Here is a 144179-nt window from a genome sequence, read left to right as displayed (position 1 = left end):
GCTACATGTGTCATCGTCATTTGTTCTTAATGAGAAACCTCTTACTGTGCATCAGCCTGCCTTGTGGGAAGTTAAAAATATGGGGAAAGGTTGAAAAAAATGACAAGCAATGAGTAAAATGAGTAAAATCCAGTGCTATTTGTATAAAAGTAGATGAGGTCATGTAAATAAAATTTAATTGAATGTAATAGAATTAAAATCAATAAATGTATAGTCCCTTCTTGGCACCCACTAAGTGCAGGACATAGAAAATAGACATAGGTGACCTGGAGCATCCCAAACAAGATCAAAAAGACAAACTGGATCATTTTTCCATGAGGCACTAATGGTACAGGAGGCACTAATGGCACAGGCTGGAGGCTACAGTGCAGAGTCAATGAGGTAATGAGCTGGAGAGCTGGTGGTGGAGACTCAGGGCCAACTGGAGAGCTGTGAGGATGAGAAGAGATGGCTGAGGACAGGAGTAAGAACTTGAAATCTTTATTGATATTCAGGACTAATCATGTTTGAGATTTGTCAGGTTCAGATGTAATTCTTCAATTATTTGTCAGATTCTATTTGGGTCATAGCACCAGGTTTGGCCTGCATTTAGCCCTGTGTTAGTTTTATAGGGATTTAATTAATTTTTGTTAGGGTATATTCAGATTCAAACAGAATTTTGTCAAGCTACAGTCAAATTTATACAGGACTTTGTAGGGCTATATAGTCAGGTTCAGACAGAATGCTTTTGAGCCACAGTCAGATTCAGACAGAATTTCCATGAGCTACAAATGGGTTTAGATAGTTTTATCAGTCTAAAACCAAGTTCAGACAGAATGCTTTTGAGCCACAGTCAGGTTCAGACAAAATGTTTTCAGGCTACATTGAGGTTCAAACTGAATTTTGTTAGGTTATACCCGAGGAGAATTTTATAGAGGTATAGTTCGTTATAGTTAGTTTTTTCAGTTTACACTATGGCTTGGACAAAACTTTGTCAGGCTGCAGTCAGGTTGAGACAGAAATTTTTAACAGCTTCAGTTAGGCTCAGACAGACTTTTCATGGGCTAACTCAATATAGATAGAGTTTCATCAGTCTATCGGGTTCAGACAGAATGCTTTTGGCCTACAATAGCATTCAGACACAATGTTTTTGGGCTGATTCAGATTTTTCCTGGGCTACAGTTAGGTTTGGACAGAATTTTGTCAGGCTTCACTCAAGTTCAGAAAGAATTTTGTCAGGTTACAGTTTGGATGACAGAATATTTTCAGGCTGCAGTTGAGTTCAGACAATTTTGTTGGGTTTTAATCACAAACAGAATTCCTTTCAGTTTACTTTGGGTTTGGAAGAGATTTTGTAAGGCTACTGCTGGATTAGGACTAAATTTTTTTTCTCTCTTCAGAGTCAGGTCGAACAGAATTTTATCAGGGTATAGTCAGATTCTGACAGTATCGTTTTTCAGTCAACAGTCAGGTTTGACCAACATCGGGTTGGATTGAGTTCACGCAGAATATTTTCAGAATATATTTGGATTTGAATCCAAATTGCAGGCTTGATCAAAACTCTACAGTGGAGGAGCTAGAACAACAAGGCTTTTGTCCCTGCCCTGCCTGTGATTGAAACAGCTAAAGGGCTACAAAGTGAAGTAGAGAGCAAGGACATGGCAACCTGGCAGCCACCTGCTCCATACAAATGTGAGTGAACTTGTGTTTGTGTGAGAGTGAATGAGTTAGAGAGAGAGAGTTTACACTTTTCGTGGGATGTTTGCTCTTGTATCATTACAGTATACAGTGCCTATGCAAATCTACTGCAGATGTGTTTAACTGTTCGCTGTACTTTGACATCCAAAGACATTAGACACACTACAGGCTGTACAGACTTATCTCGAGCTAATAAGCTCCCTGTTTGCCTATTACAGCTTTATCAAGGCGGAAATGGAGACATGTTAAGAGAAACATCTTAACGGCTCTTTAAATCCAGAGGATTAGGGGCCATATGTGAAGGCCTGTAATGCTTTGTTTGAACGAGCCTGGGGCAGACAGGGCAACAGTGCTAGTGTTTTGCATTAGCTGGGCGAAACTGCTTTTCCAGCAGTGTGCAGCATTCATACCTATGGAAGGTTTGGTGGGAAGACAAGATAGTCCTCAGACTTGGTGTGAGCTTCAGTTGAGTCAAATACAGAGAACATATGTTCTTCTTTAGTATGTGTGTATATGACAGAAAACAGAAAGAGATGGATAGAGAGAAAAATGGAACATCATGCACATGCATAACTTCCAGTACCGCTGTTGCCAGCTTCCAAATGAAAACAACAGTTCTCAGTGAATAAAGTTATTAAGATTTTCTTCACTCAAAGATGAATGGACATAAGAAGAACCAAATCCTTTTAATTCATAGCATACAGGCAGCCTTCTCTTTTGAATGAGCTGATAGACCACAAAACAGAATGGAAAATGCTGAGGGACTTTGCACTGACCAACTTTAGGCTCTTCAGCAGTGGAATGAAACTGGCCAGTTAATGGAGCACCAGTGGGCTTACGTTCGCAGTGGGAAAAAGCTTAACTAATACCATTTCACTGTGGTACGCTACGATCTCTGGCACCCCCGGGTGCCCTGGAAAATATGAGAGAAAATCCACAGCTCCCCAAGCTGTGGCCAATTGAACAGATGAAGCACAAACATATTAGCGAAAAGCAAAATAAGCAATTATGCATTGTAAAATTGTACATTTTTGTGGGCATCAATGGAGACAATTTGAAATTACGGGTTTTATAAAACGGTCATTTGATAGACATTATAGGAAGTGATGTGGATAATTTACTGGAAATGACCTACGACAGAATTTGGCAGAGGGTACCATTCACTCATTCTTGAACCCATTCCATTTGACTTTAGGTTAGAACAGCTTTATCACTTCTAAACGAAGACTTTTATTAGATTATTGTTAATCTCTTACAATAGATTATGACTGAACCCAACACCTTTACAAGAGTTAAAACTTTACAGGGGCTCCTGAGTGGAGCAACCATCTAAGAATTGACCCCATCATTGGGAGATTGCGAGTTTGATTCTCAGTGAGAACATAGCCATCCATGTCCAGGAGCCCAAGAGATCATAACTGTCCTCACTCTTTCTGTGGGTGTCTGTTAGCTAATATTAGGTCTCAGTGTGGGCATCTGTTAGCTAATATTGCAGAATTGGCAGTTGGTGTTTTCCAATCACGCCACATTTGCTGCAGTTTGAAAAGAGACGGTGGCACTTTTTGTGTCTCGTTGAAAGCACATGCTAGCCTTCAGCCTCCCAGCTTAGTAACATTACATAATGAGGGTGGCCGGTGAGTGCAACTTGCCATAACTGAATTCTATAGAACTCTAGACTTTAAGCTTCACTAAACAACCTGGCCTGCAGTGCTGCTTTAAAGACCTTTTCTGAATAAAGCATTAGTTTAAGAGAAAATGTCCCATAGAGGGGTAGTGTAATTGAGATTGAAAATGTGTAAGATAAACATTTACAGCTTCTTTTTCCCCTTCTTGATCATAAATTTCAAGTATTTGTATTTTACTTGCATTTAAATACACATTAGAGATATTTATTAGCACAGGATGCCCATACATCCTTCACTAAGAAAGATCCGGCCAAACTGGAGTTACGGCACATTGGTAGGTTCATGAGTATCAGTGCAGTTCCACATTGAAGCATAGGAAACATAGAGAACAGAACAGAGAGAGAGGAAAAATGAACAAAATAAAAAGGATAATAACAGAAGAAGAGAAGAGAAGAGAACAGAAAGAAGAGAAGAGAATAAACAGATGAATGGCTGAGGAACTACAGTGAAACATGAGGAATGCTGATGGCAGTGTGTCCCTTCAGTTCAGGAAATGATTCTAGGACACTGAAAAACTGAGTAAAACATACACAAGAGAGACGAACACCACTCAGTACTGCTGTACTGAACCTGAACCAGAAGCAGCCGGAGACACAGGAGCAGCACAGCTGTTTTGGACATTACACAGCTGAAAGACGCAGAGATGGATAGATGGACCTAAATTGAAGTTTAATGCTACAAATAGATTGGTTTTCTCATCATACATACACCAGCACACACTAAATAAATCTCTGAAGATGCTGAAAGATAAATGTGTACAGGTGCACAGCAATACACACACATGCACAGATGCAAGTTTGCACTGAAAGTATAAAAACAATACTGGAATTCTTTAGATTCTTGAAATGCGTGGCCTGTTGGAGATTTCATTTAGTCCAGAGGGGAAGAAGAAGAAGAAGATGGACCGTCTTCGAATGTTCCATTTGCAATTGTGCAAAAAGAATAATTTCTCTGCTTCTTCTCTGGGGCTCTGACCGCTGCTACTGCAAAACTGAACCAGCTGGATGAGAACATGAGGAGACCGAGTGGTTCTCACAGACTGAGCTAAAAGCAAAAAGACTGTAACAGATATTTGTAAAAGGAAGGTAGATTTTGTGCTGACATTTAAAGAAAAATTACACAAGCTGTTTCAATCACATTTCTGTGTAATTAAACTGTCATTCTGAGTAGTTTCGCGTGAAATGCTTCATTCTAGAGAAACTCTCTGAGTCAGAATTGTTCACAGTGGTTGTTATAGGAACCAGACGTCTGAAGAGCTTAATGCCTCGAAAAGCTCCCTCACAGAAAGGTATTACATGAATAGTTACAAATATATTGCCTGGTGTCTGAGACGTTGTTTTACCATAGTTTTGAGATTAGCTTTTGGGCTAAAACATATTAAAAAAAAAAAAAACATTCATGCTGGAGATGTATGAAGGGTGTTTTAAGGACAAATACTAAGAAAACATTTTTCAGATTTACCACTATTTTACCATTAAATATAAAAATACAGAAGACACATGTATGTTGAAGGTACATATTTGCATTGCAGACCCCTGGTTTTTATGACCACCAATGTAAAAAAATAATCTAAGCTGGTAAATTTCTTTACAATATAATTTTGCATCAAACCACTCTGAATTATTTTGATTATTTCTCCATGATTTACATTTTGAAAAATCAGTGTAATTCCCTAACTGCTAACCCTAATTGCAAAAAACAGTGATGCAATTCACACATCATGTTGACCATCAGGACTTACCCTGTGTCCAGAGTGACTCTGTGGAGATTCCAGCAAGTAATCCAGTCAGTAATCCAGTTCAGAAAACCACAGTTCAGATCCTGTGTTTATCTCCATTTAAATCTCAATTTTAACACCCACAGCAGCATGTTTGGTGTAGAACCTTCCCTCGTGTCTCAAGCAGTGCTCGGATTGACTCAGACTCAGAGTTTAGTGCTGGAGAATGATCAGTACGTTGTACGTTTTAAAATAATGTTTACATATTACATCAAATTCTGATATTTCAACAAAGTGAGGAAAACTAAATTTCCCACAGTATGGCCTCTTTAAAATTAATAATAATAATATGCTGAGTTTATGGAGTTGAATCTTTTTCTTCTTATACATTCTTATTCAAATAAGAATCATGCAATACAAAGTGACAGTGTTCTTCTATGGATGACCTTACAAGTGACCTCTTCTTATCGACACTTTAGGCCTGTGGGCACTACTACCAGTCTCTGATGATCAGGCTTACCATCTCTGTAGACATGTTAAGAACTGACTGCATGTTATCTTCCTCACTCACAGCATTGTAAAAATACATCCCACAATGCCCTTCTTTCTGATGACCAATGTGTTTTGGGTGACCCTTCGACCCCCCTGCTGTTCCTGGTGGGTTGTGTTAGGTTCGCTCAGGCATCCTTTGTGTTTTTTCTGTGGGGAGTTTCAGGCTTTATGTGGCCAAACGGTGATTGATGCTGTAATGACCCTGCAGTGGTCCATCCTAAGCCCTAGCACTGGAGCACATGCAGTAATTAGCCTGGATCTGTCCCCTTTTGCCCCAAAGCCGTGGCCCTCCCACGCCCTACATGCCATTATTCCCTCAACAGAAGGACATTTTGATTTATATTGAATTGCTGGCTTACCGTATACTGGCATGCCAGATAAGGCCCTGGCTGACCAAGTAAACAATGCAATGAAAAATGTTTTTTTTATTTGGATTTTTACAAATAATTTTGTTGGTGCTGGACTCCTGGGGTGCTATAATTGTTTGTGATTGCTGAGAATCTCTAGAAAGTTCTCCCTCCATTTACACAGTTCTAGAATGGTCTCTCCCATTCACACTGTTCTCCCCATTCACACTATTCTCTAATATTTCCTTCCATTTACATTGTATTAGAATATTTTCCCTCCATTCCCACTTTTGGGCTGGGAAGTGTCATGTTCTCCCCCTATTCACACTGTTGTAGAATGTTTTCCACCAAACACAATATTCTGGAGTGCTCTGCCCATTTACATTGTTCTACAATGTTCTCCCTATTTATGTCATCATGTAATGATTTCCCCTACTCACACAGTTCTAGAATGTTCTGCTCATTCACACTGTACTAGAATGTTCACCCCATATGTAATGTTCTACAGTATTCTCCCCAGTCATTCTCTTCTAGAACATTCCCACCAATCATGATGTTCTCCTCAGTGTTCCCCCATCAAAAAATTCTCCTGTTCACACTTTTCTAGCATGTTCTAAAATGGTCTCCTCATTCACATTGTTCTGATTTTGCTCGTCACATTCAATGAATGTTTATTTCCATTCGCACTGTTCTAGATGGTTCTACTCATTCAAACTATTCTTGAATGTTCTTGCCCCATCGTCACTGATCTAGAACATTCACCCCATTTGCAATGGTCTAGAGTATTCTCTGCACTCGCAGTGTTCTAGAATGATCTCCTCCATTCACCTTGTCCGAGAATGTTCTCACCATTTATCTTGTTCTAAAATGTTCCCCCCGCCACTATGTTCTAGAATGTTCTCCCTATTCACACTATTCTTGAAAGTTTTCACCCCATTTATAAAATTCTAGAATGTTCTCCCCTATTCACTCTGATCTAGAATGTACACTCCATTTGCAGAAGTCTGGAATGTTCTCCTCATTCACACTGTTCTAGAATGATCTCTTCCATTCACCCTGTTCTAGAATGTTCTCTCTCATTCACCCTGTTCTAGAATGTTCTCTCTCATTCACACTGGTTTATTTGGTTTGTCAGTTCTACATGCTGGAACATTGCTGAAGCATTTCCAACAATGCTAGTAGAAATGGATACAGTTGCTTGAAACACCTTTGGAAGGAATGCAGTGATGCATTTCCAATCCACTGAGAATAATCTTTAAGTGATGCCACAAAACTCACAACCAAAAGAAGCAATTAAGTTTGGATCGAACAATAAAACAAGTTGATGAGTTGCCTCGCTCACTCTCCTACACTTACACCCGCCCAAAAACTTCCAGCAGGCTTGTAATTCTTCTTCCGTTCCTGTCCCTGAGAGAGCGGTTCACAGTCGTCCTCATCCCTCACTCCTCTCCGCCCTCCATTAGGCAGCACTCCCACTGTGTTAGTGGAGTGATAGCAGCTTTCTCTTCCTGCGTCTCGGCGGAGGGTTGGGCCGGCTCCCTGGGTGTCCCGGCTCTTCTGACAGGCCTGCGGAGTGACGAGGTGGGGGAGAGCGACAGCATGTGCTGTTTTCGGACGAGAGAGCTTCCTCTGAGCACCTCCTCTCCATCTCTTACGCCATCTCCAGAGTGCCACCAGAAAGCAACCACTTCAGAAAACTCACTCCAAATCCTCTTTTCTTGTTTTGTCTCACTTGTGAGAACAAAAGGATCCTGTTCACTGAAGTAAAGAAGCAAAGGGTCAGTTGGGAAACAATAGAACAAAGAGATTAGCTTGATAGTGGTTCTTCAGCAGCATTCATTGGAAAGATATTTCTACAGAATATGCTTCAAACAGATCTGCCATTGCAAAGTGATTCTAGATGAGAAACACTATTCTTATAGAGTAAAGATGCTGATGGGATCAAGCCTTTTGGTTGTGGTTTTAAACCGGTTCTGTGCCAGTTTGGAATCAATTCGTTTCCAGATGTTATTGCAGAACTTGTAACGGTTGAAATTGACTATTGATAAAGCATCTTTGTGGGGAAGGACATCATGACAGATGTTGAGATCCTGTTAACGTTTTATTTGCATAGATCTTCATTGATAATCTGTCAAAAAAGACTCCCAACTAGCAGTTATCAGGTGCAATGCAGATGGTGAATAGACTTTTACTTTTAGATTGATGTTATGCTTACAGTTGATGTAGATCATTGGAGAATTCCAAGCAAAACATTTAAGGTTATTGAAGATAACAGAAATATGGTATGTAACACTTGACTTGACATCATTAAAGGAAGCTGATTGATTTAGGGCAAAGTCAGGGAGGTCTAAATACTCAAGTTCTGGCCGTTGACATTACTGAATGATTTATTGACTGGAGTGCACCAAAAGTTCACTGAAACAGTCCACAGTTGGGCATCATCTGGAGCATCTTTCACCCACACCACAGACTGGGTTTGGCCAGCCAAGCAAAAACAATCTCTGAAAGAATGATTACACATTCAAATCTATGGGCTTAACCCTTAGAAGTTTCAGTTATTGTAAAAATAACAAAAGCATGTTGTAATTATATAGATATAATTTCTTATTCGCAGTACATCTAAACAAGAGAAGTTTGGTCAAAAGTGTTCTTTTGTTTTTAAACTTTCAATTGACACCACATTTGTGTTCTGGAGATATTTTATCATGATATGAATGTAAAGAAAATATATTTGTGTGCAGTTTTGTTTTATGGACCGAATCACGATCCATAACATATATTGCTGCTGTCAGAACAAATCTCCAAAATGACGACCTTACAGGAGAAGGAAAAAAAACATACTTTACTTTTAATGTAAGTCAATGGAACCAGACGTTTTGTGTTGTTCCCATTTCTGTTGGTCCTTTCATCATTAAATTTACACACAACATAAATGGCAACAGACATTTTCAAATTATGTCAAAAATGACAAAAGTTTTCGTTTTTTACAAAAAGGTTTTGTATCGACAGCAGCAGGATATTTGTTTTTTCCCATTTAGTCATGTCCAATTCCACCCACTAGCTATGTCTCCTCCAATCACACGATACCACCAGCAAAGGGCAAAGGCAAACATCAGCATCCTTCGAGTCATGTGAAGCCATCACATTAGCCACTATTGCAACGTCATTGGACAGCTGAACACGCTTGGAGGAGAACACTAACCGTCAGTTCTGTTACATCAGCTAACAGATGCCTTTGCTGGCTGGCATCAAGCTGAGTGACTGGTGGGAGAGGGAGGGCCTGTTGAGGCCAACTGTGCTCTCTTGGAACCCAGCCACAGATGGCTGTAGCATCACGGTGGATCAAACTCGCAATCCCCTGATAGGGCCAACACTTAGACGGTTACACCACTCAGGAGTCAGAAATCAGAAGAACAGATTCAAACCTGTCAGTACAGAATAGAAATTGAATGTAAATGTATTTCTTACAAATGTAACATGTATTTGCATTTGAATAATATGGCCAAGCAGTAAAACTAATGGCCCTCAACTTCCAGTAGTTAAATGTATTTCTAACAGTTTGTCCACTTCCAGAGTTAAAACCTAATTAGAAATCTTTGTATGTGTTCTTGCACTCCATTATGCTCCTTCAAGCGTCACTGTGCAAATGCAGCCGCTCTCCAGGCACGTGTCATCCTCTGGCATTGTTTTCAAGTCATATGCTAATGATGAATCATCCAGTGATTGGTTGTTTGCAAGCTGTTCCAAGCTGTTCAGCGCCTGATGCTGCTCCCATTTCGTGAGTTCCGTTTCCCATGAGGTCTTGGAGGCCACTCTAATCATTGATTGGGCATTCACAGAGTGAGGACACTGTTTGTGGGTGGGGGTATTTTGGTGGGGTGTTGGGATGGAGCATGTCTGCCAAACAGCAGGGCTCTCGTTGAGAATTGATTAGTAAACACCAATAAACTCAGCAGGATGCTGCAGGGGACGACACCATGGAGGAGAGACTGTGTGTTGACAGAGTCTACAGGCCCCGAGACGTCTCCATTACGTTTGTTCAACCTGACCCACTGTGTGGACAGTTGTGCAGTAGAGTGCATGTCTTTGTTTGATGTGTTTTTGTTCAGAGATGGTTAGATAACTTGATGTATAAATCAATATTAACTAACAGTAATCAACCAACTATTGCTGTGAACTCTTTTTGTCTAACTAACTCTTTGTATCTTGGTAACAATGCATGGTAAGCATACTTATAAACTCTCATAAGGCTGTAATAATGTACTACAATTAATTATTTTATGAACATGTTGCAACACACGTCACTACCCATTATGATGCCCTTTAAATATTATATAATAAATAAATTATGAAGTGTTGCAAACTTTATTTTTGTAATGTAAGGTAGGTGGAAACATTGAATTAATAATAATTAACACATGAATGACAATTAAGCTGATTAATCAATTTATATAATTCTGTTGAATTTTGACATTGTCATGGTGACAGTTTAAGAGAAGAGAGGTTATAGATATAATTTTCCCCAAGAACCTGACAAATGATTGATGAGACTAAAAGCATCATTTCTGGCTGTAGTGTCTTGCTTTAAGACATTTAATACAGAGTGCAAATCAGAATTAAATTAATATGGATAAATATAGATAAATATGGAAATCTGGCTTGTGGACTTCTGACTTGCAAGGAATGCCAGGAATATACTTGAAAATGTACACAAAAATGTTAAAAGGCCTTGGAAAACTGAATTTCCCTCACTGAAGTCTCCTATTCCTTACTGACTGTTTTTGTGATGTCATATGTCTACATATGTCTGCTTATTCGGCCTACAGCAGTTTAGCCCCACCTATTCACACTGAAGTAAGAATACGTCAGCCTGCACTGCCTTTTTGAATAAAACACAATAGAGGGTAACCAATCAGAAGAGATCACTTACATATATCAGTCTTAAAGAGACAAACAAAAACAGCATATCTAACACTAAATGATGAAGAAAGGTTAGAAAACAATTGAGAAAAAAGAACTACAAAGGATTTTAGTACATAAAACCACACAAAAGTGGAACCAGACATATGGATATGGGCCCTTTAATCCTTCCTTAAAGTTAACTTGTCCTAGTACTTAAACCCGTAAAATCCCAGGCTTATAAGACTCATTATTCAGTAACTACAGGGACTTCAGTGCAAATGGGTTGAGCTATTCCAAGGCTATAGAAGTGTGTGATAAAACTTTGGGCATGCTATAAAGCCATTAGACTAACCAAAAATTACATTATTCCAAATCAGTAACACACTTTTGTACTTTTGTCCAAATAATGGAGTTATGAAAAGCTCAAGCCACCCAGAACTCCAGTTCTCAGAATTCTCTCCCGTCCTGCAGTCACACAGTCTCATCTCTTACGACAACCATATGTTGAAGGTGTGGTCCAAAATTCAAAATGAAATGTGAAATTGCAATCTAGGCCATAGAAGCACTGAGGTTTAGGGCTGCATGCATGAATAATTTAATAAATGAAGCAATGAATGGATTAATTCCTTCATTAACACGATGCCATCTCAATACTGGGCATTGCTCACAAAGCTAAATTAAAAACAGTATTTGTTTACATGTGTGGTGTAATTGATTTCCACTCTGGCAGGTCATTACAGAGTCAGAGGGTGGGACTCCCCTGTCGTAGTGCTGGACTGTTACATGTAATGATCTCAGGAATCATGCGGCACATTTCATGCATATGACAACAAATGGAAAAAGAAGTCAATGACATGCAAATAAGAAAAAGGGAAAAAAAACATGCATGCAAGAGCATGCACACAAATGAGCACCATCTGACCTCCGCTGGCCCCCAAGGCCTGTCAAAACGCCTCTGCCATCTTGGGGGGCACCCCTTAGGGCAGGAAAACAAAAGAGCCCCAATGAATCTCATACCGACTGTGAAATTAACAACATCAGGAGAGATAAGAGACACGGAGGAGGTCCCTGTACTACTGTCATGGAGCAGGGAGGTCCCAATGTTATGGACACCATCAGTGAGGGTTCCATGTGCAGATGGTGGTACACCCAGACAAGTCTGCAAGACACAGAACACACTATATATATATATATATATATATATATATATATATATATATATATATATATATATATATATATATATATATATAATAGCTGTTGTCAGAAGAGAACCTCATATCTCCAAAATGATAACTTTACAGGAGAAGGAAAAAACCTACTTTACTTTTAATGTAAGTCAATGGAACCAGACATTTTTCCAAGTCATTTTGGGCTGTTTCTTTTGCCCCATTCTTTATGGAATTTACACACAATGTAAAAGGCAACAGGTATTTTCAAATTAGGTCAAAAACTGAAAAATGACAAAATCCACCCATCTGTAGCTTCACATCATTTGTCAGCCACTCTCAGATCACTCTATCCAACAGATCACTGTGTATACATACTGGTCACTTTAATCAGAAACCCCTTTCCTTTAAGCTCCACCTGTAGTTTGTTAATGTCAATTTATTGATATACAGTTTTTGTTAGCCACCCTCAAGACCTTCAACAGTGACTTTCATTTAATATGTATCGATGTTCATTGTATATCTATCATCTATCATATGTAGTAATTATATATATATATATATATATATATATATATATATAATATATATATATATATATATATATATATATATATATATATATAAATAAACATCATTATAGTGGTGAAGTTCAAAATGGCCTTTAAGTATAAGTTATTCATTTTTCAGGAGAAATGTCTGAGTAGACCTGATAAGACCACCAACACTGTCCCCATCAGATAAACAGCACTTAAAGCTTTCAAGCTCCACTCTTGCTTCAGATCTGAAAAAATCCACAGGTGTTCCTGTCCATCCTTTAACTGTGTGAAGACAACTCAACACTATGAGTCTGAAAGGAGGATGTGTTGATGTTACAGTGGAAAGATGAACAAAACAGCAGTGGATTTTTTCAGATCTGAAGCAAAAGTAGTCTACCTGGTCTTGCACAGCTGTTAGGAGCCCCATTTTCTCTGTAGCTTTTAATCATTTTTAAACTCCAGTTTTGGACACTTCTGTTTTATTTTTCTTTCCCATTCCTCATACAAGTGGGTTATCATATATCTCATGTCTTCAGAAATGTCTCCTAAAAATGAATAACTTGTACTCAATGGCCATGACTGGACATTTTAAAAATTAATAGTGGTCCTTGACATTTGTTTGTATATATATATATATGAAGCTTCAAGCAATGCTACCCTCCTGTGGGATGTTTGCATTCTGAAAACGTCTGCATTTGGTGTAAAATCATGCATTTCTATCCGTGTTTTGTCCAATCTATCACAGATGCCTCATGCATATTCTGGCAGTGCTGTGGATATAGATATACAGTAAATGTCAAAAATGTGTATCCTGCGTCATAAATCTCTTGCAGTGTGAAGACTGTTTATATACAGCAGTCAGTATTACTTACAGCTTTGGGTTGGGATATGCCAGAGTATCATCTTTCAGGCCCATCCTGTGAAAAAATGGAACCACGTGCATAATCATAAAAACAAGCCAAAAGCAGTGGTTCACAAATTCTATATCATTTCCATTCATCTGCCTTTAAAGGAAACATCCACTGATTTTTCACAATTTCTGCATAATTCAGTCATAAAGATCTAAACAAAGTCATTCAGAGTGGTTTGATGTGGAATGATTCATTGTAGAGAAGCTCAGTTTTACAGTGCGGCTGATAGGAATGAGGGCTTGTGACGTCTACAACAGAAACATAGTCATTTTATTTACTATCCAAAAAGACCCGGGGCCTACATGTGTCCTGATTTTAATACAACATTCATTATGGTGAAAGTGGTATGTAAAATATGTTTTCTTTGGGTACTTACAAAGCCCTACATGTAACTCTGCCATGAATAGATTTTAAAAATACATTTAAAGCCAAAATTATCTCAGAAGTATCGTAAAACAATGTTTCAGGCACCAGGCAGCGTATTCGTAAACATTTCAAGTAATAACTTTCTCTGAGGGAGCTTTTAGAGGCACTAAACTCCTCAGACGTCTGGTTCCTATCACCACTATTGTAAACAATATCGACTCAGTTTCTCTAGAATGGAACATTTCACATCAATGAAGACCTCGTTTATACCTTAACCATTTAATTATGCAGAAATTATTAAATTTCGCCTGCAAGGTCATGGGTCCTGACATTAATACACACACACACACACACACACACACACACACGCACAGAAAGAGAGAGAGAGAGAGAGAGAGAGAGAGAGGGAGAGAGAGATAAATACATATAGAAATATGAGAGATTTGTTTTGGAAACCAAAGTCATCCTTCTCTTTCATTTTTTTTTGTCTTTTCTCAAAACAGTCCCCGTGGTTCTGATAGCGAGAGGAGGCAATGTTATCTACAAGGCCAGAGGGAGTGGAGACACTGCAGGAATGTCTTTGAAAAAAAGGAACAGGAGAGCGTGTGTGTGTTTGTGTGTGTGTGTGTGTGTGTATTTTTGCACCTGTTCTCACACACTGCTGGAGATCAGGCCAGTGGTATTGAGAATGAGTTTGGGCAAGCTGGGAAAAGCCAGCAGAACTCTAAACCCTAAATGACGGCTACGGCTGGGTCAACACACCCTCATGTTACAGACAACAAGAGTATGTGTGCGTGCACACTCACCTCATCTGTATACGGCTGATGCTTAAGATGAGTTCTGAGGCATGTTAACTGTTTGTTTAGCTGTTAAAGTCATTGGTTGTGCTTTAATTTCGCCACCTGTGAGTACTCTGCTCCAGACACCAAGAGAATGGAACCCCAAAACCACTTTTAATGATCTGATACATTTAAAACATTTAATATAAAAAATGCTTTCACTGGCCACTTTCAAATAAGACATTTTCCTGGATCAGTAAAGAATAACTCTGTATTATAGAATGAGACATTTTTTTGGGGGTATGCCTGAAACCCCTCCTCCTTTTAATCACATGCCTTAAAAGGTATTATCTCTACTTCCCTTTTCACGAACTACCTTCTTTTTGACAAAATTTAGCCCTGTATATAATAGCTTTTCATATTGTTGCAAAATGGTAACTTCAAGGGAGAAGAAACACACTATTTCTTGTTAATGTTCTTGTTAACAAACTACCTGGATTTGCCTGTATTCAGCCACAAGGGTATTAGTGAGGTCAGACACTGATGCTGGATGATTAGTTCATCCCAAACACAGTTCTACTGCTGCACAGTGAAATGCTGGGGGGCTTTTTTACCTGTAACTGGGCAGAATGAGTCAGACGCATTCGGATTGTAAAAACTGAAGTGGCTTTACTAGTTTAAGGGAGTTCCGAAGTCATTGTCACAAAACAGGCCAAGGTCAAATCCAAAACAAAGTCCAAGGCATCAGACAAAAATGCAGAGTTGAAATAAACAGGCAAATGGTCAACAAACAGAGGAAAAAAACAGAATTCAAAAAGCGCTCAGCAGCTCTTTTGACAAAAGCATTAGCTCACAATTTGTTGAAACTAAAGCCCCGGTCTTATAAAGCTAACTAAACATATCACATGATACACAGAACAGGTGAGAAAAATCAATACTCAGGTGAGACTGAGCTCAGACACGTTGTGTGTTGTGGAGTCAGAGTCACATGATCATTCAAGGGGTTCTGGGAATTGGAGTCCCTGCTGGAGGGACGCATGACATCACCCCTCTACCTGATGTTTAGCATTGGGCATGATGACCTTAACACTCACTTGTTAATTTATCACATTTGCTATCAGCTGCCTAACTCTTCACAGAGTAGAGATATGATGTGAAAAAAGACTAGGCTAGTCATGTAAGCCTAGGTAACACAGCATTGATCTGTTTACCTTAAAGACTTTAGATTGACTGCCTTTATCTGTGTAAATTTCAAGCTACGTATCACCTACAGTTGATTTATATGGACTCAATATGAGTTTAATTCAATGCATTAATGTGAACAGTGGTGAATAGTGCTGGAAGTCAATGAGCAATGGCATGTGTCAATGCTAAACATAAGCAGCATTAAAACCAATTTTTGGATGCTGTGTGACGTGGCATTTCTGGTGTGCAGTGGCCTTTAGGCTCATGTGTGGCTGCTCTAGAGTTACTTATTCTACTGCCAATGCTTTTCTATGGAGATCATACAAGCTGGGTGCAGCTGAAGGCCTGTGTCAGTAATGGGTTCACCTTAAAGTAGCTTAATCCACTAGAAGGATTGTCTACCAACATTTAGACATATAGTGTATATTATTTGGAGAAATTCATAAAGCAGCCAGTGAGTGGAAACACAAGGTGGGTGTTTCTAATAAAGTGGGCAGTGAGTCTACGTGTGTGTGTATATGGTTCTTATTCTATCTTACATAACATGGCTTTGGGCTTTTATACTGTTTCTTTATCACATGCTGCTCCACTTGTAAGTAGTAAGAGCACACACCCAGTCTGGAGTTTCATAACCTTGTCTGACTAGGTCACGCGTACACTCTCTCGCTTACTCGTCTTTTCTGCCTCACCTGGGATTAGGTCCGAACTGCAGAGGATCATTTGTTTGCTCAGCTCTTCATTGTTATTTTGGATCTGTTATTTATCTGTTTGTTTATTTATCTGTTTTACTCCGCTATCGTTGCCCACACTACTCTTCTCTCGGTATGTTCGGTCCGGTTGCTCGTACATACGGCTGGGGGTTCGCCTCGCAGCTGAATAATTCACGTGTGCTGCAGCCTGTGCTGTAATCCTGACCGACACTAAAAGTCTGGCTAGATTTAGTGTCATGAAATTTTCATCGGTAAAAAGAGAGGCTGCATCGCTATCTTTTCTCTCTCAGTATGGCTGTATGAAACAGACTGTGTGGCTCCTTTTACACATTCTCTGTCTCTCTTACAGACACACACACACCCTCACACCTCTGACTCTCAGCTGATGATGGACAGGGCCTGGAGCAGTTCGGGTCACTGTAACACATCTGGGCTCGTTTAGTTACCCCTACTTAGGCAGACATGTCAGAGTCAGAGAGAGCAAGCACGAAGGAAACGGAAGCTTTCCAGCTTTCCAGCTTTCCATGATAGATAAATGAGATAATGTATCAGTTTCTCTGTCTTTCTTGTCTCTCTCTCTCTCTCTCTCTCTCTCTCTCTCTCTCTCTCTCTCTCTGTGAAATAACAGCTGTGCTCTTTGCCCTCCTCTTCTAGACACATAAGTGTCACAAAACTGAAAAATTAACCTCTCTCAGAAGCTACAGGTTTACAATACTTTAGTTTAATGCGATAAAAGATCAGAGTGTCAAAAGCCACCTGGACAGTGTCCTGCAGCTTTTCATTATAGCCTGGGATGGGTTTCCCAAAAGCATCTCAGCACAAAGATGATTCTTTAATGGTAGAGCAAGCTTCACAGTGAACACTCACTCTAGCAGTTAACCCCTTAAAATCCCAGGGTTGTTACATACAAAAGCTTATTATTATTCAGAAGCTACAGGGACTTCAGTGAAACTGGTTGAGCTATTCTTAGATTATAGAAGTGTATAGTGTAATAAAACTTTGGGCCCACCAGCAGGGCCTGGCCATGTAAGGGCTTAAGATGATCTTAACACGAATACCTTTTGGGAAAGTGGGCCCTGTAAAGCTTTATAAAGCAATGATTTTATTAAAATTTACACAATTCCTCCCTTACTCCCAACACAAGGGTGGAAAGTCTTTGAGTAATGGTACTGCATAACTTTTTTTAAAGATTACTGTTAAGGACTCTCTGTAAAACCCACTTTTTTATTAGGACTCTCACCTGTTTATAGTCCCTGTCTCTGCCCTCTCCCAGGTATTCCCTATTGTTTGTAGCAATATCAAGCCCTTTGTTTCAGTCCATGGTTGTCCAGTCTACCCATTATTTTGTTACATGTAGCATTTATTTGCCTGTTCCGCATTTGGTTTTCTCAATGTGTTTCTTGATTCAAAGCCTTGTAGTTTGTAGCTTGATCACGCTTACATCCAGCCTCATTACTCACCACACATGACAATGACGATCTGATCACCACGGTCGGATCATGATGATCAATGGTATAAACAGGACCACAGTGTCAGAATACACATGAAAAAGTTTCATTTTATTTCAAATTATTACTTAAACGCAATGCGGTTTGAAGCAAGTATGATCATTTAGATATGCAGTTTGCACAATGTTAACTGCTGGTTACGAGCTTCCGTTACTTTTTAGCTACATTAGCCTCACAGCTCCAGTGCAACACTTAAGAAGCAAACTTGGCAGGAGATAACTGTCAGATTTTTTGCAGAACCACCGTGTAACAGTGCAGATTTGTTAAATCATAGGGGAGCTTAGGGACCGATTGACATAGAATTCGATTTAAATGAAACACTGAGCGTGGGTTCTTCTCACATTAACTGCTCTGGACCATGAATGAGCTATTTCAATCTGTTTTTTTCAAGCTGCACTACTACATGCTTTACAGCACACGCATCAACACCAGAACAAGCTAATTCAGCATTGAGAGTCAAGCCATGTCCTGTTAACTCATTCCCAGAGTGAGAAAAGAGAGATGGAGACTAAATGCTCTTCTCACCTACAATAAACACATAAGCACGTCATTGCCTCATCACGCCAAACGTGTCAAAGTAAGCATTTGCATGCAGGGTATGATTATGGTTTAGCAATGTAGTCTTTATCTTTTACTGCTATGATGGAACAAGCCCAGTTCAGTATGCTTCAGCTACAAATCTCTCTTCTTCTAATGTTGCTCTTCTCCATGCCATTGAGAAGTCTGTCAATGACAAGGTCTATGTGAATGCAGAGAGAGAGAGAGAGAGAGAGAGAGAGAGAGAGAGAGAAAGGGGTGAAAGTGATAGAGAGACAGTCAATAAGTGTACAGTGCTAATTATTGACATTAATCGCTGGACTCATTCCAGTCTCTAAAGCTGCATTAACAGCCTGTGTCCTTATGGCTATAGATGGGGAGGCATTGCTTCTTCTATGTTGCAAAGATTTTCTGAGATTGAAATCGTAGTGCAAAGAAAATATTGTAGCATGTTTAAAAAATGTGTACATGTTTATTCTGGGTTGTTGATCTTCAGCAGTTATTCTCTGAGTCTATTCAATGGGGAATCTAATCATAGCTCTCTGGCTGTGTTCTGTTAGAACAGGAAGCACTGGTCTGTTAAGATCTGGAGGCGAGAGAGTGCAGACATGAGCTGAATGTAGAGCTAGCTGTTAGCCTAAAGCCTTGCTTCTTGTATGGCATGGCTGTGACCAACTACAGCTTTTAATAAAGCACAATGATTTGTGTATAAGCTGGGTGTCTCTTTTAATAGCACAGTAATTCATAAGCTTATTTTGTGATATTAATTTGCAATTTTCTGTTGCAAAGATTTTTTTTTTATTATTTACTACTATGATTATTATTACTTACTTTAGCATTTGAAATGTTTCTACCATTTAACTTCTCAATTCCTTGATTTCTGTATTGGCTCAGCTACATTATAAATGAGGCTCTCCCTCAGTGTACTCTGACCTTAAATAAAGGTTGATTGATTGACTGATTGATTGATGATAGAGGGCCCATAGTAAGAAACATGGCGAAGAGTTTCTTTTTGACTCTTCTGTTCTGCAAGACAAAGTGAGACAAAAGTCAGACAGTTTAGAAAAATTGTAGATTACTCACTGAAATGAAGATTTGTGGTCATTTCTCAAGAGAATAGAATGCCATGGATGAGAAAAGGACCTAATTCATTTGAGTGATCCATGCTCTATCTACAGATGTCTTTCATAGCCACTGTTGCTAGAAACATTCAGCCTTATTAGGGACCCAAACAAAATATGAACAATTTAGTCTGTCATTAACTTCAAATGATATATATATATATATATATATATATATATATATATATATATATATATATATATATATATATATATATATAGTATGTGTGTAAAAGATCACACTGTGGAACAAACGAGGGGCTGGTTATACTAGCTGTATTCAAGCTCAGGGGTAGGCTAGTTTACTGTATGTGTTTACTAAGTCAGGTTTACACATTACTAAATCAAAATGGGTTGCACCTCACAAATTAGTTTTATATTGAGCTTAGTAGCTACTAAATATTTACACAACCCCCTAAGCAAGTGTAAATGCTGATGAAATGAGCCAGTAATACATAGCTACCACAAAGCAGACAGCAAGAAGTACTAGCTTATCACTTGCCAATAAGGTTGATGTAGCTAGTTATAATAAATCAGCTAATAAACACTAGTTTGGATTCCCAGAGTAGGATTAAGCTTTGTCCCGGACTATATGTTCCTTTTCATGGAAATTTTCCATTCTTTAATCCAGGTTTAATCCCTGTCAGAGTAGCCAAACCTAAATGCTGTATACTGTGGTTTCACTTTCAGCCCCAAACTTGATGCTCCAGACGTTAATACTAACATCCATAGCTCCTGCTCGATGAGACCACAGATAGCGTCCATAACTTAGATACACACTTGGCAGATTTAACAGATGCTGGTGTTGTGTTGATTCGGTGCAAACCACTGTTTTAAAAAAGGCACATTCAGGTGTTGTGAGGAAATATAAAAAACAAACAAATAAACAAAACAGCAATGCAGTCAGATTTATTCAATTAAATTGTAAAACAAACTTGTACACGTCATTCTTATCTATAATGAACTGGCTTTATCATGGAATGTAAAAAGCCAGTGCCATATTTTAATTACAGTGTCTTTAATATTTGGTTCTGGACTTGTCATCATCATGTTAGAGTGTGTGAAAGTGTTTAGAGTTCATTAATTAAGTCAAGCCTTATGGATTGTTGGTGCAAACAAATTTAGTAATAAATTTAGTTTGAAACTAACAAGCATTAACTAAGAACTTAGTTAAGAATTTACACACAAACATATAAACGTTTTTTTTTATTATTATTATTATGTAATTAAGTAAATTAAGCTAACATTAGCAGGGCAGCAAATTACTCTTAGTGTTTACAACCTTCCTAGTTTTGATTAGCTACAGCAACACATCCCAGATTGGTAGTAAAGCATTTTAAACTGGAAACTCAACATTATGTAGCCACACCAGTTTCTGTTGTTGAATGGAATTTTTGTCAATGTTCTGAAAAGCTTGTTTTTGCAACAGTGACTACAGATTTTCACAGTTATGCCTTGGAGATAAGATGAGCTTTAAATTATATCCCATCTTAGAGAAAGAGAGAGAAATAAAATGAGAGGGTGACAGACAGTAAAATGGGGTTAGCAATTGACTGCTGTAGTAATTTGGCTTCAGAATCTGTCGGTATGAAAGCAAAGAGAGTGGGCTGCTTCTCCAGTCAAATACAGCAACAAACCAGCAGCTATTTTGTCGATTTTCTTCTCTCAAACTCCAGTTTACCATCACTGCACCACCACTTCTGAAATGCATGGTCTTTTTTTTAATACCATGAAATATACACAGCAAAATTAAAGATCTGAGTGCTTTTGAAGCAAATCAGTGCATTTGTGCATTCTTCCATGCTTTTAAACCGGCATCCTCTCCCTGAGCTTGGCTTTGGTGGGTTGAAAGGGCTGGCGAGGGGGGTTCTATGGGGCAATAAAGTCCCCTTCCACTCTTTACAGAGGCCGTGAAGGCTCTATCCTTCTTACCCCTCCTCCTCCTCCATAGTACGTGTTAAGTATGCATGGCAGAGCATCTCCACTTACGGCCAGTTTTATGGGCCGACTTTTATACAGGTTCTTATTGCATTCTCCGACCCTCAAGAAAGCCATCAACCTCCTCCCTCAAGCTTTCTCCCTCATCACACTCTTCATCACACACTCTCCTCTCTCACAAGTACACTTTAAGCTAGAATCACACACACATATACTTTGACATTATAACCGCCATAACAAGGATTTGTCTCCTCATTTAAAAATGTGTGGCATGAAAATAACATTAAACTAAGAGGAGGCTTTGATTAAAAAAATCTCTGCCCTTTCCAGAACAGGACGTCCTACCCGCCTCTGACGTTAGAGCAGCGTTAACTGAGCATTTGCAGTCTCCGGAGCTGGAGACCTTGAAAGTCGCTGTGATTGTGATTATAATTATAATTAATTGATGACACCCCATCAGCTCATGACTGCAAATTATATTGAGACGTTTGATAAGTATCTTCTACAGTGACAAGTCCTGTAACCCTTCTAGGTGCCCTACAGCGTATATGTAGCGGATGCCTTTAGTTTAATTATTTCTCACTTGTAGCTTATATGAATGAGCAGAGACGTTCTGTCAAAACAGTGAATTGCAAATTTTCAATCAATATTTGCATTTCTAAGTGAAATAGGATATTCTGGTAACACCTTAGTGTATCACTTTAAAATAAGACTACTCGTATAAAGCATCCATGGTTTTAAATTAGTTTATTAATGGTTATTAATTAGGTCATAAAGACCTCAAAAACAGTAATAAGCAGTTACAACACATAAATAAAAAGGGCAACAGTGACCTGTTGTTTGCCTAATAGTGAAACCACATTAATTTATATTGTTAAACCTTAGATTTTGATCTTTACTGATGTGACTTTGTCTTCTTCATCAGGCAGTACTAAACCTGTCAGCTTCATCACAGCTCACTTTCTCCCTTTTATTAATGCATAATAACTGCTTATGATTTTAAAGTGTTAACTAATAACCATTAATGAACTAAATTTAAACCATCCATAATGATAACCCACCTCAGAACAGGGAGACATTGTAATGGCCTTATTAAGCCTTATCAATATTGTAGTTGGTAATCAATTAGCTGCTAATTATTAAACATTAAGTTGTTGAATTAAAGAGAAATTCCACCACTTTTACACGTTTAACTGTTACAAAGTCATTCAGAGTGGTTTGGTGTGAAATGCTGAGTTCTAGAGAAATGTACAGAGTCAGAAGTGTTCACAGTGGTGGTGAATGGAACCAGACATCTAAAGAGTTTAATACCTTTGAATGTTTCCTCAAACAAAGTTATTGCATAAATTCACTGTACAAGTAAACTGGCATGAATTCATTGTGTAGTAGTACATGCAGTGAAAGTACATGAAGGACCATTTTACAGGGCAAAACAGACCCCAAAGATTTATTTTATTTTTTTTTTTTTGCAGATTTACCACTTGTCTGGATTTATTTATCACCATAACATATAAAAACTCAGAAAACGTGTAGTTGGTTTACTCGTCATTTTAGACACTAAATAAAATGGCTGTTTTTGTTTAGTAGACATTGTGACCCCTGGTTCCAATCACCACCACTGTAAAGAAATCTTAGTCAGTTTCTCTAAGATGAATGACTTCACATCAAATCACTCTGAATGTTAGAATGCATCTCAACAGCTGAATTATGCAGACATTTTGTAAAATTGATGGAATCATCTCTACATCAAATCATCCAACCCCTGTAAATCATAGTTACTCTTGTTGTTAACTTTGAAAATGACCTGTAGTAATTGACCTTTGACAATCTCTTGAAAGGCTTGAATTGCTTCAGTAATACATAAGAGCAATAAAAAAAAAGAACAACTGTAATGAAAGAGCAGAAGCCCGCCGGTGCTGAATGATTTACGGTTTGCTGTGTTTAGGCTGCTTGTGGTTCTCCCACATCCAGTGTGTGTAATTTCGCTCATGTGTGAGGCCAGCTGTCAGAATACACAGCTTTGCCAACACACACACACACATGCAAACAAACGTTTGGACCGTAAGCCAACAGTTTATTACTGAGACACGATCTATGATGACAGGCCACCCAGCACCTAAGCTGACCCACCAAAACCAAAGTTTCTCCCACCCCACACTGCACATACAGCATAGTCCAGGAGTAACTGGACTGTAAAATCAGCTATGTAACCACTGTATGACCAACACTAGCTTCCCTGCTGCTCTGATTTTATCTTTCACCCTGCGCCGCATTAGGCTGCTGATTTTAATGTGATGAGAGAAGCAGAGCCTGATGAGAGAAGTGAACATTTAAACCAGTGGAAAGAACAAAAGGGTTTTTTTGGCCACAACTGCACTGTTTCACACTGTTTTATACCCAAACACATACATGCTGATCAGATCACCCACTGTCAGCTTGTCTAATTGCATTTGCATTTGATTTCTCTGGGGGAATTTATGCCCCAGTCTACAAAAATGCCACTTCCTGCAGACTGTAAATGGGCCCATTTCTGTCCATGGCGAAGGCAGAGTGGCCACTGGCTTGGATATTGTAGAGTCTGGGAGGCTTACAAAATAGAGATTAAAAAAAGGGTACTTTTATTATACCAGGTAGATTTGAGAGCATCAGTATGTTTTCACACTCTTTACATTATCAATATCTTTATATTACTGTCTGTAGGTCAAGGCTGTTTTTTGCTATTTCATATATCTCATGATGACATCAGAGATGACATCATTGATGCTTACAAATGGCCTAGATAGCAGAATGATGCATATGCCACTTAAACACATCCATTACAACATGACCATTCAGTTCATATTCCCCTGTATTTAGTTAATTATCATTATATTATGGTTTTCTTTGCATATTTTTTAAACAATTTTAATGATCAGACATTTTTCAGATGCCCATTAATGTTCCGATACAGTCCTGCTCTAAGTGTTATACAATACAATTTTATTTGTGCTCCCATTCATAGTCAAATATGCTCAATCATACATCTACTCTACCCACATAATAGTTCCTTACCACTAGTATTTAAATCCCTACTACAGTGTGTAAATGGGCTCACTTCTGGACAAAGCATGTGAATAATTAACATAGATACCAGTCATAAGGAGACTTTTACCCTTTATTTTCCATCTGCATCCATCGGTTAAGTACATAGGATAACTTTTATTATATTTCTTTTACAGATAATTTTCCCTATGTACACACATTCTCCCTATATGTGCAACACTGTACACATATATATGTACATACAGCATATATAGTGATATAGGATCAGCTCCATCACAGTGAAGGACCCTCAGTGGGGCTTATTTTATTTTTTATTTTAACAAGCCAGATTTTCAATCCAGCTCCTATTCTAGTGGATACTGTATTAAAAATAAACTTATGCAATGATCATTTAAATATGCTGTTTGAAAAAAATGCAAACATAACACAATGACGCAGATATAACTAAAAAGTAGCTACAAGGTTTTCTCTTCTTCATATTTACTTCACATCATGCTATGGCATACACACACATACAATCCAGTTTTCCTTCACCTCTTCTTTGGAAGTAGAGTATGTAGGTATGCCCAGTAACCTGAAGGCAGTGAAGATAATGTATTATTATTTGCTTATTTTTGTGATATTGTGACTAAAATCATATATTAAATAAAAAACCACAATTATCACTTAAAAGAGCTTAGTCATCGAGAACCAAACAACTGCCTCATTATATCATCTGCCTCTTGCTTTAGCAGGAAGGAAGCTGTTGTGTTGTTGAGTAAAAGTCTACGTAATGAGCATGTCTGAGAAACCCATGTATGTCTATGGTTTAACCTCATTAACACGTGTTGATCCTAAGACCCAGTAATATCAGAAAACCCCCCAGTGAGTTGCATGTTTAATGTACTTTTTGAAAAGCAGTTTTTTATATTTACCCAAATTTTCTCCCCAGTTTAGTCGTTTCTCCCAATTGGTCCCCCTCAATCACATGATGATATCAAGCAAAGAAGCACTGCCACTATTCCAACATCATTGGACAGCTCAACATGCCTGTAAGAGAAAGCTAACTGCAAAGTCTATTGCATCAGGTAGCATAGCACAGAGTAGTCACCTCATTCTACTCACCCAGAAAGGCTGAGGCCAATCATGCTGCCTTCGACTCCTGGCCACGGGTGGCTATGGCATCGAACAGCTGGGAGCCCAAAACATAGACTTTATCATTTGCTCCCCAACAAAATACCAGAACTGTTACCACTTGGGAACTTTCACTGGAAATGGTTTTTGTTGCAAATTCTTGCTAATGTGTTTTTCAGAGGGACACACCTCTGCAGATACTTCAGGTAGAAACCATGTTTGACTGATGCTGAGAGGACCATGTTCAGCCATGGTTTCAGCCGTGTTCTGATCTGCAGGTAGGCTTGATATGGCTGGAGGTGATGTATTCATTTTACTCTGTCCTTGATGGCGGCTCGATGGCACCCTGCCACATTGCGTCTCCTGCATGGAGAAGATGCAAGAAGAAGACACACAGGTCCCTGTCACCCTCCACACACACACACACAGACACTTAGCAGTGATGGTTCTCCACTGGCAGCCTCAGTAGACAGATGTCAGCAGCTTATTAGAGGAGACGGCGACCAGCCCCTGGAGCACAAGAGAGCCTATGAATAAATTTATTACACTAATGCATTGACCTTAAAACTGTAAGTGCCATTCACACTGTGAAGTGAGGCGGCCAATTGATGTAATAGTCTCTAGGTGTGTGTGTACAGAGTGGGGGAGTTTTCCACTACATAAAATAAGGTAATGTATCTATAAGGTAAAGTTCTGAACCTCCTCAATAAAGTACGACCGTTATGACTTTAGTGAATTAAATGGATAGTTCAGCCAAAAATGCTAGCTGACTGCAGTGTGAGCTTGTTATCTACATTAGCCTTGTAGCTGTGGTGCAAAACATGAGAAGCAAACAAGCTTGGCTGATCAACTACATTTGGGATAAGGGTTGGGTAAATTTTGATTTTGAATGAACCATTCCTTTTAATCTCAATGAATTACTGCCAGATATTATACAGAACACGGCTGGACTGGGAATTAAATTCAGCCCTGGACTTTTGTCTAAACCAGCCCACTACAACTACAGTGACCTCCCCCCACCACAACTCCCCTCCTTATGCTTTTTGGAGGGTTTCTGTCTCTAGCTAGCCTTCTCAGTTTAACTTTCCTGGTTATTATCATTATGCTTTGTCCTGGGAGCAGCAGCATTTGTGAGGTTGGGCAATGGACACACACTGGGAATGCAGTGGGCCACTAACATGTCTAGATAGTGCACTCCGGCTTTTGCCCAGCACACACTGTTTTCCCGGGCAGCCTCCATTAATTTTATATAGGGCTGCATAAGAAACCATGCATTTCTCTCTCTCTCACTGTCTCGGTGGCCCACGCACATAGCAGCCTACTGGGAATTGTCCTGGTCCTCTCGATGGCCAATCCATCCCTGAGAACTCGTTGGTCATTATTCTAGTACATATATCTATAACTTAGTAAAACCCAGCTTATTTACATTGCAGTCCATATCATCACTGGATAGTAAGAAATAGAATGTAACAAGTATTTTAACTCTATAAGGTTGAACACGTAGCCATTGCAATTACTATCATTGTCTCTAAACTTTACAACAGTATGAGATTCCATATTAAACTCAAGAAGCTGAGATTTCTTACAATATGCAGTATTTGTGTCATAAATCTGTGTAAAACCCAAGGTCTGATTTACATTATATCTGCAGTCACTTGTGGTGCCAGCTCATCTGTTTAGCAGTAATTGTTTCTACTTTTTTTTTCTTTGTTATTGCTTGGTAACCAATCAGATGACTAAACATGCCATCCAGCAGATCCAGTGAAAGCAGAGATTTGTCCACCACTCATTATTTTGCTTTTATTGAAAAATTAAATTAAACCCAGAATCAGACCTGGCAAGTAGATCACCTGTGGGTTGAAATTGATACTAAGAAAGTTTTTAATTGAAAAACAGCCAGTTTGTGAAGAGTACCAAATGTGTAAATGTATACATTATGTTAAAAGTTTTATTCCATTTAATATGTATGCAATAGTGTAAAAATGATCTTGAGCTTGGCTGTGCTCCCACTGCTTCACTTTCTGTGTGGTATCTAACACAGCTGCGTGACAGTCTGGTGGCCTTTAGAAGCTGATAAGAAAACACACAATCTTTCTTCTCAGTTAATGAACTAAAATATATATAATATATATAATATATTACTATTAGTAGTCAAAAATTGAATTGGTTGCCAGTAGGCAGGTTTGGTGGGTCCCTATAAGAAATAAAATCAAATTACAATTCAGTTTGCCTTACAAACGAGTAAAATTCTGTTTATATATTGGTTGTTGTGCAAAAACACACTTTAGGCTTGTGTGAACATTACACATTGGACGTTCTTGAACAATCTAAAATGAAAACTCTTTGCTAACAAAAATCATATTTGTTAGCTTATGTCATGGCTGCTAACAAGATTAATCTTTCTGTGTTGGTGGGTATTGCTGACTTAAAGTCAAAAGTGTCTTAGGTTTCTCTGCAGTTTGAGATGCACTCCAGGTTTAAGCTTCTCCTTAGATTGCACAGTTGCATTAGGAATTTGGACAGGGCGAGTTTACAGTTTATCCAAAGGGAGGAGTCCAGTGTTGAACATGAAAATGTAGAAAAGAAGATCACATTTTATTCAAGGAAATAACAATGAGACTCTGTAAGTTCTCTGTCATGGGAGGCCCTGGACCTAGATCATGAGTTAATGTGTTTGTGGAGTTAGCAAGGATGCACGCACTTGCCAGAAGCATGAAATAGGTGTGGAAAGGTGATTTACTCAGTGAAAAACTTATTGAGACAGCAAGCCAGAACACAGCTCCCAGAATACCTCTTCGGCTCTACTTCCTAATGTCCCCTTCATCTCGCTCATGATGGGATAATACTGTAATGCCTGATGACAGTGTGAACACTATTAGTGGGAGAGCTGCAGTGGAGCTGAAATGGAGTTAGAACTGCAGTTAAGGTAATAACAGAGGAGGGTGTCCTTCTCTTACTGTTCTCTGCTTTAGCGGAAAATGGAAAAACGCATGTACACGCACTTATGCTTGCACACTTAAATGCTTCGGTGCAAAATAATGTGCTAAATAGGCCAGTCTCGTATCTCTATGCACATTTTTATTGCGCACACACATTGCTCTTCGGTCATAATCACACACTAACTGCGATGAACCCCTCATTAGGCAATGGCTGAGCCTGCGGTCCGTTCAAAACGGCCAGTTTCTCATCAGACGCTAAATTAGACTCATCCATCCGTCTGTGCTGGAGAAGACTTCCTGCAGGGACAGCAGCCAATTGTTCCTCTCCCGCTCTCTCTCACAGTCCCTCTGGTCTCTGCATTATTGATGGTTGTCAGTCAGTGTATCAGACCACATTTAAGTGACTCTGCAGGAGGTTCAGAAGTAATCAAAACACACACGCACACACATCCACACACAAGTGTCTTTGTAGGTGATCGTTTTGCTTCATACTCTTCTTTTGTTGAGGTGTCGACGCTGCCAGTGACCTGTGTTGTAAGCTCTTATGCAGACAAAAGCATGAGCTGAGTGACAATGTGCTAATCTTCTTTCTGTAAAGCAAAGCAATCAAATATACACACTGTCCCACCTCATGTCAAATATAATTGGTATTTACAATTTGCTTCTATAGTTTTGCACCAGAGCTAATGTAGCTAAAAAGTAATAGAAGCTTATAGCCGCCTATGTCACGCCTCAATCACTGACCCGCTTCAAACTGTGTCCAGTTGTTAAGTAATCTCAAATAGACTTGCTTATTGGTTTCTGACTCTGCCAAACAGAATCTGAATCTTCCCAAGAACACAAGCCAAAATGGATCTTGAAGAATGGTGGAGGCGATATAAAGTATAATCATTGTACATGCCAGCTGGCAGGGCACCTGTACAGTCTGAGGGTAAAGGGAAAGGGCATCAAGCCCCCACCCTGGGGTCAATCTGTACACATGCCTGCATTCCACCAATCTCTATTGTCTCTGTGGTTGCTGTGCTGACCAGGTGGTTGCGTTATAGCAACTTGTAACAAAGCTAAACTACGCAATGGCACCCGTTGCCTTTTTTTGAGGAGCAATATCATTATATCATTGTCACTTCTTTCCCATGGCAAACAAAATGGCAAAGAACAAATAAATAAATAAATAAATAAATAAATAAAAATAAGACAAGAGATGAGATTGGATTTGTCCAGGCTGTGGTGTTTCTGTGCCTCTGTATGGATGTGGAAGCTGGACAAAAACACAGGACAAGAAACATAATAATCCCTCAGAAATTTTACTTTTACCTTGTATTGAAAAACCAAACAAATAACCAATGGCCTTATATCTAACTCAATGCCCAGGTGGGCAAATAACTTTCTTTCTTTTTTTTTCTTACATATTTTGTATGAGATGAGCCAATTCATTCAAAAAGACAATTATGCCTAGAAATGTAGAAAGTAAAAAAAGAAAGAGGGCAGCCAGCAACAAGATGGATGGATACAATCAGAGAAATCATGAACAAGTTATTAAGAAGCCTAAAGACCCAAACAGAAGATGGGACATCCTGGAGAAACACTATCCAAGTGGTCGCCAGGAGTCAGAATCAACTTGAGGACAGTTAGTAATAATATGGTACTTCTTTGAATTAAGTTACAGATTACATTTTCTAACTTAATGATCTGTACCAGAATGCATCAGTTTAATTTTTGGCCAAACCACAGCCTCTGCAGCACACACATACATCCAAACACACACACATATACACACACGCCAGGCTGAGGACAGCATGGGCAGGTGTATCAACATCACTCATAAAGGTCAGGTCTTATCCTGCCTTTTAAACAGCACACCTCCACATGCATGCGCTCTAAACCTACCTTTTTTTTCCATGCAGATCCTGTCTTTTGTTCCTGTGTTCCCACCTGCCTGGCCCAGTATTTACACTCCCTTTCCTCTCTCAGGGCACTCTGAGGGATCTGCCTCCATGTCAGTGGCAGCTGCATGACCTGGCACGCTGCTTCCTGGAGCTGTAACAGAAGCACATCCTTCCAGTGTCACATCACGGTCACTCTCAGCCAGAGAAGGAGATTAAGATTGTTTACCCATATTGGGTCACCACTGAAGGATGTATAGCCATTGCTTCTGTAGTGATAGACAGGTTTTACCTTTAAACTTCTCCAGAGGTTGTTAGGACATGCATCCGAGTGAAAACATAGCCTGTTTAGTAGGGTTGCATCTCTCAAATGTGAGGAAGGTGAACCCTTCAGTAGCAACTGAATGAACTAGAGAGTAATTACAAGATGCAGTGAAGGAGGGCAAACAGTGCAGCCAGTGTTAATAAAATCCCTTAACCCTGACCTAATAAGACTTTATCTAGTGTAAACTACCGGACCTGGGCACTCGCTAATCTGCGGCGATAAGATAGACCCTTACAGGATCTACAGAGAGACCCTGACTGACCTGTGTCCTGCAGACACACATGTACCTTTAGATGGTTGCTTATCTTTGCTCTGCACTGTTAGAAATAAAGGTACTGTGCAGGTACATCAAAGTTTAAACAATATATATGTACCCTCAAAGGTACAACAGTGGTTTTAAAGTCTAATTGTGCATCTTAAATAAGTTTTTCAATGCGAAAAGTATGTATTTGTATGTTTCATAAAGTAATATTTTCAAACAAAACAATAAAATAAATAGCAAGGAGACGAGACGGGGTGTGTGGAGTCAATACAACTTATATAATTTCAATGGTACAGTTATGTTCCCTGACTAAAGGCACTGAAATGTACTCTTGAGGGTCCCACCCAAAGGGGTACTGCCCCAGTGACAGTTGTGTGGTGTGACTGTACAGCTGTGATGTGATGAAATGAGTTTAGAATAAAGTAATTATGCAATATCTTTGCCAGTAAATTACTGTAAATTTACAAATTTCTTACAGTGTGTTGTAGGAAACCATTGACCATTTGCAAAACGGTCCATCACACTATCAGCTCAGGCTATCAAACACTGGTAGTACTATAAGACTATAAAGTTCGTAGTACAAAGAAAAAATTAAAAGCACAAAGAGGAGAACATTTATAAAATATTTCATTCAAAAACATTACATTAATTGAACCAGGGAAATCTTTTAGCCACTGGATGTTAAAGTGGTGGGTTTTCATGTTTAATTAGGAGGATGCTTTAGCTACGGCAGCTACCCCTTCATATGAGTCAATGCTAAAACTAGTACTAAAGATAATACTGGAGCTAGTGAGAGCAATGTCAGATGTTGAGGAGGTGTTTAAGCAAGATTTAATGAAACAGTATAAAAACTGCCATGTTTATGAGTTCACAAATATTTATCTTTGCACAAAGACGTTGAGCTGTCTTTGAAAGTGTGGACTTTCAGAGAGTTTAATCTAATCATTTTTCAGCTTCAGGAATTAAATAAAAACAGCTCCACCCTCCAGATGATCAGGATGGCATGGGTCAGGCATTATTCATCCTTAGCAACACCTTTCCATTATTTCTTAATCTAATAATCCTGACCAATTTACTGCCACTGCCATTCTCACAGCAGGTTTGTTGTGATGAGTTCTGTCTAAATTCTTCCTACACATCATGGAGGAAACAGCACTTAGAGACAATTGTGAATGACTGAAAAGCATGTCAATCATAATTTTGCAAATGGTCAGTTGAGAAATGTCCACAGAGGTCTTAACACTGAGCATGCTTGCTAATTTTCAAATATACCATCTTTTCTCTATCAAGCTTTCATAAAAACATCTCAGACTCCATGGACACTCTGCAGGCTCTAAGCAATACTTAACCATCATTACCTCCACCCCACATTTGGCAACAGGGTTAAAAATGTTTAGACATAAAGCCATTTACTCTTGCCCTCTAGCCATCTATGAGTGAGAACCGAACAGCAGGGCTTGGAGGTGAACTTGCAAGTAAGAGAGACCATCTACCACCCATCGTTTTCCCTCCATTAATGAAGAGCAGCCCCATGTTGCTGTGCATTAAGGAGCTCGAGCGGGAGGTCCAGAGGTCTAAATTATTGATCACTCCCCTCTGATCCGGCAGCCACGTTCCCTTCCATTGTGACATGATTGTTTAGATCTTTTTCAATTGCTTGGCCGCTTGAAGCTAATCAGATCGAACATGCCACACAGCAGACAAGGGGGCAGGTCAATTCACAAGGCATGGGGGCTTCGCGTGTCAAGCAAAGCCAGGTGTCTGCACCCCTCCAAACTCCCCAAAACAACAGCTGCTGTGCCCACAACAGCCCCGGGGAGGCCGTGACGACAGCAAACTGTAAAAAAGTTGCAATTACCACATGCCATTCTGTGCCCAAAGCCTAATTGTAGCAGCAGAATCATTTCCTCAGGAGATTCTCTGGATTGATGCTTTCGTGAGTTTTGAGCAGAGGGGCTGTACAGCTTCACTCACCTGTGAATAACTTAATCAGCTTCATCAATAAACAACATGCTAACACATCAGGGAGGTTGGATGGAGGCCAGAGGTGTTTAAATAGTTGAGGTGCATTTTTGAGACCGCATCCTATTTGGCACCAACTTTGCTGTGTCTGTCAGTGCTGCTGCTTGCGGTGTGAAATTATCCAGCTCCAGGCTTGCTAGTGTTGATGGCAATCTTGATGAAAGGCAAACAATTGCTGTATGAGATCTCCTGGGGAAGATGGGAGGTTGAAACTTGCCTCGCAACTATTCTGGCATGGGCTAAATAACTGCCTTCGTTGCATCATTTTCAGTAATCTTTCTAAAGATCTATCAATAATCAGAAGGTGAGAAAAGACTCCTTACTTAATTGCACGGGTTGTTTTTTTAACCATTCCCATTTGAGCAGATGCTTCAGGTGGGGGAAAATGTGCGATTAACAGAGCAGCCCTGGTTTATTAAGGGAAATCGCCATTTACTCTAATTAGCAAGTGTAGGGAGGACAGGGTCTTGAAAGAGTCTCAACTGGCCCTCTCTGATTCCCCAACTCTCTGTTGTTTATTGTAGACCATATGTTCCCCTGCCCTGTCCGAATTCTCCCGGGTGGTATTAACGCACTCTAGGATCCCTGGTGGAGCACAGAGTCACTGAGGGCTCAGTTCTGCTCTGCCCTATCCCAGCCAAGGAGCACGAGGATCGGGTAACACCTCACCCCCACAGGCGGTCCCCCGAGCCAGCTGTGTTTTCAGCTCGTGTCAGCTCTGCCGAGTGTCAGCAAGCCCTCAGAGTGGAAAAAGAAGTCTCAGCTCCACCACACCAGGCAACAGTTTCCATGGAAATAGACAAGCCAATACCTCTGTTTGCATTTCTCTATATTGGTCTGTCGTGAACTCGCGTGCCGCACTGTGAATTATGCAAGTACGCCTGCTGATTTTGGACAAGGCTTCTCTATTGAAGGAATCTGACTCAATATTGTGGGGACTGGTTAAACAGCCATAAATATCATGACACTTGATATGATACGAATGGTCAAAGCTTCTTGGTCTAGGCCGTGCTACTGTATATTACAAGAGTTCACAAACAGAAGCCTCTAACATGAGCAGACAGAGTGAGCACAGCTTGTACTCAGTATTAATCTTTTATGGAGTGTTAACATTGCTGTCTGAGCTAAACTCTGAGCTAATACTCTCCAATACCAAAGTAGAGGCCAACCCTAATAAGAAATCCTGCATGATAATGTAGTTGTAGTAATTTAGGATATACGAGATGCTCAGGTGAGTAACTACTATTGAAAGGTCAACTTATTGGAAAAGCATAGCAAGGTATGAAATAATTCTGTGTTGGTATATTTTATCATGGCCACACTGTATAATGTAGATTATACAACCCGCTGTGTTGCACTGGCCTTTGATTTGCAAAGGTCAGCTCAACAAAGCAAATGCAGTATTAGAAGAAAAAACAAGGAAATAATACTGTTTAACATAACAAAAACAATTCTCATTTCAATTTAATAAATATAAGTAAGCAAGTAAATAAATAAATAAATAAATAAAATTGAAACACTGGTGAACTTCTTTTCTTGAGCATAGGCGTAGATTTGGGGAGGGACAGAGGGGTCATATTAACCCCAGTGTTTGGAGGGGAGTGAATTGCCTCCCTCAATTTGGCAAAAAATGTACCCATGTCTGCATGTCTATTTAACACTATCTCTGTTGTACAACAGTGATAGATCCGTGTATAAATGACAAAGAATAAAAGCAAGCCTGACACTGAAACGTTTTCGTTTATAGGGCCAAAGATAAAGTGGGTAAGATCTTTTAAAGCATCAAAACATGTCAGTCAGATGCTTCACTGTTCTTGGTTAAACAGCCCTAGCATCTTAATGGCACATGTGTGTTTCAGTTTTGTGTTTATTAAGTATTTCATAGCTAGGTTCTAGATCAGGGGTGTCAAAGTCCAGTCTTGGAGAGCCAGAGTCCATCATAGTTTGGTGAATTCCTTACACAAACACACCTGATCTCCTAACTGTGCCGGACAGTTGGAGACTCCTTTTCTAGATCTATTGTTATTTTTATTCTGACACTTGCATCATTCTATCAATCTTTTGCTAACTAAATAAACATAAGGTTTTATGAACTGCGCACAATGTTTAAGTTTCCATTGCTGAGGTTGGTAAACCATTTTATACAAAGCTAAAGTAAATGAAGTTAACTCTTCAAACTGGGGCTCACATTTTGTGGGCTATTTGCATGGCTGTCTTGTATTGTCTAGCAAGCAGACATGATGCACACATCACAACAATGCCCTCTGTAACCTCAGTGGGATCATCAAGGTTCAACAAAGCACCAGTGAGCAATCTGGCTTGAAAAACAACCCAAGATTCACTCAGTATTGTGATACTGTATCTTAGTTTCTAGGCTTCATAAATCAAAAAACATTTAATGTAAAAGTCAATAACAACCCTGTCACAGTGCTGCATTGTAATGGAAACAGTTCTGGTGAGAAGGACAACTTGTTTGTTTAAAATATATAAGATATATAAATATAAAATATATAAATGCTAATAAACACTAATAATGCTTGATGGAATCCCCACTCCCAAGCTGAAATGAAACCTGTATCACTGTCCTTGATCAAATTAGTTTTCAGCCTATAGGTTTACCTATAAACAAAATCACAGCAAATAACAGCCAGGCAGCATCACCCTGTATTGCAGCAGCACAGCTGATTTAGTTCCCCATTACTGGCTGAGGAAGCTTATGTCTTATAGAAGACAAGAAAAGAAACAAGGAGATTAATGATGCTGCGTGCTCATTTATCACTTTCAGCAGCATAGTCACAATTACAGTTATTAAAGTGCCTCGTATAATTCCACTACATTGTTACACTAACTCTTCCACTCATATTCATATCTGGTACACAAACTTCCAGGCCAGATATTTTGAAAACTCACATGGGGACAGACCAGTGAACAAACTGTAAGCTACTGTACCTGCACAAGCTGTAGGACCTTGACGGCCTTGGGCGACCCATATAGAGCTTGTGTAGGGCTTCAGTGTTTTGGCTAGATGTTGTTCCACTGTGCTGCATAACCCAGGTGCAAATGAAGTATCCTGGGGGAGCACACTGCCTGAAAAAGAACAACTCCGGCCCTGTTTGGGAGCAGCGCTGGTCAGGCCAGCGGTAAACAAGTTAGCATGTAGGTGGACTGGAGCACAGATTTGCACAGGGATGTCTTTTGAATGAAGGACGAGAGTGGGTGGGCTGTAGGAACGCATCCATCCACAGGCCTCACACTTACACGTCCATTACGGTATCTCCATCCCCGCAAGCTGAGCTCAGAGCAGAATACATGCCAAAACCTTAACCTCAACCTTGAGCCAGGCATTGTTAAACTGATCTCAGACCAGCATTTAACACCCACCCTTACCTCCCAGGCTGCTGAGAGCTATGCTTAACTGTTAAGGTCCCCGCCACCCACGAATGCAGAGATTTTGGCTGTGAACAAACCTCCTGTCATGTCAGACATGCTTTACCACCAAGAAAGTGTTCAGTTATGTTAATTCTGTTTACTAGAAATGATTAGCATGGAGACAAACTGGCATGAAAGCACAGCTAATGATCTCACTGTGGTACATTTAAAAGGCTAATTAGGGCTTTAGATGGAACACCCCTGTGAGAATTGCTTCGACTGTTATTCTTTCTCTATTTCACATGAAGAAGGTGGAGTTACAACAGGACGAGGCGGTTTTGGTAAAATATATATTTTATTTATTTCTTCATACAAAGAAATATGAATGTTCAGTATTTAACTGTCTAGAAACATCTGTTCCATTTTGCTCTTTCGTGGTGTAAAATTAATTATTTTTGATAGATACCACAAAATACTTGCTTTACATGTCTTTTTTCATGTCTTGTTCATACATACAGATTTGCTAGCCTATTTATTATGTTATATGTGGGGTAAGACAAACATCACTATCTGGATATCCCTATAAGGTTGAATAAAACTCAACCGTAAACAGATGCATCAGCATGGACTGCCTGACCATGAGCAAAGATTTTGAAATTCTCCCATATGCATTTAAAACCTTTCCAAAAATCAGGTCTCAAGTAGTCAAACTGTCTTAAGAAGGGGTTTCACAGTTATCATTCAGTGAATATCTGAACAATAAATGTCCTACTTGAGTTCTTTGTGGAATTGATGGCAGGGGAACCAGTTGCATTGCTGAGACAGCAGAAGAGACCATAACCAACATTCGTGCTCAATGTTAGACCAGTCTTCGACCACTGTACAAATGACTCCGATGTGAATGCTGGAGAGAAACTTCGGTGATTTCATTATGGTCAGAGCAGCATTCAGTGTTTCTTTTTGCCTCTGCACAATGACTGATGTTTTAAATAGAAGAAAATGCCTGTGAAATTTCCCCTGTCGTTCAACATCCGCATCTAGCAGACGCTCATGGCTTTGTCCTGGAAGCTGATTCATAGTATAATCTCCTCTCTAAACGAAAGGACGTGGGCTTCAGCGTCGTACAGGACTGGTTAGAGGCACAAAATCATCAAAAGCAAATCAATGAACCATTGCAGACCACATTTACTCAAGCACCTCACACATCCGTCCCAAGAACTATCTTCACTATTTGATTTCATGACAAGTGAATGAAGGCTCTGGTACATTTACAACTCATCACCCTTTCACAATCTGTCACAAAGTCATCTTCTAAAAAACACTGGTGAAGTCAATCTTCAGCTGCTGATACAGGGTCAGCCTCTCCATGCTCAATGTTATAGTAAGGTACATGTTGCAAACCCAATACAAAGATCTCAGATCTCAAGAGAAGTCAAATCTCTCATCGTCCTGCCTTCAACCCTATCCAAATTCATCACAGCATTGCTATTCTTGTGCCTTTTGCAACTTGGTGTTCTGCAATTGAGAAGAAAACACAACATTGAGATGTTAGGAGCTGATCCTGAATCAGTTTTACAGTAACGTATTGACCAGGGCTGCGCTGAGCCGAGTCATTTATCTCGTCTTTGAGGTGGCCGCCGTCTCTGAGGCCGTGAGATGTATAACAGATAAGAGAGCTACAGACTTGTTTCTCTCTCTTGCATATCAAGAATTCAAGTAGAAAGACAAACAAAACCCAAAAAAAGGCAACAAAAACGAAGACAGAAGCATTTTGAGGCATCAGATTGAAAGTTCTTACATGTATGAGATAATTTGGCAACAATAAGAGGATTGAGATCAACGCTGAGAAACAATAGACAATGATCTGGTAGGATGAATTAGAATATACTGTGGGACCACAGTCCACCACTGACATCATTCTACTGACAGATGCTGCTACACTCTTTTTATTTGATCTGCCTGTGCTTGAGATGGAGGTGGCGATTGGGCCAGTTCGCTTTGAAGAGACCCATCTATGCAGAGATGTTCTTTAGATAGATAGACCACAACATCTACTGCGTGTCATATTGCATCTTTCAGTTTAGAATAAAGGCTTTCATCTCCAGTCTAGCGGCATAACATTTCTACCATCAACCCAATCCCTCTCACGGATATTTTTACGAAGGCTTTACTTGACCCTTGAACCCCCTTGAGATGGATCAGTAGCCTCGCTGCAATCTAGCTCATTTTCCAAAGGGAAACAATGAGACCAGATAGATCTAATCGATCTTTACACGTGCATTACAAAATTAGCATAATGTCAACATGTTGCCTGACTGTTGTCCACAATGCGATTCCTCCATCAATGAAATGCCCATTCATTATTCCCAGTTGCCAGTAAAAAGGTCGGTGGGATACTCTAAGCATGAATGACACCACGAGTAGCAATTAGACTTATTGATCCACCCACTATTGAGTAAAGGGGACATCTGATCATCTGGACAGCCTGTAAGCTTCACTAAGTAGAAATCATGCCAATCAGGAGAGGACTGAGACATGGACCATTCGGCAAAGAGGCAACCTCTGGAGCGCAAAATGGCCCATGAAAAAAAAAAAAGAAAACTGAAATTCACTAAGAAATATTTGTTGCTATTGGTCTGTGAACACTCTATACCCGTAACACAGTGATTTTTCTTTTTCTCTAGTACATCCAATTTATATTTCAGTCATTACATTAGCATTTGGAAGCACCATTTATTCAAATGAGTTGCCTATCATATGGACGAAAAAATAAAAACAGAAAAGAAGATTGTGGAATGTTGGGAAAACAAAACGTAAATGTGGGCCAGATGCTCTGTACAAATATGGTTAGGCAGCTTAGTGAATTAATTGCTTAAAAATTAAAAATAAATTATTATAAAATAGATCTCTGTACATTTAACATATATATAGCAATTATCACATCTTTTGCCAATAGAAATACAGAGAAAAAAATAGTTTTTTTTGAGTGTTTGTATTCCTTTCACTTTCAATCCCAACCAAAGTTATGTCCGGTCATCTGGTAGAACTTCATGTTGAAGGGCCTGTAGAAGTCTCTGAGCCTCTGTACTACCTCAGGGTCAATGTTGGGGTGAGTCCGCCCTTTGGTTTTGCCCAGGCAGTGGGGTTTGCTGCTTCCCTCGGCCTTCTTGAGGCAGGGGAAGCCCTTGGTCTGGTTGAAGTAGAAGTGTTTGTCTGTGATGATCCTTTTGAGCCCCAGGAAGTCCTGCACGCGGCCCAGCTCTCCGGCCGGATCGCTGATCAGCCGCTCTCCACTCACGAACAGAATCTGACGCATGGGAAAGTACTGCAGCCAGTTGTCCAGATGCTTGGCGTAGATGCCGATCTGGATGGCGCTCCACGAGGTGTCGATCAGACCCGTAGTCCTGTTTTTGAAGGTCAGACTTTCAAAGGAGGGAATGTCCGGCTTCTTGGACAGCGTCTGGGTGTAGTCTGAGATGGCCCGAGTGACGGGATCCCTCACCACCACAATCAGCTTGGTGTCCCGGGACATGGCGTAGATCCGGGCTGGAGCCTCACGGGTCACAAAGTAGCTGGGGGTTTTCTCCATGGTGATCTGACCCTCCAAGGTCTTGGGCATCAGGTCTCTGAAAGAGAAGAGAGAGAAAGGTTAAGGTTGTGATCTAATGAAAGCAAAATGTCGCATCATGCAGTCATGTAGATGGAAGATGTGGCACCACCCCCTCGATCGATGAGACAATTCAAAGCCAAACATAGTAAGCGTTGTTTACTAAAATACATGCATGTACATATATTAAAGATATTCTAAGCAAAGTTAATAAAATGGCTCCTCTGTAATGAGACTATTATTTGCTGACACAAATAGAAATGACATATGGTCCACTTAGGTCAGCAATGTGTGATAGCCTAGTGTGGTCAACTCAGTCTAAATCCAGCCAGGGCTATTTACACTATTAACCACTTAAGAGCAGAGCAAAGGCTAATTGACTCTTTCCAGCAGGGAGGCCGACACAGCTAGCCAGGCTCTTAGTGTGCCCTTTCATAATCATGCACATTACAGATGAAAGTCGATCAGGCTTGTTCGAGGAAAGAAATCCACTGCTAACAGGCTTGGGGCGGTTAACGGGTGAAAGGGATATGTTACATGTGGCCCTATAATCAAGAGGTATTTGAGAACAACTTTTTTTTTTAATGAAAAGTGAACATGGACCAAGAGCCAAGTAGAGTCAGGTTTCAGAGTGGGTCCAAATTGTGAGGAGTAGATTATAGTGCAGTGATAAGAGAGTGACTGTGACAGACACATTTCGTGGGCCTCCCACTCCTCACTCAAATGACTATATACTGTTCTGCTGAAGTCTAAAACAAAGCATACAGTGGGCCCAAAAGTATTTGGACATTTCATCTATTAAAGTTCTTTAGATTTACTGTAAATACTGTGCAGTTTAGCATTTCCTAAGGAGAAAAATGTACAAATACACTATGAAAAATTCAGATGTTCCTTTATCACAACTTTTCCTCTTCTGTCAAGTCAATCTAGATTCATCGATGTACTATAAATACCATATTTCGGTGCTGTGAACCTTTCAAGGCCCATGCAAAAACCTCTCTTCATCTTCTATTCCCTGTTTACAATGTAGTTGCCCAATGCTATCATTGCATTAATTTGATATGTAATAAATGGGATTTAACTAAGCCAAGGATTTGTCAATTTTTGCATAGTTTGGCTCACAAACTACAGCTTTGAACAAGCAAATGCATCAATAAGAATATGTCATATATCAGTGGCATTTTATAATGAATCTGATTAAGCAAACAATAAGCTTTTACCCACCCAAACTGTACTCTGGAAAAGCTTGCACATTCTCTTGGAAAATACAATGCATTGATATCGGAAGCCTCATGCATCTTTAATACAGTGATAGAAAACACGGTAGCACACAGAAAGCTCTGACTCTACACATCGCTGCTGTCGGAACAAAACCTTGTATCTCCGAAATGGTAACTTTACAGGAGAAAGAAAAAAATATACTGTACTTTTAATGTAAGTCAATGGAATCAGAAGTCTTTCCAAGTAATTCTGAGCCATTTGTTTTTGTCCATTCATTAAGAAATTTAAACACAACATAAAGAGAAACATGCATTTTCAAAAATGTTAAAAAGTGAAAAATGGAGATATGAGATTTTGTCCTGACAGCAACGATATGGATCTTTTTTAATACGACCAATGTGAACATGCATCTCCTCTGGTTACTGATTTAGAGCTAAAAGTGTCATCGCCAAATTCTCAGAATTAATCATTCAGTTTGACAGGGTTAACTGACTATTTGAGTTCTGATTGACTCACGTTCATTCGCATTACAGGTTACTTACATTTCTAGGTACTGTCTGAATGCAATATCCACAGCATTCCCACAAATGCACACATGGAGACTCATACTGAGTCACTGGTTTGAGACACACAGGCTCACACTCAGAGAATGTATGACTGTGTTCTGCTGAAAAGGTTTGACATACTCAGGAAGTCTCCAATTCCCTTTGAAGGTGTGTTCGTTTTCAGTGCTGGAGTAGCCGATTCCACTCAGACATCAACGGGATGAGAATAAGCCCCCCTCAGGGTATCGACAAACACACACAGACAAGATTTGTCCGTCTATTGTCTCGGGGGTATCGGGCGCTGTTGTCAGTGCTCAGGCTAAGTTACCACCTCATTGTGGAAAGGCCTGTCAGTGTCTGGTGTAATCCTGCTTTGCGTGTTTACACCCTGCGAAAGCAACACTACACTCGATTTCAAGAGGGCACAAACAATACAAGAGCGGTATCTGCTTTCCCCACTTCAGTAGCCCACAATTCTGATTATCTCTCTCAGCAATCTCTTTGTAAATAGCTAGCTATTTGTACAAGTTGTGAGGAACAAGTACTTTTGAAGACTAAAGGGCTGGAGATTTTGTGGAACGGAACAGAAAAGGGTATGCCTGAAAGTCAAATTGAGTTTCTAGGCAAGGCTTAAACCCGTGAGTGGACATTGTTCAGCCTACCGCAGCACTAGTGCGGAGTTGCTGCATACTGCTCTCCACGATAAGAGTTAGATAGATTATCAGAACAAACGTCCCCAGTGAACCCGAGGTGGGAAAAGTCCCAGTGTTGACAATCCAGCTCACTCCATCCGGTGACAGAACAGCCGACGGCAGAGTGAGGTGAAGTGATGATACAGTACGTTTAATGGGAATCTGTTGGCAGATATGCGTACATGGGCCTCTTTAAAAGAGGCAGCCACTGATCCAATTATGATAATATCAGCTTGATTCCTGCTGTCTCACAAGAGGAGCGAGGAGGCCGGAGGGGGCGGGAGAAGACAGAAATGGGCGAAACCTCATTAATCGCCTGGCAAAATGAAAACAGATTAGCTTAGCGCTATCTTGCGCAACAAAGTGTCAGATCGCACCCCAGGCTTGTGCTGTTGTTAGAGAGTGGTTTAGCATTCGGGATGAGACACGCTTTTGTGTCCTCAAGCTGAACAGTGGTTTATTTGTTTATAGAGCCCTCAGTCTGCAGGAAATATAAACTTGTTGCATGACTAGTGTTCAGCTCGTAAGCTTGCGGTTTGAGTGGAACACTCACTATTAATTACTAATTATCAAGAAGAAGGGGAAACAGCTGGCTGTGTTTGTGCATATAGGGAGTTCGCTAATGAGCCGAGACAAAGATATTGCCGACGTTAGCTGTTGTACCGTTAAGTGACCCCCACCTTCAGCACACCAACACAAACTCACTCTAACAAATGTGGACTTAACCTCACTGACATGAATTAGGAAAAAATAAACATGGAAACGAATGTGGGATGTATCAAAGCTAATGTAACCGCTAATTCAGTAAGCAGCATGCTCAACTTAGGCTTATGGAGCATTACAGCACTGAATTGAGACATGGTAACTACAGCTACTGACCAAAGACACTGCAGAAAGACAGAAGGTTAGAAATACACCAAACAACAAGCCTCCACCCATCCTCTTATCCTTTTCTGCCATTTGGAGGGAAAGGAGAGAAAGGGGAAAAGGGAAGAGAAGGGAGAGGAAAGGGGGTTGAGGAGAACAAGTGGGTGAGCTCTCAGAGGAACAATGCCCATTCTCGCCCATTTTGATTTATGAGGTGGTTCTTTTTTAGACGTTCCGTCAGCTAACAGGCAACGCTCTGACACGGAGCCCTCTTTCTTTTTTCACCCCCACTCTTTCTGTTCAAGCGCAGCATTGTCCTGGAGTGATCTGAGAGAACAGGGGCCATGGCAGGGCCAGGGGTAAGGGGGAAGGATGGAGTGGAGCACTTCTGCCCTGGCTGAGGGTGAGGCGGGGGGGGAGTCTGTGGAGAGCCCTTGAGCCTGAAGTGGAGTGTGTGGCTCGAGTGCCTCTGGGGGAGGGCTTCCACACAGCCGGCCAGCACACGCTGCCAATGGAGCAGGCTAAGATACTCTTCCGATCAATTATTCACCAAGGGATTAGAAAGTGGATAGGCACGCTCGAGAAAGATTTGCCCGATAAAAGAAGGGGCACTCCTCTCAAATGATGAGGCAAGGTCAGAGAACCATGGCAGGTCTTATCTCAAAATGCTTTTTGCCTTACTGTCCAGGCTGCATCTGAATTTAACCCATAGAAGTCACTAACAAAGCATAGCGTACTTTTATATTTCTTGTTTAAATTAGAGACAAAAAGAAAGTGCAAGTGCTAAGTTTTCATAGTTTTGTAACTATTTGCAGATAGTTTGTGATTTTGATGAAAAGTTAACAAATGAAAAGAAACAAATGCAAAAGTTTAGGTATAGAGTATAGAATAGTGACAGTGTGATTCATTATTTAACCAATTACATATAAGCAATTATATAGTTAAATACAAAAAAATATATATTTTTTTATAATAAATAATTATAGTGATGGCCAATTCCACACACCAGCTAGGTCTCCACCTATCTCATTACGCTACCAAGCTGGGAGGGCTTGCATGAGCTTCCTCTGTACCACCATACCTTTTTGCAATCTTTGATTAGCTCACCATGCTTAGAGGAGAACACTAACTGCCAGTTCTGTTACATCTGCTAACAGACACTTGCATTGGCTAGCATTGAGAGCTACATGATGGGCTGTCTTTCCCACTCAAATATGCTGCCTTGGAGTCCCAGCCAAAGCTGGATGTGGCATCACCTGGCATCAAACTCATGATCTCCTAATGACAGGGCCAATGCTTTGACATTTGCGGGAGACCCCCACTTAGCTCTTTTTTGGCGGTAGTTCAGCTTTGTTTAGTTCCTTTGTTATTTGAAGTACTGTCAGTTGAAGGGTTTCCAGCAGGTACAAACCTTTTCTGATTCTGTCATTGCATCTTCAACTCTTCAAGCAGAACTGTGAGGTGCTTTAGGGTAAGAGTGTGATTCTCTAACCCACCTACTTCAAGGGCTTGATAATAGCTGTCTCTAAGCAGTAGAAAACACCAAATATGCAGGGAAGGGGCAATCCAAGGTCAGGGTTCAGAATCACTGGTGTAGAGAGGCAAGTTTAAGCTTCTTTTCCTTTGGTGGAGACTTGTAACTTTACCAAGGCCTACTGCAACACATCAGGCACACTTGGAGAACAATGCTTAGCACCCATCCCCACCAAAGTGTACACAGCCTGCACCAGCACTCCTACCTCCTGTTACAACCCAGCTTTGGACCGCACACCACACAGCTGGGGCAATAATCTGGCAATCCATTTGTGCGAATGCTTATTTTCAAAACTGTTGAAAAGCTTTGCTAGTGGATTGCTCTTTTCAGTAGCCGGCTTGGCCGCCTCACGCACAGTTAAGGGCCCTTCCAAGTTGAAAGAGATGCCAGAAAGAGAGATAAGACAGAAAACAGGCTCCCCTTCTTCACATGGCAACTTCAAATGCAGCAGTAAAGCACTCCAGAGGTTTGCTTTTACAGAGCTTCTTCCGACAGAGCAGCAGAGATAAAGACAGAGAGAGACACAGGGAGGACGAGAAAGCTGTTATGTTCTATATCTCTGCTTCTGTTTCCCATTTCTTGTCCTGTTTGATTTGATGATATGATGCTGTTTTGCTTAAATCAGACCCAGCACTTCTACAATGACCTTCTGCCTGCTTTATTTCATACAGAGCTATTGAGAGACAGTGGATGAGATATCTTGTCCAGCTGTCTGCTTAGCATGTGCAAACCTAGAAGGACCAAGACCACTGCTGTCATTCTGTGCTAGTCTTTGGTGGATGATGAGTGTTTTTTATGAAAGAGTCACACATCTCGGCGCTGTAGGGTAAAATGGGGCATGGAAGGCAGACAAACCTGTCAATAAAAACCTAAGATCATGCCAAATGAGTTTAACATGCATGTGTCTAGTGTCTGGAAGGCCAAGCAGAGAAAGTCCAGAACCACAAAGCGCTTAGGTGCTCTAAAAGTGCATTGAACCAGTCGACACTGCTGTATGTGAGAGAAGTGATAGGGTGTGTACGTGTGACTGATACTTTCAAAGCCAGATAGAGTTCTCCGCACGCTTACCCTCCGGTTCCCACACTCTGGCCCCTCTCCAATAATCAGGCTATTGATTACAGCGCCTTAACCCTCAGGCTAGCAGGGACACCGAGATCTAAAGCATATGACTGACACTTCACCCGGCCAAGCAGGACACACTGAAATACTTCCCTTCTCCCACCCTTCTTACTCAACAAATTAAAGAGACAGAGGGCAAAAAAGGGAGGAAGGTCTCTGTATTCGGTCACAAATATGATAAAAATGAAGTCATTCATTTCCCTGCTGGGGGAAGAAACCTCACTTTGTTTGATAAGATGGAAAAAAACACCAAGAGGTCTCATTAAAGCAGGACACCCCCTTCAGTCTGGGAGCAAGCTGACAAGTAATCAACTCACTTAGGCTTAAAGGCTCACTGTGGAGCTTTATCACTTAATTGTGTGTTTGTCTCACTTGTAAAGCCACTCTGCTAATGCTCGTCTGCTAATTACAGCACAGAGAAAACACAAGTGTTACTGTCCTCTCAACGACTTTCACAAACATCTCGCTCTGTTTAACAGCATCACTGTGTCCACTGTAATGCACGTTCAAATTAGCATACGCTTTCACACAGTGTAGGTTACTCTTGCCGCTTCTACATTCACCTCGCACAGCACCGGCAGAGCAGTGCAGTGAAACAGACCTACAGAAAACTGGGCAAAACAGTCCCTTAAGTGATAGGTTCCACATAGGTAAGTGTATTGAGTACAAACTCAATACAAAAAGTATTAGGTAATTATTTTCAGTAATATGATGATGAGTTTAAAGCTTACTCTGAAATGTCCAACAAGTTCTGAGTGTTGATTGGATACGTGTTGAACAATCTCCATTGTGCTGAGTGATTATTTTGGATAAAAGGTGAGTAAGCAAATGTTCAACAGGTTCTGGCTATTATGTTAAAGGGCACAGTGAAATATCCCATAAAAGAATAATTATTTGGAGTTACAAAGTGTTAGGTACCAACAATCTCACACTAAATTTCACTGTCACTGTTTAAGCAGAAACATACATTGGAAAAATGTCCAGTTAAATGTTAAGGGCCTAGTAAATAATAGTAAGAATCATTGCTTTCTTTAACAGTAGACAGGTACATAAAATAATAGACAGGTACATAAAACTCTTATTTTTAACTGTTATTGTACTAACTGGATACCCTGTATGACTACTTTGTACTTGGACGTTTTTCCAGTTTACTTTCCTGCTTAAATGTATGACATTACAGTGAAATTTAGTGTGAGTCTGTTTGTATACCACACTGTTATTCCGAATAATTACCCAATTATAAGATATTGTAATTTAATCAACTTAATAGATAGAACCTGTTGGGAATTTCAGTGTAATATTGTTGGACTGTCTTGGAACTCATCATGCTAGCAGAACAATTGCCTAGTAGTTTGGGTCTCACATTAGAACCTAGAACAGATATCCCTGTGAGTCTGGAGCCCTGGATTTAACTGTGGAGAAACACTATCAGCAAAGAGTAAAACTAAGGTTTATCAGATTTGAGACAAAAATGAGACACAAGAAAATCAAACGTCACTCTGAACATTTTGAAAGAAGTCAGGGTGTGTCCGAACTCTTGACTAATTTATGTTGTCTAGTGCAGTGATCTTCAATTCTGGACCTCAAATCCAGTTTCTTGGATTCTGTTATTACTTGGAATAACTAAACTATTGACGTAACTGATTGGCCACCCAATTCCAGGATTCCAGGATTGTAAACTGGATTCAAGGTCCTGGATTCAGACCTCTAGTCTAGCCTGTGTGTGTCTGAAAGAGAGCGAGTGAGAGGGAGAAGGAGAGTAAGGGGAAAGTGAACACTTTCTTGCTGACTGTATTAGCTGAGGGGTAATGCAGGGCTGTGAGTGGATGGAGGCAGCAGCATGCAGCCACTTACTGCCTCCTGACACTTCATTTCCTGAGTGAGGCAAGCCAGACATCTCCTCTTAACCTGCAATACCACGGCCCAGCTACTCCGGAGTGTGCTGTGTGTGTGTGAACTCGACTCTGACTGCATGTGTCCCATTTATTTCACTGTTACCTCAGCTTTCTGTTATTTCTTTCATGTAAATAAAGTGAAGTATGATGAAGTATGTAATACAGTGTAGGTGGGTAGCGTATGTGCCAGTGCCAAAGACAAGTATCTGTTTTATTTAAATTCAACGAATGGTGCAGAATTCTGATTCTGGTTCTTGCTCACTTTGTCTTTTTACTTATTCTTGGGCTGTAACCTTCAGCCTGACGTACAGTAAAGACATGTAATAGGTTTCATCCCCAGGCCCAGTCTCAGGTGTGAGTGTGTGTCTCTCCCTGTGACAGGTTCAGTCACCCTATCTGTGTCAGACAGACTCAGAGAGCCTCTTTAGGAGAGAGTGCGTTCTGTGTGGATGAATAATGAAAGAATTTGGAGGATCAGAGGCTCTGACCTGGCTTCGTCCTGGATCTGACACTGACTCATACTCTTCTGACAGACAGTCGTGCCTCTGGAGCCGATTAAAGCCTGATGTACCTGTGCTGGTGTTAGCCAATGCAAATCCGAGTCTAAATCTGTCCTGTAGGTCAGTGGTTTCCATCTCTGGACCTGGAGTCTTCTTGTCCTGCACACTTTACTGTTTTTTTATCTGCTCTAGATAGCAGTAGCAGACCAATATCAGCAGAAATACTGGTTTAGATATCCCTGGGGAAAAAAAATGAATGAATCTGATCCAATCCTTGAACAAATCTCGCCTGATTTGTTGGTGTGATATGGTATGATGTTGTTAGCTGTGTCTTCCTTCCTTTAAAGTAGGAGAGTGTTTGAGAAGTTTGAGTTATAGATCCTAATCTTAACTCAGAAGTGTCAAACTCGGTTACTTCCAGGCCACAGCTCTGCAGAGATTAGTGTTTTCCCTCTTCTAATGCTCTGAACGTAACTCATGAAGGCCTTACTAATTAGCCGATGAGCCGGATCAGGTTTAATGGGGCAGAAGAGTAATCTCTGCAGAGCTGTGGCCTGGAAGGAACTGAGTTTGACACTCCTGTCTTAAGTGGTGTTTTAATTATAGCTCATTTTAAAGCTTATGCTTTAGAAAAGAAATATGAGATCGATATCAGTATCAGCTGATACTCAAAGCTTCAATATCGTTATGGCTACTAGAAAAGAAAAGTGGTATAATGGCATTTCTAGCTCAAATACACATCCTCAACTCAGACGGGACTTGTTCATTAGCTGGTTAGTTGGATCAGGTGCAAAACACAAAAATGTTATTGCTATCATTAGAAAACTTTCTGGTGTTTGTACAATTGTTGAAAATGACAGCTGCCTTTATATTACATAAGTAACTATGAATGAAACATTTGAAAATTTTGAAAATAGCTACCTTTAAAAATGTTAAGAATGTTGTTTCACTACAGTTACAATTTCAGAGGTATGACGGAAATGTGGACAATGCTATTTTAGCATTTTCCCTGCTCTAACACACACAAACAGGTCATTTCTGAGTTGAAGTGGGTGGACTATAGCAGGAAAATGCTACAATGTGCAGGGCAGGGGTGCTCCAGGACAAGGCTTGGGTATCACTGCTATAAGTTATGCTTTACATCAAGTTGAATAAATACAATAAGAGAAGCCCTTATGGAAAAACTCATAGCAAATGGTTTAGCCAAATGGAGCCTCACTATTATGGCTCTGTGTTGAAGGAGGGGAGCAGTGAGTACTATTTAATCTGTATGTTTTGTCTAACAGCAGGGGCTTCAGTGGCAGAAGGCCCACTGCCTGGCTTCGGCCTCAGAAGTCCGTCTGCTCCGGGAAAGCACACAGAAGTGAATGCAGAAAGACAGGCAGTATGAAATGTGCGCATGGTGACAGATGATATCTGAAAGAGGATCGTGGTCTCTCGGTGCTGTGGCGCACTCTGCCAGCCACAATTCCAGCCACTTTTTCTCTCACATACACACAAATGTGGTCGCATCCATTTACAAACTCGCTAGCAACCACAGCGGTCTGTGTGAGAAGTACATAATGGCGCGCATAAATCACCGAGCACTCAAGTTCAATAACTCTACATCTGCACCAGAGGCTGCTTCAGGTTTATTTGCTGCTATTCAACACCTAGCAAAAAAAAAAATCTCTTTAAAATAAAACAGCACCCCGGCGCGTTTCGGAGTCCAAGCGGCCACATCAAGTTTCAGCCTGCGTGCCGTGCCAGCTGAGTGGAATTACTGGGCACGGGCAGGATGGCCAGTGCGCAGAGGAACCTGCCATGTGCTCTAAATAAAAGATGCACAGATGAGGGGAGGATGGGGTAAAGTGGCTCTTTTTGTCTTCTCTCTTGGGCATGGAATTCATACATCTACAGCACAGGCCAAACGTTTGGAAGCAACACTATTTAGACTTTTCTAATTTTCAAGAAATAACAGACAGTAATATCTCTGTTAGCATACAACAAAAGAGGCTGCAGCAACAACCAACTACTCCTTAATGAATTTTTTAGGTGCTAAAGTTTTATTGTGGCTCTAATCTGATCCACCTGATTCTTACATTTAGATGCCTCTTGATGAACTGAACCAGGTGCACTCAATTAGTCTGTAATAGCTTACAATGTGTAAAGGACTATTATGAAAGCCAATGTGAAGCAGAAAGCATAATGGACTTAATGATGAAGAATTGTGCTAAACCTTTAAGGGTGATGCAAAATAGTGGCTAATCTCCTTTTCTCTATTAGTCACAATTGTTGTTCAATGTATTTAATACGTAAGGAATGCAAACTAAAAAAAGCTGAAAATTTGTCCATTTTAATTTTTACAAAATGCATTTATCAACAAATGAACGTATGCATAGGAAAGTCACACATTAGGCCGATACGTTTCAACATGGACAGTGTGGATGTGCCGTGTCCCGATTTGAATAGGTTAAAGGGAACAAGCTCTCAGAATGGATCACAGGCAAGATGTGTTTTTCTGTAGTGAAGTTAATGGGAGAACCCATTTGCAGGCTGAAGTGTGGGACTGCATGGACGGTTCTTGCCAGACAAGTCACAGCTCCACATCTAAATGATGTAGAACAGCTAAAATAAACTTACACCCACAGAGGAATTAAAAGCAACCTCAGATAACGATCAAGCATAAACAGTGGGAAAGAAAGCAGAACCAAAAATTGCTTCAGTGACACTGACAGTAAGCCATTTGTGCCCAAGTCGAGGCCAACTGCGTGGAAAGTCAATTTTTTCTGGACAACTTTTCCTTACTTAGGAATGAAACCTCACATGCTTGACTTTCAGCGTGCCAGTTTCTCAACTCAGTCCCACTACAGTACATAATCTCTCTCCATTAATTACCCTGCTAAAATGACCCAGCAGATAATGGCCATTCACGCTAATCTGGCCCCATGGTTCTTAGCGGTCATCAAGCCTGTGGTCCAGTGTTTGTCCTGCTCGAGTAATCCGCGGCTTACTGATAAGCCTGTTTGCCCTGAGTGTTTGTGCAGGGTGTTAACAGACTCCATTCACATTCCAATAGAGCGACGGAACAGGCCTCTGGTGTGCAGGCTCTATCGGGCAACCAGAGAGGGAGGAACCGTATAACATGGCACAAAGACTTTAGAGTGATCTTCAAAGTCCCGTTTTCAAAGCCGGGACACAAATCCCCCACTTCTGTACCCAAACAGGCAGAGGGGAAAAAAAGTATAAAAAAAGCATCCTGTTTTGCTTGGCGCACATTCTTGCCCAGCTGAAGTGCGTTTGAAGACAGGTGAGCTTTAAGCACGGGGGATTTCCGGAGCAGACACGCGGGGCTGAACGTAGAGCGGCAGCCGTATCCACTCTGAACTGATGCTTTAGAAATTCCTCCAGCCGCACGTTCTCCTCCATCAGCCTATAATTAGCTAAATTGCAACAGCAGTGATGATTAAACTGCTCAGTTAATGCAGGAAGACTGACAGCAGCATTCAGTTCTCTCCTTGGGCCATCCTGTAGGGTTGTTTTTTGGACTATTGCCTAGATATCGTCTAGATGGGTATCTCTGCGCCTATCAAAGACAAGATAATTACAGCCAAGCACTGCACTGTTAGCTGCTTCTGCCAACAGTACGCAATCCAGTGTGCGTATAATAAAAGATCTGGTTCGATTTCAAGTGTTATTTCAGAAAGGATGTCAAAAATATCGAAAGCTAAATGACAAATGGTTTTGCTTCTCCCTCTCTCTCATTCTTCCTCCTTCTCTCCACCGTCCAGGTTTCCAAGAGGCCTCACGGATCCACAAGAAACAGGATCTGCCTCATCCGTGCCAGGAAGACAAGCTGTTCGGAAACCACAAAATGTGGATGCAAGGAGACATTTGAGAAATGAGCTACGCCACAGAGAAAACGAGAACAAAACTACCGCTTGGCTCGCTTTGGTTCGTCCACAATAGGACTTTAAAAGCAGCATATAGAGAGTAAGTCACTAAGTGCATCTAATGTCTGTAATTGTGCCTCTTGATGTTCACTTATGAATCCAATGCACTTACAAATGACTAATGGAAACAATAAAGCAGCAGTACGTTAATGCGGAAATCCACTTATTTTCTTATTTTTGTACAAAATAGCAAGAAGTTGCTTTACATAGTTGTGAGCAAAACTACACCACAGTTAAACTTTATGGAAACAGATCACAGTTTTAACTTTTTCTTTAGTCTTTTTCTCTCAAAAAGACTGTATTTAAGAAGGACAAAAAGGTGCAGAAAAGTCTCAGTATTTATAGACTCTAAAATCCGCTTCTTTTGATAGCAGAAAGAGAGAGAGAGAAAAAAGATGAGCGCACATGAAAGGAGAGAAAAGGAGTGAGCAAAGACACAAAGGGAGGTACAGGCCCTGGGCTACAAGCACACACACACACACACACCCACACACACTCACACAGGCTCTGTTGCCTTGGAGCTTCATTCACGCTGCGATCCTGCAACACTGTGTGTGTGTGTGTGTTCCCTTAATTGTCTGCTCTTTTCTTGCAGGGGTTAATGGAAACCTCAGGGGGTCCCCCTTCTCCCCAATGCTCTACCTTTCACTTTTCCTTTTGCTTTCTCTCTTCATCACACACACACACACACACACACACACACACACACACACACACCACTGGTGTTCCAGAGCAGACACGCAGCTGATCTAGCTGTGAATATTCTGTGCAATGTTATTGGGAGTTTTATAAATGGGTTATGATGATATTCAATAAAGTATTCTAACAATAAAGTAGTTGTTCTATATTAGTTTAGTAGGTACACCAAATAAACTCATCTGAATAGGGAAACAACTAGTTGTGTAAAAATGCAACTGTTTCAATTTTGGAGTGTTAGAATTGATTAGAATCAATTATAATAAAATTTATGTCTTTTTATGTCTATTAACTTTCTTTTGCCAAAATAAAACAAAAGAAAAATCTGATTATTTACATAATTCAATGCAATTCAATTCAGACCGGTGTATGGAAACATCACTATTATCTTGTTTTTTCTTTGTGACATTTAACTAACATTTCTAACACTTTAAGCCTTGCAATGTAAAACTGAATTGAGTTGACCTGAATCACAGTGAAGCGCTTTCATGACGGATTGAATTATTTCCTAAAGAACTGTAATCTAATCACATCATATTCAGGGATTTACACCCTGAGAAAGTACTGACTGCACCAAGACAAATTTCTCATCTAGGCAAGTGCATTTGAATAAAAATGAATCTGATTCTGTGAGGGCGATGGCTGACCTGCCTGGCCTTTGCATGAAAGACCACCACAGTCCTTGCTCTGAGAGACTATCATTGCCTAAAGGATCATTGTGAACTCAACACTCACTGTCATTTGGAATAGCACTGAAATAATCCAATTTAATGCAACTTTAATTTTCCTCGCAGGGCAATTTTAAAGCAGATGTATAACAAAAACATAAAAAAACTTAAAAGTACATAAGACCACACAAAAAAGTATAAAAGTAGACTCGTCTACTAGACTTGTTTAGTTAAAAAAAAGTGGTCCTGAAGCAGGTCCTCAGGGACCCCCAAGATGTCCATACTCTTTCCCGACGTGTTGGAAGTTAAGTTCTGGATCTGGTAGGCCCCTGGAACCAATTTGGGAGTCACTGGTTTAAAACATCCAACAGTCCATCTACTAACACGTAATTAGGTTTCTAAGTTTATGCATGAGGCAGTTACTGAAGTCTTATGAGTTCTGCTCAGGAGGCGACTTGCTTGTGCCATAAAAGTGTCCCTCCTGTGGCAGTGAAAGCGATGGCCTGATAGAAGCCACTGAAAGCTCCATGCAAGACATGAGATGAATCATTCAGGATGTCTTTGCTTTCTGAAAAATTGGCTGGTCACAGTAGGAGGTGAGGGATGGAGGTAAGGGGGCTGTTTCCCAACTAGGTTAGAACAAACATTTACACTTTGCCAGAGATGATTTTTGTCTGTAACTTTTAAAGAATAAAACCAGATAATAGACAAAAGGGTTATGACACTTTAAATGAATACATAGCAGAATGAGCAAAATGTATGCTTTTCACACCAAGTGAATTTAATTTCCCTAAAAAAGACTTCATCTTTTAGTACCATGATAATCATCTCAGTCTTTACCTCAAAGCTTGTTCTATTATCAAACATAGTGCTTAAATATTTTCATTTGGTCTCTATATACAGACACTGTCCATAGACTGGTCTACACTACTGTTCTACAATCATCTCTATTGTCTTCTGAATCAAACTGTGGGCAATTTTGTGTCAAGATGGATTAAATAATTTCCTAAAGAATTCTAATCTGACAGACAAATTCCTCATCTGTGCAAGTGGACTTGAATAAAAGTTTCCAAGGTTTAAACCTTTTAAAAAAGGTCCCTGATTTTTGTGGCCTTAGTGACCACCACAGTCATTGTGCTTAGAGAGTACCACTGCCTGAACTCAGCACTCACTGTCCAGCATCCCAGCTAGCACCACCTCTCTCTGTTAGGGCCTGAATCAGCGGGAGCTGAGACACACTCTCCTCTCCACTGGATTCTGGACAAAGACAGAAGACTGGGGTGGGGAGTGGTGTGGGTGGTGTTGCTAGCTAGCTGTCTTTTCTTTCACTTTCCCTTTTTTTTCCTCATTGTCCTCCCACAGGAAATACATAAACCATTTTCTAAATTGAGACAGACAGACAGAGAGAGTGTGAATAAGCACACGCTTCTCACAAGTAAGTCCTCTGTCAGGAAGGAATGAATGGAGGACAGAGGAGAGCACTGTCACATTTCGAAATTCTGCCTCGTCCATTGTACGCTTTTGGGTTAGAAAAGCATTTATCAGCAGGGGGCAGAGAAACACAAGAAATGGACACAGACTTTCTGTCCAGTCCTGTTGTTCTTTAACTCTTCCTTCAGTAGGAGGTAAAGGCCTGCAGTGGCCATCTTCTCATCCCCCCCACTGAGGAAGGGCCAGCAGCTCCTCAATGGCTGACCAACTCAGCAGCTCTCTACTGCTTCTGCTCTCCACATGCCGCCCCATTTCGCAATTAGCCGGCGGTAATTTGGGGGCTGAAGGCCCCTTTCTACAGCCCCCAGTCTGTCCCCGCTATGCCCACCCCTGTGGTAAGGCCATGCCAGCTTAGGCAGGGGTAAAAGGGCTGGGGGAGGAGGGCTCTTTCTCTCTGTGCTGACGAAAACAGCAAGCAGCCATTAGCAGGGACACTCTTTCAGGCCCTGAGGCCTTGCAAACCACCCTGCCCATGATGGAGGAACCAGCACATGACTGTAGCACTTCTCTTGCAGTCGCAGTACAAGCCTAAAGGACTCACTACTTACTTACATACTTACTAAAGGATTTTTCTTTCGCTTTCATATTTCCAAATAATGATAAAGCCATCAAAACTATGAAATAAAACAAGGAATTTCTCAAATCAGAAATATTTCAGCCATTTAGGCTCAGCCTACCTCACAACACAGCTGATGAGCAGGTTGAAATACACTAACGAGAACAGAAATGCAACTAATTAACTCTTACTGAGGTGCATATAAAGATGATGTAATATTTTAGTTCATCATTTTCCGACATTACATTTCACAACATGAAAAGTGTTGGATTAGGGTTTATTTTTAATATATATATTTAAGTTACATGTTTTTAAATCTAAAACTTATCCACAAACATAAACTCTGCTTTTTATTTTTGACTTAGAATTAATCAGAATTAAAATTGTAATCATCCAGATCAGGGACGCCTAAAGTGTGGACCAAGAGCAGGTTTTATTTGCCCTGCTAGATTGTTACCCTAATCCTACCTTCAATGAGAAAATACACATAATTTTATACTATCTATAACTTATTCCGGGCAATATTTTCCTTTTATAGTGTTTGTTGCATGCATTTATAGGTGTAACAATTCACAAAATTTAAAATTCAATTTGATATGATGTGATGGTTTCTTGATTTAATACATTTTTTTATACAAAAGAATAAGAAGTGGATAAAACGGTACCATTTGTTAATATGTTAATGTTTCCATTTTCAGTATGTTAGACCACTGAAGATTATGAAAACACAATTTTAGAAAGAAAAATTATGCTGTATGGTGTCTTCATAGTGCCACAAGCTAAAATGTTAACCCCAAACTAAACGCTAGCCACTAGCTAACATGCTAATCATACAACAATATGATATTGCGATATACTCTGATACAATTCGATGTGTTGTCTTGTTATTTGTCTGTTTATTTGTATATTGTCTTTTTGGCCTTTGGTCCTCTAAAACATTACATTCCCCCCAGCACAAAAAGTCTGGGCAGCCCTGCTTTACCTTACACCTTTACAGATTCTGATAAAATTACATTCAGTAGCTAAGTTCAAACTTTGATGGGTACATTTCTAAACAGCTATTGAAAAAGTGCACCACTTCAATGGGAGACAAAATTTCTTAATCCGTGCTTCACTGCACACGTAGGCCTGTATGTGTGTGGGAAAGAAAGGCATGGGGAACAAGGAGATAGTGGGAGGAGATGGAGAGAAAGAAAGAGAAAGCAATAGCAACGACTAAAGAGAAGAGTAGCTGCTTGATAAAAGAGGTGCTGGGGATGGGCTGCTCGGGGGTGGAGAGGGGCGGCGACAGGGCTGAGGCCTTGGACAAAGGAGAATAATCCATTGGTCAGGAAGGTGCTGAGCAGTTTAGCCAACACTAAAGTCATGGTTAGGAGGCAGCGCTTTGAATGTGCCCAGCGAGCACTGAACGAGCCTTTCAATGGAGGATGTCAACCTGCTGACCACTGAATGGCTGAGCGGTCAGGGTTCAGCTCCAGCTGGGTGCAGGAAGTCCATTTAACTCAGAAAACTGAGCACAACCGCTAGGAACCGCTGATGCGAAATCATTACACAGAAATGAGACCGAATTCTCATTATGATGGTCATATAAAACCACAAGAAATATACCAGTCGGGGTGTCCAGTTATTACTTAGTACAGATAAGAGGCTATTTATGATGCAAAGTCATTATATAGAAATGAGTCCAATCTTTTATTAAGATTACCCATATAATGCTACAAAAAGCAGTAAGAAATATACCATATCAGGTTCCAATTCTGGTATACAGTTATTATTCAGGAGAGATAAGAGGTTAAATATGGCGTTAATCGTTATGTAGAAATGAGACCAAATTCTCATTATGATTGGCTATATAAAACCGCAGTAGTTTGGGTTCTGTTTCTGACATACAGTTATTATTCAGGAAAGATAAGGCAATATAAGGTAGTCATTATTTAAAAAATGAGACCAAATTCTCGTTATGATTTGCCATATAAAACTGTATAAAACATATGAGAATTAATTTCACCCGAAGTATTACTGCTATCAGTTCAGATGTGTTTGTATTTGCATGTGAGATGGGCCTCTGACAGGCCTCACCTGCTGTACAGATGGTCTTTTACAGAGGCAATGCTGCACAACGGACTCTGCGCTGACCCTCGGCCAAAGAGCATTTGACCGGCCAACAAACACCACCTACCACAGCCCAAACTAATCAATACATCAGGCTCCCTGAGGATCTACACAGGCTTCGGTCATTTCCATGTGTGCGTGTGGCCATGAAGAGCATGCTCCTGCTGAAGAGCAAAATAGAAAGGGACAAAACCGGCTAAGCTAAAGTAAGGAATAATTAACCCTTTGCAACTTGCTCTTCAGCTGGCATGACGTACTCTAACTGGCCCCCACCTAAAACTAATCTGACACCACTCTCAATTTTTCCAAACAGCAGCTTCTGTCCTTTTCCAGCTTGTTCTTCAGCTAGCATGACGTAGCCTGACTGGCTCCTGCTTTAGAGAGGAAGGAAGTGGAGAAGTGGGGGGTCAGTGGCGACAGCATTTGTACGGGTCACCTATATGGAGACCCAGCATCCCTGGAGCGTGAGGATAAAAGCGTGGGCATCCGTCCAGAATGGGCCCTGCCACGGATGGGGGTCCTCGTCTGGACAAGGTGGCGGGGGGCCAGGGGCACTCTATAGATAAGAACTTTCAAGTGACAGACTTCCAAACGCTTCCTGAGTCAGATAGCGGAACGGGATTTTCTCCAGAACAGCCCCAAACAGTCCCACCCCACCCAGGCCTCTCCAGCCTCTAAGGACAATGCTCAGCTTGTCCCTTTTGTCGGCCGGCGCTAACTGACAGTAGCACCAAAAGCCAGTGTTCTTCTAACTCCCCCTTAATCACAGGATGGACTCAGAGAGTGCACACTTAAGAGTGCACACTAGACACACTGTTCCATGGCAGAGCCTTCTTTAATGCTGCTACCAAAAAGCTGACTTTTGATCACATGCTGGAGGCGAGGCCGCACCGGCAATAATCTGAAGAGGCTGAAAAAAGCCAACACCCATAACAGACGAGAGCAGATAGACAGGGTCCTGAAGTGTAACTGAACTGTACGTACCTGCCACCAAAGAATTTCATGATGCAACCCACTTGCAACCAATTCCTTTGCAAAAGTGTTTTGTAGACAGCACCTCCACCATTTATATATATATATATATATATATATTATATATATGAAAATCAGTAATGTAAACAGAGGTTTTAGCAATAGTCAGAACTTGTTCATTACAGTGATATGATGAGTGAGCATTTGCAAAGGAAATTGCTAAATGTTTGTCATGGCAGTTGTGATTAGGTCTAGTTGTGGGCTTGTTTTTTGTTTTGTGTGGTCTGTTTGAAGCTCTGACTTTGCAGCGTTCGGAGGTCAGTGCAGACCCCAGTGATTTAATATGTATCGCAACTGCTGCTATATTCTGGGACCCAAACCACCCTTGGAACAATCTGTTCTCCCACCGCAGTATCAGAACACTGATCACCAGACTCAGTAACAGTCTCTACTCCAAGACCTTCACGTAACCAACATAACTCTAAAAAATAAAGGTTCCTGAACAGTTCTGGGTTTGGATGTATGGCTCTACACACTTAAAACGATGGTTCTTCATGGGTAGTAAAGAAAATGGTTATCTAAAGAACCCTTTGCATGATAAATGGTTCTTTGCATCGTGAAAGGTTTCTTCAGATTGATGGAGAATGTGCTTTAGATGGTCCTATATAAAAGCTTTTTGAAAAGGGTTCTATATAGCACCAAAAAGCGTTATTCTTTTGTTACAGGCTTGACACATAATGATAGAAGAACCCTTTCTGGTGCTATATAGAACCCTTTACAAAAAGGGTCACGAGTTGTACACTCAACTTTGAGTAGCTGGGCAAACATCTCGGTGCATACTTGATAACAGAGTCGTCTATCGGATATGAAAAACTTTTTAATATTAAAAGCTTTTTAATTAGAATTTCTTACTACTAACAAAACAGCTGCATTATGCACAAAATCAAACCAACACTGATAAAAATCTAACAATAAAAGGAAGCTAAACTGCTCCTCTGCTCTCCGAAAGGGAGTGCCGTTTAGACTCCAGAAACTGCTTCAGTAGATTTCAGCATTCCTTAACACTATGTCATCCACAGCAGCCGGGCCTCCAGAACATTCATCTCCTCCGCACACACACAGAGACTCAGCCTGGGTGGAACCTCTGAGAGGTGAACTCAACCGCTTATTAAATCATTAGCGTCAGCACAGACACAAAACAAAACTGGGACTGACAGGAGACTCAGTCATAACTGCCATAACTGTAAATCAACAACTGCCTTCATGCAAGCTCACATTCATCATATCACTGTGAAGAACGAGTACTGACAGTTGTTAAAACCTCTGTGTCCAGTGCTCATAATCTTCTAATCTCGAATTGTCTCTAGTTATGTGAGTACATGAATTTTACTCCTTGGACGACTCACGATGAAAACTATATGATTTTTCAGAAAGTGGAAAAGTAGTGAAACTTTCAGATGGAGAATAGTTTTCTAATTAGAAAATACATGAAAAAAGTGACCTGTGAGCAACATATAAATGTGGCAGTACTAATCTTATTAGGATATCAATAGTACACCCAATAAAGAATATATATACCAAATATGGTTGTGGTAGCAGTAATCTAACATATTTTACTGATTTTGTAGGCATCAAGTCCATACTTTAAAGAAAGGGCTATGGTCTGGTGATCAACTACTCCACCCACAAACAAAAAATTATATATGAAAGATACAATCTGCAATGTAATTTACAGCATTTACAGCTCTTTTAGAGCTTTATAAACTCAAAACAAAACTTCAGTATATATATATATATATATATATATATAAATGTGCACTTCTAAGGGTATGGCACACACAACACAGGGATGTGCCATTTTTCTAAAACAACTCTGCGTGCAAACCATATAATACACAGAGACAGTAAAAAGCAGTCAGTCAAGCAGACAGTATGAATCATATTCATCTACTGACATGCAAAAAGGCCAGAAAAAGATTCCAAATGTTACCAAAGACTCAACCATTCAATCCCCATATAACAACTGCCACATTCGCTCTCTTGCTCAACAACAGCAGAATTGCCTGGGACAGTTCTTGAGTGACCAAGGACACAGTCCATAGTTAACATCAACATCTCCTTCTACGATGGCTTTATTAGAGACGTCCACTTTCTAAACAATCTGTGTCCTCACTCTTCATTTGGTCTGAGAAATCAAACGCAGCACTTCATTAGAGACGTGTGTTCTGTAACACTGTGCTGGCCTGACATACGGAATCAGTGCAGTCACACACGCTGAGGAGGGTCCGAGGCGGTCCGTTTATCCATCCCCTTACGAGGAAAAGCTGCGATTGGACTTCAGCAGCTGTGTGTGAGCAACTCTCACTCAAGAGCCTAAACTACACCACAGCTTTTCTCTCTCTTTTCCCCTCTGCGCTCCCTCGTTCAGCGGCGTGCACTTCCAGACCAACGTGAAGCACGATAGAGATAATGTCAAGAGATTTTTAAAAACTGATCAAAAAAAATTATTAAGGAAGGATTACAAGGAATTGGGAGTCCTAACAATAGTGTAAGATCTGGTTGACCACCATCAGATAAACAGCACTTAAAGCTTTCATCTCTGAGAGAGGAGAAAATCAAGCTGCTTCAGATCTGAAAACATCTACAGGTGTTTCTGTCCATCCTTCCACTGTGAGAGGGCAACTCAGCGCTATGGGTCTGAAAGGATGTGTAGATGTCAAAAAGACATTACTGAGAAAAAGAAACTTGGCAAATCAAACAAAGAAGCTTCTGGTGTCCTCTGAGCAATAGACTGACCACCCCAGAGTCCATATTACCAGGATTTCGAAGAGCAGAAAAAGCTAAACCAACTCCTAAGACTGAACTTTGTAGGTGTGAAAAAAAGTTTCTTTGAAAAACTGAAAGTAAGTCTGCTAAAAATACTACAAGCTGTAATAAAGGCAAAGAGTGGACTGAAAATGAATATGGTATATTTAGTTGTTGAGGCTTTTCTGTCATTTTCTGTTATATTTGTTTCTGTCTTTTTTTCTGATGCTGAAAAAATAATAACTCAAGCTTAATGGCTAATTTGACTGGCAATTAAATAAATGAAGGGTGGTCTCTGACTTTCTCACAGCACTGTATTCACACATTCGTATGTCCACACACTCACACACATACAAAACACTAACTGAAGACTGCTCAAGTCAGTCTGCAGCACTTGGTCACTTTCTTTGCACTCTTCATCTGTAATTAAGCTCATATGTTTCAGAAAAGAACAGGAGTGGCAACGTCAAGCTCTGCATTTGACTTCAAACTGTGAGAGCATTAAAATAAATGACTTCAATTCTAACCTCTGTGCAATAAACCTTTTATCTGCATATTCAGTAGCATGCGACGGCCATTCTCGCTAACTGGAATAAACAAAAATGTTCTCCCATTTTTGTTCTTAGGTTAGTTTTGGTGTCAGTAAATTATATTCTGCAATTTGTGCCAGTGCTTCTCTACAAAGCACAACGCAGTAAAACAGTCCTTCACTCCCTCTCCTAAAACTCCTCAAACTGTCCTCCTTTATTAAGTTTTCCGTTCCACTAAGGGAGCAGAACATAATGTTTATTCTCTCTAAACGCCTATACACAGCAAAGCAGTCGTGCACTGACAAAAAACCGCATTAAATTCACTTGATTCAAACATGTACATCATTTCTATATCAATAAAACAGAATACATAAACACAATAACGTCAGTTTACTTCCTTTTGCCAGTCATTGTGTCGATGTTATATATTTTATTTATGTGGAAAGTTGTAAAAGTTTGTATCAGTTTAATCCAGTGCAACACAAATGAGAGCAACGTGTGGACACTCCTCTCCACGTATCCACGCAAAACTGACCAGCCCAGGCCAAATGAAAAGGAACACGACGAGAGCAGAAAAGTCCACGCGTTTAACTCAAAGCTGCCACGAAATCTGAAAAGAAACCAACTCTGCATTTAGTAAGTTTAACTCTAAATTGAGACGTCCATAGATTTGACCCACAGCTGTCATAAAACAAAGCCCATTCGCTGCCATCAGCACTGTTATTCATCACGATAAAGAAAAGATAGAGAAAAGAAAAGCTGGACTGTGAGGTGGGAAGAGGATTTTGGTGGATCAGCGGCAGCATGAAGCCTGGAGGCCTTAACACACACACATACATACACACACACACACACAGAGCCGAGCCGTTGGGCAGTGGTGGGGGGGTAACAAGGGGACTAAAAGAGAAGCACCATAGGTTGTATAATAGTAATGAAAAGCAGAGCAGGTTACAATGGGCCGCCAATGTAACAGTGGGCAAATGAAAGGTCCAACGAGACTGTCCAACTCTCAAAACAGATGGGTTAAATACAACACATGTGTGTATGTGTGTCTGTATTTTTAACAAAATATGACAAAATAAAGATCACAAAAAAGTGTATTCTTAATAACTTTTTGCCCTCTTAGTGCACTTCTGTCAATCCAGACGTCCCCAGTTCCTCCAAACGGGGCAAATAAAACCTTTTTGCTCTAATTATTCACCGTCACAGTCATCAGCATCATCTCTGTGTGAACTGGTTACTCTTTTAGCCCTTTTCCTCACTCAGGACCCAAGAACAACTTTTGGGACAGGAGTGCAAACTTAGTTTGGTCTCATTTTCTAAAGCTGCTTTGTTCCAATAACGCACTTCTCCCACTCACTACACTTATCTGTCTATCTGTGCTTTATTACCACAGAGGATATGGCTAGTTTAAGATATGGATAAATGAAAGTGAAATTTAAAACAGTTCTGGGGTGAATTGGCTCCAGTTTAAGTGAATCACATTCACTTTTAACCAAAAATAACAATATTACTACGGTTCATTACAGCTGGGAGAGAGAAACAGTCTTATTACAGAATATGTAGCAGAGTTAAGTATTCTACCAGCTCTACGAAGTTTTTCAAATGCTGTGTGAATTAGAGCTAGTGATCGGATCTATTTGTGTAGCTTGGTATAAACTAAAATAGATAATTAAATAAATTAACTTTTTATTTTACTTTATTATTAAGTTTCACTAACTTTTAAAGCAGTTCATGACTTTTAACATTAAGAAAAACACAGATTGGGTAATATTTAGCTCCACATCACAATCATCACTACCATGTTACACTTTATTATACAGCAAATTACAAACACTTTCTATCAACTTTTGTCACTTGCACGAGGGCCAAACCGATTCTACGCCTTTTTAATTTTTTAATTCCGTTTTTCTACTCAAACTGGGGCAAAAATAACTTTAACTGGGCGCACGGATTGCAGTAATTAATCTATGTAGCTTTCCTAAACGTTCATTTAATGAACTGAAGTTTTAAAACTTTTTAAAGGTTTTAGATTGATCAGCGCTGAAGCGCACAATAAAGCTGCAGTGACACCGAGTGACCGACAGAGGGCGCTCAGGAAAACTGCCAAAGTGAAGTCCTGGACTAAATTGAGGCGTAATTTTCTGATCATTTTAAACTTAAGTGCACTTTAAGCTCCGCAACTCACCACTTTAGTGATGCTCTACAGTTAACAACACAAATTAAAAACGCAAAAATGTAAAAGATACGAAACTTATCACCGCAAGACGAGTTTCAGCTACAAGCCAAACTTTAAAGCTGCGTTTCTGACTGTGTGTCTGTCACAGATGAAGAGTTACACTGATGTTTCTGACTGATTTACAGACACGAGGACATGAGAATAAAACAGGGGACTCCGGCACGTTAATAACTAATGTTCAGTAAGGAACCGTGCAGAGGTTCTGGCTGATCTCGGAGCTCCAGCTGAGTCTCACTCAGACCGCTGTTCACTCACTGAGAGCGGAGATTCAACAGAATTTAAGTTTAATTAAAAATTAAAAATTAAACACACATTCAGAAACGGCTCAGAGACAGAAATCAGAGTAAAGCTTAAATAAAATAAACAAGTCACTGTAATGTAAAGGTTTAGGCTGGTTTATGTTCGGAATCACTGATGTTTCACTGATTCAACTCAAAGTTTAAGCTTAAATGATTTTTTTAAATATGTATTTTATTCTCCCTTCACTCTGCGCCCTCTGTCTCATTTAAATAAACTAAATAAATAAATAAATAAATAAACAGACATTCATGTGTTCCCCAACAACAACAACAATAATAATAATAATAATAATAATAATAATATGTGTGAATATGGTCACGTAGTAGTAGTAGTAGTAGTATAATAATAATGATAATAATAATAATAATAATAATAATAATAATAATGATAATATGTACGTTATTTAATAATATATATTATAATAAAGTTACATTAGTTACCGGCACCAGTTCAGTCCGTTCTATTTGTATTTATTTATTTATTTATTTATTTATTTATTTAACACTAACTGCAGGGGGTCGTAGTGATAGTTGTGGTCTAATAACATTAATAATTAAACAAATAGTTGCTGTTTATACATTATCAGTCGTCCGTGTTATTAGTTGCAAGCGGAACTGTAATAATATGAATATGAACATGAATAACTCTGCTGATAGAGTGAATGAAGAGTGGTCACCTGTACCACTGCAGTCCGTTCTGGTAGTTTCGGTCGAAAAAGTGCGGCTCCGCTCCCACCGCGCGGACGTCTGGATGCACGCGGAGGAACTCGAGCAGCGCGCGCGTGCCTCCTTTCTTCACGCCGATGATGAGGGCCTGGGGCAGGCGCCTGAAGCCCGCTCCGCTCGCGAGGCTGGACAGCGCGCTCGCGCCGCGCTCCATCTCTCCTGCGCTTTCGACGTTATTGTCATTGATATTATTGTTATTCTCGCTCGCGCTGTCGTAGTAGTAGAGCTCGGGTCGTGCGCGCAGCCTGGCGGAGGAGGCGACGGCGGCGGCGACAGGAGGTGCCGCGCGCTCGTGCGCTGGCGCGGTGGCGCAGTGTCCCGCGCACGAGTAGAGCGCGTAGAGCCACAGCGCGAGCATGCTGCTGCCCGCCAGCGCGAGCTGCCTGCTGCGCCGCCCAGGACCCGCGCCCGCAGGACCCCCGCTACTACTATATCCCATAAGCCCTCGCGCTCCGGCGGGACTCCATCCGCATGCACGTGCAGGGGCGCCTCAGGACGCACGAGCCATCAAAGCAGCAGTAATAATAAGCAATAAATTAAAAAAGAAACAAAAACAAAACGCAAACCCGCTGAGTGAAGTTAACGCGGGTTCGGCTCCACGCGCGCGAGACTTCGGCAGGAAACTCGCGGTGAGGACACTGATAATGTTACTGTCACTGATAATCACCGAATGGTGCACGCGAGCGCTGCTGAGAACCCTCGAGCGCTCCGCTCCGCTCCTCCTCTGATTCTCCACTGCGCTGTGCAGAGCCTCGCGCACTCAGCCTACTCACTTAGTTCTTTATTCAACACAAACTCCGCCCCCTCCAGCGCTGATTGGCCAGCGGCTCGCAGCACTCACTACCAGCCCACAGTCCTTAGAAGTCCTTAGCCTCATATAGCCTTATAATAATAATAATAATAATAATAATAATAATGGAGTGGAAAGGTGAGGAGGAAGCTGTTTAGTGAGCGAGAAGTAAAAATAAGTATATATAATAAAATCCAACGTGTTTATGCACTCAGACGTTAAAGAGACCTAAAGGAAATATTATTTATGGAAATAAATAATATGGAAATATTATTTATTTACTTATTTATGTTGGAACAAGACAGAATTACATCACTACAGTCAGTCATAAATATATACAAACAACTTCAGAAAATCAGAATCAGGATTTATTATATATTTATATTACTGTACTATGATTGCGGAGAGAGAGAGGGGGGGGGGCAGAAAGGCAGAAAGAGAGACAGAGAGAGAAAGTTAGGTAGGGAGAGACAGAGAGACACACTCAGAGAGAGAGTGAGAGAGAGAGAGAGAGAGAGAGAGAGAGAGAGAGAGAGAGAGAGAGATAAACGAGTGTCAGGCTCCATGTTTGAGCTCCAAATCCAAACTTCAGAAAGTTTTGGAAAAGTGAGGAATGATGGGCGTGTCTTTAGAAATGCTGCTCTGGCCTATTGGTCGACATAAACCAATCAGCGGGGGCGGGGGCGGGGCATTCGTTTAACTCAACACCGAGAGAGAGAGAGAGAGAGAGAGCTGTTGAAGTGAAGAAGTTATGAAGCAGATGGTTAAAAGAGAGAAATATACACAGACACGTCTGATTAATCTCTGAGATGAGTTCTCTGAATCTCTGAGTCTGTTTGTTATTCATTAGTGTGTGTTAATAAGTTTAATAAGCGATAGAAAGTTTATTAATTAACAACAGTAAATCTACAAACCGGACCTTCAGCTAAAAAACTTGTAATCCTGAAGTTGAATAAATAATGTCGAACGCTAATTTCTATAATATTGAGCCCATTTTAGTAACATAATGTTAGTTTTGATTGTTTTATTATCCTCATTTGACGCATTAATAATATCCAGACATTTAGAAAAGAAAGTGTCGCCCCATTCACTTCTATTATTATTATTATTATTATTATTATTATTATCATTATTATTATTATTATTATTATTATTATTGAAAGGGCTTTTTGGACTCCTGAATGAAGCTTTAAATGGTCAGGAATGGTTTTCAGGCTGATGTTCACTTCATTATCACATTGGTTTCGATATTAAAGAACAGAAATAAAAGTCCACACTGAAGTGAGGAGTGTGGAGTTTATCTGAGCGCTGGAGCTGATTTAACTCGCCAAGTCTGAGAAACACAGCACGTGTGTTCATTTCTGTGAATAATCTTCTAATCGTGAGTCCTGAAGAGCTGCTCTCTGTACAGTCTGCTGAATCTGCTGCTCCTCTGAACCACCGCATAGATCACAGACAGAGCATCAAAACAAGGCAGACATAAAGAACCTCTGACTTTAAATGAAACACGTGCAGCGCTCTGCTCTGAGAGAGAAGCAGCGAGAGCTTCACTTTAAACACCTTGAAGAAGAAACTTCAGAACAACTATCGAGACAACAGCGTGAAGGAGAGGAAACTCCGACACAGCGACACAGCGCACTCACTCAGAGCCGCTTCTTACCAGCCTAATTAGCGCTCACTGAGGGTCCCGAGCAACAAGAGACCCCATGAAACACCTAGTTGTGTTTTTCTCTTTCTTTTTTAATACTGTCTGTCAGTCACGATAGCAGAAATATATCATGTGATGACTTTTATTTACAAAAGCACAAATATCACTAATATTTATGTATTTATATATTTATGTATATTGATCACTTTTTTGTACTTTAAAGATTATTTCCTCCGTATATAGTTGTTGTTATTATGTTTACATAAGCGCTCATTACATTTTTTTTTCTTGACCGAAATTAATGAACCAATAAAGTATTAATTAGTTTTCATTATTGCATATAATAATAATATGATTTGGGTGGGGACCCCCAAGCAGAACCTTGCTTAAGACCCTCAAAGGTTCAGAAAGCGCCCTATATACGCTGACTTGGCAAAATAATAATAATAATAATAATAATTAGAGGTTTCTTTTATAAAGGAAAAACAAAACTTATAAAAACTTCTGAAACTTTATTTCTAAAGAAACTTTCTTTAAGAAATATATTAACTCTGATAATATTTCATTCTATTTCTTCCACACACACACACACACACACACACACACACACACACACACACACACACACACATTGGTATAGATCAGTTATAAATGTTAATACACTCTCAGAAATAAAGGTACTAAACTGCCACTGGGGCAGGACCCCTCTTGCCAGTGGGGTGGTACTTACCAGGATACATCTCAGTGCCTTTAGTCAGGGAACATAACTGTATCATAATCCATTGAAATTATATTTTCTAAGTTGTATTGTCTCCACACTCCCCGTCTCGTCTCCAGGCTTTTATATCTTATTGTTTTGTTTTAAAACATTCTGTTATGAAAAGGTACAAATACGAACTTTTAAACTGGAAAAAAACATTTTTAAGGTACACAAGTGGACCTAAAAACCACTGCTGTACCTTTGGGGGAACATGTACATTGTTTGTACCTTGATGAATGAAAAATGTACCACACAGAACCTTTACTTCTAACAGGGTAGATGAGTTTTCACACCGCACTAAAGGGCAGAAAGCGAGCAGCTTTAGTTGGGGTCAGTGTTCAGGGTGTTCAGGGTGTTCAGGGTGTTGGGGAAGTGGACGGACAGGCAGCTCTTTTAGCTCCTAAACTCCTATTCCTGCCCGTGTTATTGACTCTGGCTCAGACCTGCAGCTCATTCGTGGCCTTTCTGCACCCCGAGCTGTGAAGTGCGCTCAGAGACGGATGTGATTGAGCTGTCCGGAGAGAGAAACTCCCCGCAGATCAATCCATCAGCCTGCCATTAAAACACAACGGCAATATTCCGCTCATGACCCATCAGTCCGCAGCATGATTCATCTGAGCCGAGGGCCGAGCGGGAGTAAATCAATTACAAACGCATAAAGGAAACTATTCGCCTTTCACACCTCTCAGCCTTCGGCCAGAATTCATGGGGCAAAAAAAAAAAAGTTTCCAAAAGAGTCTCCAAAAATGTTCCTCCCTATGACACACATAACAGGCACCTCAGAGCGTTTCAGAAGGAGCCCATCGTTAAGCGTGTTTGGCTTCACATCATGAGAAGAACAACAACTTCTGAAAGAAGACTGAACTTCGGAGGAGTGAAAAAACAACATCCCTGCACATTTCTTTAAAGAATACAGGCTAAAAAAGGAAGAGTGGACGAGAATTCTGAACACTTGTACACATTATTATTAGTTGTTGATGCTTTTGCAATTTTCTGTTGAATTCATGTTTTTTTACTTATTCTCAGACTTTTTTTTTAAATAATGGACGATTTGAGTGGAAGTTAACCCTGATTAAATCTATTAAATCTGATATTAAATATGAAACTCAATTTGTAATTAAAAATAAAGTCTGTCTTGATGTGTATCAGAGTTTTAGCACTCAGCATGAATCCAAAAAATGAATAAAATCAGACATAAAATCAATAAAAACATGGCCTTTTATGCTATTTTTTTTTATTTTTACTCAATAATAACCAGTAGAATGAATCACCATCAAAACTCTTGCACTTTCAGCTCACAGACACTCCAGACTAACAATTTCTGAAAAAGGTATCAGAGGTTGTTTTTAAGATCTCTATTATCAAAAAATTACACAATTTTGCAGGCGCTTGATAAATGTTTTATCACAAATTAGCCAAAAATAATAAAGATATCAAATTTCTGTTAGCATTTACATGTAAAATAATGGCTTATCTGAGTAGCCCAGGGTCTCCTGAAAATATGGCATGTGGGACTCTCACATGTAAATACTTTATAATTCCAATTGCAATTGTATCAATTGCAATCAATCAATCAATCAATCAATCAAACAATCAATCCCTCAAAAATCCCAGGGTTCTAAGGGTTGAATTAAGGGTGAACTGACTTTTCCACAGTATACGCATATACTTTTTCTACTGTTAGCTCAGTAGGATAGTGTGCTCTCCCCTTGCGTGTATATTTAAAAATATATAGAAAAGGCTGTTTATTGTTAGTATTACTATAATTCTTGATACTATCATAGTGTTTTTAATGATATATTCCAGAAGACTGAATTATGTGTGAAATTAAACATATCACCTTTTCTTTAGTGTATGTAGACTTGCAAAGGTTGACAATCTTATAATTCTAATAATTCTGATAAATATCCAAAAAATGAATTTGTAAAGGATTCAAACATAAACTATGCTAAGCTGAATTAGGGAGTAATAAAGGGAGCTCCACCTGTTGCTATTATAACAAATCAGACAAAGCATTACTGTACAACACTAATGAGAATCCAGTTTAAATGAGCTGGAGATTATTATAAACTCACTTACCTCTACACACTTCATACAACTCCAGGGAAACGTTTATAAACTCTCCTCATGTGTGTTTCACAGAATATGCCCCACATTTTTCTTGGAAGTGAAGTATTCTTCTCTTATGGCACCCTTTCGCCAAAAACTGCAGGTTAGAGATGCAATAAACAGCAAAAACATTCACAGACAGGGAGTAAAAAAAAAAAACAAAGAGCCAGGAAAATGTATATGTAGTACAGTGAGAATGGGCAGTGCTACATAGTAAGAGTACAGTATTGGCTGTTTGCACCTCACCAGCAGTCATAAAACTATGGTAAAGTGACTGGCTGGCACTGATATTCAATCTACAGCCACAGCAGGAACAGCTGTCTCTCTCTCTCTTTCTCCATCTAACACTCATATGAATCATGCTGGTGCTGGCCATTTCCGGACCTGGGCCTTTTACGAGGGGACGTTTCACTCACATTCCTCTATCCCTCCATCCCTTCATCCGGGTCAAATCCCCTCAGTGGAAGAGAGCAGTGGGAGGAGGGCAGTGCGGCCTGCAGGACGTGGTCAGCTACAGCGGAGGTGCTGATGGAAGGAGAACCTCAGGGAACGTCTGAGGAGAAACTGCGGAAGAGGGGATCATGTGTTGCAGCCGGACAGGTGCAGAGGTCGATCCTCCACAGACCCCGCTGGGGGACACCATAGCCAAATAAGGCCAGAGCAGCCGGACACCGTTACGACCACAAAGACGAGGGAAAAAGAAGGGAGGAAATAAACGAGCGTGTAAAGATCCAAGGTCCAGGAACAAGTGTGGATTAGAATGTAGTGATTGCTGCTGGGACCACACTGCAGCAGGGACAGAGGACAGGAGACGTTATGGACAGACTGTGTGGCCATGTTACTACCTCAGGCAGACCGTTATTAAAAACACTGACCATTGCAAATGAAAGGAACAATGCTAGAGAAAAAGGGACCCTTAAAAGGGACCAATTTTTTAAAATGTCAGCATAATTCAAGAGATGTAAGCAAAGTCATTCAGAGTGGTTTGATGTTAAAGGAGAACTCCACCGACTTTTCAAAAAATTCTACATAATTAAATGGCTGAGATATAAGCAAAGTTATTCAGAGTGGTCTGGTGTGAGGTGCTCCGCTCTGGAGAAACTTGCCAAGTCAGAATTGTTCACAGTGGTGGTGATAGGAACCAGACGTCCACCTGTAAAAGCTCCCTCACAGAAAGTTCTGAAATGAAATGGTTATGAATTCACTGCCTGATGTCTGAGACACAATTTTATCATTGTTTTGTGATAAAGTTTTGGCTTAAAATTTATTTTAATCCTTTTATTTAAATTAATCCATGGCAGATTGGTACACGCAGGGTGTTTTAAGGCAAATTATTCCCCAAAAGAAAACTTATTTTTCAGATTTATGCCTATTTTACCATTGTCTTTACATATAAAAGCTCAAAAGACATGTAGGTTCACTGGTGGTTTTGGATAGTAAATAAAATGGCTATATTTGTGTTTTAGACATGGTGCCCCCTGGTTCCTATCATCACCACTGCAAAGAAAAATCTACAAAGTCTCTAAAAGGAACCATTTGACACCAAACTACCCTGAGTGACTCTGTCTACATCTCAAGGACCATATTATTGAGAAATTTTGAATGACTGGTGGAATTCTCCTTTAAATGGTTCATTGTAGAGAAACTTACAGATTACTTTTACAATGGTGGTGAGAAGAACCAGGGGTTGCGACAAATGTAGCCATTTTATTTACATTCAAAAACCAGAAGCGCACCTACAGGTGTCCTCTAAGTTTTTATATGTAATGTTGATGATGGTACAACAGTGGTAAAAATGGGGGGGGAAAAGTTATTTTGGGTAAAACTTTCTTACACACTACATGCATCCCTCCACCACAAATAGATTTTAAAAATACATTATAGGTCAAAAGCTAAAAAGTCTCAAAACTATTGTAAAACAATTCCTCAGGCATCAGGCAGAGTATTCATAACCACTTTTTTTTTCTCTTCAGACGTCTGAATCCCATCAACACCAAGTTTCTCTACTTGACAAACCACTCCAAATGACTTTGTTTACATCTAAGTGTTTTAAATGTGCAAGAATGTAGGGGAAAAAATGGAATTCTCCTTTAACAATAGGTATTAATTAAACAGAGCATGCAATCACTGTGTGATGAAATACATTAAACACTGAATAATCAATACACTGTACTGAAGGACTAAAGTTTATGGAGTATCAAAGGGGAATTCCACCGATTTTTAAAATATTTTAAGGATTTTGATGTAAACCAAGCCATTCAAAGTGGTTTGAAGTGAAACGGTTCATTTGTAGAGAAATGTAGCTCAGATCCATTTACACTGGTGGTCATAGGAACCAGGGGTATGTATTGTGTATAATGCAAATATTATTTTATTCATTTACTAAACTACCAGTGAACCCACTTGTGTATTCTGAGATTCATATGTAACATTGATAATAAAAAAAAAAAGTAAAAAAAAACTCTCAAAACTATGTAAGACAGTCTCAGGCATCAAGTAGTGTGTTGATAACTATGTAATCTCACACTTTTCAAACAGGGAGCTTTAAGAGGCCTTCTCTTCTCAACTCTTCAGATATTTGGTTCCCATCACCACCACTGTGAACTTGGTAAATTTTCCTGAATCAAGCATTTCACATCAATCCACTCTGAACGACATATCAACCATTTCACTATGTAGAATTAAAAAAATAAATAAATAAATGAAAATTGTCCTTTAACCATAAATGCTTTCGTCAGTCAAACAAAGTTACATTAGAAACGTAGTTTTACAGTAGTATGTAGTATTGACTCCACTGAATTTCTCTTTTTCTCATGATGCACAAATCCACACCATATCCTTTCCGACCACTACATGACAGGGAAGCTCCCCAAAAACGAACACAAGAACCAACAATGGTCATACGACATTTTTATTGTAAAGAACACGTGTCCTTTTGTGACTTACACAGGTTATTTAAGCACTGAGGTCAGATGTAGGCGAATCATGACACGAAGAAATTGTACAATGGAAGAAGGTCGGCTCCAAGAGCCGACAGAGAGGTGCTCCCTCGTTTTGGAGTACTATGTACCACAACCAGCCCAAAGCAGCACATTACAAAGGCTTCCTACCCAATTTACAGTACATATAACATTTGGTATTGTATCTGAGCTGTGACTGAACTCAACACAGTTTACAGTAAAACACTCAAAGCTCTTCAGAGCTGAAGCAGATTTGGATTCCATCGTCTATCAGTTAGGCGTGACTCATTTTATTTGCTGACTCTTACTGTAGGGCGGGTGGCTATTTAAATAAATATTTGACATATTTACATACATTGCATTGACTTGTTCACCAGTGACCTGAGTGATATTATTCTCCAAGGAACCCAGGCTTCTCTTCTCTATCAGAGCACCTGAGAACAACAAGGAGGAATTGCCATTGGCCCACTGGGAGCTTCCTGTTTTTAACCTGATCAATCCAAAGGCTTTAAGCAAAACAGAAATCCTCTATGAAATGCCATAAAATGAAGAACATGAGTCAAAGCAGTGGTTCTCAATCCTGGTCCTGGAGTTCCCCTGTCCTGCACATTTTAGCATTTTCCCTGCTCTAGACAGCCACAACTCACTTTAGTTGGGTGTATTAGTGCAGTGGAAACACCAAAGTAAGATCACTGTCATAAGAAACTTAACGTTTATTTTTCTACAGTATTTGAAAGCACAAGCAGTCTTACAATATGTAAACTTTATGTTTTACTGATGACTGGACCAATACAAATGGTCCAATAACCTACATTAATGGATACTAATGATATTTCCTTCACCTATAAAGTTACTGTTTCAAAGATGAAATGTATTCTCATGACAGTAACAATAAACAGGGCAGGGGTACAACTGGGAACCACTGATCTAATGATAGACTAGAGCTGTATGGAGTGAGGCACTGCTGTGGTTAACTCTGCAGAGCTAGGGGGGTGTCCACTGGCTTCACTGCATCCTCCGGCACTGGACGACGCTTCTTGCAGGTCAGCATGAGCAGCAGCAGCATGGGTAGATGCCAAAGACTGCAAAAGAAAAGCTTGCGGGCATTCTGTCGGTCTGCACGGCGGTAGAAGCGGAAGGCCAAGTAACTGATGTAGAGGTTGATGGGCAGAGAGATCAGAGGGAAAGTCCAGGTGGTGACATCCAACACAGGGCAGAGAGTGGAGAGGCCGATCAAACCCACGCTGTGGCGCAGGGCCACCCGCTTGCACAGCGCAGGGTGGGTGACTGACATCATGCGGTAGCCGCCACGTGAGTAATCTTCTCGCAGGTTCCAGCTTAAAGCATTGAAATGAGGAAACTGCCAAGAGTAGAGGAAACCACCCAGCAGCAGAGCACCTAGACAGACAGACAGACAAAAGACAGAAATTTTACTGATGTTGAAGGAAACTGCAGAACTGAAGTAGCAATTAAGTTTAAAGTAGCAAATATATATAGCTATGAAACTGATGTTCACAAGAGACTTGAAGGGGAATACCATGGATTTATTTTTACATTTCTGGATAATTCAATTCTCCTGATGTAAACAGTCACTCAGTGGTTTGATATAAAACAGTTCACTGTAAAGAAAACTGGTAATAGGAACCAGAGGTTATGGTGTCTAGGAACCCAAACAGTCTTTCTATTTGCTTGCTGCATCGTATACAACTGATGAACCTTAACGTGTCTTCTGAACTGTTATATGCAATGTTGCTAACTGTAAAATGGTGGTCTATCTAAAGAGGAGGATGGTGGTGTTCTTTAGGTGCTATTTTGCTTTACAATGCAAGGCATTAAACGCTTTGGGTGTCACTGTGAACAATTCTGACTTGGTAAGTTCCTCTTGAATGGCACATTCCAGATCAAACCACAGTGAATGACTTTGATACATCTTTAACGTGATTGAATATGGAGGGGGGAAAAAAGGTGCAATTCCCGTTTAACGCTATGCTATAGAAGTTTGTTTGCATGCAAGAAATTTGTAGGGCTTCAGTGAATGACAACTCATTGATTATGGTAAAGTTGACGTGTTTACTTTGTAATGCTTCAGAACCTTCTTATGATACATGTGGTTATTCTGACAGAACTTTCTACAGGAAGTTCGAAGGCGATATGGCTTCTATTGTTTTATTGCACCATCAATCAAATTGTTTGTCACACAGGCAGAACTTTGAATGATGGCAGCGCTGTGAGAAAAGAAGGCATAATGATTTGATTAGTTCATTATTCATATTATAATTGAAAATAGCTAGCCCACAATAGGACAGTTGCATCCCTGATGACTTGAGGTTCTCATTGAGATTTTTTACAAATGTGTCACTGGATTTTACACATATGTACATTGTTCAAGATGAGATAATGGGCAAAATAACAATGTTTAACAAAATACGTACCAGATACTTAAAAATTAATATTCACGAACAAAGTGCCTACATTACAGTTCAGAAACCATCTGAAGAAAGGTCAGTACCTCCTCTGCTATAGACTGACTTATTGCAGAGTTTAACTGTGGTCTTCAGAGCGACCTCAAATTGTGCTCTTTGGAAAAGTGCAGCTGTATCAAGTCCATTGTTGAGAGTGCCCTTCTATTTAACTGAAATGGCATGCAGAGGATTGTGCAAGACAGCTACAAGTATGAGTGTCCTTTGTTCTGCTGCAATCTCCAATGAGTCCAGTCTGATGACTTAATCATTTAGTTGTTTTTGTTGGCATCACAACACCTCAACAGTGTTTATTCCATCCCTCCGACACACTACAGCACAGAAGAGCGCATTAACAACAACAGACTGGTAGACGACCTGTATGAGTGGCCTGCAGGCACTAAAGGAAAAGAGAGAGCCTACAGCTTTACTCTAGCCGAGTTAGTTTTACCTGGAGAGGTACCATAATTGAAGTGAGTGGTGATGGGGTCTGTGACTAATATAGTACAATGTGTGGCTTCTTTAGAGTGGGCTGAACTCTTAGCTCCCACAGTAAAAGCAGCAATGTTTGAACTAACCTACGCTAATGTAATAACACATGCAAATACACACTACTGTGTGGTGTGTTGTTATTGTCATTGAGTGTGTTGCCTGTGGTGTAACGCTGATGTTTATATCCAGACTTTGACCTTTTAGTCCAGGCTATCAGTGAAAATTTAAGGGATCACGCAAAGATGCTTTATCTCAGTCTCAATGGGTGAACTTGTTAAACTTTGGTGTTCCATTGAAGCGATATCCACCACTAACAAGGTCAAACCCCCTCTAAATTCCATCCCAAATTCCTATAGTCCAGTCCAGGGTACAACACAAGCAAAACAAACTACCTAGCAAGACGGCTGCAATATATTCTCCACAAACAAGACACACAGACATGCTTAACTGGAGTTTACTGGGGGGATTTTTCAGCTATGCTAACTTACATTACATCCATGGGCTAACGACAGGCTTGTTGTCCTCTGGACAATGTGAATGAGCGCACCATTGCCTCCTACTTTTAGCTCTGTCTTCACCCGGTGTTGGACTGGTTAAGAAATTTCTCACTCAGTTTGTTCCTATCCTAATAAATCTGCATTCACATTTAGGCCAAAATTTGTCTTCCCCCCCCCCCAGACATGATCATCATGAGATTATGTCTTGACCAATGAGACCCTCTCTCATATGAACTGACCACAAATTACATTACAGAACCTCCGCTGGTAAAACTAGTCACAGCTCACAGTCAAGAGTGCTAAAGAAAGAGAGAGAAAATACTCAGATGTGGGGAAAAAAGAAGGACAAAAAGCTGTGACTCAGGACTGTTAAGGACCCAAGTATCCCAGAATGACCCTACTGCTTCCGATACAGTGCCCAAGCCTGAAAGAGCAAGAAAACAACAGGAAGAAAGAGAGACTTGAGTAAATTTTTACACACTCCTTGCTCAGGTTTCGGGCCCTGCAGAGGAGAAAGGCGGCAGAAACGTAAGGCAACACCACACAACCAGCGCTCGGGCACCAGAGCGTGAAACGCAGCGCTGACTTTGTGTGTGTGCCCGTGTGTGTGTGCTTGTGTAAACACACTTGTAGCTAAATCCTCAGGGAAAACAAAGGATCTGAAACACTAAGCTCGTATTTCCACCGCAAACCATGTAGCAAGTAGCACAGGGGTGAAGTTCGCACAGGCTCTGTGTGTTGCTGCCCTCTTAGACTGGCCTGAGACCCGTTCTGCTATTTCTCTTTTCAATGATGGAAACTCTAAAGCTGGTCAGGAGAAGACGGTCAGGTCAACATGGGAGGGACACATTGCCCCAAAGATGGCTCCTCGCCAAAGAAAGCAGAAAAAAGGGGTTATAGGGTCTGAGGTGACAGCAAAGCAAAAGAAGAGAGATTAGGCTCTGCGTGCTCAGCATCCTGTTGGTCATCACGGGATTATCCTGTCATAAATGAAAAGATGCTGCTTCAGCCAACTGCATCAACATTTTCACTTTGGTTTAACAGATTACTTCCTTCTTAAAGAGGTGAAGGATTTATAAAAAAAAAATAAAATAAGACAGTGGCCAGGGTTCAGTGGTGTTGCTGTGCCACAGTAGTTGGAAAGCAGAGGTGGACAGAGTAGCCTAAATCCACACTTAAGTAAATAATGACTCAAGCAGGTCAAACTGAATGAAAAAAAGGTGGAAAAACTCAAGTAGTCTTCTGAGTTACCTACCGAACTGCAGGGAAACTTTGTAGTAAAGCAACTATCGACATAGTTTGTAAGGTGCTGTTCTCCTCTTTTTAGTCTAAAGTGAAATGCTAAAGCTTCAAAACTAGCTGTGAGCACGGGGAAAGCTGCCCAGGTGCTGATTCAACAGAAGAGAACGAAATGAAATGAGAACAGAAGTGAATACAATTTAATGCAATTAAATGTGATGTGAACAAAACTGTGGAAAATGGTGATGCCCTTCCTTATATATTCAATTCACTAGAAGTGAAAGTATCCTTTGGAAATAGACAAGTCCAAATCCATTAACCCGGTCCTTAAGTAGATGAAACAAGAGAGTAACTTGTCACTACAAATGTACTACTGTGAGATGTACAGGACAAAACACAAGACAGCCAAACTCATTAAAAAGGGCAGGAAATGGGTGTCCTTTATAAGTCAGTCTCATTCATGTCTGACAGAAACATAGATGTTTGCACGTACACACTTCAGCTGGTTGCCCTCAACTTATAGTTTCCATAGAAACACACTTGACTCTGTTAACAAATGCACAGGCCTCCAAAAAGCACTTGAGTTTCGGAAGGAAGCCCTAAAATCAAGTGGAATACTGGGATATACGTATATTAAACACTCCTGGGCGGACAGTGACCTCAGGTCAGAGGGATTATTCAATGTAAACAATGTTTTTTTCCCCCTCAATACACGAATATACATGCCAGTTAACAAATGGAAAGCTGAAATATTATAAATGGATGTCAATAAGGCAAACTTAACAACCAACCACTATAAATGATCATGTCTGAATATGGCATGGTATGAGGCACCCATTATTTATATTTTCAATACAAACACCAGGCTGGACTCTGCGGCACAGCAGAGATATGACCACAGTCTATCAGCCCTAAAACTGATTCTACAGCTCATTATACAGAGCAGTGAAGACTGCTAGAGCAGGGTCAAATATGGCAATATGAGAGAGACATTACAAAACTGGAAAACTGCTTCTTTGCCAAAAAAGGCAAGAGAAACTTCAGAAACTGAAACAATATGCGCTTCCTGACACCTTGTTATTACTTGAGCGTTAGCTTTGCAGCAAAACCCTTTGTAGTGTCACCTATGACACACTGCATTGAAGAAAGGCAGCATACTGAAAACATATCGTAGGTGTTGAAGAAGTAATGATTACATTGTCTGCACGCACTACAGAACTGATCTAAGACGTATAAAGGAATACATACTACTGTTCCAAAGTCTAGATTCACTACTGTATTTAATATAAAACCAATTTTGTTGCAGTTACATATATAGAATTATTCATTTGAGATGGCAATACTGTATAACATCATAGGTTTTGACCAATTTGTAGAAAGACGTAAAGTACATTTTAGAGCTGTCCAGAATGATAAACCAAGCTATGGACAATGAGAAGGCTAAATAAGAATAAATCAAGAATGAAGTTGTAATAAAATGAACATCCAGAAAGCCTTGTATTTTAAAAAGTGATAAATCTACTGTAAATTACAGTAAATAGATAAACGCAGTATTATTTTTCATTATTTTCCATCTCGTTATTCCCCAAAAAGTTGAATTATTGAATAAAATACTTTTTGATGTTTAGCTTATAGTATTTCAACCTAAATTATGCAAGTTATTACTGAATGAAATAACAGTTATGACAATGATAAATCATATTTGTAATGTGTGTCAATATGCGTGAAATGTGTTTTTGGGCGAACCTGGATCGAGGGTCCCCATAGCAGCGGTCCAACCCATGATAGGGGGTATGGCTCCCACCACTGAGCCCACCCAAGTGTTGGTGATGCTGAGGCGTTTCAAAGGTGTATAACAGCAAGTGTACAGGAAGATGTTCAGTGCCCCCAGGAAACCAGTGAGGGGGTTAACAGCCAGGGTCAACAGGGTCACACCCGGGATACCACATGCCAGAGCAAAGGACACAGCATGGAGGGGGCTGAGAAACAGAGAGAGAGAGAGCGAGAGAGAGGGAGAGAGAGAGAGAGAGAGAGAGATGAAAAACTTTGTTAGATCATTAAAATATTTTTATGCAATTTAGGTTGAAGTTGATGTGGATTAGCTGATCTACATAAAACCAAAACACAACTGAAAGAGCGTACACAGGGTGATCTGACTTCACCTTCACACCAATCACACGTCTGTAACACGTTGAATAAGCTCCTAAAAACATTAACGTGGGCACACCTTGATACAAACATAATGTGCACCTTATGGACTGAGAGAAAGACCGTTAAAAAAAAAAATAAATAAAATAACAGAAGAAATTGAGAGCAGCTGCTGTGATAAGTGTGCTGAGTGTGCGAGTGAAACAAAGGGCTTGGGCGCGTGCTGCAGATCAAACCATGCCTAACCACGCTTCCACCGGATAGGCACATCCGCTAGGCTTTTATTAAAAGCAGCCAACGCAGTCCAGCACAAACGCCTGGTTCAAATTCACAGCTAAATACTCCATAAATTAAAGGGGGATCTAGATAGGGACCAAAGGATGGGGGAGAAGAAAAGAGGGGGCCTTTTCTGCTCTACTGCAGGAGATTCCACTTTAATGCGATTACTGCTGTTATGACTGTTTTATGTGGTGCTGGGGCTTTTGAGTGTGTGCATGTGTACTTATAGTGCTATATAGTCACATGCTTGAAAAGGGAGCGATGACTGAGGGGCTAATGTCTTTCCAGTCACAATACTGGTCTATGTAAGCAGATGAAAAGAAGACCTTGAATCCTAATTTGACACAGAGATGCTGAAGTGGTCATAATTTGCATTTCTAAATCACTGAAGTAGAAACATTCTGCTTTGCTGGACCAAAACACCACATGGACTCACGTCATCACAACAAAAAGTCCAACAGATTAAACTAAATAAATATACAACACTATAAACAAATGGAGGACAATCAAGCTCCACTCTTGCAACAGATTAAAAAAATCTAAATAAGTCTCCTGAAAAGAATGGAAGCTGTAAAAAAGGCAAAGGGTGGACACACTAAATACTGAAACATATGATATATTTAACTGTTGATATATCTGTGTTCTGTTACATGTGTTTTCTGCTTTTTTTCTGATGCTGAATAAAGCAATATTTGTATTTAATGATCATTTTTACTATAAATTAAATAGATGAAGAGTGGTCTCTGACTTTTGCACAGTACTCAAAAATATACCTTCAACAAATATACTACACACGAACAGCACTACAGTTAGCACTGCCTCACACTGGAACCAAGTGGGTCCAACTGCATTTGACTCCAACTTGAGAATGCTTTGTGTTGTGATGTCATTGAGGTGCTCACATTGTCCAGGTTTTAGGACTATGCTGCTCCCAGCACATGTATTCAGTTACTTTTCCAGCCACAACAATCATAAAGAAGTTACATGGTAATTCAATTTGTGCACTAGGCTGGTATTCCTTTGTACCACGCTAAATATCACGCACTGCCCTCAATCACTGTCTTGGTACAGTTTCAACAACTTCTAGAAAGTCTATGAATCACATGGCACAAATGTCTTCAATATGCTGTGAAATATTCAGCCCGTAACGCTCCCAATTCATCTTGATGCTACTTATATAAACAACTGGCAACTGTATTTTCTCTCCCACAGGGAGAAGAGGATTCAGTTACTCTAAAACTACTTTCGTAAAAGCATTAAACTACTTTGAAGTTACATCCCCAGCATCAATTTTAGAGTAAAATCTAGCTAAATGACCAGTCATCCAGTCCCCTCTCCTATGTGATGCTGATCAGATTTGCTCAACTAAAATGTTGAAACTTGTCCTCTTTGTCTAAAAGATCAAAAAGCACATCATAATGTGAGCAGTATGTAGTACTCAAAAGGGGGGGGGGGGAGTACAATTAAAAGGGCACTTTGGCCTAAAACTAGTTTAATGTATTGTCATGATAGGCAGGATTAAGTAGCATAGCTCACCATTCAGCATAATTTTCTATGATTTTATATGTTTTCATTCATCAACATTCTCATACTATGATACCTACCCTAGTATATATTATGCAAATACATCATACAACTACTGGGAATCCCTGTGGTGTCAACCAATCCTCACTGTTAGGCCCGATCCCATTTCACCCTTCGCCCCTACCACTTAGTTCGCCCTCCGTTCACGCCTAGGAGTAGGGTGTCCCATTTTTTGTTGAGATAGAGGGTTAGGGTGAAGTGTTAGGGCTACATGGCCTTCCGAACAGAGGCACACGCCAAATCGAGTGTTACGTGAAAAAAGAAAACCCAGCAACATGGCTGTGCAAAGAAACCCAAATGTAAGTTTAAAAAACTACGATAACCATTGTATTATATTAACAAGCATAAAAAACAAATCACTAACAGCATGCTAATGTCTCAGTAGCTAGCTAAATTTCCCATTTCACCTTAAACAGTCCAGCAGTCCTGACGCCTGAAGCGCCAGAATGTAAGTGCTGCTCCATTTAAGGTGAAACAGGAAAATTAGAACAAAAAGCTGGCGAATAGCTGACTTCAGCTTCGTATCACTGAAGAATTAGGGGGTCACATCCCCCCTCTTTAAAGACATATGATGCCCTAAATGTAACTAAAGACCAGCAGTGAGGTTGCTGAACTTTACCCTCCTCTGCTATCACTGCAGACTGGCAGGGTCACCTACAGAGCAGCGACAGTAGTCTGTTAATGTAGTAATGTTCCTCTTTATTTGAGGGTCCCATTTTGTAGGGGAGGATTTCAACCACTACCCGTTGCAACCCAGTTCCAACGGGCAAGGTGACACTCGAAAACAAGGGGTATGGGTAAAAATAAGAAATGGGACTGGGCCTTAGTCTAACCACTTAACTATATGCTAATAAATACATCCAAGCTAGCATTAGTGCAACTTACCTCAGTCGTCAAACAAAATATAAAGAAATAAGTGACTATCTTTTAGTCAGCACAAGAGACGAGACACGTTTTAACCCTTTCAGTCTAAGAAAAGAAGACAAACTGAGGTAAGGTATCTAGATAGCCGGGTACGTTGCTAGCTAGCTTTGTTTCTGTCATTTCTCTCCACTGTAATGATGATTTGAAGATAGTGGCCAAGTTATATGTCCACAGTAAATAATTTACAACAGATATTTAAATCTTATTATTATATAAATTCAGTTATTTGGGAAAAGCTTGAACAGGTAACTTAACTTTTTACTTATAACTCTGCAAGTTCTCAGGATTGGTAAGAATTAAAAATAATGGTGGAAGAAAAAAAGATCAATATACAATCAGTGGCCTAAAAGAACAAAGCTGCATTTCCTCCCTCCTTTAGCTTTGCTCTAGATAAGAGCCTGAGCTTGCAGACTGGTATAACATGAGGTAATGTGAGTATGACCGTCACCCGGCACATCTGAGCAGACATCAAAGGAGAGTTCAGCTCCAGAGGAGGAGAGGCTGAGGCCTGTCATCCTGAAGGTTGACTTTGAGTGTTTGTATTTGCGTAAACTGTTTGCTCCATGCTCAGGGCTAATGAATCTAATGATACGTTTGGAAGGTGACGTTTGTGTTTGCACTGTTGCCTGTGCAAGTGTGCCTTTGTTTGTTAATGGGCGTTAGCTGTACATGGACCAAAGATCATTACTTACACACACACACACACACACACACACACACACACACACACATCAAGAACTCCATTCCAACCATCAACAGTTCAACAGCAGAACTTCTTATACTAAGAGTCCTTAATCCTACAGCTAAGCTAACTTTTCACTGAGCTGTGGATTTAACTTCATCTTTACCACAATTAAGTATCTCAGAGGAGATATCTCCAAATGCCAGACGTAGCAAAGCTTAACTTTAAAACCTGGAGATTAACAGAAGGCAGGTATCAGCTCATCTCTTTATTTCTGCTCTTAGAAATGCTATTCAAAAAGACAGCAGGGTTGGAGGAGGTCTAGAGGAGAGCAGAGCAATGGCATTCAGCAGACTCGCACAGGTAAGCTGAGGCTCGTCGAAATTCAAATGTACACAATTTTCCACTTACCCCTGATGTAGTTGATCAACAAAGACAAAACTGGTGTCCAAACTTTGCTTTTTTTAGTTCAGTGCTGGAGCTACAATGCTAACATTGCTAACAAACAGTGAAAGTCAATAGTCACCGAAATCTTTTCCATAAATACATCCCCAAAACCTCTCTCAACAAGCTCAAACCACATTTAGCTCTACATTAAGGTTATGCAGATTTGTTGATGTGGTTTGGAATACAATGAGTTACTGTGAACTGTCAAAATGCACGAAAACCTCAGTGTAACTGGACATTGTGGAGAATTCTGACGTCATGCAGACGTATTGATGCTACAGTTTACATTTGATCACTGTATAAACTTTGATTTTTCAAACTAAAGATGTGTTAAAAATAGACAAAACAGACACTGCAAATGTAATCTTACATCCATATGCCTGCACGACATGCATGCATGTGAAGAGAAGTAGGATTTGGTGGGGGAGGCAGAACTCGGCACAACATCTGCCTAAAACCACTGCTAGCAGCATTCAGCTACGCTGCAATTTTTTGATCATTGCTGAAGTTCACAGTAAGTCATACTGTGTTCTAAACCACATCAATAAGTCTGCATAACCTTAATGAAGAGCTGGAAGCATTAAGAGCTTTTAGGGATGTATTTAGGGATTTGGATGACATCTGACATCTAGTGTTTGTTAGCAACATTAGCCTCACTGTTCAAGCGTGGACCTAAAGAAGCAAAATCTGGACACCAAACATGTCTTGGCTGACTACATCTGGGGCAAGTGGAATTTGGTGCAAACTATTTTTCAACAAATCATTCCTTTAATACTGTCAATTCACCCTCAAAAAACTCCAAAGAATATTTTTTTCAGGTTTATATATGTACATACACACTTCAACATCTGACCAAACAGGCTTCAGGTCAAATATTATCTTATAGAAGATAATATAAAAGATAATGTATCCATTTTCTGTTCTTGTATATGCTAAAATAGATACTCAGGAGCGGTTAGCTGCAACTGGTGCTCAGCGGAATAATACAGTTAGTCTAAAAGTTGTACGAAACTAACTGTTGTATAAGATGAATTATTATTATCACAATAAATCACATTACAATATGCTTTTCTGAGAATACAGTAGACGTTGTCAGTACTTAAAAAGAACGATGATCAACTACAATTCATTACGAATAGAGCATAAATAGTCCTGTTTGACTGGATTTTGTGCAGTGCAGTATGTGAAACGTTAAATAAAAATCACTGCACTCGTTTTTCGTGGTGCTACTGAATGAAAGAGCAAAATATTTGGACGCATCATGTTTTGGGAAAATGTCTTCAAAAGCGGTGATGGTATATCTTTCTGAGAAAAGCAAACTGAAGTGCTGTGAAATGAATCTTCTTAGACACTGTGGTCTTATGGCGTCTTGGGTGTGTACTCAATAACCACACACAGCGCCGGCCTTAGCTAGCTGTGCAATGTGGACTGTTTGGATTCATTTGACTTTTGAAGTCAGTCATTTTTTTCCCATGTTGACTAATCTGCTCTTTGTAGTTGGAAAGTGAGTCAAGACTGTGGGGTGGTAGGGGGGGTCAAGGGGGCTTCTACTATCAGAATCTGCTAACAAATGAGATTACAAGTAAAAGCTGTCCATCACAGTGTGTGTGTTTATGTGATTGTGCCCTGCCTTTGACTCAAGCAGCGATAATGTCGAGAGCTGATTAGCCAGTGTATACACATAACTTGTGTTTGGCTGCACATAAACAGAAGAATTCCACTGGTATTAGCAGGGGTCATAAAGAGCAGCTCCGGCAGCTCACCTCCACACGTTCACCTGTATCGGGTTCTGCAAGACAGGTGTGAAAGCGGCGAACAGCACAGCTCAGAAATGCTGGGCATAATGTCACTGACACCGGCAGGCAAAACCTTCTCTAGACATTACACTGGAATCCTTTAGTGTAAAAGGAGAAGCTATATGGCAGCAAATGGAGCTTAGCAGCTCATGTTTTATTCAGGACCGAGTTATTACAATGAGACCCCTGATAGCAAGAGAGACACTTAACATACGAAGGTTCAAGAGAGGTACAGATGAAAGTAAAAGAGGGAATGAGGTTGAGGCAACAAGAGACAAGAAATAGAACAGATAAAATACGGTACCAGTCAAAAGTATTTGCTGATTGTTTTAAACTATTTTACATTGTACAGATTTCAGTAAATACTTTATTATTAATCTTAAGAAGCAAGAAAACTACAAATTGTGTTTAAATCTAAGATTCCTAAACATTGCCTAAACTTTTTCAAAAATAAGTAATTAACTAATAGAAACTCACAAGAAGAAAATCAGCAGCAAATAACCTGACGCACAATGATATCACATCATAAGTCTGCTTGTTTATAAAATAAATAAAAATATCAGCATTGGACAGATATTTCAAACCAATATCTAGTTGTTTTTTTTTGTTCATTTTATTTTATTTATTGTACTCCAGAAGAACAGAATGTTTGGGCGATGCTTGGCTACTACGTTAAAATGTCGCCATTTTATTAATTTTACTGCACTTGAAACTCTACTGAAATGTTTGATTTCTCTCAAACATAAATCTAGTTGGATTTGCATTTCATAAACGATTACACATCACCATCTGCATTGCTGCATCCCAAAACCTGACTTTGAGTTTACATTATTTTGGATGAGCATTTAATTCAAATTCACTCAAAATTTAGGAACATAGCTTTTAGTGAAACTTACCTTATTTGTCCTCGGACCAGTGGTCTGTTTTTCGTACGGTTCATATTGGAGTCAAAGGGAACCTCAAAGTACTGTGGAAAACAAAGAAGGACAATCAATTAGTGCATGAAAGTACCAAGGTATGGCCACATACTGCAATACAGCTCATATTACACGTTACACAATCAGAAACATTTCATGCCTGAAGAGTCACTAATCATTCCAAGATCTTCACCGAACCAGTAGTTACACATTCAGCGTAGCTGAGTATGCCAAGTGCTGTACTACTCAAGTCTGGTCTCGGTCTGGAGTCTGGCCTCGAGACTGTAAATTAATGGTCACTGTCTTGTCTCTGTTTCAACATCATTTTGACTCTGTTTCGTCTTAGTTTCAGTGGTAGTTGCTCTCGAGGCTAGCCGACTTTGTTCCCTCTGTCTGAGGTACTTTGACGCTGTTGAGGATCTACCTGATTGTCATAATAGCTTTACTGGGCATTATTTGTTTGTTGATATTCACTGGGTCCAGAAATCAAACACCCCCTGAAGGCAGATCAGAATGTTATTACTATGCTTTTGTTAAATAATAAAAATGTATGTATGTTATTTGGTTTATATTCCGTTGACTTTAGCTGGTGATGCTGAGTACATTTTCGAGAAGAAGGGACAGAAAAGAACTCACCATCATCTGCTTCCAAAATCAAAACTGTTTTACTGTTACTTTCTATTTTTATATTCTGAATAAAAAAATCTTAAATCTTGTCTCTGCCTCAGGCGGGGGACACAAAACACCTGGCTGACCAATCAGAACTCTGTCATGGTTGTAGTCCAAGCAAAAGTGCATCAAGATGGCAGAAGAACATCTCACATTGCTTGTGGTAGTGCACAAGCTTATATACAATAAAAATGACAAAGGTTAAAGAAAATATGTGGCGTAAAATACATGCACGGCTGAGAATGACAGCGAGTACATTAGTATAACATAGTGACTGTTTTGGTTTGTTTGTATGCTTATTTGTTTATCTGGGACTTTCCTACTTCGTACACTGCCAAAGAGAACAGCAAACCATTAGCTTCCCATACTTAACGAAATACTTAGACTTGAAGGTTCCACGCGTCGATAATCACTATTTTTCTTTCAAAATAAAAAAAAACAAAAAAAAATATACTTGCTGTGAACAGGCTTTTAGTAAACATTCCTCTCTATATCACTTAAAAATAATAATAATAATAAAAATAGAAATCCCACTTTTCTATTTAACTCTGGTCAGGAGCTTAGTGGAAGCCAGATATTTTCCTAAGAAGGCATGCCGTCATTTCTTAGATGAGAAGTCCACTCCTCCAGACCTTTCAGAGACACAGTTCCTGCGCTTCATCAAGCCCAAGAACATCAACTTTTACATCATTCAACATATGAGAAGGCTATTAAATTTGCTCCGATTTCAAGAATCAGAATCTGTTGGCTCAATCAATAGTCCACAGGTGGATCACCAAGGGTCACGGTCCACTTCAGCCAGAAGAAACACATCTGAGAAACACCCCAGAGCTCTGCCTTGTAACACAGCTCCAGAAGCATGAAACAGTGATGTATTTTATCAGACTATTACAAATGAAACATATATAGGCATGTGTGAGAGAGAAGGGGCTTCTCTATCGTGCAGCAGGGGACGATTATGAGAAAACTACTTTTTTTTTTTGTTTTATGGTCCTCCCCTGGGGAGTGTGCTTAAAAGCTACCCCTGGGAATCCATAATGTGTGGCTAAAATGCAAACACATGGGGTGCTTAAAGCCAGGAACCGGTTAATCTCTGTGTGCGCAACTCCGCACCTAATGAAGAAAACAGATAGCCTGCTCTTTCGACCAGTGAATCCCAGGAACCATTACTCTTGAAATATAGCCCACATAAAATAACTAATAAACAGATAATCCACTTTTCTTTTGCCCTCCTTAATTTACTGTCTGCTTGACATAGGAAAAGGCTCCATACTTAAAAACACTCATGGTCAGCAACACGTTTTACACTGAGTACATATGTATTCTGTTAGAGCTCTTGGAGAATGGGTAATACCACATTGCCGGACAAAAGGGGGGATATGTATGATCTATGGCAAGTGTCTACTTGACTGTCTACAAACTCTTCCGAGATTAAATAAATCCTTACTAAAAATGGTATACATACAATGAATGGCAGCGTCTGACTAAGTGCAGGCCCAGTTCCTTCTTCATTTATTTTCAATAGAGTGTCAAACAGCTTGGTGCGATGGCTTTACAAAGAGCCATACAGACCAAAAGCATCAACAAGTCAACAAAACTATTTGAAGAAGTAAAAATGAACTGTGACAAACATGTCTGAAGATTGTCACTGGAGATTGATGGTTTTTCATTTTCTTTCAGCGGTTTTTGGCAACAGCGTCCAGCACAGACCGATGACATCTGAGATGACTGGGTAGCGCGATGGCGGGGAGTGGGAAGAGAGGCTAAAACTCAACATGTGCTGTGTAAAAGTTGAGTGGAGGCTCTGCAAAGTCTCAGTTTTATTCTCTCTTCCGTCAGGATTAGAGCACTTGAGGGGCCTGGGCCGGGCTGGGCGCAGCTGCGGCCGGCACTGAGGGACCGTAGCTTGAAGGCCGAGGTGTTAATTCTATTTCCTGGGTTAGGAAGCGCGTCAGAAGTTTGAAAGAAGCGGCGCATGGGTTCTGGCTCAGAGGTAGGGCTCGAGAGTGTAAGCCAAATTCTGACAATGTCTCTGCTTAGAGAGAGAAGCTCTGGGCTTGAATGCAGATGTGACCATGGTGGTTTTGGAAAGAAGTCTTGGCTGAAATAGCATGTAAGCATGTGTATGTCCAGCCTTCGAAAGCCTTGAGAACACCAATAAATCTGCATGGACTGGCTAAGCAAACCAGAATGACCAGTTGTTGTTTTTGTTTTAAACGTGTCAGTGTTAAGATTATCCACCTAATTTATCTACTGCAGAACGTTCACTGAGACACTCAGCGAGCTTCAGTGCTGTGGTCAGCCAGCTAGTGAACAGAACGCACGAATAATAAAAAAAGAAGACTAAGTAGAGCACAACAGTAAAACCAGGAGAACAGTACATTTACGAAGTCTATCATTCAAACCAAAATGACAGCTGACTGAGGTAGTGAAACGCCTGGACGACATTCCGCAGTTGTCAGGATTTTCCCATTTTTGGTGCCTGTCAGAACCTCTTAGCACTGGTGGCGTGTCCTTTCATTTTGTCCACTTCTATTCTTCTCTCTCTCTGCTTGATCTTTCAAGTTTGAATCATATGGTTCAGATCATCACTCTCCCAGCCTCGCAGTCACTCTTGTTCTGTCTACTCCATCTACTCAGACTCTCAATTTTAATAGACTTTAGCAAAGGACTGTGATCGTCCATTTCTTAAAGCCCCTAGGAATGTTTTGCAAGAAGAAATTTAATTAGAATTTCTTTTCTGTTTTATTTGTGCTTTTTGAATGGAACTTAGCTAAAAAAAAAACTGCAACCGACACTGAAAAAAACAGAGTGTAGCATAAAAAAACGCTATTTCACCTGATCTGGCAACACTGAACAGGTGTTTGTGTTGTTGTTGTGCTTTAATGCGATGAGTGGTCCAGGAGAGCAGGAGAACTCTCTTTTTAACCAACATTTAAAAATAACACTGAGTTATCTGTTGTCAGTAAGCAGATGAATGACTATTTCAATAGAATTAAGGTTTTTGAGCTGCTACACCCAATGCCGAATTTATGTTTTCTTACAAACAAATGCAGAGCATGCAACCCGGAGCAGTAGGAAATCGCACCAGGTGACTAAACCTGATATTGAGACCATTACAGCTCTAAAACAGTCAGGAATAAGGGTCTACTCCAGTCTATCGCTAGACTATCACAGATTCTGTCACGTAAAGCAATCAACTACAGATTATGTTTGCATAAAAGAGTCATTGTTTCACAATAGGGAAGACTTGCTACAGGTGACTAGCTAGCAATTAGCTTGATTAACAAAAGATGGCTTTACAGTTTAATGTATTTTATTCATCAAATTTATTGGATATTTGCCCTACATGTAATGACCCTTACGATCTTTACAAAGCTTCACACAGATGCTCAGAACAAAGGGAGGGAAAAGTCTACTGTTGGCGTTTATGTCTCTTGTTAGTCGATTTCCTGTAAGCTGGAAGGGAAACAATTGCATCTACATGCACAGCTTATCTGTCGGCTAGATGTAAAGCTGACTGATCAGGGAGATAGAAACATGAGAATGGATGTGAATCTTGGCTGCATTCTCCTTTTAAGTGCAAGCACACAATGGGTAAAGCTGCAAGAGAGTACAGTTGGAAAAGGAGAAAAATTTGTACATACTGTCTGTATACTGTAGGCCAGAGGTTCCCAACGTCCGAGCCGCTGGCCGGTATCAGGCTGTAACGAAGCAGGAGCAAATGGGAGCAGCTGGTGGCCTCACTTCTTAATTCGTCTATTTCATTAATGATATTTATTTTCTATATTTTATTTTTACCATACAATTAAAAGCCTTGATTTGTAATAATTCATTAAAATTTAAAATGCTTTATGTAAATGTAAATATACTGGTCTACATCAAATCCCTGAATGCCTTTTACACTGATGTAGCATTAAGGAGGTGTTCATTTGGGTCAGTTAATAGCCAGCAAGTGTAAAGTGAAGTTATAGCCTTTGCTATCCACATACTTGTATAAAACCAGGTGCCCAGCTTTGACAATCACCAAAACAAGGGTCTGTAACAAGATGGAATCCAATATTATACTGCACTTGCACTCATACCATGCTATAACTGATTGCTCTCTGGAAAGAAGGCCCAGAACCCACATTAATAACGCGTTAACATTTCTGTATCCATTGTTTTACACAGACACAACAGGAAAATATAGTCATCCACTGTCAAATGCTCATCTTTATTTCATGCCTATGTGTCTCTGTTGCTTTAAGTAGATACTTAACTGATGCCAGGCCACCTTCTCTATCTTAAAGATGGAAAAAAGCATCAGTGAGATACTTATTTCAGTAAGACTGCTCTCCACTGCAGCCAGAATAACTCTATTAACCATCTGGGGGGAAGAACGTCGTAACGGTGCCAGAGAAAAACACATCAAAACAGCCTGGAACAGGTAGGATGCAGGATGTGGGAATCTTTACTGCGAATTTCCCTCATGGTAAGCACCACAGATGACAGTCAGGGAAAATGAATTCAACATGCGGAAGTGTGTGAGTAAAGGAACGTAAATAAGGTCAGTAATAACTGTGTACATAAGACCACCTGCATATATGAGGAAGATGTCAAGAGGGATCTACATGGAACAGGAAGATCTAAACACCATCTGTGGAGACACCTTTCCAAATCATTTGAACCCAGACATTAAGCCATCCAAGTTTCTAATCAACAACAAAAAGAGTCAACAAGCTGGAGCTGAGTCCAATCAAAACCCAGGTGCAAGGAGTAGTTTCTGGAGCTGCAGAGGTAACATCAATTCCCATTTGGAACACTCTTCTGATGCAATTCCCAGATTCACAGCAAATCATGCAAGATGTTGCTCATCTGGATAGGAGACTGAGGCTAGTCAGGCAAAGCCTAAGAACTGAGCGGCCTCGGGGTAGAAAGCCTCCAGCTCCACACACAGTGCTACACGTGTGCCCAATGCTGTGGTTTCTCACTGCAGGTCACCAGACTACAGCACCCCACACTGTCTGAAAAACCAGCTTGGTGGGCAACAGGAGAGCAGTAGGGGGACATTTTAAAATGTTTAAGTGTCGGATCATTATAGACCAAAAGTCTTCAGTGGTGGTCGAATTTTTTTCTCTGGTGTAGCCACAGCTTCCGCTGACAAAGAGTTGGGATGCAGATTGACTCCTTTTCACTTTTACAAGTCAACCATCAATGAGAAACGATGACAAACGAATATGCTGAGTAATTAAACACTTCAGACCTACATGGCTTTTTGTGAGCCTTTACAGGGTTTAAACTGAATTAGTCATCCAGATAAAACTGTCTTAGTCTACTGTACTTACATTAATATTTCATAGCTATTGGAACAAAACCTTTTATCTCCAAAATATTAAACTGACAAGAGAAGGAAAAATGCTCTTAACTTCTAATGGAAGTTAATGCAAAAAGAATTTTCTTACACATCATTTTAACCATTACTATTGGTCCATTCTTCATGAATTTTCCACACAATGTAAAGTACAGCTGGTGTAAAATATATATATATATATATATATATATATATATATATATATATATATATATATATATATATATATATATATATATAAAAAACACCAAAACTTAATTAGACACAAGTTTTATCCCAAAAGCAATGATTTATGCACACTGCTGATCGTTCTAACACAGTTATAACAAACAGCCTAAAACGCTAGACTGCATAACTGCTAAATCACCATCCGCTAACCCTAAAGATTGGCGAGCAGACTGCTGGTCACTAGAGCAACGGTTTCGTCTAGCTATTAGCTAACAAAACGGCAAAGAGAATGATTTAAGACGAACATGGATAATTTGGAGACGAATGGACGTATTTGCATTTATAAGCACCAGCTGGTTTCTGGATATATTTAGTTTGCAGCAAGAACCTCTCAAACACTAAAATATCGTAAAGCTTAAGTCTGCTCCTCTTTCGCCAGCCTCATTGTTCGAATTTTCCCGTTCCACCTTAAATGGTGCAGCAGTCCTGGTGCCTCAGGCACCTTTTAAGGTGGAACGGGAAAATTTGAACACGAAGCTGGCGAACGAGGAGCCGACTTCAGCCTCGTAAAAAACAAATGTTGAGAGACATTTTACAAGAAACTGTTCTTCTTTGGCGATAAAGTTTCCTACCGAAGATGTGAGAAAAACGGCTACATCTGAGCTAAAGCTTAAAGCAGATTAAAATAAGTCTGCATTTTCATTTGTATTATATTTTTTAGTCTGCACTGGGACATCAGCACATACTGAGACATATTTACAGCCAAGATGGCAAAACGTTACTTCAATAAATGGACATAAATGTTGTGGCTCCCAAGGCAGACTGATTTTTATTGGAAGGACAAAATGGTTCTTCTTAACATCTGGGTTGTCGACCCCTGGCTTATCCAGAACTTATAATTTATTCATAATTTTAGAATCTTGCTTTTAGAATCTTGTCCAAAGACTCTTGGAGAAGTGTTGTACACTTCTGGACTTCTGTGTAAAACAGTCTATGTAGAAAAGAAACAAAATCCATCTAGGCCTCATGAATAGGGCAGTTGGATGGACCTCGACTAGCCCTTGCTGTTGGAACATGCTAAATTTACCACCTGTAATACCTGATGAGAAGGGTTTATGTGGGGACAATGTATGGTGCTGTAATTACAGAAGCACTTAAATCCTTGATATGAGGTGATTATGAGACTCTAACTGGCTCATACCCAATAATTAGCTTCCCATGCCCAAGTGAAAGTCAATAATTAGCTTCAAACTCATTGGATAAAGGTTGGAAAGACAATATGAATAAGGGTGAAACCTCAAGGAACTGCAGAGCTCCAACTCATCCCCTCGTGCAAACTGATGTTATCACTACTATCTACACAAACTAGGAGCCAGAGTTTGTCCAACAGCCGCTCTCTCCCAGCACAGCTTCATGAACTCTGATTACTTGGTCTCTGCACTTCTTCCAGCCAAGGGAGTGCTCTGCTGTAAACAAGCTGGCAGAGGGTCAGCTGGCATGGTGACAAGCCTGATTAATGGCTAGAGAGTGATGGGCTAAACAGCCAACATGCTAATAAGCCAATTACTGATGTCCTGTTACACACTGATTCATTGCTAATCAATGCATGTAGTGGTTGGAGAAACACGGCTTGGGTCGGCTTCAAAGAGGAGACGTTCTCATGCTGAATAAGAAGACCAAGATTAAACAAATGAAGAAAGAAAAAGGAAGAAAGCAAGTGGAGAGAACATATCCAAAGAAATCAAATTTGTTCTTCAGATTTAATGTACTGGAGCTTAACTAAATTCAAGTTAGTTAACTCTGAAGTACTTCCTCAGGTTGTAAACTGGACCTGTTTTATTGCTTCATACTCTAGAGCAGAGCTTCCCAATCATCGGGCTGTGGACCGGTATAGGCCGTATAGTCGTCTGATGCCTGCAACAATGTGGCAGTGAGCAGGGGGAGTTAGGAGCCTGACTGCTAAAATCTGCTATTTTACTTATATTATTATACTCTCACATCTATGTTTGACCTCTTGAAGGTTTCTATTCGCTGCTCAACATAAGTGAAGATGTAAACAAAAATAAGTAAACTAACAATATTAAGAAATACTTTTTGGGGCTGCAAACATGGAACTAAAACCCACCAAAGACAAGAAAGAAACTAGAGCTGCGTTCCAAAGTCTAGGCTGCAGCCGAGGCAGTGCGGGTCCTGGATAGGACTGTCCTATGAAGACTCCTCCTTTCAAGGATGTAAAGAGATTACATTTTAAAACAAACTCTGCTCCAACGGCTTTGTTTTCTGCCGTTTTCATGGTGCTGTTTTTTTTTTTTCCTTTTGCATCGTTTGTGCGCAGAGAACTGTGGGTAACCAAAGGCCTGGAAGGACAAATCTGATGTGTCTTTGAAATCACTCTGAGCGTAGGCTGCACTTCTAGGCTGTACATGAAGGGTCTTTCACTTTGGAACGGCCTGCTATGACATAGCGACCGAGAAATGCAGCCTAGGCTTTGGAACGCAGCTTAGATCTTCTAGACAACTAAATACCAAGATTAATCTATTTTTATATGATGTTTCTTTTCGATAGCACTTTACTGAATGCCAGTGTTCTAGCTTTTTTGGCAACCATTGCAGCAGCACGCTCAAACTTCAGTTTACTTTGATTTTTTCTTCATCCGAAGCACGTACAAAACAGCAGCTTTACTGGGGCACCATAACTGGTTGGTGGGTCTGCATAGGCTTATCATGTGTGTCACGACACTATACACCATTCCAACCCCAAGTACGTGGAAAGTGTTGCAGGCTGCACATCCGTCTGCGCTGTAAAAAAGGTTGGGAACCTCTGCTTCAGAGTAGACAAAGGCTCCACAATAAAAGTTCAGCCAATACGGACATACATTCCCCAACATGTCCCATTTTCCCAGTCTTGGATCTTGGTCTGGTTCCAGTTCTAATGCTCACAGATGTTTTCACCACACTTGCTCCAGTTAAGACAACATTAGAAGCCATTTTGCGATGGCGACACAAGATGGATGATGGCAGCCTGTGCAGGTTGGGAGTTACAGACAGAGGCTCAGCCGTGGTGTTGTGGGGTTCAGGAGGTTGGGACACTCGCGTGGGAGAGGGAAGCCAGTTCATCATCCCTAACCTGAATGTCGGATTCGATCACTCGGCCCATTGCTTAGACGTATCTGTGGCCTGCTTTTTCCACCCATGCTGGAGCCACACTACAGCGCCTCCTACTGTGAGAAGGGTTCGTGTTACAGGTTCCTCAAAAACACCAGAACGGTTGGGGGTCAGGTTGTGGTGGCAGATGACAGCTATAATGGATCTAAAATTGAACACTTTCATTACTGGTCATGTACTTTACATTACAACAAAAACAATTCACATATTTTACCTCCCTGGAAAAATGATGCAAGTGGGAGTAATAAATCAAACGACTCCAATCCACAGTCTGCATGACGTCTGAAGGAACATCACGGTATTCAGATTCTTTACGCTGTACATTTATTGCCTAGACCGCAATTTTCAGATTTCACTCAGTCTAGATGTATAAACTATCAAACTGAAGTCTGCAATACAGCTTCACTCATTGCTTTCCCCATTTTATTTCAACTACTAATAGGCTGTAATGTATAATCAGCCATTTAAAGAATGTTCACTCTTCACTCTCACAGTTTAATAGAGTGCCTCGACTGCATCAACAGCTATGTAAAGTCAATCTGTGTACTAAGCTCTATACTAAGAGCCCCATTAATCACCACCCCACTGATCACTGCTCAGTTTAAGTCTCTGGCAAACTAAACACAGACGCCGATTAGGTGATACCATTATTTTCACTCCCGAGGTAAACACATCCATTGTGCTAATAGGACAAGTTCCTTTCTGGGAGAGAGGGCCAACCATGTGTGTCTAACTCTGATAAGTTAGCTCGCTTTTAATGAGAGAACATTCCGGACTGGTTCCAGATAACCATTAAGGCTATGTACACTAGACGAGTATCTGCCCAGAGTTTTAGTGGATAAGCTAAATATGCAACCCTACTTCCCTTCACAAGTCTAGGGGAGGCAGCGAGGATGTATATGGAGATCATGGTGTTTCTGAGTGCTTGTAAACATGGTGGGAATGGAAGCTTTCTCAATAAAAAAGGCAGAGGAGCATCCATACCCATGCTGCATAAAGTGTTAGTGGAGGAAATAAGAAAGCACGCATGTTTACACTGCAGTGTGAGAGAGCGCTAGTTTAGATTTTATCTGGACCTTCCAGCTGTGTGCAGTGGCAAAAGGCTCTGGAGAGAAATCTGGTATGAAGTCTTTCGAAATCATCATAACAAAGACTAGTTTAGCTCTGCGCAGTTTTAAGTACAGTGACTATAAATGTAAAAGTTTGTTCTAAGCAGGGTCCAAACAGCACATCTGGTAAAAGATCTACTTAGCATTCTCGAAGTGAGTCTATACCCAAGCAATGCTTTATGCAAGCCAGAAATATTCATCCAGCACTTGTTCTAAGACCAGTGCTACCATCACATGGTGGATAAAGACGATATTGGCTGATAAATTGATTATCAACTTTTGGCAGACACAGCATTAGCTTCCTATACTGTTCCTCCAGAGATTGAGAACTTAAGAACCCTGGACAGTATAGATTTTTTACTTCAACCTAACTCACAACACATGGAGATGGACTGTTCAGGGGGTCCCTGAGGACCAGTTTGAGAACCACTGCTATACTTACCTAGCTAGTTCTCTCTCCCGAAAAGAAAAAGTAAATACTGTGAAAGAGTAAGAAGAACATCGCTACTCTCAATCATTCACCACAGTTCTCCATGCCTAATACTGTAAAAGGCAAGGCTTTGTTTAATTAGGCTTTATGCACTGTTATGTGCCAAAGGGGCACATTTGTTTCTTTGTTTCTGTTTGTTTCCTTTTCTCGTCCGTTTCTTGTTCTTCCTATTTTCTCCTCTACCTACCTTCCCTAATAGATGGAAATCCTACCAATGGCAGTGTTCCTAGCGTTCGACTGCTGCACTCTACCCTCCAATCGGAATCGCTGCTGTCTGAATAGAGGTGGGTTTTTGAAGATAAAAGCATCTACCTGGGAATGTATGGGAGAGGCCGCTGTATGCAAGGGCATTATGTAGTTGGCAGTTTGGTGATTGCTGGTTGCTAGGCTGTTGTTAGATACACAGCAGACTTAGTTTCCACCCCCTCTCTTTCTCTGTCCCTCTCCGTCCAGCACAATATATGGACAGGAAGCTTGGGCAAGCCTTCACATTTAACACTGTAGTATCACTTTGTAAAGACACATCAGGTAAGGGATGAGTGCCGCCCTGTATTTTGTGCAGATTAGCTCTGGTTAGGCAGGTTAGGAGTTTTATTCTTTTCATTTCTTTGGCAGCATCCATAGTCCACCTTTGCTGTCGGCTTGGTATAGATCAGTCTCACTCCCAGCATTAATTACTCAAAGTTAACTTCAGTTTTGTCCTTTCGATCACATTTATACTACTGATGCTGCTTAGCTGCATGTTTTTTTAATCACTATCAACTAGCTTATTTTTGCTGCTACATTACAACCCATTTATTTTAAAAGTTTAAATGCACAATATTGTATTACACACAACTTTTCTAAAGAGTAAAGCGCTGTCTAAAAATGGTATTGCTGTTGTCCATGTTCTTCCCCTCCACCTGTCATGACATACTCCGTGTTACAGCCCCTTTACCCCTATGTAAGGGGAACATGACGTGCTGATGTGCTCTCAGGTAATAAAGTAACTAACATTAGCGAGTAAAACATGAGGTCAACAATCCTTGTGCTTAAATTCAAAAATGTTTTTTTTCCCCTCTGATTGCAGAAATCAGAGCATAACTTTCTAAAAATTTTAGCTATAATGTAGTAGGGACACTATAGTGTTCACAATAGCTAAAATGCAGTAGGGACACTATATGGATGTCTCGCTAGCCTCCCCTCTTCAACCATTAAAAATACTTTACTTTTAAATATAAATAATGATTTTATTTTATTTTCATAATTTTTCATTTTACCCATCAAATCTTTTCAAAATTATATATATATATATATATATATATATATATATCAACGTTTCAACGTTTTCAACGTGACCTCCACTGCATCAACAGACTGTACATCTCAGATATCGGTATCGGTCTGGAATTTCCATAATCAGTGCATCCCTAGAAAAAAAATTAAACCATTAAACCAATAAAACTTAACAGCCGTCACCGCACAAGACACACAGGTCTGTGTCCAGTAACTATAATGCAGGATCATGCTTGGTTGAATACGGTCTGCTTGCAAATCTATGCAACACAGACATTCCATTTCTGCATCAACAGGCATGGATTACAACCAAAACCAAGGACTCTAAAACATGTGCGTAGACTGTTTCACTATAGATTACTCAAAAGCGTCTGGTTTTCTTATCAAGTACTTCACGTCAGCACCCACTCCGTCTACATGGCCAGCGTGTTGGAAATGTCAGTGTTTTGAGAAAAAAGCGTGCGTGTGTGAGAGAAAGGGCACAGTCTGACAGACGGCCCTGGCTGCTGACAGAACCTCTTTATTTCACTACTCATCTTTCAATCATCTTTTCAGAAAACATCTGTACTCTCATGAACGCGCTCTCCCCCTGACCACAGTCACGCATGTGCAAACAGAGAAACTATACCGTGTAACGCGGCTTTATTCCTTCCCTGTGCCTTATCTGCAGTTTGTTGGAAGCACTTGGACATGCTGGGACTCGGGTCATGAGCTTCTACAGTCTGCTTGCTCTCAAAAATCAAATCTCTTTTTTCTCCTCTGGAACTACAAAGAGTGCTGCAAGGCCAGGACTCTGCTGCACGTTTGCATTCCATAATCAGCCCTCCATTTCTCATCCCAGTCTGTAGACCACCTGTATTTTTGGCACACAAGACAGCTGATAACACAAACAGAGCAGATAAGACAAAGACAGAAGATACAAAGAAGAGGGAAGATGAGATACCTGAGAAGATAAACCTCTTCTGGCCACAAAGCAAGTGGGACACTTACTGACTGAGCTTATGGTTGAGGGTATAAAGGAGCACTGCACCAAAAACGAAATAAAAAAAAAGAAAGGTGACCACAAAGTATGAAGGCTACAGAATGTGCCACAACATCCAACACAGAATGGATGATCATCGTAGGCAAAGAATTTCATTAATTTTTAGTACTACTTTGCAATTTGTGAATTTGCGGATTTTGCTGTCACTTTAACTAGTGAAGCTCTTGGTTGTTATACCACCTAATGATGCTTAACATGAGAATATAAATCACTTTTAATTTGTAGAACAACCCTAATAGAAACTGTAAATTAATAATTGCACACAGTCGACATTTTCGGTGTTGACCTGCTGCAGCTCATATGGTTCAAATGCGTGTGTGTTGACTGGTACAGGAAAGCGAAAGAAGCAAGCTTCGTAATTGTCAACTTTATATGACTTTTTCCTTCCTGTGGGCCGTGTTAAGCTTAACAGCTGACTTAGATTTAGTTTTAGTCGTAGTGCTTTGACTAAAACGTATATTAGTCACATTTTAGTTCATTATTGTTAGTCTAGTATTAATCGACAAAAACTACAACATTTTAGTCTACAGTCAATTAAATTTCTAAAATATTTCGTCTGATTTTAGCCATGAATTTTTAAAGGTTTTTACTCTTTGAGGTATCATTTATTACTAACTTTCATAAAAAAATTAAAGTTTTGTCACATTTAATAACATGTTAACATCCAAAACTACAGAAGGTATATAGTCACTTTTATCTTCAAATACATTTCGTATTTATTTAATCTTAATATGCTGACAATATCACTGAGATCACATTCGTCCAATAAACAGATACGGTGTAGCGTGTCCATACTGTGGATGTCCCAAATACCATTTTTTGACCTCCGGAGCTTCAGCAGTAATCATCAGTGAATATTAAATGTAACGTATCAGGGGCATCTGTTAGCTGATGTAGCACAACTGGCAGTTAGTGTTCTACTCCAAGTGCTTTGAACCGTCCAATGACACTGCCTTTCCAGCAATGAAATACTGAAACCTGAGATTTCAGGACAACTGAATCATTTTCTAAAAATGTTTAAATCAAACTCATTGCTTTAAGTTCAGAAATTTACATCTCTAGTTGATGAAACATTAGGAATAAGGTTTTGAGAGAAAAACAGTGCCTTCAAAACTCTACAACTTCAGCATCAACGTCCGAATGTCATGTCACCCTCCAGAAGAAAGAATAGACAGAGTGGAATAAAAAGAGGGAGATATCCCTTCAGCTTGACTACCATCCTGTCCAGCATTAAGCCAGCAATTATACAGCAGACTCTAATTGTGGTTTCTCAAATCCATATAACAGCCTGCTGGGAAGCAGAAGCCATGGAAGCCTACCCTATTATTAGCTTCATTCTAATGGACGGTGCATGGACTGAGTTAAAGATGTGAGCTCTGCTCGAGTGGGGGCCTTCACATTAACCTACACATAAGAAACTCCGAGGAGGCACGTCCGCTTGGGCTTTGCTTTGAGGACTCATGAAGGCACGACTGTGAAATAGAGAGATGAATAATCCATGCTTTAAGTAACAGGGGTAGTGGTGCTAACAGATGGAGCCTGGATGGCTTTAAAGAGCATGAAGATGTGTTAAGAGTTTCCTGTCATCCTCTGTCCTCCCTCGCTCCGTGCCCTGGGCCCCAGAGAGCCCCCGCATTTGCTGAGCTCGTCCCTCGCTTGAGCTCAGCAAGAGCAATGTCAGCCTGCTAGCCCCTCTGTCGGGTCCCTCGGAGTGAGTCGTCAACCATCTGCCCGTGAAAAGGAGCAAAATGGTTGCTGTCAGAGCGTAAGAGTTACCAACCATCTGAGATGGGAGGACAACCTGGCGGCCAGAAATAGTTCCAGAGTGATGCAAACAGTGGAGGAAATGAAAGGTCCTAAAGACAGCAGCCAAGAATGACTGGACGGGCACAGTCATGGGAAATACTTAAAATAAATAAAGATTAAATAAATAAATCTAGAATTAAATGTATCTACGATATTATGTTTTAAATTGCCTTGTTTCAGCCGGAGGGCATGACAAAACTACTCAGCCTCCACACCACAGCGCAGAAAGCGTCTTGCAGCCAAGAGGACCACAGTATATGTACGCATGGGGAGTATTTTACAGAAAACTACACCTTAAGCCAGAGGTGTCTAACTGGGCTCCTTCTGGGAGACAACTCTGCAGGGACTGGCACTTTCCTTCTTCTAACACTCTGAATTCAGCTGATGAAGGATTTGCTCATTAGCTGATTAGCTGAATCAGGTTTAACGAGGCAGAATACTAAACTCTGCAAGGCTGCCGCATAGGAAACAACGCCGTTTGACACTCCAGCCTTATCTTAAAAAATTCATGTTTTAAGTCATCTGGGCAATAATACAATATGAATTTTCCTTTTTCTTTATTTTATCTGCCAGTACTGTCCTCGCTTTGTGGGCATCACTGTTCAGAGCATTCAGAGATGTTTCAGATAGGTAGGTGATGAAATATTGCTTCTTTAGCTTTCTCAAGCCAGCAGTTTACTTCAGACAAAAGAAAAACTAAACCAAATCAGAACTGCAGCCAAACACTCTACTGTAATTATACTTGAAAATAACTTCTGTGACATCTAGGGTCTCTTGAGGGTATCTCCAGGCAACAGTGACATGTGGACAAAATCAAAGTTGGGGGGTGCGGAGTCAAATAGCCAGCGCACATCTCATCGCATGAACCGCATTTGCTTCAAAAGTACTTTTTTTTGTTGGAAGTATTTTGCTGTTTTAACATTATCACCTAGAAACCAGGTGCAACCAAAGCAGCAAAGGTTGAAGTTTTATATTTGATGCTCTTTGAGAAAGCCAAGAATTAGGACTGTAGCTAAGCTAGTTCACTAACCATCTATCCTGAAAACAGTGTTTTTTTTTATACCAGTGAATATTTTTCCCATGTCTCACAGTAGGGCTGAACATTTTGGGGGAAAAAAACATCTAAATGCAATGTTTTGACCAATACCGTGATTGTGATTTAAAAATGATTATTTTCTATAACTGAAGCCCCAGGCCTCCCTTCAAGAAGACCATCACACTCATTTTTCCAGACTTGAGGCCTGAATGCTGAATGCTGTGTCAGACTATTTGTGATGTTAGGTTAAAATTCCCCCATTTTAAACATGTAAAGACAACACTGAGTAATGCTGGATTTCAAAATTGCACTCTTTCAAATTGGGATTTCAATACAAAAATGATTAATTGTTCCGCCCCTCCACAGGGATGGTCTTACAACTGCATTATTTTGCAGTGCCTTTTGGTACTGTATGTGTTCGTTTGCATATTGTGCAGCTTTAGTAGGTGAATTCTGGAAGAAAAGTGCCAAAATACTTGTTATATTCTTGGACATAATTCACATATATATGTACGATCGTACTGATGAACTGCCATCGTAGAAATTTGTCTGAAAGTTCCTTTAAATAAGAAAATTCAAAATACTTTTAATTTTTCAATCTTTAAGGCTTGTTTCAAGTGTCAATATCTAGAATCTCAAATTATTGAAGAAATTGCACACTAAAAAGTTATAGCTACAAAATTATTTTATTATAATAAAATAAAATATATAAAAATAAGTAATTTGAAAGAAAATACAGCTTTTGATGCTGAACTTGCAGGGACCACATCTAGTAATCCTGAATAGTGTATATAAAACAAACACGAAAATTACCCAGACCTCAGGACTGTGTGCTTTCATCAGTGACAGCAGCTGCACTAAAGGCTCACAAGAAGACAGATGCAGCAGAGATGTGAAAAGCATTGCTCAATGAAGGGTAAGCTGATGGTGAAACACAGCACACTTTTATCTAAAGCCAGCAATCAGAGGAGCATCCTGAAACCAATGACAGTTGTATGTTTATGTCTTTGTGATGCACAGATTTACTAAAACAACAGATGAAGACAAAAAGACCCTTCAAAAGGAGATGGCACGAGTTGTGGTGCTGCACACCAAAGCTTCACCGCTTTGTTCTTCGCCACGGTAGACGACGTTGACAAAGATTTCAAAGAAAAAGCCAACAGGTGAGCCGAAGAACGGAGGGGGAAACGGATGTCAGAGCTTCATGCAGGTGAGAAACCTAAGCCTCAGATCCAAAACAAAGTAAGCCTCATATCCAAAAAACAATGGCACTTGAAAAACAGCACACAGTGATGAAGTTCTTAAAATGCCTTTGATATGAACCCCCCCCCTGCTGAGCTGCAGCGTCTAATGAAAACTAGGAGTTACCTTAAAGTGATCTTACAAACTGAACTCAACTCTAGTAGCTTTCGAGCAGAACTATGGGGCGCAAAGGCACAGCCGCTGTACATCACCACCCCAGCCACCCACATTTCCACAACAAAGGACACACTGCTAACAAAGTGCTTCCTCTTCCTACACAGGAAGTCGATGCCTGATCTTGATTCAAGTCGTTTTTTAATCCCAATGAGTGAGTGAGTGAGTGAGGAGGAGGAGTGCAACTTCTGAAGAACACAGAAGAACGGCAAAAAGAGCGAGAGAGGAAACGGCTTTGCAACAATTCAGATCTGTTGATAACTGTGGTTGTTATTGCTACCCAGTGCACAATACCGGTCAAAAGTTTGGATACACCTACTCATGAAGGATTCTCCTTTTTTTTTGCTGTACAACTTTACATTTTCACAGCATTTGGCAGAAGCTTTTATCCAAATCGACTTAGTTAGAGGTAAGTTAGAGGTAGGTGAATACAGCATTAGGAGTCTTGCCTAAGGACTCTTATTAGTATAGCGTGGTGTATCTGCCCGAACAGGGAACTCAAACCCAAATCTGTCCATAGAGGGCAGCAGCGTTCACCACCACACTATCAATCGTTATTTCAGGATAAGCATTAATGTGGACGTTAAAACTACGAAATATCACTGCAATTCTGCGGTGAGAAAAATAAATACATTTTAAAAAGTTAAGTCAAAACTCATATTTTAGCTTCTTCACAAGTAGCTCCCTTTTGTCTTTAGCTTTACATATTTGAGCTTCATGATTTTCCAACAGACAGGAGCATTTCTTGTTTTATGCGTTTGGAAATTCATATCCATTCAGATTTGGGTTAGAAATATATTTCAAGCATCAGCACAAAGCCAATCTGCATTACACTGCAGAAACAGTCTCCACTCTTCTGGTAAAAGCTTTCCACAACAGCATTAGTGAGGTCGGGCACTGATGTTGGGCAATCAGGCCTGACTCATAGTGGACATTCCGATTCATCCCAAAGGTGTTCGATGAGTTTGAGGTCAGGGCTCTGTGCAGGCCAGTCAAGATCTTCCACACCAAACTTAGCAAACCACACATTTATAAAGATTATGTGCAGAGGGCATGGCCATGCTGAAACAGGAAAGGGCCTTTGCCAAATTGATTCCAGGAGGAAAAAAAAAAATGGTACTGGTACTGTAGGCAATGCCAGGTTTGTTTACTGTTGTACACAATTTAGTCAGGATGAACAGCAAAGCTATTGTGCTGCACGGTGCACTTCAATGTGTTACTTCCTCTTCCATCAAGGTCTGTTGTTTGTGTGTCTAATGATAGAGACTGCACCCCGCACCACTCAGCCAGGCAGACAGGTGAGTCACACCTGAGGGAGACACGCTAAACTACTTTTTTCACCATGACTCATACAGACAGTAAGCAGTAATTAGCCGATTCCAAGAGCTGACAGACTGTCAGAGGAAGCCGAAGTCTACGGACATACCAGCATTCTTGCAGGCTACCAGCACACAGGCCAAGCAAACTAGGGCCAAGACTGCTCGTCCTCAGACAGGAAAAAGAAATGAGTGAAAGAGCACATGTGGTAACTACATAGCTGACACGTAATTCAAACAAACTAATCCCAATCAAAGAGGGCAAAAAATAAGCAAAGTGTTCACTGATGATTTTTGTTTATCTGACTTCATTATTTAAAGACTGATTACTGACTTCACTGATCTTGCTACTCGGCAAAACAGTTCCTCTCTATTTAACAGTTACAAAAGTCCCACAGGACGGGGAAATGCTGTTGGGATTAACATTTCAAAGGTAATCAATGGATTACCTATTCACAACAAGAACGACTTTTACAGACACAAAAAAATAGAAACAAGTATATAAATGCAGTCTTTCACATGGAGTCAGAAACTGAAAACTGCAATGCTACATCAAAAGAAATAGAGCCAGCTTGAGTTTCTACATTGTATATATGCGTTAAAAATCATGCTGACCAATCAGAGCTCTGCTGTCATGGCTGCGGTCTAAGCAAATGTGCATCAAGACGGCTGAACAACAGCTAATCTTACTTGCAGCACAGCACAAAACCTCGTGCAACAAGTAATACGATAACTGTAAATGCAGACGGTAAAGACTATTCTGCAGAACAAGGTTAAAAGGCAGTGTGCACCTTTTTGTTGCAATGCTTAAAAGAAAAATTATAAATTCATTGACGCTACTAGTGATGTAGTTCTACAACACCACTACTACTAATCGAAGTTTCAGAATTTCTATGGTCTCTTTAATCTTAATAATAATAATAAAAAATGTGCCTGACTATATTAAGGTCTTATCCAGTTTTATGTACTGCATTAAAGTGTATGTACTAGTGTACTAAAACCGCCTATTGCTCGACTATGGGAATGTCAAAAAAATAAACAACTAACAATGTAGAAAAGTCAACGTTACTAAGGCACTATTCCAGAATTCACTGTATTGCTTGTATCTCATGAAACAGAAAAGAGTCAGTCACCACTTTAAAGGATTCTACTTCAAAGAAAACTGTAAACAGCTTGTGGAAAAGCACTGAACAACACCTTTCTCATGTTTGGGACATCACTTTTGAAGCAACACAAACCACTTGGCCTTTGGTGAAGTACTGAGTTCCACAAAGACCTTCAACTGAGAGTTTCTATTAGTATAAATGTAAGGAATGATTTAAAAGACATACCAGTGACCTTATTTAGAGGAAAATGTGCAATTATGAAGCAAAACATGTAGAGCTGTCACTTCTGATCTGAGATTTGAAAAGCCTTTGAAAAGCTACAGGAAAATAAATTCACCTAAAATGTTAAAATGAGCATGCTTAACATTTGTAGACAGTGATTATGAAAGCAGAAAAGATTAAAATGTTCTGAAATTGGCAGCATAAAAAGGTACTGTGAAACGTAACCATAGCACCAATTAACACAAACGATTATGCTAAAATGGGAGGGGGGGGCAGGGGGCAGCATACATGGCATAAACACTAGTGTGACCCAAAACTCTTCAGGACCTAACTGAGTTGATCCAATTGATGCAGCAACCTCTGTGTCTACTAGATACACATTGACATCATATATCTAACATCCTAATTTTCTCACAGTAGTTTGCATCCTGAAAGCTGATTGGAGATATACAGAATGTATGGAACACATGGAATACATCTGAGGATTTCTTGGAAAATTCCTTGTATTGTGTAACTTCAATTCACCCACGAAATATCTAATAGAACACTTCCTCCGAACGTAAAAGCACTGCCAAAGTGAGAGACGCCTATGGGGGGTATGAAAGCTTCTTCGAGAGCCCTCATTTAGGTCTAAAAAGCAGTCCGAAGTATCTGTGCCAAGTTCCACAAATGAATATCTCGCACCATCTGCTGTACCGTAAAATCACTGCCCATAATCTCTTTTGTCCGCTTTGAGAGCACTCCTGCAAAAACTACCAGCTTTTTCCTTCGGCAAGGCCTTACAGGGAGGATGTTCCAACAAGGGCAAGTGCGAGTTCTGAATCACAGTCAAATCCACACTTCTTAGGGGGTGGGTCCGAACCATGTGGCATTAAGCCTGCAGAGTCTTCTTGCTCACTGCTGACCTCCATTTTGCTGTTCAGCAGCAAAACTCCTACTCACAAACAGCACCAGTGGGTTAAAATTAGCATTCAGTACTAGTTTGCGGGGATGGTCCTAACAGAGCTGCTTTTGTTAATTAGCTACGCATCTCAGTGGTAAATGGAGTGTTCCTATTGCCATTGGCGGTTACCTTCACTGCGAGACGGAGGGAGGGTGTACACACAAAAGGAGCCTCAGTAAACATCTACCTTTAATCGACTCAAATGGGATGATTCCATTGAAAAAAGGCTGACGTTTGGGAATTTACTTACTTATTTTCATACCCTGCTATTGTCCGCATTGAAGAAACCGCTCATATATTCAAGTGAACAAATAAACTCCACAAATAAACTCACCAAACAATCCCTAGCATTAGAGCAAAGAAAGTAAGGAAAGCAAAGAAAGTAAATGCCTTCATTTTCCCAGAAGTGAAGGACTCCAAGGACAGCGGTGTACTTGAGCAGAAACTGAATCTATGCCAGTTATGAACCCAGTATTAATAGCACATAAGATCTAGAGATGTAAAAATCAATATTTTAATATTGCAAGGGAAACAGCGTTTTTCTAAAGCACTACTGAGACGGCCGAATCCACGTCAGTAATTTTTCTGGACTGTGCGATCCCGTATCAGTAAAGATACTGGCCCCTTTCACCTACTATAAAACGAAGCACAGAATAACTCCAGGTTATATTAATCTGTGTGTCGGCAAAAATGCTATTAAATTCTATGCAAAAGGAGATCCTGTGGAGACTCTCAAAGCACTTGTGTTCTCTGTGGCTAAAATCAAGCCAATATGTACCATTCTACCTCAAGTGCCCTGCTGAAATATAACAGCTCAGACCAGCATGAATTCCAAGCTGGTCACCCCACATGAACATGCTGGTTGACCAGCATGCCAGCATTCAAAACACCAATACATATGCAGGTTTTGCTGGCTTTTTTCCTAGCGAGTTGCACAAAACTTAGAGGGTAAAAATGACAGAAAAAAAGGCTGATTTTATGCGCTGATGCTGAGCGTTGGCTGTGAATTCCCAAGCTAACGACAATGCTAATGAGTGAATTCACAGCATATTCACTTAAGACAGCGAGACAGATGGTTTGGGTAAATGAAATAATGGCTGAATTAAATGTTTTGACATGTTTTCTACTCTTTTCTGGAGTAAAGGCAGTGTGTAAATTGGGTAGTCACTCCCATCTCTGTTATTTATACAGAGGTTTCATATCCTGTGTGAATTGGTCATAAATATTAGACATCTTGTGGTAAATTGGCATTACCCCTCCTCCCCACGGAAATTACTCCCATCTGAAGAGTACTTAAGAGTGTTTTCCAACTAAAGCTGTGCTGCCTGTCTACACTCCACCACAAACAAATCTCTGCACTAGGGCTGGGCATTCATTCAACTTTCATATTCAAATTTGTACAGCATTATTTGAAGAACGTTCCCCCCAAAACAGTGCCACCACTCAGCATCACACTATCCTTAAGATACAAATGTTAATCATCTGTTTTCACCTCAGCTAACATTACTAGCCTAGTCATACTGTATTTCACCTCATACCATTTAGCTCGAAAACAGAGTTTGTGAAGAGGTACATGTCTGATACCAAATATAATAAAGTCACTAAAGGATAATAAAAGTTTTATTCCATTAAATCTATACCTGTACGGCACAGAATAGGGTTCTGCAACATTTCTACGTTTATTATGTCTATTATATTTTCTCCAGATCACCCCTCTGCACTTTGTAGTTCTACAATTACAGACTGTAGTCCATCTGTTTCTCTGCATACCTTGTTTGCCCCCTTTTACCCTGTTCTTCAGTGGTCAGGACCCCCATGGACCCTCACAGAGCAGGTACTATTTGGGTGACGGATCATTCTCAGCACTGCAGTGACACTGATGTGATGGTGGTGTGTTAGTGTGTGTTGTGCTGGTCTGAGTGCATCAGACACAGCAGTGCTGCTGGAGTTTTTAAACACCTCAGTGTCACTGCTGGACTGAGAATAGTTCACCAACCAAAAATATCCAGCCAACAGCGTCCTGTGGGCAGCGTCCTGTGACCACCGATGAAGGACTAGAGGATGACCAACACAAACTGTGCAGCAGCAGATGAGCTGTCGTCTCTGACTTTACATCTACAAGGTGGACTGACAAGGTAGGAGTGTCTAATAGAGTGGACAGTGAGTGGACACAGTGTTTAAAAACCCCACCAGCACTGCTGTGTCTGATCCACTCGTACCAGCGCAATACACACTAACACACCACCATCACATCAGTGTCACTGCAGTGCTGAGAATGATCCACCACCCAAATAGTACCTGCTCTGTGAGGGTCCATGGGGGTCCTGACCACTGAAGAACAGGGTAAAAGGAGGCTAACAAAGTATGCAGAGAAACAGATGGACTACAGTCTGTAACTGTAGAACTACAAAGTGCACCTATATAGAACGTGGAGCTGATTAAATGAGCGTAGAAACAAGGAGGTGGTCATAATGTTATGCCTGATCGGTGTATTTGAACTCAAAATACAGAAACATATGTACTATTTAAACAGCCTAACAATTATGGCAAGCTCAGTATTACCAGGACAATAACAGGTCAAAATTCAATAACCCTGCCCTGATATTGAACTTAGACATGTAATCCTCCACAAGTAATACAATGGCTGTTACCACTGTGGTCTCAATTCTGGTTAAGTTCAACAACAAGCATTACAATGCATTTCCAAGACTATGACTGTCTCCCTTTACTAACAAACATCCACATTTTCTGACAGAACCCACAAAGATAGCAACAGCTAACTGCAGTGTATCAGAAATCTGCTGGTATTGTGCTTCGCTGTCAGAGTCAACATTTCCCCCTTTTCATAGATCATAGTGCTCTTTGTGCCAGCGCCAGATCCCTGCAGTATGTGCCAAGCAGCAGAACAAAGACTTTGGCCTCGGATCCAGTGGGGGTTGCTGGGTGCATGTTTACCTGGCCTAAAGAGACAGAATACGACCAGGAGGTATGTTTGATCAGGGGAACAAAAGGAACGCAAACAAAAACTGCCAAAGTGCAATCATACAGTATTCCAGGTTTTGACTAGGATAATTTGACTTGAAGAATGTCAAACATTCAACGCAAGACGGAAGAGTGATGGCATGTCAGGAAAAGAAAACAGAAGGAGAGAGTAAATAGGCCGTAGTTCTTCATTTAGAGGAGCCCTCTTAAAAAGATGTAAATGAAGCCAGTCAAAATCCTCTCGCGCTGTTGTCACCTTGAGAGGTCCCAAAAGAGTTCCACCTACATCACTCATGTTCAGATGCTCAAGAAGAACAGTGAAAGTGAAAAGGTGGATGAGTGCTCTCAATGAAGTCTCTTTACTGTACATCTGGCAAATTATATATAGGATTCAATCTAAAAATGTGGGCCAATTCAATGCCTTAGTTAAAGGTATATTGTAGCAAAAATGAAAAACTGAACATAAATACACAACAATATAGACAAAGTTTAAGCTTGCAAGATGGCTGCTCCTACTATTTTTAGTTATGCAACATTTTTTGCTTATAGATAGAGATGAAACGGTTACCGGTTTCACGGTAAACCGCGGTAAAATTAATGACAGTTAGTAGTACCGTTTGAACTTAACAGTATCGTTAAAACCGCGGTCGATTACCGCGGTGTGAAAAACTCGGAGATTCGGAGAGATTTCATCCTTCTAAGAAGACCAAGTCTGACGTTTGGTCATATTTTGGGTTTTATAAGAATGCAGAAGGAAAGTTAATTGAAGATGACCACCCTGTCTGCAGAACAGGCCAAAAGAAAATAGCGGCGAAAGGGGGCAACACATCAAACCTTACGAGTCATCTTCGCGACCACCACCCGCTACTTGCAAGAATGCAAGTTTAACTTTAACGGAGAAGTCTGTGGGGACTTCGAAATAGAAGAAATGTCACGGTTTGTGTGGTTTAACTTTTGCTTATGGTTCGTTTATAATATAAAATGAAGCTTTTAGCGTCAAAACAATCGGTGAATCAGCTGTGAATCGAAACTAAAGCTTGTAACACACATTTCTGTGGAGCAGAGTCTCCAAAATGAGCTCTGAGTTAACTCACACAAGCTCTGGAACGAGACTCTGCAAAAGTTCAATCTGCACAGCTCCCCTTTCTCGTCTCGCGTGCAGTGTTTACTGTCTGAGAGGAGAATAACACTGTCTCAAATCACTCAGTGTCCCCTTCATAGTGCGCTACTGTTCAAACAAACACGATCATCATTAACAAGCAGTTGAGTTTTAAATAGGGAATTTGTAGCCTGTTGCTAACGTTGATTATAGATGACTTAGTCGAACGTTTCACGCACTCTTTGGGTGAAAGATTTGCTATTTCATGATCCACGAAGTGCACTACGTAGGGAAGATAGTGTGCTTTGGGACGGGACCTCGCGCGAGTAAACACTGCGTGCCGCTTTTAGGAAAAGCAGTTTCAGAGATTAAACTTTAGGAGTGTTTCTGCCGCAGCTCAGATGCGCGTTAATTTTAAGTTATGTTTTAGTTTAAAATGCTTTTAGAGAAGCAGCTCCACAGGTGAAGACACACTGTGTGAGTTCTACACTGCCTGCAGCTCACAGCGCGGTCACGCAGTTCCTCTGTGATTTTGGCTGTTTTTCCTGGTGCACTGTATTGATTAGGGGTTCAGCGCCACAACGGCACAATAATGCTGCAAATGCAGTTCGGACAGAAACCCCCCGAGTGCAGCACTTCTTAGAAGTAGTAATTTTCCATTAAGACCCACCTCAGAGTCGAGATTTAATTCTCTATGCAGGGAAATCCCTAGTTATTGTAATTATTATTACTACTACTACTACTACTACTAATAATAATAATAATAATAATTACAACAGTAATAATAATAATAAGAAGAAGAAGAAGAAGAAGAATAGTAATAATAATAATAATAACAGTAATATTAATACATTTGCTATTCTTTTGTTTACAGAGTATTACAAGTATTGTAAGTAATACAAAAGTAATACTAAAATTGTATTGACCTTATTTTTTAATGTTTATGCAAACAAAAAGTGCATATTGCTGCCAATTCTATTTGTGTTAATATAAAAGTTGGTGAAACGAGTTTCAATTTGTGTATCAGTATTTATTTTTTTTATTTATTTTACTTTTCAACACATTTGAACAATATCGCGATAATACCGATAATTGTGATAATTTTGGTCATGATAATCGCGATATGAAATTTTAATATCGTTTCATTCCTACTTATAGATGCGTCAATGACAAGTAAGACTTTTAAAATTATAATTAAAAGAACGAATTTAAAAGAACAATGTACATCTCTATATCTGTAAAAATCTATTCACGTCTGTTGATTTGTTTCATACCTTTTGAAATGGCTTTTGTTTGTTAAACAGGATAATAGATTGTACTACCCAGAAAATATCAGATGACGCATTCACAGGTTATTTACCACTACTAAAAATGTCAATACTAGTTTTTTGCACTTCAGCACCCTCATAGATCTTTGTCACTGAACTCAAGTGTGTGCTTTCCTTTTTTTATTTTTTTAATATAATAAATATTACATCAACACATTGTGATGGTTTTCCTGAGGTTATCCTGCCTAATGTGGTAAACTGGACCAGCCTAACCATGACTCAAGAAAGTCCTGAAATGGCTACTAATCTTGGCATTGCACCACAGAGGTCTACTGATGTCTTCATGGTGCAATAACCCGTCCACTCTTTCTTAAAAGTATACCAGAATAAAAGCCATTTGCTGTCAGTTGTGCTGTGTGACTTTAGAGGAAATCAGAATTCACAGATAAGTAACACATTATAGTATTAAAAGTTTCAAACATAAAATCCCACAAAACTTTTATTTAGAGCTTCATGTTGCTAAATTGCTAAAAACGTGTTCACTTAAAGGAAGTATTTTAGAATCATTATATATATGACATGTATTAATTAAAGTAATTACCAGGAAAATAATGGATTTCATGTTGTGTGTGTCATTGACAGATGAGGGTGTTAGCTAAATTAGCCTCAAAGCTCAAAGCACAACTGAAGACGCAAACTTCAGACATCATTCAAGTCTTACTGCGCAAACTATATTTGCTTGTTATGCTACACTTTTAAAAGCATTAGAGTAAGCAGACAGAAACCATACAGGAAAAAGTCTAACAACGCAATCTGGAGGCAGGGTTTTAAAATCCTAATATACAGTATTTAGATTTGTTGCCTTTATTTGCATTGTGGTAGGATGACCAGTAATCTCATTCATTTTAGCTCAACAGTCCAAACTAAAACAATATTTCCAAGTCTGACTGCAGCAATGATAACTAGGCCTCTATATACAGGCCTACTTGCCTCATTCACCACCACCATCATTCAGTTAGTCAGGTTCCACCCGTCTTTGTTGAAAACTGCTCTTTGGAGGGGCTTAGGGCAAACAAAGCACAGTGATGAGAAGCAAGAGACACCTCACGTGCCAGGGCGCCATCAACCACAAGAAAACATCTTTGATCATGAATAGAGACGATGCACGCTTTCACCTTGGAGAGCAAAACCCAGGAGAAACAGAAAGGTGTCTGAGCCACATGCCTTTTGTCTTCGTCTGTCTGGCTTGAAACCTACCTGTGTGCTGGTGGCACGAATGCAGCGAAGCTTCAGAGACATGCAAACAAGGCAGGTTCCGGGTGATTTCGTAAACCACAAAACTCACACGGCGAAGCAAGGCCTTGTGCTTGAATCCAGCATGCACTGCAAGAGCATGAAAAGCTTGGGAGAAAAACCACAGCCTCTGGAAATCCCTGTAAAAATATGAGGTAGCCCAAGGCTGACCAAAATGGCTTTAAGATCTTAAGGACCACAAATCGTCCATCACTCAAAGAAACAAAACCTGCCATGACTGCCACTTCATCTGAATCCAGAGATCCCTGCATGAAAATGTAAAACGGCTTAAGACGAGAACGAAAACAAGTTTTCAATAATTTCGTCTTGGTCGTGACTTCAGAAGGCTATTCTTTAGATTAACTAGCCCCCACGATTCTAAGCAGGCGTCTAAGGGGTGGTACCCGGTTGGTGTACTTCCAAAAAAGCGAAGGCAGGTCAATGCGCTTGACAAAATGCGAGTTGTGTACCGGTGCGACACTGCATTCATTCATCGGCTGATGACCTTTTCGCAACCCCTGGCACGCAAAGCACTATGTAATGATTTTAATCAGGAAAACATTCTCAGGCTGCAATATACATGACGTACGGCCTTGATACTGCCCAGACGTGATCCATGTTATAATTACGCCTCCTCTGATTTGCCCGTGCTGAGACAGCGGCAATGCTGCCGCAAGCAAATCTACATTTTTGTACACATTAGGGATATACATGATATTTTATTCATGCACGCGTACCGGCGAAGAGAAATGTTATTCCTGGAGCGTGTTAGGGGCTCTGACTTATCGTATTTGTTCTCTAACTGACAGCAGTGCGTGTTTATTTTCAATATGCGGTGAGGTGGAAAGGTCAAAAGACCGTGTCCTAGACTTTATGCAAAGGAAACATTATACAGAGAATATCCCAATGCCCATCAATAAATAAAGACTGAGTCTGAAAAGAACAACATCCTCTGCGTTTCTGATATTGATATTCCAAAAACACAAACAGGCACAGCCTCCTGGCTGAGAAGTCTAAATTATTTTGATGTCTTCTTTTTTGCATCAGATCCGAAGCAGCTGAACAGCGTCACAGACAAAGCATGCAGGTCCATATGGAGCCGGCAGTGTAATGTGCCATCGTGTACAGTTTGACATAGATTGGCACCCTGAGGATGGCGCAAACAAAGTCTTAGAGGAAATTAACTATTAAACAGGCCCTTCTGGTTAAATATTCATTCTGATCCTGAATGCTATGAAAGACTCCCATCAAGCGGGACTCTGCGCCTCCCTGCCAGGCGATTAGAGGTAACCTGCTGTTTAAAAGGCTGTCTTTTCACACCATCCACCAATTGTTTTGGATGCCTTAAGCGGAAATAGGAGAAAAGCAGCGGTCTGAAAGCAGTCCTGGCAGAGGTCAACTCTTCTTATTGTTTATGCAGGCGAGTGGAAGAAAGACTCTTGGAGGTAAGGCCTCACCTCTGGGTTAACTCCCTCCTCAGGCGCCCTCATCTGTCTGGAAAAGAAGGATGACGTTCTCGTTTTGGGAGTACACGTTTGTTGCAATGCAAGCAATACACTTCCATAGTCAATTACGCAGTCAAAGTGGAACTAACACGATTACCGACGGAGATAAAGGCTTCATAAATGATTGAGAATGCACACAGACTGCCCTACAGCAAATCCCACCAGCATTTTTTTTCTTTTTTTTTGAGGGGGAGAGGTTTTATGTACCATTTAATCTAATCTCTAATCTCTCCATGGGGCCGAGGAACATTAAATTGGCAGGAAAACTGATCACAAGTCTGACAACTACAACTCGCTCTACACCGCAGTCACTAACAGCTTCTTCAAAAGGAGCTGCGCCAGGCGGCCTAGCTTTGAAGCCGAGGCTCCAGTAAAATAGAAGAGCCATGCTGTCATGCTGGTGGAATTTTCATACCATTTGAAAATGAATCCCCGGCCTCTGCATCTCACTGGGGAACAGACAAAGCTTCAGAACGGGGCATTCTCATGGCGCGTCGAGAGAAGACTTGGTGCTTGCCGTTAGATTCTGGAGACGTGGGGCATCTGGTTACAACTGATGGTCCTTCCAGAGCCACCACGGAGACCGCCGAAAACATTCGCTGGTGTCACACACCCAGAGGAAAACACTGAGCTGTCAGCAGAGGCAGAGTTGTGACAGATGGGCCCAGGAGAGAAAGATTACTAGTGAGGAGTCAAAGAACAGTAGGGTCCCGAAAGTGACGCATCTATATGTGGATCATTTTTGGGTCACTCTCACGAAAATGCCTCAAACCATGTCCACGTCAATCATCAGGCAGATAAAATATTCATTTAATTTAAATGATCAGCTGAGCTCTATGTGGTCCAGTAGAAACCTGCCTATTTTTCTTTGTTTTTTCTACTGGCATTTTTACTCAAATTCTCATTACCACAGTGCACCCACTGATCTGTTTTTCCTTACCAACATGTACCTTTTTTCTTATTTTTAATTAGACAAAATGAGTCTGTATTACTTTTAACTGGTGAATCTCTACTTTAATCTTTTCCATGTAAAATCTAAGGAAGTGGACAAGTAAATAAAGAATAACCTCAATAGCTGTCAGTGAGCTGGGGTAATGATACAATCATGCAGTACTACGCTTTGTAAAATAAGTCTTTTTAAAAATAGTTTTAAAATACAGATTACAAAAATTATTAAAAAGATTATAAAAAAAAGTTGGGGAAAAACATTACTTACAGTTTAATTTTAAAACTTACTGAACTGTAGTAATGGTCACTTGGTCACTTAAATTGGAAATTGTTACTAAAAATCATTTTAAAATCAATTAGACTTCAACCAGGCATCACTGTTCGCATATAGAAAAAAGTGAACTTTAAGTCATATTAAATTTAAGTCACAGTATTTATGTTCATGAGAACCACTATAGATTTAAGCCACGGCAGCCTGAATAAACGGACAGTGAAAAATAAAACAACAGTTAGTTAAATATCAACAAAAGCACAGATCACATCAGGCTAGACATCAATTTGGAGAACAGATTTAAAGCTCTTGTCAGGAATGCTCTGCAGCTGGTTGGCCAGTTTTTGGCTTACAGCAACACAGGTCTTAAAACATCAACATTACATGGCCACACACACACCAAATGCAGCAATTCTGTACATTTATGACACTCTGTTAGTAAATTTGGGAGTCAGTAGTGTCTCTGTCAATGCTGTTTCAGCAATTTCTAGCCAGAGCAACATCGTCCCTCAGCTGATTTACTAAGGCTTTAATTCAGTGCTGTAAATAAATCCTCCCCGACAGACAATTTTATAATGTGGGACACAATTTAGAAAGACAGTAATACAATTTGCAACACAAGACGTACATTTTTGGTTTTAATGACAGTCATGAAAATGTGAACGCGCTCCACTCTAGAGACACAATTCTCGTTTATGATCCGACATCCCTCTCACTTTCTCGCTTTCTGTGCTTTGCTGCTGATGCAGCCGTCTTATGCATGCAAATATGGATTTTAAAAATGCATGGGAGCTACATGGAGGCGACAATCAGTCTGCCTGTCTATGACAGGCAAGATTAAGGGCGAGGAGCCTAACGCCAGAGACAGAAGCCTCATGGGACAGCAGAGGACGTCTATTCCTCCGACCGCACGAAATCCTAAAAGACAAAAATACTATGTACTGCAGAGCAAATAAGGAGATACTACTGAATAGCCTGCACTCCAAAAGCCTTCATCAATCCATAACACATTCCCTGAAGTGCGCTCTCTCTTTAAAAGACTCAGCATTAAAATTTCATAAGTGACATCATTACAGGAACTTGAATCCATGTGCATAATCATAAACACAAGCCACAATGACAAGCAAAACAAAACAGCATAAAATTAATGCATGTTCCTCTCAAACGATAGCGATCATGCTTTAGCATTCAATTAACGTTAAGGCACTGAGGCAGGCAGAAGCGAGCAGGATGTGGGGTATTTTAGTAACTCCTACTAAACATGGAACAAAACAGGAATTATGTTTTATTGCACCATAAATTACTTCGAAGTGTGATTTGACATGCTTCTTCTCCATGACACGCTTTTATATTTGTATTAGAACGGCTCTCGTGTGCTTCTTGAGTCATACACAGAGAAGGTGGGGTTCTTTGGGTGGGGTGGGGGGGTTAAGACATCTTATCCCACTAGGGAACTTCCAAACTCATTTAACTCCCATTTCAGCTGGAAATGCTCCAATTTAAACCATGAACATTTGTATAAATGATTAATGAAATGATTAAATAATAAGAAATGATGAAATAACATATTAGATGAGGCAACAATGTAATTAAAGCCTTAAAGAATTGTGAATACAAAATACTGGTTTAAATTAACTTAAAAATTAAAGAACACATAAAAATGCTATATGGTACTGTTGTAAAGATTAGAATCACTGTTCAAATCAATGTTTTCAATTATATAAAACCAAAACGACTACGTTAGTCCTGCGCAACTACACAGGTTTCAAATAATTAGCAGGGCTCTACGAAGTCATAATGAAAAATGAATAAATGTTTGATGTGTCTAAAATTATGAAAAGTGCTGTAGGTGATTCTATGTACTGAGTGCGAAAGATGCATAGCATGAAGAGTGAAGATAAAATTAATATCCAGAATTCATAACATTAAAAAAGGAAGATCAAATCTCAGGGCAGATAAACTGTCAAATAAATTAATAATTAAATTGATGCCATGTGAATGAATGGTAGTGCGCATAATAATAATAATAATAATAATAATAATACTTATTATTATTATTACAGCTCCAGTGGCTCTAAATTGTGATTACTGACTACACTGCGAGCTAAACTTCAGACTGAACCATAGGCTCCAAATGAATGATTTCCAAAGCCATGCACACATGCTTTACATATTTAAAAATAAGGTGTTTACCATCATTACAGCAGAGTCACACTGACATTCAACTCGAGCTCACTTGGGAAAACCATGTCATATCATATTTTCATAATTCTGATCATTTTATTCATCTAAATCACCAGGACACTTAAGCTGTACAGAAAATGCCGCAGATTTTTCTGAGACAGTATGTCACACTACAGGAAAACCCACAGCAAAGACGGTGGAGAATGTACTCTACCGTAACCCAACGGCTTTTTAAGGCCCTATAATAACTCAATGTCGTAACAGTAAAAGTGAATAAAACATTATCTACCTTAACATTCCAAGCTGCTTAACTGTAAATGACTTGTTTCTCGTTCTCTGTTAGTTTCCTAACATGTCGATATCAATGTTTAGATATCGTCATCGAGTTACTTGTCAATCACTAATGATACAAAATTGCATCACCCCATTGCCCAGACATAGTTATGGGTACTATGAAAGAATAAATCCATTATGACGGAAATGAAAGAATTTAAAAGCAAATTAATCATTTGGCCAACATCAGGGGAAGAAGACACTGTGTTTTAAAGACAGACAGCCTCTTACTAAGAAAATGCTTACAGTTTATTAAGGGAGCTTTCAGAGCCAAGTAAGTCAAGTTAGCTAAGCAGTGTTAACAGTGCAGGGCCAAAAACAGCTCTGCATAGCATTCTACCCTTCAGTATCAATTACATTCTACAGTGCTGACATGACCAATCAATAACAGTTTGTTTCGTGGCAGCTGTATGAACACAAAAAATAACAGTCTTAAGTCAAACAAATGGCTCACTGAGGGCGAAAAAGTGCAGCAGAGCCTCCTCAGGAGAGGAAATAAGAGAGAAATATTTAGAAGAAAGAGAGTGAAGAGAAGGAGTGAACTGTATAGGGGGTCAGGGCACCTGCGGTGCTATGCTTTGGCTCAGAGGAGCGTGTGGAGGCTTGCATGTGCGTGCCATCTTCACACAGCCCACCAACCGGAGACCGCCAGACACTCAGACACAAAGGACAGCTCAAACCCTTCAGTCACTGCAGGGGACATGACACGCAACATAACCTCTGGAATAGCAGAACACGTCCTAGACAAACAGTCGGTGCGCATCTGTTATTCCTGATGTTTGGTGTGGGTGTGTGTGTGTGTGTGTGTGTGTGTGGGTGGGTGTGTGGGTGTGTGGGTGTGTGTGTGGGGCTTCTTTCTTTAGCCTTCAACCCTTAGAAGTCGCAGTTATCACTGGAGACAACAAAAGCATGCTGTCGTTTTACAGGAATTACTTTTTTGGTAAAAAGATTAAAGTATCCATATCATGGAAAACCAAATTTCTTCTGCTTTTTCTTTTTTTTTTTTAAATGTGTAAGTTTTAAAAAGCACTGTTCGCTCTCCAGTCCATACAGTCCACACATGATAACTAAGCTGCAAAAACAGGCAGTTTTGAATTTGTGGTTTCTGTGATGTCACAAAAAACAACACATTTACTTACATCCATCTACAAAGCCTACAGCAGTTTAGCCCCGTCCATTTAAACAGATCTTAGAGTGTTTAGGCCCAACTACTTTCTGAAGGAGTCACAAAGAGGGCAGCCAATCACAACAGAGCTCATTTACATTTATCAGTCTTAAAGGCACAGTAGCAAATGCACATAAAACCTAAAATGTAAATACAAGAAAAATGTAGGATATTGGCCTAGAAACAGTCAAAATCTAACAACAATCTAACACTTTAAAAATATGTTTAATCTAATAAAGTAAAAGAAAACTAAAACACTGTTCCTTTTAACTCTGTGCTGGTCAGCATTCAAACAGTTAAACAGTGAAAATGCCAGCCTAGTGGAACTACTTCACAGCTTAGCCAAGCAATTTGTGACCAGTGCTCATGTTAAATAGCAAAAGCACTTTCAACTGCAAGAAATTCTCCATTACAGGTTTAACATCATTCAAAATAAACTGATATCCAGTTCAATACGCAGAATACAGCAAAACAATAGCAGAAAGGAAACTCCGAGAACACACCCCTGCCATCCGTAGCCACGGTTTCTGAAATGACAAAAATTTAAAGATAGAGATTTTATAGGGACATAGTATACTGTAATTATTTTATTAGGTTTACATTATATTTGATTTGATTTACTATTATATTTTTTTACTTATTTTTGATGCATTTCTTTCAAATTGTACAGCACTTTGGTTGGCTCTTGTTTTTTAAATGTGCTTTAAAAATAAAGTTGGCCTGACAACATTAACTGCTTCGACAGTTCGGGTTTGGCCATGAATTTTCAGGTGGTGTAAAAAGATGGTTTTGTGGTGTAAAAAGACGAGTACATTATGAATTTAGCTGAATTTGAACTGTATGATGTGAGTAGAGCCTTGTTTTGTGAAAAGAAATCACATTTTTGTTCTTTAGACTTGGTTTCTTCAGTTTGATGTTGAAACAAGTGAGTTAGTTGAGCAACCTCAAACTTGCAAGAACAGAAAGTAAATCTAATGTAAATGTAATTGTGACAAATTACCTAACAACATTTAAATGCATAGCAAAAAGACAAGACCTCTAGAGATTAAAAGTTGCCGTGAGATATCAAGCACTGGAGGGAGCTGGTGGGAAAACAGACAGTACTGATAACTATGAAGAACACAGTAAATACAGATAGATGTACTGCCGTTATTAAACAAATGAATCTATAAAAAACGTAAAGTGTTCCAAGTGATTTACTGTGACCAGATATATACAATAGATGAAGAGAAACGTAAGTCAATCTTCTACAAACAAATACTTCTACTGTTTCTTGCTTTCTCATGCATGGGGAGATGGCCGAAACACATGCCAGAGTTCAGCGTCTCTGGGCTCTTACACCACCCTCGGCCGTTTCCAAACAGGGTTACGCTTAAAAAAAGAAACCACAACATTACTGTGTGCTTACAGCCAGTTCCCTCAGGGCAGTGTGGCCTTCCTCAGCAGGCCTAGGCTCTACTTTGCTTCTCACGTCAGTCTCTTCTGCCATCCCTCCAAGGTAATGATACAATGCAAGTTTGCACGCTAATGTGATGAGTGCAATACTGCGACTGTGATTAGCACCGATTCTTGTAACAGCCTACGCGGTCACGGCAGCCTTGATGGAACAGGCTTATCAGGCAGAGGGAACACCTGTCACTCATCAGATGACACTCAACAGGATCAGCTGTGAGAGCACGCAACACCTCAAAACTCCTCATATGATGGAGCACTTGTGAGGAGTAATGAGGTTTATGATATGACTGAGTGGCCACACTAGTAAACACAATGGCCCTTATTCATCAAACGTTGCATAGAAACCAGCAAACTGGAGTGCGCAGGATGACGAACAAACTACTACGCATCAGATTTATGAAACTGCCAAACAGCATCAAAACAAATGGAGATGAGCACAGCTGAAACAGTGTCAATGCGTGGAAAGAAGCACCTGCACACAAGACCCTTATTAACATAATTTGCAAATGATACACCTCAACTTGCCCTCATATATGTAGTTTGAAATGCTGTAATTCATGCAAACACTGCAAAACCTAGCCAACAAAAGGAAAGCAGACAGCAAGCTTATGAGTCTCTGGATGTCCTCACGAAAACAGTGGTTTGAAAACAAGCTGTTTTTGTAGGTTAATTTCCATATCTGGACTTTATGGACTGGACAACGGACAAAATATTTTTAAATTACAACATACGACACCTGTTATTTAAAAAAAGTGAGGAACACTCACTTTAAAGAGACAAACTGTTGGGGCTGTGTGATTATTCTCCTAAAACACTGGCTACCTGGCTGTATTATTACAGTAGAGGAGCAGGCAGAGGTACTCTATGTTTTGTTTCACTAGTAGTCTGTTACATAAGTAGTTTAAAGCAACAGAACAGTGCAATGTGTCTTAGTATTGAACGTTAATAGTCTCTGCATTTGTTTGTATCAGTGCTCATATAAATATAAATAAACACTCACTGCACTCCAGCATAAAACTCAAACTCCACTACTGTCTATAAAACAGTCCACCCATGCATGGAACAGGTTTCTTTCATATTCTAGCACAGCATAGGGGTCTTCTCAATCTGCCATGACTGCATATCTAATCCATTAATATTTGTCAATTAATAAATGATACTCAGCTGACAGTTCATGAGCTAATAAAGCGCAAAGCCTGCAAAATCCAGACTGCATTTACAAATTATACACTGACAACAGCAAACTGAGGTACCTGTCATTGTCATATGCAATTATGATAAATTGCTTATTTTCTTCTTTATATTGATATTACCGATGGTGACTGATTATTACACTGCAGAAATAATCTGGTTTTAAACTGTCACACATGTGCATTTCGACCAGACATGAGGTTATTTGCCAAAGATGAAACTGAAGAATCACAAATCTGTCAGTGAAATTTGCATATGCTTATGTCACAATGTCTTTTTTAGCAATAAGGGCCTGTAAACTAACTCAAGGTCTAAAGTAATTATAGTCGTCATTTTATCTATTATTTAAATTGCAATTGCATACTGAATTACATTCACATTCAGTATGGATGGATCAGAGTCTGCACTTCTGATTTCAGTCTGTTTTGCGTGAAAAAGGCAACGGCAACACTCCACAAACAATACTGCACGCATTTTTAAAAATTCAAAATAAATTCAAAATATAAAATTTCTCCTACTTTCAAATGAGCTACTACAGAAACAGCACTTCAGTGTTCATGAACAGTAACAGTATTTCTCCACTTCAAATTGCTACATCAGAATTGCTTCTAATGAAACTGTAGGACATGTTGAATGGCCACATCTACAGCTTAATCGACAGCACTAAATTTTATTTATATACATTCATTTCAGAGTCACACCATAAACAAACACTGCACACAAACACACTCCTAAGACTAAAAAATTAGCAGCTCAAACGGTGATGTGGAATGTGAAGTAAGAGACGTTTAGCATGGTCCATCTTTGCTTTGATTTGTCTAACGTTTGTAGCGCTCCTAGAATGAACAGCGACGTCTTTGATCACACCAAACCGCACTGAAGCCCAGGCTGAGGCTTTCAAAGAAGAAAGAAGGTTAAGAAGACGAGCTGGCACCACATCTGAGCTTGTCTCTCTCCGCCTCTTCTTTTATTTTCCTCTTCGGATTTTTGCGGAAACTGAACACGGAATGGAGTGCAGAGATAGTTCAGCCTACACCCAGGTAAAGGTGTGTCTAGGTGAGCAGCTTGGATGTGCGGTGAAGATCAAAGAGTCACTACGGCGACCCCGCAGCAGGTGACTGGGTGTCACTCAGCAAGCAGCGTGTCTCTGTGTGTGTAATTATGGCAAAAGAAAATTGCACTCTTAGCCAAAACAAAGAGAAACGAAAACAACTCTTAGCATCACGCAGACTGCACTGTAAGCAGGTTTAAAACTTAAAACTAGTCTGCAGTGGAGACTGGGACGTCCTTTTCATCTTGAACTAGGTAAAGCTTTAACCCTTTCAAGTCCAAAGTTACTGTTATTTTTCTATTTGCAGTAAAGGGCCCATATCTTGGAAAAAGGTTTCTCACATTTTAAAAATAGGAGTTTGATGTAGAACATAAATACTGTTGAAGTGTCAAAATATACCGGTTACTCAAAAGTGTATGTATCGGTCAGTCCATATACGGAAAACTAAGCTGCCAAAACAGCCCACTCTGAATTCACTATATTTGTGACATCACAGAAAACAAACCATTTACATATACCTGCCCATTCAGCGTACAGCAGTGTAGTCCCACCCAATCTTACTACAGTTAGAAGGAATGTTATATAAGCTTACAGTTGGACTGCTTTTTGAATGAGGCACGATACAGGGCAGACAATCAAAGTGGAGCTTATTTACATAGATCAGTCTTAAACGAACATCAACAGCACCAGCCTCTTTAATTGTAAGGGATAAAGAGAGGTTAGAAAATTATGTGACTATGTAAAAATGAATGATGACTCTTTATGGCATGCAAAAACAAAAACATAAGTGGAAAAAAAATGTAAAAAATTAAAAATAGATGAACAAAGTTTAAAAAATGTGGTCTCCTGAAATGTAATCACGTAATATCATAATCATTACATAGTTGAATTAATTGCATTTACATTCTGTAACAGGTTTATTTGGCAAACGTCAAATGTAAAATGTAATGATATTTATATTGAATATTAAAAGAACAGTGCATTATGTCTTTATATTAAATTTACTATATCATACATTCATATATACACACACACACACACACACACACGTTATTTAATATAAAGACATATTGCACTGTTCTTTTAACATTTAATACCAATATAATTAAATTTTATATCATATGTGTGTGTGTGTATATATATATATATATATATATATATATATATATATTTTAAATGTCAATAGTCTCGGCATGTATTCATATTTGTACTCCAGCATAAAACTCGAACTCCACCACTGTCTATGAAACAGTCCACCCAGCCACAGAAACCATTATATCCTGCTTCACTTAAAAAAATAATTAAATTAATAAATAATAAAAAATTCTCCACCACAATATGCAATTGCTGCCACCAGAAGAAAGTAACGTTTTTAAAAAATTAAATTACCTAAATGATTGATTTTCCATGCCTTTAATCTGTTAATGAAAGAAAACAGGGCCACGAATGAATCCTGAGAGGGAGACTCTCATGCTAGAAAGGCTCCCTATGGTTGCGTTTAAATTGTTAAGTATGGTACGCATGGGCCAGTAACCAAAGCAGTGTTTTGAACAGGAAGTGAGACAGAGGAAAAGACAAGGTCTCTTTCTAGTCTGCCACGTGTGGAGTGAAGTTTTGCTGCAAATGCCAACTGCCAGCCACAAGAAAGCCATCTCCATAGCCTGGGCCTATACGCCTAGATTAAATGTCTTCAAAGGCCACGGACAGCCTATTAGTCTCCAGTAGCCTGGAGAAGGCCATCCACACAGAATAAAGCATACCAAATTGAACGCTTCGAAAAACAAGATCCACTACGGTTACTTCTGGGTGCTGCAGCCTGCAGCCCAGACTCCCAGCGACTTTACATGTAAACTATCATTTATAAAACATAAATAAATAACAGTGGGGGTAATGCATCGCTCTATAGGACAAATGACTGGTAGAGCAAAGACTGCGACACCCCCCCACTGCTCTTGCTCTGTTCTCTCCCTTCAAAGAGAAGACATCAAACGGCAACAACAGGTCCATTTATCCTGTTTCACTTTTAGTGTCCAGCTCTAATAGTGTAAACTGAGAGCACTCTCTTTGCTCTGTCAATGTTTGCTTTAATTTTTTATTTTCTTTTTATAGGTTCAATTTGCACAAGTTGTTTCAAAATTCTACATATCTTAATTACAACCTCTTAAGAGGTGCACAACCTTTTACTCAACCCTGTTGGTTTTCTAGGGGTATTAATGTTTGTGGTGATCTTTATGACGATGGAGGTTTTTCGCTCTCTTCAGACCTTACAGATTACATTCTCTCTGCCAGCTTCTGCTTATTTTGTGTACTTGCAATTAAGATCAGTGCTTAAAGCCTACAGGGTTCCATGGGGCTTTCCTATAGCTGTTCATCCTTTGCATTAACATGAGTTTTTGGTGATCAGATCACGTCCAGATTTTACTTGACTGCATGAAAAGCCAGGTGTCTTTCAGACATGGCTTTAGATTCATGGCTGCAGTCACACTTAACACCCAGGACAGGTGTTTTTAGCGCTGAGTGTGCAAATACTGTTGATAAACAAAACAGATGGTTCAAGTTCACATGCTGCATTGCTGAAATGCTCTCCAATAAACTCCTATGATGTAAGAGGAAAAAAAAAAAGAAACGGCTGCCGAACTCTAATGAAAGCCAAGCCAATGTCAAAACACCAATATGGGTTTAGTTTGAGAAAGGAAAATCAAAGTAGATTACAGATGTGAACTCATACGATCTGTATTACTTTCATGTACTTCCTTCTCTCTGCCAAATTAATTAGCTAAATAGAAGCCGTTTAGTCTCAGTGTGTCATACCACGAGCTTTGCAAGTCTAACAAACGGCGCTTTTCAATCCATTCCCTGAGGTGCTGGCTACATTTCAAGCAGGAACAACCTTTCCAACTGTACTCTTCATTTGAATTTACTTTAACCCCAAGCCCTGAGGCCTTGCTTGGCTGAATTCAACAGCGCTGAAAGAATAAAGCACTGTAAAAACTACGTCATGTGTTGATCCCTATCAAGGCCCTGGGTAGACAGAAGGATGACGTCCAGCACCTTACCTGCTCTAGGATAGAAGAGACGTTTCAGTACTAACAGCTAAACAAGAAGTCGCTGCTTCTCAGATTTCTGTCATACTGGAGACATATTTTCATACCTGTTAGTTTAATGTGGGGGCTGCATGTGGTAGAAAGAGATGGCTTTTATGTAACCATAATTGCCCTCTAAAAACATTTTTAAACATCTTCCGGATTAAGGATTCTTTAATAAATTGAAAGAGCCATGAACACTCAAAGAAACATGCTTTAATGGTTCTTTGTAGGGTTGAGTGATTCTTCTCTATGATGGAAAAACTACTGTATATGGTTGTTTAAAGAATCTTTATAAAAAAAAATAAAAAAAAGGTTCAGTTTACAATGAACAGTTTTTGAATTTATCAAAAATTTATCAAATATTTGCTCCAGCCTTAAATATCAAACAGCTCTACTTGGAGATTGTCTTTCAGATTTGAGTTTGTACTTTATATGGTTCTTTAAAAAAAAAAAAAACTTTTTTATAGGAAGAAAGGAAAGAGATGGATGGATGGATGGATGGACGGATGGATGGATGGAGTTAAATAGCACCAAAAAGGGTCCTGCTATCGTTAAGTCAAAGAACATTTTTGGTACTAAAACTCTTTGCGTGGTTTGATAAATTACAATACATTTTGTGACAGATTTTCTGAGAGTACTGTGGACATCTATTTATAAATAAAACTGAACATCTGCACGCTTCATTATAAAAAGAGCACAATTAGATATGTTTAATTGGATTTATTGCAGTGTAGCATGTGGCACTGAATGAAAAAGTGTTTTTAAAATGTGGCAATGCTAGTTTTTTGTCCATACCAACTTACCAAACTACACAAAAACTTAAATACTGATGCATACTGTATGACAATAGTTTGAAATTATTATTTTTTTTCTTAATCTATCAACAGTGAAAAGCAAGCACTACTCAGAAATGGTGCCCTCAAACTTTTGATGGGCAGTAAATGTAATGGATTAAAAACTTATCGTTATCTTATAACCTATAAGCTTATCATCGGCCATCAATGCGAATTTTAGCCCCACTAAGCTTTCCTTCAGCATTCATTCCTTCACATACATTTCCTCATAGACGTGTTATGACTGTCTCATGACATCCGCGTCAACACCACACAAAATGATCAGTTGCACTTCTAATAAGCCGTTGCGGTGGCATTGTTGGAACGCCACTAAGGCTGAGGACAAGAGAGGCAGGGTACGGCGGAACCTCTCAGTGCAACCGAGGTGAGCCGCCTGCCGGCCCTGAGGGCAGAATGTGGCGGCGTAATCACGGCCTCCAAATTACAGGCCACGTCTGTGCCTTAATGGGGTTCAGGCCGGGGCTGAGGGGATTCGGAAGATTTCGGTGATTTCGGAAGGCACAGACAACATTCCTGCACGGAACGTCAGCGATCGCTGCGCTAAGGAATCAGCCTGATTGCTGAGCAACTGGATGAGTTGCTTTATGGTCTACATTTATTTTTTAGCGTGGCTAAAACTTTCAGCAGGAAAAACAATCAAAGCAGCACGGCCAGCCGGCTGCTAATGCAACCCCGATCACCCCCGAAAGCATTTCTGAGATACACAGCAGGAGAGCAATGCAAAAGAGCCAAACGAGAAGCAGAATAGACTGCCTTTTTCTCCACATCTCAAAGTGCACCATGAGAGACCACATTGAGTGCTTGTGTTCATGTTTGTGTAATGCGCAATGAAACTCTATTGGGCATTGCAGAATTCACTGAAGTCGTGCCAGAAGCTGAAACGAGGCTTCATCCATCTCGCTGCAAACGACCAAAACAATACCAAAAATCAGTGTGCTGCCAAAGGCTCGTTACTGCAGCTGGAGTCCTTCAGTGGGGTTGAGGTTGAGTGCAGGAGAGACGATAACAACTGCTTTTTTAAAAAAAACATGCTGAGTAATAATCTGTAATTACACATGGTATACACAGCCTCCAAATCTAAACAACTGACTTTTGCCAGACAATGCTAACACCACAGGGCAGACGGTTCTGTGGTAATCCACCACTCAGAGCCAGTCTGCATTCACAGGCCAGACCACTGCCTGCCTCACTAGAGCCTTCACTGTTGATGTAAAAATTAGGGATGTGCTGGGGCACACAAGTACTCGCTCAACCGTTCCAGTCATCACTATTCAGGTATTTGTTATGTTTCATCACCGGAACATGGAGAAAACACACAGAGACCAAATACTCAGTGGAAAAGTGCTTTTTTGTTTTAACAGAACAGTAAAACGCGAAAGTTTTGCTCATGTCTGCGAGTGTTATACTACACTTTGCTTCTTCAATATGCGAGGACACCTTGTTAAAGGGCCCCTACCAAGGGAAAAGTGAATTTTTCTAACTTTCTTGAAAGAAGAGTTTGTTATAGCCATTTCAAAATGTACCATTCACTCCCCAGTGTACACAGGCTTCCCACGGAAACTAAGCTGGAAAAACAGCCCATTCTGAATTCACTGTTTCTGTGATGTCACAACAAAGTATGCCTTTACATATAGCTGTGTATTCAGCCTACAGCAGTTTAGCTCCGCCCATTCAGTATGAAGTAAAGAGTTTTAGCTCGGACTACTTTTTGAGTGACGCACAGTACAGAGCAGCCAAACAGAACATTACTAGCATTACTCAGAAACACTCAGAAAAGGTGTCTACAAACTTTTGACAAGCGGTAAATGTAATGGATTAAAAACATTATCTCATCTTTCAAATACATTTCCTTACAGATAGATGTGTTATGACTGTATCAAAGATTATTTACATATGTAAGTCTTAGAGGCACAGTAACAAAACAGTCTGTTTATTTCTAAAGGATAAAGAGAGATGGAAACGGTTGGACGACTGTCATGTTAAATTTAATTATGACTGATATGGGGAACAAATGACTTCTAGGGAGAAAAATAGAAGTTAATGATAAAAGATAAATGTACAATATGGGCTCTTTAAAAGATGTGACTGAGAAGCCAGAGATAGCGTGGCTTTTATCAGTATAAAAGCTAAGCTGATGTTCTTCATCTGTGACAGCCTCAATTATGCTTCTTCTCTGCCAAGAAACGATACTGATCCCCCTCGGCTATTTATGAATATGCCACGTTTTTTAAATGTCTTCCTTTGCATCATGCTAAATTTCTGTGCAACACCAGTGCTGTCACCTAAAAAGGTAAGACTACAGCCTTACATTACTTCATCTGTGATCATTTAGTGTTTTCTTAACCTATATTCAATAAAAAATGGTGTTTCAATTGCAACAATTTTGCTATGTGAGAATAAACTATAATTAAAGAATTCAATAAATTATGTGCTCAACTTGGGCTATTTTCAATTGAAACCAAACAACGTCCGCTGCCCTCCACATGGCAGACCCGCACCCAAGCACACCAGGATATACAAAGAAGAGTGTACTAATGCTACACTCTCTCTGTAGCCTGATTAAAATTGCAAATTGCTCGATCAAGGCGTCTGTCCAGTGTCATAAACGCAAACGTACCAGGACCAAAATGAAATGAATCGATTTGATGATGCACTAAATCGTTTCCTAAAGAATCACAATCTCACAGAATCATTGTGCAAACAGATCTCATCTTGCTTGGCTCAGTGTCACATGGTCGTAGCGGCTGCGAGGTCAGATCAAGTGCCGGGATTTAAATGGTAGGTTACTGAGGTGACTGACCTGGTTAATGGAGTTAGCCATACAGGAGGAAAGGCCTGTTCCAACTGAGGCCAACACAAAGGTGACAGGGTCAAAGGGCACCGGAGCCATGGCGTATCCTGCTGCTGCTGTTGTCACTACAAGCGCTGAAGAGAAAAGAGATGAAAATGAACTAAAATTAAATAAAAAGAAGACTTAATGACTGACAGATTACAATGCCACAAATTCTGATAACAAATAAGCAATACTTAGCTGTGCAGTTGAAACTAAAAGTTTCTCATCCCTTCATCTAACATAGTTCATCACATCTGCCAAACTAGAAGTGAGTTAGCTGAATAACTGACATCAACTGGCTAGTTTTAAACTTTTGTCTACAGTACAGTTTTAGCAGTTACTCATCATGCTGAGCTTTGTGATGTGATGTGTACCCATATTTCTCATGCATAACCCTGTACTGTTTTCTATGCCATCTGTGTTTTCCTCTTTCAGCCAGGTGATGAAGATGGGGAAAGCAATCAAGACAGCTAACTGATGATTAAATTCAGTACCAAGTGTTTTTTTTTTTGTTTTTTGTTTTTTATATAATTAAAATAGCTGTTAGTTCCTAATATGTACACACAAATGGAATCAGTTAAGATTGAAATGGGTAGATTTTTGTTCTAAATACACCACCAGCAACTGAAAATGATCATCTCTTTAATGTTAAGCCATTTTTTACAAGTAATGTAAGCCAGCTAGGTACAATCATGCTGCTGCTGCTACTCCTGCACCAAAATCACACAGTATGTTTATGCATGACTCATTGTGCAGATTCTGAAATTTGTCAGAATCCAATGAACACTTACCAAGAACATCTGAGACTTTCAAGTATATGCACAGCACTGATAGCGAGAGATACTTCTTCATATACTGTGCAGCCATTTCTATTAAATTACCAAACCTGTCTGCCTCATCCAAGGAGAGAGAAAGGAAGGGCTATTTCAAGAACCCATCTGCCATTTTATCTTGCTGTCTCATATAGCTGACCAGCAGACACTACTGTATGGTTTAAACATGAAGCAGTATGCAGTACCACCTCTCAAGCATGACAGTTTCTCACAGTCAATAGGTTTCTACTCTAATTAAGGTAGAGATGATTGAACCCTAGTGCAACTGCTCTATAAATGCAGCTTGTAAGATCAAGTGAGAACACTGCCATGCAATTTCTGATGCACACCAAATAAGAGGCTCGTTTGATATGTGAATGCAATACAACTAACCAATGACAGAATGCACGTTGTCTCCTATTTGCATATCTTGTTCGGTACGTGGAAAAGGTGAGTATATGATGCTGTTTTTGACACGTGAATGTATTTTATCATCTGTTCGTAAGCTCTGGTCCGGCAATTACAGAACAGATAGTTTCAGTTTTAAAACGAGGCTGAGACACGTTTGAAGTCATTACAAAATATCTGATATACACATCCGCCTGCACATATAAATTATATTGTATATTAAGTTGCCAAGATTTCTTCGTTTTGTAAAAGCAGTTAGCCACCCGAGGTTCTTATCACAGGGATTTCATCCACCTTTGCGTCATGCAAAACCACAGTAACGCCGGGAGTCTAGTGGCTTATTGCTCCAGTATCACAAGACATAAAACAAGACAAATAAAACCAACAAGCTCAGACACAACAGAATGATTCAAAAAAGTTTGATGGACATTATCACAGTTAATGTACGTCATAATATCTGCCCAATCAGTTGTGACCTTTTAATCGTAGGACTTATTTACATCTTTTGATTTGATGTTAAAAATGTCAGTGTGAATGTTAAGCGAACCAGAATTAAAATGCAACAATGTATTATTTTCTGCTTTGGTCCAGACCAAAGGAACCAAGCTACAAGTACAAACAAACCCTAAGTCTGCATTAAATCTCACCATACCTGTGAGTTTAATCTTGGAGAGACGAGCATAGACCCCTGGTAAATCTGAGTACTCCACTCTCAGTTCCTTCCATTGCCGGGCTTCCAGATGGGCCTGTCTGGCCGCCTCCGGTTCGTCCTGCAGACTGGAGGCCTCGCTGCCAGGTACCACCACACCAGGCTGGGTCTTTATTGCTGGGATCTGCTGAATTTGGACGATCGAGTCATCTCTGTCGTCCAGCATGGAGGTTACAGGCTCTTGCTTAGGCCTGGCTCTCTGACTTAGACCACCAATGTTCTTTGTGACATACTAAAAGAGAGAGGAAATAGCGGCAATATAGCAGCATAACACGCCTTATAAAGGCTACAACACACTTCTAGACTATACAGGTGTATCTGTATGATGCTTTGACAGGTCGAGCCAGAAGAGAGTAAGATGCTGCAGCATTCTCAGAGCAAGATTATCAATAAAGACTTAGACAGCTCTGGGCCTTCAGCCAGCAAGGTAAGTAATGACCTCATGGGCTATTTATTCAGTGAACCACAGGATATGCTTAATTAAACTCCGCTTTAAGGGTCCATTATCACGGGAAAACAAAATCTTCCTGACTTTCTCATTCAGCCCACAGCGGTTTAGTTCCACCCGTTCACAATAAAGTTATAAGGAGTGTTTCAGCCCAGTCCGCTTTTTCAATAAGGCATAGTACATGGCAGCCAATCGGAACATAGCTCATTTACGTATACATCATATCGCTGTTGTCGGAAGAAAACTTCGTATGTCTAAAATGATAGCTTTACAGGAAAAGGAAAAAACTACTATTCTTTTAATGTAAGTCAATGGAAGCAGACATGTTTCCAAGTCATTTTGGGCCGTTTCTTTTGGTCCATTCATCACAAAATTTACACACAATGTAAAGCACAATAGGCATTTTCACACTGTCAAAAACTGAAACATGACAAAAATGGAGAAATGGAGAACATTTATGTCTTAAAGGCAGAAACATTCTAAGGGATAAGAAATTCTAAGGGATGAACAGAGGTTGGAATATTGAATTATGGAAAAATAATGTATGACTGTTTTTGGTAAATAAAACCAAATAAAAGCCCTAAGTGGACCTCAAAGGAAAAAACACTAAAAATGAGAACACTAAGAAACAGGACCACTGAATTGACGATTGAGGTTAATCTTAATTAAGGTTTTTTATAATAGTTCTGTTGGGTAGGCTTAAGTTATTCACAATATCTTTATTAAAAGCAAAGCACAGCCTTCTCAAGCACTGTAGTGCTGTAATCTATTTCACTACCAGAGAAAGAGCTCAAATACTCACTCAACCACATTAACCACCTTCAAGATATTATTGATTTTTTGCTTAAAACAACAGGAGACTCGCCACAGGTCTGACACCTCTGGTAAAAAATCTCACCTGCCGCTTGAGGAAGTTCAGGTGCTGGAATGTGATCCATTGCGCTGGTTCACTCCTGCAAAGCTGGATAAGACTCCTTACACAGAAGTGATTTCTTGGTGTGCTTACTAACAACTTCTGATTCACACTGGCACCAACCAAACCTGCAGACGTGTAACAGAACAAATGCACATTTGCTCTAACATATCACAACACAACTGAGCACGACGTTACATTTAGTAATTAGATATGGTTTAGGTCTCTGGCAATGGACAATTACACTGAAAAACACTCTCTTAACGAGCACAATTTACACACGTCCCCTTAAATTACTTAACGTGAATGGAAGCTAAAATAAAAGCTGACATGCTTTGGTACTTTAGCTCGCGTTAAAGTGACTTGCTGCAGGTACAAAAAAAAATAATAATAAAAATAATTCGAGCTAAAATGGCAGTTAGTGCAGAGCAGCTAAGTTAACTCTAACCTGAAGAGAAAGTTCCTCTGAGCCTTGTCTACGACCTGTGTGCAGTATTTTCTGTACAGATAAAGTGTCCCAATTTTTAGCGATAAACTCGATTTTTTAACTAGAAAATATCATGCTAATTATTTTTAGATATCGCCCAGCCCTAGTAGAGACCTGCTCATCCGTGTCTTCTGAAACCTAAGGTATTAATAGGGCTTTTGCCCCACTGCAGTAACAGGTTTCACTCTTCAAGGTTTGGATTTGATTGCATAGAGCCAGCAATAGTGACACCAGATACTGATGCTGGATGGATCACAAAAGCCACTCCAACTAACCCTGAAAGTACTGGATGGAGCGCCATCATGTCAGAGAACTCAATTCCACTGCACCACAACCCAGGGCTGGGGGGGCTTTATACCCTTCTAGCCAAAATTTCACATTGGGTATGGTGACCTATGAGCTCATGTGCTGCTGCTCCAGAGGTCTCATACCACTGACAATGCTTTTCTATGAAGGTTTCACAAGCTGTGCGTGCAACTGAAAGCCTGTCTCAGCAATGAGTGCATCTTAAAGTGGCTAAATTCACTAATTACAAAGGGTGTTTGGACATACACTGTATCTTAATACTCAACTAGTGGTGTCCATGTAAACACAGTTACAAGGCAAAGAACATCTGCATAGGCTAAAAACATAAATGTAAAAAAAAAAAGCACAGTAACATGTATTATAACAACTTATAAAAAAAACTTAAAAAATACTGTTATGCTTCTCAAAGACTAGCTAAAAAAAAAACAAAAAAAAACAATGACGCTGCACTGTCAGTGCAAAATATTTAGACCAGTGTTTCCTGGATCTACACCTGCGTTTCCACTGATCCTCAAGCTGAATCAGGCCTTAAGAGCAGAAAATCATTAAACTGTGAAGTTCAGGTTCACTACAGGACCATAGCTGGGAAACTCTGGGCTAGCAGTCACTGTGCGTGTATTAGCGTTATTACACAGAAAAAAAACTGAAAAGTAAAACTGCTGGACTGCTACTGGAAGATTAATCATTTTCAATTTAAGAGAGCACAATTTTCAAACTGCAAGAACTGCTTTTTTTGGAAATTGTAGCCTACATTATCAAACATTCTTACGTTCATAACACGAAACTTGTGAACCGCCTGTAGATAAGTTAAACCAATCAGAGACAACCAAACCTCCAAACAAACACGTGACATCACAACCACAACTTACTGGACGTTTGTCACACAACATTCAGGGGTGAAGCCTGAAAAAAGTGAACACTCTGATCTTCTTGGCAAAAAAAACAGGCCTGAACCTTAATTCATAGAAAATAATTGCAACTTAAATCACAGCCGCGAAATTAGTCAGAAAAATATCAATAAGATAATTCACTCTAATTGTTCAGCCCCAACTGTTACAAACAACTACAGTCAAGAGTCCCGGAGTAAACATGAAGCAAACAAACACACCGGTCACAGCCACACACACATCTCTAAAAGCCAGCCGTGAAGGGCTGAAGGCGCTCAGCACAACGAAGCTGTTCAGCTTCTCATCCGAATTTTCCCGTTCCACCTTAAACGGAGCAGCAGTTTCATTCTGGCGCCTAAGGCGTTATAGTAATAACCGCTGCACCATTTAAGGTGGAACGGGAAAATTCGGATAAGAGGCTGGTTTCAGCCTCGTCTCAGTCCAGCGCCGCGCAAACTCAAACCAGGGCCGAGCAGAACAGAACCGCTCGCTTCTAATGTGATTAATGTTGTGATAATAATCTGTCACTGTTTCTCTCGTTGAGGTCACTGTTAGCCCATTAGCCTCTCAGCTAGCTGCGTCTGAAATGAGGCTAAGCTAACTGGCTCGCCGTGGAGGGTAACCTCGCTCTGTAAGGATTCACGCGCGCAGACACATCCTGATATCCGCTCATGTATAAATACGATCACGGGGAGGATAAGTCCACCCACCGGCCACTCTGCTACAGGGTGTTTTATACATGTTCTTCGCGCAGCTGACCGGCTACCGCCGTGTCCCCTTCACACGCTGTACGCCGCCATGTTCACCTCCGACAACAAGAGCTTCCGGGGTTCAGAGAAAAACGTTAGACACGAAACTCTCACGAGATTTTGTTCTACGTTCAAGTACAGCGAACTCGTCCGTTATCAGATTCATTTAGTAATAAAAAAAGTAAATAAAATAAAATACATAAATAAATAATAATAATAATAATAATAATAATAATAAGTTCTAATTATATAGCACACTTTCATGACAGCGCCAACTCAAGACAGAAAAAAACAAATGTAATTCATAGACCGGTGCGGGTTCATAGGCGCGCAGCCAGGGGGCCAAACCGCTTTGGTAGCTTAGCCAGTCACAACATTGTAATGATCCTTGTTGACTCAGTGGTAAAATGACATTTCAGAGTCGGGTTTATTTGTTCATCTTTCGTTTGTATGTTAATATAACATTATGTAAAATGTTAGCTAACTGTCAGTATAGGCTAGTCATCAGGGGCCGTATTACAGAAACTTCTTAAGTCTGAGATCTGCTTTGTTGTCATGGCAACTTCAGTTAAGACTGAAGTTAGGACAGAAGCCATTACAGAACAACAGTTATTAAGTCTACAATCTTATCTTATTTCCAGATAAAAAAAAAAAAAACAGTGTTACAGAAACATCCTAACTTGCCAAAATATCCTAAATGTTTTCTTAACTTTAAGACAACCCCAGAGCTGTCTTACCTTCTGTTTTAATCGTCTGTTTCTAGTTTTATGCAGTGATAGGCAGCACAGTTCAGTATAAGTAGCATAATGACGTCACATTTTTCTACACTGACCACAGTGCTTTGACTTTTCTAAAGCTCCAGACGCTGCAGACTCGATCTCCACCGTCCCCTCGTATTACCTTCGTGTGTTAATGTTAATGAAAACTCGTCACATAAAATATCACAGTGATGGTGGTGAATAATGAGGAGACAGAGCTGAACGAGTGTCTGTTTATTAGGAGGAGTAACGTTAGCGCGCTCGGCTAAAGTGTTCGGGTAATGAAACTGAAAGTGGCGAGCGACGCTCTGGTAAAAGACTCGAAGCGCTGTCACAATATTCTTACTAATTATCTTTACTTTTATTTGACTTTCTTTACACCAGTAGCGGCATCTAACATTAGCTGTCTGGCTAACTAACTTGATTACGTGTTTACGCTTCAGCTGTGCGCGTATGGTCGGTTGCTAGGTAACAGACACGACAGGTGATTGTCGACTTAAATCAAGTAAGTTAAGATTTCCTAACTTGAGATAAGGTAAGATGCTGTAAGATAAGATTCGTAAATAAAGATAGGATTTACTTTTGTAAGACGAATTTGTGAAAAATTGACCTGTCAGATCTTAAGTTAGAAAAAAAGATAAGAATTTTCTGTAAAGGTCTCCATTAACACCCCACTAAGTTTGCTATTCATTTAAATATTTAGCTAATAGGAGCTATCCAAATCACAAAAAATCTTCCTGAAGTCTCATGGATTTCTTATCGAACTTCTCCAACTTACCTGGTTTTGTTTATGTTTATATATATATATATATATATATATATATATATATATATATATATGTATATATATATATAAATATAGCTGCTGTCAGAACAAAACCTCGTATCTCCATTTTTGTCATTTTTCAGATAATTTTTCATAATTAAAAAAAAAGGCCTTTTGCCCTTTACATTGTATGTAAATTTCATTAAGAATGTACCAAAAGAAACGACCCAAAATGACTTGGAAAAATGTCTGGTTCCATTGACTTACATTAAAAGGAAAGCAGGTTTTTCATTCTCCTGTAATTATGTATATACATACATAAATTTTACATTCACTGCAAGTTGATCACAGGTATACGTCACATCTCTTAAGTCACCTCTAAATCATATATTTGCTCTGCTGTTATCAGTGAAAGAAGAGAGAGAGGGAGAGCGGGAGGACAGATATTGGAACAGGACGAGCTAATTTGGAGGTTAGCAAGAAAAGACCATACTGGAAGCTAACACACAGCACTGTGTAGCACACAGCACTCTAGCCACAAGCTAATATGTTAGCCTCAAGCTCAACGTTAGCCGAAACGAACACTGTCAAAAATTATTGTTATCTGTTTTAACACACTGTGTTACTTTTAATTAAGTTACAATACAATATAATGTGTTGTATTGTTATCCCATTATTAATTACTATTATAAATAGAAGTAATACCACAAGTACAAGTAAAATAGTAGTAATAGTAATTCTCAGCACTAAAAATGTCTGTGTTAAATGTCAATTTGTAGGGGCCCGGTGGCCAAATGGTGGCCTATGGATGCATACAAGTTACAGTTTATGTCAGTCAGACTTCAGACCTAACATGACACTTTTGGAATTCGGCAACAGGAAAATACTAATTCATTCTTTCTCAATATTTATTGCTGCTAATTTGAGATTTTAGAGCAAGGGTGCCCAATGTATCCACAAAGGGCCGGTGTGGCTGCAGGTTTATTCCAACCAAGAAGGAACACACCTCAAATAACTAATCAACTGACTGAGACTAACTGATTAGGCAAGTAGAGTCACATGTGCTCCTTCTTAGATGGAATGTTTTTGTGAAAGACAGTGCCAACTCAGGTCAAGCCTTAATCATCACAAGAATGTACATTTGTGTTTTTTCTTTGCCAGCATGAAAAAATGCCCTGCTGCCAACGTGTTGCTGTGACCCTGACACCCCCTCGTCTCAGGGTCTCTGCAAAGCAGTTCAATCTTCATATCTGACATTCAGTAGACAAACATTGGGATTGCGTAACTATTTCATTTTGCTTTTCCTTATTTTGCCCACTATCTGCTGCTATATTACGTCGTCCGATCTTGTGGTTATCTGAAATCTGGGCCACCAGACAACCCCTGTCACTTGCCAATAAATCTGTGTTGCGGACAGGATTCGTTTAACTCTAAATTGGCATCTAATTCAATGTCTGGCCCTTTGCCTCTCTGCCCTTGTCTGTCCTCTGTGCGGTCCCTCCACGTGGCTGGTTATTTATGTGTGTGATCATGCTGGTGGCCAGGACTGCCAATAGGCTGCTTTCTGATTACTCTCCCTCACCCAGGGCTTTGACTTTGTTGCCTTGCCCGTCTCTGACCACACTGATATGTAATACAGCGGAATGTAGAATCAGATAAACCAACACAATCAGAGGGCTTAGAGGTGCAGGCGTAGGATAACCATCACAGTACAGTAACACAATACGTTTTGCACAGATTATGCATTTCTGTGCATTTCACACCTGACTTGAAATATCCTCACCATCAGATTACTGTCAGAGAGCACAATCACATAAAGTTATTATACTGCACAAAAATTATATATTAATAATTTAACCTTCTGAGCAACCTCATAGCGAAAGTGGCTTGAAATATTACTGTTTTTCCACTTTGAAACAATATATATATATATATATAAATAAATGTTTCAACTTTATTCCCTGTAGAAATTGTGTTAACTCACTTCAACAAGACGTCATTTAACTGGGGGCGGTCAAACTTTTTAAACGTTTCGGTAGTGACAGTTCTGAATGTTCCACACTGATTTTCAAGCTTTGGGACACATTAACTTCCAAACAATGGGATCTAACTGCTCACTATGTGGCCATGAGGGACAGGGATGCAGTCTCACTTCCTGCTCTGAAATGCAGGGGTGTGGCTAAAATAAGACTCCACCTATCGACTAAAACTCTTCGTGTTCCAGTAGTGACATAAAAAAGTGTGATGGGTTTGTTAGTTTTTTTTGTTTGTTTTTTGTTTTTGTTTTTAATTAGACAAATGATGAATATAAATCTTTCAACTTTACATCAAAAGAAATCAAAACAATCTTTAAAAAAACTTTGAAAATTGAACATTTTCACAGGTGTAAATTTACCATTTGCTTGAACTTGGGCTCTGAGCTGCTGAGCTGACGTTAAGTGTTTATGTTATTGGTTGAACTACAGCTGAAATGCAGCTAGTATATTTGGTGACATGACTGGTGTGGAATTGTGTAGAATTGAGGTGTAACTGCTGTCCCATAGACTGTTGTTGGGGTAGGAGAGTCGGAGTGCACATAATATTGCAGTGCATATATATATATATTTATATATATATATATATATATATATATATATATATATATATATATATATATAATGTAATGTGAATAGAATGTATAGAAAAATGGCAGTAATTACAAATGTATAACAAAATGAACTTCTAAGTGTTCGATACATTGAAATACATTGTTTGTTGCATCCTAAATATTAAATCATGCAGTTCTCCAGTGGTTATCAAGTTCTGTGCCACAATTTACAGAACAGTTTGAGACACACTACCCTTTTTGTTGTAGTTGCATTCTCGCATTTGCTCATATGGGCTGCGGGTGCGTTTCCTCTCATCAGTAAACACGGGGGGTTAGTCCTTTATGATCTTGGATGGCTTCCTCCAGTGTAAAAAGCTCCGTGGCCCGGACATCCCATTTCCCTGATTCATCTCATTCATTACAGCGGCTTCCTGCCCACCCCTCCTCTCCTGCAAGATTACATGCAGTAATCTCCCCCTCCCATCCAGATGCAGGCCTGATAAATGTCAACAGCGCACAGCGGTGGGCAATAACAGACTCGGCCCACAGGCTCCTCCGCTCTCATAGCGTGCCATTACAGGCTCAACTGTGATATTTGATTTTTTTCTGACCTGGCCAACACTTTTTAGGGGGGTCTTGATGCTCGTGACGAAGGGGTGTTGTTGTGCTCATAGGTATTGTTTGACTGATCAAATCTTGTCGTGGGAAAGGTAAATAACTCATCATCTGACTCAAGCTCATCTCATCAGCTCAGCTCATCGCAGGCGGTCGTCTGTAAACTAAGTCTATGTGTTTACATGTGTAAGTTTTCATTGTGTGTACTCATCTATGTAAACGTGTTTACATACAGTGTACACAATGCGTGTGAATGCTAAGAACATGCCCAGTGATGTTTAGTGGAGCATGTGATGGAAACAGTTTGTGTGTCTCTGTGTGTGTTTATGAGAGATAGCAGTCACTTTGATAAGCTATTCTGTTGTATAGCTGCACCTAAAATGTTGTCATACCTATTACAGGTAGTTTTAAGGAGCCCATGTCCTACATTTTTCTTGTGTTTTGAGATCTACTCATAACATTTGTGTGGGTTTATGCATCTAAAACAGCCATAATTCATTCCATATGACTATTTTCCAGCCTCTCTTTATGTCTTAGAATTAACAGAAATATGTAAATCAGCTGATTGGCTCATATCTGATTGAGCACATTGATTAACCAGTTTTGTGCCTCATTCCTAAAGCAGCTTGGGCTAAAACACTTCCTGGAAGTTGAGGTTGAATGTGAGGGGCTAAACTGATATAAACTGAACAGGTGAATATATGTAAATGTGTTCTTCATGACATCACAAAAACAATTAATTTAATTAAGAAATTAAGTAAGTAATTCGTTTTGGCTTAATTTATTGTAATTTGTTTATGTGGACTGCATAGACAAGGACGCAAATGGTATGTTTTGAAACTTTAACAATGTTTTCAACAATATCAAAGTCTTTTACTCCTAAAAATTGAAGAAAATTTTAATGACATAGAAAATTTCCATTCTAAGCTCCATGATAACTGTGTGAGTACAACTAGTATTTGGCACAAACTGACAGCGGTGATTCTGGATTATAACTGAGTATAAAAGGTACAGCACCCTATTCAGTACAGCAATAAAGCAGATGCACTTAGTCAAGTGGCCACTGAGCGAGTACATATTTTAGTGTCATTAGTAGGGCTGCTGCAAACGAGTTTCTAGTAATAACCTAACTATTGTAGATAATAGTTAATCAATTAGCTATTTATAACATGATGAGGCATTGATTAATCTAACTAATTTTCATTGCCGAAAGGCTACAGGACAAAGTTCACAAAGTTCACTTATTTTTTTTCCCCAGTAATGAATTGAACTGCAGTTCCAACATTAACATTACTAAATCCCATTTGATGAATAATTTAATAGTTAACATGTTGACAGTCATTCAAAGTGGTGTGAAATGAAATGTCACATTCTAGAGAAACTTCACAAGTCAGAATTGTCAGTGATGGTGATCCAGATGTCTGAAGAGTGTATTGCTTCTAAAAGCTCACTCATAGAAAGTGTATGAAATGATTATGAGTACGCTGCCTGATGTCAGAGACAAAAAGACATAGTTTTATTATAGTTTAGGATAAGCTTTTAGCCTAAACTGTATTTTTTTTAATCCATTTGAGGTGGAGAGGTAAATGCAGGGCACTGTAAGGCAAAGTAGTCCCTAAAGTAATTATTTATTATTTAATTATTGTTCAATTTATTTATTTAATTATTATAGTTATTTTTCAGGTTCATCTCTGTTTTACCATCATCAGCATTACATATAAAACTGAGAACACACATGCAGGTTCACTGGTGGTTTTGAATAATAA

The 144179-nt window shown here is 39.9% G+C and overlaps 2 protein-coding genes across 2 annotated transcripts; both read right to left on the bottom strand.

Moving 5' to 3' along the window:
- Window positions 1–36934: 36934 nt before the first annotated feature.
- hs3st3b1b (heparan sulfate (glucosamine) 3-O-sulfotransferase 3B1b) lies at window positions 36935–66348 on the bottom strand. Its single transcript, XM_036572018.1, has 2 exons — window positions 65556–66348; window positions 36935–40224 (listed from the first exon to the last, which is right to left on the bottom strand). The coding sequence occupies exons 1-2, from the start codon at window positions 66041–66043 to the stop codon at window positions 39606–39608; spliced, it is 1107 nt and encodes a 368-aa protein (XP_036427911.1). The 5' UTR covers window positions 66044–66348; the 3' UTR covers window positions 36935–39605.
- Window positions 66349–73806: 7458 nt separating this feature from the next.
- Window positions 73807–137760, bottom strand: LOC118809077 (protoheme IX farnesyltransferase, mitochondrial). Its single transcript, XM_036572017.1, has 7 exons — window positions 137649–137760; window positions 135244–135386; window positions 133841–134129; window positions 131936–132060; window positions 87315–87385; window positions 80305–80537; window positions 73807–75269 (listed from the first exon to the last, which is right to left on the bottom strand). Exons 1-7 carry the CDS (start codon window positions 137677–137679, stop codon window positions 74842–74844), a joined length of 1320 nt encoding a protein of 439 aa, XP_036427910.1. The 5' UTR covers window positions 137680–137760; the 3' UTR covers window positions 73807–74841.
- Between the last annotated feature and the right edge of the window lie 6419 nt (window positions 137761–144179).

Source organism: Colossoma macropomum, unplaced genomic scaffold (assembly GCF_904425465.1).
Source record: "Colossoma macropomum unplaced genomic scaffold, Colossoma_macropomum, whole genome shotgun sequence".
In the NCBI taxonomy this organism is placed as follows: Eukaryota; Metazoa; Chordata; class Actinopteri; order Characiformes; family Serrasalmidae; genus Colossoma; species Colossoma macropomum.
This window is presented reverse-complemented; position numbering and strand designations above follow the sequence as displayed.

Excerpts from the sequence above, each read along its gene's own strand:
- hs3st3b1b (XM_036572018.1), bottom strand. The coding sequence starts at position 66,043 with ATGGGATATAGTAGTAGCGGGGGTCCTGCGGGCGCGGGTCCTGGGCGG. Across the intron at positions 40,225-65,555 it reads AACGGACTGCAGTGGTACAG|AGACCTGATGCCCAAGACCT; the intron begins GTGACCACTCTT and ends CTTCTCTTTCAG.
- LOC118809077 (XM_036572017.1), bottom strand. The coding sequence starts at position 137,679 with ATGTATAAAACACCCTGTAGCAGAGTGGCCG. Across the intron at positions 132,061-133,840 it reads CTCCAAGATTAAACTCACAG|CGCTTGTAGTGACAACAGCA; the intron begins GTATGGTGAGAT and ends TTTTCTCTTCAG. Across the intron at positions 80,538-87,314 it reads CTGGTCCGAGGACAAATAAG|CCCCCTCCATGCTGTGTCCT; the intron begins GTAAGTTTCACT and ends TCTGTTTCTCAG.